Raw genomic sequence first — 121,851 nt, forward strand, 5'->3', positions numbered from 1 at the left:
TAAATAGTGTTTTCTTGCTCTAAAAGCTTTACCGACTCTATTTTCAGCCCACAACATGAAATGTAAATGGGCCCCAACCTACTTTTCAGCATTATCTCTCAACCCCAAATCACCACTGCACACACAGAACCCCTGCAACACTGAGCTTCTCACAGATCCCCAGACTGTCTGAGATGTTTATATCTCTAGGTCTTTGGACATGGTTCTACCTGGAAACTTGCAATGCTACTGTGTCTCTATCCTCCCTCACACCCTTAACCCAGCACACAGGAGAGCAAATGTGTATGTAGACACGCATACACACAAACATAAATTTATCTGGAAAATTCTACTCATGTGCAAGCAAGATTAGACTATGTAAAAAAAAAAACTGGCCGGGCGCGGTGGCTCACACCTGTAATCCCAGCACTTTGGGAGGCCGAGGCGGGCGGATCACGAGGTCAGGAGATCGAGACCATCCTGGCTAACACAGTGAAACCCCGTCTCTACTAAAAATACCAAAAAAATTAGCCGGGCGTGGTGGCAGGCGCCTGTAGTCCCAGCTACTCGGGAGGCTGAGGCAGGAGAATGGCGTGAACCCAGGAGGCGGAGCTTGCAGTGAGCCGAGATCGTGCCACTGCACTCCAGCCTGGGTGACAGAGCAAGACTCAGTCTCAAAAAAAAAAAAAAAAAAAAACCTTAAAAAAAAGGTTTGTTATTCTGTAGATGCTGACAATTGATGATTAATGAAATTTTAGTTGGAGACAAATAGGTGGGTTAGGGAGAAGGCAGGAAACAGGAAATAACATGTCAGCAAATAGTCCCCTTCTCTTCATCAATTCTCTGTTGACTTGGTAGGAAATTTTCTTAAGCCACCATAAAATATCATGTTCAATTCCACTTCTTCTCAGACACCTAGCGGCCCAGGCATTTGGCTAATTGGATAACTGTATATGGATGACTCTATATCCCAATTCACCTTCATGTTACTTTCCCCTGGGTTTGGTCACCTGGTAACCCTGATCCCAGGCTTGTCTTCCTAGTAATTATGTTGTTTGTATTCTCTTATAATTATCTCCTGTTGCGTTTTCCTGAAGTTTACATTTATTTCTAAACCTACAATATGTGGACATAGAGAAATATTTTATTTTCATAGGCTCATGTATAGTGTATATTTATATGAGAACATTTACAAGATATTTATTAATAGGAAGAAAATTTCTGGGTTTTTGTTCCATTTCTTGCCAGAAGAAAGTGACCCTTCCCCCACCAGTGTCTGTCCCTGTGGCTATGGCTTTATGTGATTTCCATACATAAAGTGAGCTAATTCTTTACATTTCTGTGGGTGGTCAAGAGTAAGATTCAATGTCATTTCACAGATCAGGGTTAAAAGAAGATTTTAGGCTGGGACAGTGGCTCATGCCTATAATCTCAACACTTTAGGAAGCCAAGGCAGGCGGATCACCTGAGGGCAAGAGTTCAAGACCAGCCTGGCCAATATGGTGAAACCCCGTCTGTACTAAAAATACACAAAAATTAGCCGGGCATGGTGGTGCATGCCTGTAATCCCAGTTACTCAGGAGGCTGAGGCAGGAGAGCTGTTTGAATCCAGAAGGCGGACGTTGCAGTGAGCTGAGATCGTGCCACTGCACTCCAGCCTGGGCGACAGAGGAAGACTCTGTCTCAAAAACCAAAAAATAAAAATAAAAATAAAAAATATAAGAAGATTTTAAATGTTCGCTATCAGCCAAATAAACCTTAGCAGCAGGGAAAAAAAGGTTGAAAATAATAGATTTTATAATACAGTGTCTTTTCTTGTCTCCAGTTTGTGCTATAAGTTATCTTCAAGTTATAAGCAAATGAAGAGTACCAATGTATGTAATTTTTGGATATACAGTAAACCCATGTAAACAATGTAAAACCATATTGTATATGTGTTAACATTCAGGGCTTTAAAAAAAATATGCTATGTACAAACCTGAAAATATTTGTCTGATTCATGGACAAATCACTCAAACAAACAATTTGCAGTCTTCATTTATTTATGCATTCAGCTCTGTTGTGGGTGGGTACAGAATGGCCATATAATCCAATATTGTAATACAAAGTGAAAAGTGATGTAATAGATGTTATCAGTTTACAGAATATCAGTCAGTTCTAAAGCCCCCATGGAGGTGTGGAATAATGGGAAAGGCTTCTATTCTTAACATGGTTAAGTTTGTATTTTAGATAAATAAGACATACACGTATACGTATATACACTCAAAGATAAAACAAGTAATTCATAATTTTTGTTGCAAATCTATTCCTCCCCTTACCAGAAAAGCATATTTACACATAAGAATTTGTCAGATCTCAAAAGCAAGATTGGAAATCATAGTGATCATTGTATATTTTAATATAGAATGAAAATAAATTTGACTTTGAGGTATAGTTGAAATGGAAATAAATCAGATGTGAAATTAGATTGAATAAGTTCAAAGTGGTAATGAAAATAAGCCTTGTATATATACATTCAATGAAAGTATTTGTCTCCCTACAGGCATAGCAAACATAGGTGGAAAGATTTTACAAAGGTATTATGGGGACAAGAGTTACTTTATTTTAAAAGCGAATCTGCCATGCAATTTCTAATTAACCAGGAGGTGGGGAATGCCTCCAAAATGGCTAGCTGATGTATTACTCTTTATGTAGAAGCATCTACTTATTGTAGGTTTCCTCCAAAACAACGCTTGTTATCACAGAAATTACAGGCTGTGATGCCCAAAACTGGCTACACATTCCTTCCAGAGCATGTATGCTTTCTTCTCAAGATATAAGCCCTGGGTCTGGGGGCTTGAGGTACGGAGATCTACCTATCTTGCGTATGCCCAAAACCACACTTGTGCCTGTAAATTCCCCATAATAAATTACCCAAAACCAACAAAGTGGATTTGTTCACCTCCTTCTTTGGTTTTTCATCTCCTTTGGCATTTAGGAGTTGCTTTGCCCTTTCACGGAACAGGTAGAATCTTTAAATTATTTGGCGATGTTCATATTGCTTGTTATTAAAGCAAAGCACTAGAAATACCTGACCAGACTCTCAGAATTCCCAAAATACAAAAGCTGGAGCCCAGATTAATAGTTCTTGATAGAGTTATACTTACAAGGGTCACGGCCACATGGCAGTTCAATATAACTTGTTCAAACCACACTCCATGAGATGCAGCTGTGGTAAATATTAAGGAATAAATGAACTAGAGTGGGTAACGCGGTTACCTTGGTTATTCAATTCACCCAAGCTAATATAATTCTAGGTATAAAAGCCATTTTAATTGGGTGTAGTGGTGCATGCTAGTAGTCTCAGTTACTTGGGAGACTGAGGGGAGGATTGCTTGAGTCCAGGAGTTCTAGTCTGTAGTGCCTGAAGCCCACTGGATGTCTGCACTAAGTCTGGCATCAATATGGTGACCCCCTGTGAGCAGGGGACAATCAGGTTGCCTGAGGAGGAGTGAACTGGCCCAGGTTGGAAACCTCTGTCAAAACTCCCATGCTGATCAGTCGTGGGACGGTGCCTGTGAATAGCCACTGCACCCCAGCCTGGGCAACATAATGAGACGCTGTCTCAAAAATAAATTAATTAATTAAATTAAGTTTCTTAAAGTCAGTTAAGCCAAAATATAACTGGGTTGAGAAAATGTCAGCAAAACTAGAATAATAGTTAATGTTTACATGTTAAGTACTTCTGATATGCCAGGCACAGTCCTAAGTGCTTTAAAAATATTGTCACATTTAATCCTGCCAATAACCTGATGTGGTAGTTACTGTTAAATCTCCAACTTACATATAAGAAAACAGAAGCTTAGGGAAGTTAAACAAGTCACTCAATCTTACAAATGTGATCAATGGAGGAGCATAAGTGTCCAGAATCCTTACTCTTTCCCATTTTGCTGTTCTGCCTCTAACATATTGAACACAGCAACTGAAATTTGAACTAGGTATTGAAAGTTGAGTATGATTTTCCTGGTAGAGGAAAGGGAAAGGGTGCTTTTCTCTGGCTGGAGGAGAGCAGGGAGCTGGTAGAGTCACAGAAGTGGGAGGGATTTTCTTCCAAGAGGAACAAATACACGGTGCCTTGTGCATACAATGTGATGGTGCTGGAAGATGAGACTGGAAGGGACACTTGGGTCTAGTTTGTTAGGGCTCCTCTGCATTTAGGAATTTTGACTTGATCCTGAAGGCACTGGCTAGTCAATGAAGGCTTGCATTTGGAGAATGAGAACTCAGATGTCAGTGTGGAGGGTGGATTGGATGTATATTAAGAATAGTTCCTAATAATCCAGACGAGAGGTGATGGTGAACTAAACTAAGGCAGGGACTATCAAAGTAATAAAGATACAGACCTTGGAGGGGTAAAAGAAGAAATATTCTCCCCACCTTCCCCAGGCACACAGGTACAAGCACTTCAGTGGGCTGCTGGGTACGTGCAAAAGTGGTAAGCGGTCAGCAAAAGAATGCTGTCCTGAGTTTTTCCACATCAGTGATTTTTCTTGCTGTGAGTTCTTTACCAATCCAGATGGGGCATCATCACTTGTGACTTCGGAGGAAAGAGTAATTGTAAAATTCATTAAGTTTCTGAATGAAGATGTGTAATATCTTCCAAGAAAATAATTAAACCACCATGGGGCAAAGACTCTCATCTGTATAATTTAAAGTTATAAAGTGGGTCATTGCTTAGTGTCTCAAATCTCGTTTACATGTAGCTAATTCATAATCATACTCCATCTGGCTAAAATTAGTCACATTATTCTGTGAGCCAAGAAAAATATTTGTCTCATTTTAGAGGTTTTATTATACAATCAAATGTAGTCTAATGTACATCTGAATTCTTCGTTCTCCTTTTCTTGAAATATTTGAATCTCACTAAAATGAAAAGATAAAGTAGAATATATGGTATATTCAATAAAAGTTCTCAGCTGGGTGTGGTGACTCATGCCTGTCATCCCAGCGCTGTGGGAAACCGAGGTGGGCAGATAGCTTGAGCCCAGGAGTTGGAGACCAGCCTGGGCAACGTGGCAAAACCCCATCTCCACAAATATATATATATATATACGTGTGTGTGTGTGTGTGTGTGTGTGTGTATATACACATATATATGTATATATGTGTGTGTGTATATATATACACATATATGTATATATGTGTGTGTGTATATATATACACATATATATGTATATATGTGTGTGTATATATATACACATATACGTATATACGTATATGTGTATATATATACACATATATGTATATATGTATATGTGTATATGTGTGTGTATATATATGTGTATATATGTGTGTGTGTATATATACGTATATATACATATATACATATATACACACACACATATATACACATATATATACATATATACACATATATACACATATATATACACATATATATACACATATATATACACATATATATATACACATATATATATATATATGAGAAAATTAGCTGGGCATGGTGGCACGCACCTGTAGCCCTAGCTACTCCAGAGTCTGGTGGGAGGATCACCTGAGCCTGGGGAAGTCAAGGCTGCAGTGAGCTGTGATTGCGCCACTGCACTCCAGCTTGTGTGACAAAGTAACACGCTGTCTCAAAGTAATAATAATAATAATAGTTAAAGTTCTCATTTCAAAGAGCACAGAGCCCAGAATAGAAGAAGATTAAAATCCCGGGAGGCGGAGCTTGCAGTGAGCCAAGATCGCGCCACTGCACTCCAGCCTGGGCAGCAGAGCGAGACTCCGTCTCAAAAAAAAAAAGAAGAGGGTTAAAATGGAATATTCTTATTCCTACTTAAAAGACAGGGAAACCAAACAGATGTGTGCCAAGCTACCATGTGTTGAGGTGACCAATTAAGACAACAAGCCAAACTGAAAATAACAATCAATTCATTTGTTGTGACAGTGCAGGCAAGAGTCAAAAGAGAAAGGCATTGGCTCCCTAGGGTTTTTTCCCAATAGAACAGTGCCAGGCAATAGTCAAATGGAAGCACAGGTAAGGGAAATCATTTCATTACCAAGGAGCCCCAAACAAAAGATTCCTGCTTTTTATGGACTTATAGGGCCATGGAAAGAAAGTGGGAGAAGGACTAGGAGTGAAAAGGTCTGGAGTCAAAGTGGATAAAACTGTCTCAGCCAAGGCCCACAATAACAAGGTCTCAGCAAAGGTGCCTGGGAAGTGTCTCAAGAGAGGCCCCAGTCAAGAGGCTTCTGAATGGAGGTGCCTGAGCTGGGAATGCAGTTATGCATACTAGCATTGCAGCTCAAAGGGGCCTAGGTCCTCAACTGCAACTCCCTCCAGAAAACTACAAGGCACTGGTGGTACAACAAGTCAGATGTGGGGAGAGCAGCTTCTCCTATGAGGCCTGCCATGCATCACCTTGTAATTGCCTGTGGAGGGCCTGAAAGATCACACATGGGACTGAGTCCTGGACCCACACTCCAAGAGTATCCATATCTGATAATAAATGGAGGTGGATTCAGGTGTCCTGCATGCCAATCTGCCAAAAGCCATGCATTGTGAATAAAAAGCATAAGGGAATGCTTTGGCTTAATGTCAGGCAATTTCTAGGGGCACTGGCTATTTTGATTTTATATATCTGGGAAGCAAAGACCAAACATCAGACCCAGGGCTTGGGTACAGAAAAGAGAAACTGAAATTTTCTTTTTCATTTCCTAACTCTGCTGATTCCCTACCCGTCAGACTTTGAAAAGAAAAATAAAGGAAAAAAGAATGGGGTCTGAAAATATTTGACCTTCCTCAGTCCTGTCAGCATTCACTGTGTCAGTCTTCGCCACAGGAAAAGTAGGCAGCAGCACATACTGTGTAATTTCAGAGCGCTGGCAAGAGTCTCCACCGTCTGCCTTGGAGGCAACTCATAGCTCAGATATCTCTTAAACCTGTCCCCAATTTTCTTTTCTTTTCTTTTTTCTTTTTTTGAGATGGAGTCTCGCTCTGTCTCCCAGGCTAGAGTGCAATGGCCCGATCTCGGCTCACTGCAAGCTCCACCTCCCGGGTTCACGCCATTCTCCTGCCTCAGCCTCCCGAGTAGCGGGACTACAAGCACCCACCACCACACTCGGCTAATTTTTTGTATTTTTAGTAGAGCGGGGTTTCACTGTGTTAGCCAGGATGATCTTGATCTCCTGACCTCGTGATCCGCCCGCCTCAGCCTCCCAAAGTGCTGGGATTACAGGCGTGAGCCACCACGCCTGGCCGTGTCCCCAATTTTCATTCTTACTACCTCTCACTTAGGTTATTGTAATAGACTCCTGATTACTATCCCTGCTTCTGGTTTATTTCTCCCACCAGAATATCTGTCAAGCAATAAGAGATATAGAACTGGAACTTCTTTAGAAGTTAGTTGTGTAGAGGTGGTAATTGAAACCCATTAGGAAGGAACAAGCTCTCCTAGACAGGGGTGTAGCCTTAGAAACAAACAAACAACTTTTCCTTTTTTTTTTTTTTCTGAGATAGTGTCTCACTTTGTCACCTAGGTTACAGTACAGTGGCACAATCATGACTCGCAGCAGCCACAACCTCCCAGGCTCAAGCAATCCTCCCACTTCAGCCTCCTGAGTAGCTGGGACTACAGGCATGCACCACCATTCCAGGCTAACTTAAAAAAAAAAAACTGTAGAGATGGATTCTCACTATGTTGCCAGGCTGGTCTCAAACTCCTGGACTCAAGGAATTCTCCCACCTTGGCCTTCCAAAGTGCTGGGATTACAGGCTTGAGCCACTGCTCCTGCCAAAAATTTCCCTACCAGTGAATGAGGGGCATACCCATTTGTTTATTTGTTCGAAAATTAATCATTGTGAATATTTATTATTATACAATTACTATACTCTAGGCATTAAAATATTCTACCTAGAAAATAATGAGGGCAACGAGGTGGGGTTTTCAGCAATGGTTTCATATACAAGATGACATTTGAGAGAGAACAAGAAAGGAGAAAGGAAGAGGAAAAGAAATATGTGAGCATAAAGCATCCCGACATATTCAAAGTTTTGCAAGCATTTCCCTATGTTTGGATACTGGGGGTATCTTAATCCATTTTGTGCTGCTTCAACAGAATATCAATAATAGTGGAGGACTTCAACATCCTACTGACAGCACTAGACAGATCACTGAGGCAGAAAATCAATGAAGAAACTCTGGATTTCAACTGGACTCTAGACCAAATGGACCTAATAGACATCTAAAGAACATCCTATCCAACAACCATAGAATTTGTGTTCTTCTCATCTCTACACGGAACATTTTCCCAAATTGACTATATGTTTGGCTACAAAGCAAGTATCAATAAATTAAAAAAAAAAACTAAATCATATCAAGTATCTTCTTAGATCATAGTGGAATAAAATTAGAAATCAATAGCAAGAGGAACTTTCAAAACTACACAAACTTGGAAGCTAAACCACTTGCTCCTGAACGACTTTTGGGTAAACAATTAAACTGAGGCAGAAATTTTAAAAAATCTTCAAAAGAAATAAAAATAAAGATACAATATACCAAAACCTCTGGGATAGAGGAAAAGCAGTGTTAAGTGGAAAGTTTATAGCATTTAATGCTTACATCAAAAGATAGAAAGATCTCAAATTAATAACCTAATGTCACACCTCAAGGAAGTAGAAAAACAAGAACAATTCAAAGCTAGTGGAAGAAAACAAAGATGAGAAAGGAACTAAATGAGATCAAGACCAAAAATATGACACAAAAGATAAACAAAACAAAAAGCTAGTGTTTTGAAAGGATAAGCAAAATTGACAGACTTCTAGTTAAACAAGAAAAAGCAAGAGAAGATTCAAATAAATGCAACCAAAAATGTGAAAAGTGGTATTACAACTGATATCACAGAGATTAAAAGATCCTCGTAGAGTACTATGAACACCTTTATGTACACAAACTAGAAAACCTAGAGGAAATTGATACATTCCTGGAAACATACAACCCTCCAAGATTGAACCAGGAAGAAATAGAAACCCTGAACAGACCAATAATGAGTAATGACATTGAATCAGTAATTTTAAAATTCTAACAAAAAATCCCCGTCCAGGACCAGATGGATTCACAGCCGAATTCAACAAGATACAGAATTAACCTAAATGTCCAATAACAAATGAATGGATAAAGAAAATGTGAAGGCCGGGCGCAGTGGCTCACACCTGTAATCCCAGCACTTTGGGAGGCTGAGGCGGGTGGATCACAAGGTCAGGAGTTCAAGACCAGCCTGGCCAACATGGTGAAACCCCGTCTCTACTAAAAATACAAAAAAAAAAAAAAAAAAAAATTAGCCGGGCGTGGTGGTGGGTGCTTGTAATCCCAGCTGCTTGGGAGGCTGTGGCAGAGAATGGCTTGAACCCATGAGGCGGAGGTTGCAGTGAGCCAAGATGGTGCCACTGCACTCCAGCCTGGGTGACAGAGCGAGAATCCATCTCAAAAACAAAAAGAAAAAGAAAAAGAAAAAGACAATGTGGTATATAGACACAATGGAATATTATTCAGCCATAAAAAAGCATGAAATCTTGTCATCTGTGATGACATAGATGAACCTGGAGGACATCATGTTAAGTGAAATAAGCCAGACACAGAAAGAGAAATATTGCCTGGTTCATATGTGAAATCTAAAAAAAAAAAAAAAATTGGTATCATAGAAACAGCAGAACAGTGGTTACCACATACTGGGGAGAGAAATGAGGAAGGGAGGATAAGAGAGGTTGGTCAATAGGTATAAAGTTACGATTAGATAGGAGGAATAAATTCTAGTCATCTGTTGCACAGTAGGGTGAATATGGTTAAAAGTAAAATATTGTATATTATAAAATAGCTAGAAGAGAGGCTTCTGAATGATCTCACCACAAAGAAATGATAAATACATAAGGAGATGGATACATTAACTACTCTAATTGGATCATTCTACAACATAAATAGGTATTGAAACATCAAAATAAACCTCATAAAAGTGTACAATAACAATATATCAATTAAAACAATAAATTTAAATTTTTTAATAAAATAAAGGGGTGTGTGTGTGTGTGTGTGTGTGTGTGTGTGTGTGTGTGTGTGTGAATAAAAGCTCAAAGGCCAGGATTTTTGTCTGATATTGGGACTATGGTGCAACACATACTGTGACACATTCAGTAAATAGTTCTTGGTGATTCAATGCAAAATAGTGGGTCAAATGTCATTTCTAAGTTTTCTCATGAGAATCTCAGTGACTTTGTAGGTTCTTGAATCTGTATAAAATGAAAACTTTTGACATCTCAAGCTGTTGTTATAACCCAAGACTCATGCATCATGCACTTGGCTCACTCCCTCTTGTCTATAGGTTACATGCACCGGAGCGTGTGATGGGATGATAATTCCCAATGATGAACTTGCAGGGAATGCAGGTCAAGAGAGAACTTCAGAATCTTTCCATTTCTGATTACATATTAACATTACTAAGTGTGGCTTATTTAACCTTAAAAGCCCTGCACTATAAAAGGATATTTTTGTGTTATTATTTATTAATTCATTCAAAAAATAGTTACGATGTAACCTCAAAAAATATTTATAATGTGCCAATCACTGTGCTGGGTGATGGAGAAATAGCAGTGACTAAGATAGACATAGTCTCAACATTTCAGTCTAGCGAGGGATACAGACAAAAACACTGATAAACCGTATTGTAATCAGAGCTATGAGGGAGGAAGCAGAGTAGTCTGAGAGCATGAGGAGAGGGTACTAAACACATACGGGAGAAAGGGGAAGGCTTCCTAGAGGAAGGGATGTTTAAGCAGAAACAATGAAAGACTAGTAGAAGTTAGCCAAATGAAAAGGAGAGGTAAGAAAATGCAAGCAGAGGGAAGAGCATGAACCAAAGCCAAGAGGCAAGAGAGAAGAAGAAAATGGAAAATGTTCGGAATAGCTGGAACATCGAATATATGAGAAGACTGGATGAGAGTAGATTGTCGCAGAAATCAGAAGTAAGATCATTGTAAACTATGCCAAGGAATTGAGAGCAGTGGGACACTAAAGAAAGATTTTAAGGAGGCAAGTGACAAGGAGGCAAGATTTCAATTTAGAAATGTGTTATCATAATCTAAGCCTGAAAAGACGATGACCTATGCTAAGTAAGTAACAGTAACAGTAAAAAGAAATGAACTAAAATGATAGATATTTAGGAGGTAGAATGGATAGGAATTGGTGAAAAACATGGGGTGAGGAGGAAAAGAATTCAAAATATCTAGCTTGGCAATTGGGTGATTTACTGAGATACAAAACAGTTGAAAGAGCAATTTGGAAAAGAGGGTAGAATAGTTGGGTTTAGTTTTAGGTGTGTTGTGTTTGAAGTGCCAGTGGATCCTCCAAGTGAAGATGTCAACTGGACAAATATAATTAAGAAAAATCCATGAATCCCATATATAAACTTAGGAGTCCTAGCAGCCACTGAGGAGATAGTGGAACACTGTGGTGGTTGAGTCAATAATATGAAAGGAAATCGGCTGTATAGATATTTTTTATTGTCTTGCTGTGGGGTTGAGTTAAAATACTTTTCTGATATCCTAGCCTTTCTTGCTAAATGAAGACCTCCCAAAACCTGGTGTTTATTAAGAAGCAAGTCCTATCTGCCAAGCTCTTCTAGATGCTTTTCATTCCAGGCAGCTCACTATATCACTGAGTCCTCACTGTAATCGCTACACTGGGCTATATTTGAAAAAAGTGACTTAGAGAGAGTGGTAATGAAGGTTACCTTGTTTTTAAGAAACAACAGCAGCTGGCTTTTTAAGTGTTTGAACTAGGGTAATGCCCAAACCTCTCCTTTCTTTGCAGCTGCCACAGACACGTAAATAGTCCCATGAACTCCCTTCTCTAATGCTAATTCATCACTGCAAAAAAATTAGGCATTCTTCCAGGGAAGAAGAGCCCAGCCCAGACTAGCATGGTGGCAAGCCCTTGCCTAAACATAAGTTAGGTTGACCACAAAACTTCAGGGGGATTCCTTCAACACCACCTCCTCTACATCCCCCTGCCCCTACTTCCATTTTTAGGGAACACTACAGTGTTTTTCTAGTTTGGCAGTAAATCTCTCTATGTCTCAGTTTTGACTAAATAGTAACCACTGATGTTAGGCTGATATTAAACTAAATAGAGACAATATTCTCTCATGTAAGCCTTACAACAATGCTTTGAGAGGATACTGGAGCTTAGAGAGGTTAAATAGTGTTCCCAAGGTCACAGAGCCGATACTCTAACAACAATGTTATCCTGGCTCCTTTTTTTTATCTTTTACTTGTGTCAGTGACAATACTTACCTCAACAATAACTAACTTGTGTGAAGTATTTACTATGCCCTAGAAATTCAGTGAAAACACTTGACAAGGATTTTAGCATTTAATCCTCCCAACAGTTTTGTTTTGTTTTATTTTATTTTATTTTATTTTTTTGAAACAGGGTCTCACTTTGTCACCCAGGCTGGAGTGCAATGGCACAAACATGGATTACTGCAGCCTCAACCTCCCAGGCTCAACTCATCCTCCCGCATCAGCCCTCAAAAATAGCTGGGACTACAGGCACAAGCCACCATGCCTGGCTAATTTTTCTGTATTTTTTGTAGAGATGGGGATTCATCATTTTGCCCAGCCTGGCCTCAAACTCCTGAGCTCAAGCAATCTGCCAACCTTGGCCTCCCAAAGTGCTAGGATTACGGGCATGAGCCACTGCACCCGGCCAATTGTCCCCATTTTTAAGACAAGGAACCTGAAGCCTAGAGAAGTTGTCACCTGCTCAATGCACACAAGTGACAAGTGGTAGAACCAGGATTTGAATATGAAAAGTCTAACTTGAGAGACTTCACTGTACTCACCACACTTTGGCCTAGGTGACCTCTAAGGACCCTCTTCTCTTACTCACCCCCGGCCATCTATACAAAGATTCCGTAATTTGTTCCTGTACCAAGGTGGCTTATCACACTTCATTTCACATAAGATATACTGCTAAAATTATGGCTTTGAATTATATATTGACTTTATAATATTAGGATATTTAAGTTCAGAAACTTTATATTCAACTTGGTTTAACAAGTTCTTTGGCCTAAGCATTGGAAGTAGCTGAGGAGGAAGGGGCAGGTGAAACATTACAGGTTGGCTCAGGACCAAAATGAGGCAGAAAGGTTTATTTTTCAACCCTAAAGGTACAGGAAAAGGGCTGAGTCACCCCACTCTCCCTAGCTAGATTCTGGAAGAATCTAGCACCTTTCCATACAGCAGAAGCCTCCTTTGCCAACGGCAGCCTCTGCTTCACCAAGCAGTATTCTATTGGCTCTTCTTTTGGCTCACAGAAGCATAAGCCTGGCTAGATTTCCTTGTTAGTGCTCAGGAAGAATTCCAAACCCCAGATATATTGGGACAAAAAAAAAAAAGAAAAATATTTCACCTTTCTCTGGCTTTTTTTTTTTTTTAACTGAAAGAGGATTGGTAAAGGAAGTAACCATAATTTTTAAAAAAATATTTTAAATAAATCCTGAGCATGGTACTCCCCAAAGTCTCTAAGCTAATGGGTTAGACTAGAAAATGAACACTTGGCCTCTTTTTTTGTACTTTCCCTCTAACTGTCTGATAGGCCCCAATTCCCACAACAACTTTGAACTGCTCTTCAGCCCCACAATTCAGATCTAACGATTCTGATTCTGAATTCTTCTTTAGATCTTCCCTCTCTTTTTCCACATACTAAGTTGGCTCTGATAATGCTATAAAGTAGTAGCATTCCTACTTTGTAATAGGAATGGAAAGGAAATCTGGCCATATTCAGGAGCTCCATGATTATCAACCCATATTACAAAGTAGTAGCATTATCAGAGCCAACTTAGTATGTAGAAGAAGAGAGGGAATTCACTTTGAAACTTAAGTAACAGCCAACTTAAAACAATGCAGTCTCTTTACTTCTTAGCACAGAAAAGTACTTAATGAAGATAGAATGTATCTATCAACTACAACGCAACTTAGTTGCTGGCAAACACAAAGTAAAGAAAGACTTGGGCCGATCAGTGGCTCACGCCTGTAATCCCAGCACTTTGGGAGGCCTAGAGGGGCAGATCACGAGGTCAGGAATTCGAGACCAGCCTGACCAACATGGTGAAACCCCCGTCTCTACTAAAAATACAAAAATTAGCTGGGCGTGGTGGCACACACCTGTAATCCCAGCTACTCAGGAGGCTGAGGCAGGAGAATTGCTTGAACCTGGGAGGAAGAGGTTGCAGTGAGCTGAGATTGCACCACTGTACTCTAGCCTAGGCAACTCAAAAAAAAAAAAAAAAAGACTCGAAGAAGAAAAACAAGAAAGAGGTAAAGAAAGAAGGGAAACTGTTAATAAATTCTGTCTGTGGTATAATATGTACTTTTATGGTTCTCTTAATATTATCCTTAAACAGCCTCTTTAATCCCCACCCGTGAGCCTAAACTTTTATTTACTAGAGGAGTTTAGAGAGCCCTGAATTTCTGGTTTTGACAAGTCAGGTATTTTACATTCCTAGTGTAAAATTATCTGGTTCATATAAGAGAGTTAAGAGGAAATGAAGCTGTATGTTCATCCTAGTTTTTTCTCTCTGTCCTACCCACCTTGTGCCCAAATACCTTCCTCCTTGGCCCACACTCTAGTCCTGAGTTTACCAACAAAGTCTCAGCATCTCTACCTATGGGAGGTCTGGGGCAGAATGCAAGAACAGGGAATAAATAATGGATGATTAGCTTGGCTGGTGACAGACTGTTGTAGCACTAGCAGAATCTGCAGGAGTTCAGATGCAATTCTGCAGATCTGAAAAGATCTTGGGTAAAAGAGAAGGGAAAGGAAATCTGGCCACATGCAGGAGCTCCATGATTATGAACGCATATTCCATAGTTTTCACAGGGCAACCAGAGCTATCCCACACAATTCAAACATGTGTGGTAGTCAAGAGAGTGATCTGAGGAACATGGAAATAGCCATCTGTTCAGAAAGAGGTCTCTATTGCTGGGTCTGAAATGCCCCTTTCACACATCAAACCTTGATGACATCCTAGTTTCAACATTAGGACACCAAAGGAACCACATTATACCATTCAGGTACTCAAATCCAAAGGGAATTGATGGAAAGACTTTAGCGGGAGGGAGTGTTGTCAGCAAGATGGTGGAATAGGAAGATACAGGCCCTCCTTTCCCCACAGGGACACTGAGTTAACAATATACAGATCAGAATGAACTCCACAGACAGGTTGAAAAGCCACAGCACCCAGGTCATTGTAAAACCAAGAAGGGATTCTGGCAAAATGGATAGACAATTTTGCAACATCTGGCATGCCCATCTGTGTCCTTTCCTCTACGTGGCGTAAACCTGAGCAACTTTGGAGAAACCCCTTACTCCAAGGCTCCACCCTCAGGGATGGAAACAGAAGAATGAGCCATGCATTGAATGTTCTGGCTTATCTGGGGGCTGCCCAAGGGATTAGTTTCTGTCTCACCTAACAGAAATCAGTGCTGACAGGACCAGGTCAAGCATTTGGAAGCCACTAAAAACAAGAGGTGAGTAGCAGGTAAGAGTCGCAGTTCCACAGGCAGACACCAGAAGGAGTAAGAGATCAGAAAAGGTTTGAGAGGTCCTAGATCCTCCAGCAGGGTTGATTGGTGAAGGTCTTTCCCTGTATGAAGCCAAAGACTAGGAAAGGTCTTCAAATGGCCAAGTTCTAGCAAAACATTTTAAGACATCCAAAGAAACACAGAAATATGGCACAAAGGATCAAATAAAACTCCAGAAATCAATTCTGAAGAAATATGATCTACTAGTTGCCTGAAAAGGAATTTAAAATAACTATCATAAAGATGCTACCAAAAGAATAACAAACACTATCATAAAGATGCCATCTAAAAGATAACAAACACTGGACCGAGTGAACACTGATAGGCAACTAAATAAAATCAGGGAAATGATGCACGAACAAAATGAGAATATCAACAAGGAGATAGAAATTATAAAAAAAGAACCAAACAAATTCTGTAGCTGAAAAATATAATAACGGTACAAAAAATAGTAGAAGGATCCAACAGCAGACTTGATCAGGCAAAAGAAATAGTCAGCAAACTCAGAGACAGGTCATGTAAAGTCACTGAGTCAGAGGAGCAAGAAGAAAAAAAATGAAGAAAAGTGAAGACAGCCCAAGGGATTTACAAAACACTATCAAGTAGCCTAATATATGTATTATTAAAATCTCAGAAAAAGAATGAGAGAAAGGGACAGAGAGCTTATATGAAGAAATAATGGCTGAAAACTTCCTAAATCTGAGGAAAAAGAAGAACATACAGACTCAAGAGCTCAATTCAGAACCCTAACCAGAATAAATCCAAAAAGAATCACACCAAAACACATTGCAATCAAACTCTAAAGTCAAAGACAAAGAGAGTAACTTGAAAGCATGAGAAAAGCAATTTGTCACATAAAAGGAAACTTCCATAAGATTATCAGTAGATTTCTCAGCAGAAACTACAGGTTAGAAGGGAGTGGCATGATATATTCAAAGTGATGAAAGGAAAAAAATAGTCAACCAAGAATACTGTATCTGGCAAACTGTTCTTCCAAAATTACAAAGAAATTAAGACTTCGAAATAAACAAAAGCTGAGGGAATTTATTACTACTAGACCTTCTCTATAAGAAATACTAAAGGGAGTCCTTCAAGTTGAAATGAAAGGACAGTAGAGAGCAACACAGAGCCATATGAAAATAGAAGGTTCTCTGGTAAGGGTAGTACATAGCCAAATATAGAAACCTATACTGTTATAATTTTTGTGCATAAAATATTAATGACAGAAATATTTTAAAAATAGATCTGTGTTAATGAGTATACAATGTATAAAGAAGTAGTGTATGACATCAGTAATATCTGGGGAGAATAGAGCTGCAAAGGAGCAGAATTTTGTCTGCAATGAAGTTAAGCTGTTATCAATTTAAAGTAGAAGGCTATCATTTTGAGATGTCTTACATAACTGCAATGGTAACCACAAAAAGCTATAGAATATACAAAAAAGAAAATGAGAAGTAAATCCAATCATATTGCTACCAAAAAAAATGAAATATAAAGGAAGACAATAACAGAGGAAATGAGGAAGAAAAAAGCTATAGGACATACATAAAACAATGAACAAAATGGCAGTAGTAAGTCCTTCCCTATAGGTAATTACTTTAACTGTAAATGGATTAAATTCCCCAATCAAGAAACAGAAATTGATTACATCAGTTTTTAAAAATAGGATCCAACTGTTTGCTTTCTACAGGAGACTCACTTTAGATCTAAGGACATGTAGAGATTGAGGGTGAAAGGATGAAAAAAGGTATTCTATGCAAATGATAATCAAAATAGAGCAACAGTGGCTATACTAATATCAGACCAAATAGACTTTAAATCAAAGACTGTTACAAGAGGCAAAGAAGGTCATTATGTAATGATAAAATGGTCAATTCGCTAAGAAGATATAACTTACAAATATTTATGTACCAAACATCAGAGCTCCTAAACATATGAAACAAAACTTGGCAGAATTAAAAGGAGAAAGGTCACTTTCATAATGAATAGAACAACCAAATAACATCAATAATGAGTAGAACAACCAAATAACATCAATAACATCAGTAAGAGGACTCGAACAACACTATAGACCAATTGAACATAACAGATATAAGCAGAACACTCCATCCAACAACAGCAGAATATAAATTCTTCTTGCATGCACATGGAACATTCTCCAGGAGAGACTACAAATTAGGCCACAGAACAAGTTTTAGCAAATTCAATAACATTGATATCACACAAAGAATGTTTTCAGCCAGGCATGGTGGCTCATACCTGTAATCCCAGTACTTTGGGAGGCCAAGGCAGGAGGATTGCTTGAGCCCAGGAGTTTAAAACCAGCCTGGGCAACATGGTGAAACCCTGTCTCTACCAAAAATACAAAACTTAGCTGGGTGTGGTGGTGCATGCCTATAGTCCCTATAGTATATGCCTATACTCAAGAGGCTAAGGCAGGAGGATCACTTGATCCTGGGAGGCAGAGGTTGCAGTGAGCTGAGATCTTGCCACTGCACTCCAGCCTGGGCGACAGAGCAAGACCCTGTCTCAAAAAAAAAAAAAAAAAAAAAAAAGACGTTCATATGGATAACTGTAAAAAAACCCACAAATGTACAAAATGTACAAATGTGTGGAAATTAAACAACACACTCTTAAACAACCAATGTGCCAAAAAATAAATCATAAGAGGAATTAGAAAATACCTTGAGAAAACTGCAAATGAAAACACAACATACACAAACTTACAGGATGCAGTGAAAACAGTGCTAAGAGGCAAGTTGTATGGCAGACACATGTGACAGCAATAACTCAAGCATAGCCTGAGAATGACCCTATGGTCTAGGAAGAATGTGTGTTCAGAATTTCAAGCTAAGGAATTCAGGAGTGGCCAACCTGGAAATTCACTCCTTAACTATGAAGAACATCCAAACCCCTGGTCCATCCCTTCGAATGTAGGCTGTACAGGGGATCAAGGCCCTTTGTTTTGAGTTAAATGGATGTTACCAAGTGGAGGTTGTTAAGTAGAGGTTGCTAAATGAAAATGTGGTATAACATACATTATTTACATGGGAGTGTAATGAAAATGTGGTATAACATGCATGATACAAATGGGTGTGGTTTGCCTGTCCAGCTCACTGGTCCTGGACCACTGTGTGCATAAGTCCCCAATAAACCCTATGTCTTGTGTGCTGGCTCTGGTCTCTTCTTCAGCCTCTGTGAATCAATATGAATCAATGGAATCAATATGGGTCCAGCACAACAGAAGTTTATAGCTGTAAACGCATACATTAAAAAAGAATAAAGATCTCAAATCAACAATCTAACTGTACACTCAGAAACTAGAAAAAGAAGAACTAAACCCAAAGCTATAAGAAGGAACAATAATATGATTAGAGCAGAGGTAAACAAAGTAAAGAATAGAAAAACAATAGGAAAAATCAATACAACTAAGAATTTGTATTTGAAAAGATCAACAAAATGGACAGGCCATTAGCTAGATTTACTAAAAAAAAAACAAAAAAGAGAAGACTCACATAACAAAATTTTTTAAAGGGGGTACATTACAATCAATATGACAGAAATGAAAGGAATTATAAAACTATGAACAATTTTCACCAACAAATTGGATAATCTAGGGAAACAGATAAATTCCTAGAAAGATACAACCTACCAAGACTGAATCAAATACTAAAGAAATAGATAATATGAAAGATCAATAACAAGATGTTGAATTCGTGATCAAAAACCTCTAAACAAAGAAATGTATAGGACCAGAGGGCTTCACTAGAGAATTCTATCAGACATTTAAAGAATTAACACCAATTCTTCTGAAATTCTTCTAAGAAATGGCAGATAGGGAATACTTCCAAGCTCATTCTATAAGGCTATGAGGCTAGCATTACCCCTGAGACTAAAGCCAAAAAAACAAACAAACAAAAAAAAGCCACCAGAAAAGAAAACTATAGACCAATATCCTGGAGGAATATTAATGCAAAAATCCTCGAGAGAATACTAGCAAACTGAATTCAGTCAGATGTTAAAAAAAATTACACACCATAGCCCAGCGGGATTTATTTCTGAAATGTAAGAATACTTTAACATATAAAAATCAACCCATGTAATACACCACTTAACAGAAGGAAAGGGGAAAAACACATGATCATCTCAATGCAGAAAAAGCATTTGACAAAATTCAACATACTTTCATGATTAAAAAAAAAACTCAACAAACTAAGAATAGAAGGAAACTGCCTCAACAAAACAAAGGTCATTTATGAAAAGCTCACCGCTAAATCGTACTCAGTGGTGAAATACTGAAAGCTTTTCCTCTAAGATGAGGAACAAGACAAGGATTTCTACTCTCTCTATTTCTATTCAACATAGATTGGCAATCCTAGCCAAAGCAATTAGGTAAGAAAAAGAAATAAAAGTTATCAAAATTAGAAAGGGAGAAGTAAAATTACCTGTGTTCACAGATGACATAATTTTATACATAGAAAGCCCTAAGGACTACACACACACACACACACAGAGAGAGAGAGAGAGAGAGAGAGAGAGAGAGAGAGAGAGACAGAGAAAATCTATTAGAACTAATCAATAAATTTAGCAACATTGCAGGATACAAAATTAACACACAAAAGTCAGTCGCATTTCTATACACTAACAACGAACAATTCGAAAAGGAAATTAAGAAAACAATTCCATTTATAATAACATCAAAAACAAAAAAATTTAGGAATAAAATGAACTAAGAAAGTGAAAGACTTGTACACTAAAAACTATAAAACATTCCTGAAAAGAGTAAAGAAGATAGAAATAAATAGAAAGGCATTTCTTGTTCATGGTTGGAAGGCTTAATATTATTTAGATGTTCCTACTATCCAAAGCAATGTACAGCTTCAATGCAAAGACTATCAAATCCTAATGGCATTTTTTGTAGAAATGGAAAAATCCATCCTAAAATTCATATGGAATTTCAAGAGACCTCAAATAACAACAACAAAAAAAATTGAAAAAGAACAAATTTGGAGAACTCAAACTTTCTGATTTCCAAACATATTATAAAGCAACAGTAATCAAAACAGTGTGCTATTGGCATAAAAACAGACAAAGCAATGAAATAGAATATGGAGCCTAGAAATAAACTGTCATGTATACGGTCAAATGATCTTTGACAAGAATGACAAAACCACTCAATGGGGGAATGACAGTCTTCAACAAATGGTGATGGGAAAACTGGATATCCACATGCAAAAGAATGAAGTTGCAAACCTGTCTCACACTATATACAAAAATTAACTCAAAATAGATTAAAGATTTGAACATGAGATTTAAAACTATAAGACTCTTAGAAGAAAACATAGGGAAAAATCTCTTAACATTAGTCTTGGCAATGATTTCTGAAATATGACCCCCAAAGCACAGATAACTAAAGCAAAAATAGACAGTTGGGATTACATCAAACTTAACTTTTGTGCATCAAAAGTCGGAATCAACATAGTGAAAAGGACATCTATAAAATGAGATAAAATATTTGCAAATCATTATCTAATTAGGGCTTAATAGCCAGAATACATAAAGAGCTCCTACAGCTCAACAACAAAAAATCAAATAACTCAACTAGAAATGGGCAAAGGACTTGGATAGATGTTTCTCTAAAGACGATATAAAAATGACCAGCAAGCATATGATAAGATGTTCAACATCACTGTTTATCTGAGAAATGCAAATCAAAACCACAGTGAGATATTACTGAGCACCCAGTAATATTTGGCTACTAGCCAAAAAACAAACAGAAAAAACCTCAGAAAATAACGAATGCTGATAAGGATGTGGCGAAATTGGAACACTTGTGCACTGTTGGTGGATTGTAAAATGGTGCAACTACTATGGTAAACAGTATGGATTTTCCTTACCAAATTAAAAATAAAATTATCATATGATCCAACACTCCAGCTTCTGGGTATAAATCCAAAACAACTGAAAGCAAGGTCTTGAAGAGCTATTTGTAACCCCATGTTCACAACAGTACTATTTACAATAGCCAAAACGTGAAAGCAATCCAAATATCCATCAACAGATGAACAGATAAGCAAAAGTATTACATACAATAAAATATTATTCAGGGCTGGGCGCAGTGGTTCATACCTGTAATCCCAGCACTTTGGGAGGCCAAGGTGGGTGGATCACAAGGTCAGGAGTTTGAGACCAACCTGGCCAACATGGTGAAACCCCATCTCTACTAAAAATACAAAAATTAGCTGGGCATGGAGGCACACGCCTGTAATCCCAGCTACTTGGGAGTCTGAGGCAGGAGAACACAAGAGGCAGAGGTTGCAGTGAGCCGAGATCGCGCCACTGCACTCCATCTCGAAAGACAGAGTGAAACTCCATTTCGAAAAAAACAAAAACAAACAAAAAACTGCCTCACCTTACACATTGAGGTAGTATTGTAAGGATCTAAATGAGGCTAAAATGTTTGATAAGCCACAAAGTACTAGATGAACTTATGCCATTATGAATATGGCACTCATACTGGCCAGGCACAGTGGCTCAAACCTGTAATCCCAGCACTTTGCGAGGCCGAGGCAGGCAGATCACAAGGTCAGGAGATGGAGACCATCCTGGCTAACAAAGTGAAACCCCATCTCTACTAAAAATACAAAAAAAAATTAGCCGGGCGTGGTGGCAGGTGCCTGTAGTCCCAGCTACTTGGAAGGCTGAGGCAGGAGAATGGTGGGAACCCAGGAGGCTGAGCTTGCAGTGAGCCGAGATCATGCCACTGCACTCCAGCCTGGGTGACAGACTGATACTCTGTCTCAAAAAAAAAAAAAAAAAAAAATCCCAGAAAGAAAGAAAATCATTGAGGAGGAAGGATATCTGCCTGAACAGGTTTTTAATGCAGATAAAAGTGCCCTATTTAAAAATTAAATGCCACAAAGGACATTTATTAGTAAGGAAGGGAAGTGAGCACAATAATTTAAGGCAGGAAGGGATAGGCTAACTGTTTTATGGAGATGCAGATGGGTTTATAATCATGACTGCCCTTACCTATAAACCTGCTAACCCCTGAGCCTTGAAAGGAAAAGATAACACCAGCTGCCAATCTTTTGGCTGATAAGAAGGCCTGGATAATGAGAACCCTTTTTCTGGATTGGGTCCACTGATGCTTTGTCCCTGAAGTCAGAAAGCACCTTGCCAGTAATGGACTGCCTTTTAAGGTTCTTTTGATATTGGACATTGCCCCTGGCCACTCAGAACCCTATGAGTTCAACACTACAGGTGTTAAAGTGGCCTACTTGCCCACACACACAATGTTGCTAATTTCACCTCTAGATAAGGGGGTCATAAGGACCTTTAAAGCTTATTAAATATGGTACTCTATGGAAAGGATTGTTAGTGCTGAGGAAGAAACCCCCAACAGAGAGAACATCATGAAAGTCTAGAAGAATTACACCATTGCAGATGTCATCAGTGTTACAGAAAAAGCTGTGAAAGTTACCAAGCCTGGAACAATAAATTTCTGCTGGAGAAAATTGTGTCCAGATGCTGTGCATGACTTCACGAGAATTACAGCAGAGCCAGTCGAGGAAATCATGAAAAGAGACTGTGGATATGGCAAAAAAAAAAAGTAGGGGATAAAAGTTTCAAGATATGGATCTCAGAGAAATTCAACAGTGATTAAATACCAAACCAGAGGAATTAATAAAGATGACTTGATGGAGCTGAGTGCTTCCAAATCAGTGCTAGATGATGAGGAAGAAGACATAATAGAAGAAGCAGTGCCAGAAAGTTAATTGACATTAGAAAATCTGGGAGAAGGTTTCCAATTATTCAAGACTGTCTTTGACTTCTTTCACCACAGGGACCCTTCCATGATATAGGCACTGAAGCTAAAGCAAATGATTGAAGAAGCATTGGTGCCACAGGGAAACATTTTTAGAGAAACAGAAAAGCAAAAATGTCAGATAAAAATTATGATGTATTCCATAGAGTGACACCAAGTGTGTCTGCCTTTCTTACCTCCCTTCCATCTCCTCCACCACTTCTTCCTCTGCCACGCCTGAGACAGCAAGACCAACACCTCTTCTTCCTCCTCAGCTTACTCAGTATAAAGATTGTAAGGATGAAGGCCTTTATGATAATCCACTTCTAATTAATGAATAGTAAATAGATTTTCTCTTCCTTGCAATTTTCTTAATAACATTAGCTTTTCTGTAGCTTACTTTATTGTAAGAATACAGTATATAAAACATATAACACAAAATATGTGTTAATCAACTGTTTATGTGTTATCATAAAGTTTCTGGTCAACAGTAGGCTCTCAGTTAAGTTTTGGGGGAGTCAAAAATTGTTCAAGGATTTTTGACTGCACAGAGGTTGGCACGCCTAACCACCCCCCCACCCAATCTTCAAGGGTCAACTTTACATCAGAAGTGATGATATATCACTTCCAAGACTCAGTTTTAAAAGATTATGGATCTCTTAGATCTCTTGTTCTGGGGGAAGCTGGGTACCATATTGTGAGGACACTCAGGGCCTATGATGCAGTGGATCATCAAGATGCCAAGATGTTCAGCCAATAGCCAGCAAGGAACAGAGGCTTGCCAACAATTACGTGACTGAGGCTGGAGCTGGAATCTCTTCTAGTGGAGCCTTCAGATAACGTCAGTCCTGGCCAACAGCTGGACTGCAACATCTTAAAATAACTTAGCCAAAACTACACAACTAAGAGACTCCTACAGAGACCATGAGATTGTTTGAAAATGATAAATGATATTTTAAGCTGCTAAGTTTGGGGGTAATGTGTTACACAGCTACAGATAACTAAGATATCTCTCTAGCAATTCTGTAGGAAAAAAAGTAGTGTGATTGGCGGGATTGGGGGATTTAAAAGAGACTGCTAAAATGTTAAATGTCTGCTAATGGAAACCCAAGGTTACAGGATCAGAGTTTCATATAAATTTATGAGGAACAAGACAATGACCAAAAAAATCTACATATAACCAACAGCAGAGCCAGTCTTAGCACTTGGCCAAATAGGCTGCTGCCAAGTAGATAGAATTTGAGAGTTAAAAGTTCCAATTACCCTTAATTAGCCTGAAATTTTACCATTAGAGATTAATGTCATTGAACCTTATAGCATCAGGTCTTTAAAGTTCTCCTGGAAGGGATTATATCTTAAAATAGTATTTATAATAGGATTATGACAGAAGACAAAAATCTAACTAATGAATGGTTCATCTGAAGAGACTTTTGATACAAAGACTATTTATATAAGTGTGGGCATGGTTAAAGAAACCAAGAAAGAATGTTGAAGTATCCAGAGATTAGCAAGAGAGGGAAGATATTTAGGCAAAAAAAGAAGGAAGGAAGGAAGGAGGGAGGGAGGGAGGGAAGGAAGGAAGGAGAGAGAAAGAGAAAAGAAAGAAAGAAAAAGAGAGAGAGAGGAAGGAAGGAAATGAAAGGAAGAAAGAAAAAAAGAAAGAAAAGAAGGGAAGGGAAGAAGGGAAGGGAAGGGAAAGAGAGAGAGAAATAAATTGTATTACCAGAACCCATAAAGAGGTAGACTCAAGGAGGAAGGGCCCCCCAGTTATAATAGTGATAAAAAAAATCGACCGCTGCCAAAACCTTGGTGCCAAAGCAGGGAGGAAGTGGGAAAAAAATGTTAATCTGTCTTCTCTTATCCTCCGGTCTCATGTTGGTGCCTCCCTTTTGCCAAAGCTGACGCTCAATAAGAGGGCAAAGAGCCCAGTTGGTGCAGAGGTCAACCTCCCAGGACATAAAGCCAACAGAAAAAACAGGGAATGGACAGCAGAGGGTGGCACAGTGTTGGAGCATCTTTGGATTGGAGAGAATCAAAGATCATCCAGGATGATCATCCAGGCATTCTGCAGAGATCCTCTTTATTGCAGGAATACCAAAAACTCTAAGGGAGGCAAAAAGCATGACCTTTGGGGTAAGACACACCTGCTTCCAAGCTGTGTGACCTTGGTCAAATTACCAAACCTCTGAAAACCTCAGGTTTCTTCTAAGTTGAGTCTCAGAATAACAGCCTCATGGGTATGGGTGAAATTAAGTGATATACACAGAGGTGTGGAGACTGGCCTTCTCCCTGACAGGTAAGCTACTGACTTAGTTAAATATGAAAGATTTGATGCATCAGAGTCACACTGCAACCTAACTTTTCAACTAGTTAAGTGGTTCATCAAAACATCTTTGTTACTACTTAAATACCCATTGACTGAGGCCTGATGAAATACATTCTGATGCACTCATAAAAACACATACTATATAGCTATATTTCAAAATGTAGCAGTTCTGTATACTGAAATATAGTGATTTCCAAGATAATAGTTATGATTGAAGATATATTACATTGAAAGCTAGAGAGACAGATAATCTCTATCTCTGGAGTGATACATAAAAAACAAGTAATAGTGGATGCCATTGGGAAAGATTTTGGAGGGCTGGGGCCGGGGAAGAAGGAACACATAGAATTTTTAATATATATTCCATTATATAGAGTACTGTTTGAATTTTTTCCCATGTACCTATACTATCCTTAAAAAAAAAATTAAAAAGGCCAGGTGCAGTGGCTCACGCCTATAATCCCAGCACTTTGGGAGGCAGAGGCAGGCGGGTCACTTGAGGTCAGGAGTTTGAGACCAGCCTGGCCAACATGGTGATACCCCATCTCTACTAAAAATACAAAAATTAGCCAGGCATACTGGCACATGCCTGTAATCCCAACTACTTGTGAGGCTGAGGTGGGAGGACCACTTGAACCCGGGAGTTGGAGGTTACAGTGATGACACCCCTGCACTGCAGCCTGGGGTAACAGGGTGAAACTCCACTTCAAAAAAAAAAAAACCTTCCTTGACACCAAGAGTCTTTAGAGTTGGTGTCTTGTATTCTTCTATTTTTTCCATTTATTCCACAACCATTACAGAATGCTTGCTAATATATATACTAGGTGCTTGGCTATAAAAAGAATAAGACACAATCTCTGCTTTCAAATAGCTACAGTCTAGTTGTAAAGACAAAAAAGCAAGCAGACAACCATTATGCAGTGTAATGAGTATGGCTTATCTTATTTTCCTTATTTAAAATGTGAAGACATACACACACATCCAATTCCACTTAAGCTCTTTTCCCACTGCAATTATCACATTCTAACAGCCTATGTAATTTATTTATTTATGATGTTTATTTTCAGTCTTCCCTCATTCTACAAAGGTGACAATTTTTGCCTTTTTAATTCATTGATCTCCAACACCTAAAACAGTGAAATATTTCAATAGAAGTTTGTTGAATGAATGTTGAATAAATAAGTGCTATGCAGTATAAAAGCATGAAAAGGGAGCTACCAGAACATAACAGAATGAATGCCAACCTTGTATATGGAAGTCAGTGGGACTTCATAGTGGAAGTGACATTTGTGCCAGGTCTTTTGGCAAATCTGGGTGACTTTGACTGGAAGACCTAATATTCTAAGAGCAAGCAAATGAGAAATACAGAAACACGAAACATGTAGGAAACGGTAAGTACAAAGGCATAGAGATATAAGAATAGTACATCTGGAAAACTAAACATATGGCAATAAATATTGGTTGTTGATAACTGTGTAAGCTGGGTGATAGGTTCTTAAAGATTCATTATGCTACTCTTTTTTGTGTGTATGTTTAAATTTGTCCATAATACAAAGTTAAGAATAAATTAATAAACTATGTTTTAATGAGTATAAAAGAATAGAAAAAAGAATTTCTCTCTTCCAATGTCTATATATATAAATCTCAGAGAAAGCTCTGATTGTCTCTACTTGGTCCATGTGCTTCTCCCTGAAACCAATCACTATGGTGTAGGAAGACAGAATAACATAATGGGCTCAAGCCTGGAATAGGTACTAGCAAGTGGGGGGGAGGTGACAGGGGCCGTGTAGGGAGCTAGAGGACACCATGATTGACAGTTCCACCCGACCACATGGAATAGGGGAAAGAAGAGTGTCCTAAGGAAGGTTGGTAGCTGATCCAAATAAATGATATCATGGCCCCAAGGAGGGCTTCAACTGATACTGGAGATGAGGCAGTCAGAGAATGGATTGGGTGGTAGGAGACAATGGAGATAGGTAGAGAGGCCTTATTTTTCTAAATAAGGTCAGGCTGAATCAGGCTCTGGAATCATAGAGAAATTTGTTGTTGGGTTGGGGTTGTGAGCAGAAGGTAGAATGAATGAAAATATGAATCTCACATTAGCTACATCTGGACACAAAATACTCAAAAATCTCCTGCTTTCCCATAGAGCGATATTTGAAGATTGAATATGGATAACAACTTTTAATGAAAATGCTATAATTTTTCAGGTAAATTGTAATGTTTGATGCAATTAGAAAAACATCCCCAAAATAGCTTTGATTTGGTTGTCATGTGACCAAACCCTGAATAGCTTAGCTTAGTACAAAAGATATTCAAATATATGTCTCACATATGCTCAAGAGATTGAGCTGAAGGAAGAGACAAAGCAGCACAAGCCATCTGTTTAGAAGGTACGCAAGCTCCAGAGTGAGTGTGGAGAGAAAGGGGCCTCCAGTCTTCCAAGACCAGTGGGTAGCAGAAGAGTCAAAGACTCCAAGAGGCAGAAACAAGATCCAGAACTGGGGCAGACACAATGCTTGAAGCCTGTAAAGGAATATTGTGCCTTCTACTGTTGACCATGCAAAAGTCTTTCCCTCAAAACAGTTCCACACACTTCTCTAGGAAATCTTCCAGCCTATCTCAGCAGTAATGAGCTGTTCGCTAGTGGTGTGAGCATCCACAGGATTCACTGGTGTGTGTTCAAGGCTAGCTTGTCAGGAAACAAGAGACAGGTTTTGATGACATTGGGCCAAAGTACCATGAGTACTAGAAACTTGCCGTGTGGCCCAGTCATCTTTCTGCTTCATGAGGTTCATGAAGAATCCATATATGCATGTGCCACTGACAGATGAGAAATTAAAATACCACTTTACAGTTACCTGAATAAATGCCCAATTTCTTAGTGTAGAACTCTTTGAAAAACAAAGTTAGAGGCCGGGCACAGTGGCTCATGCCTGTAGTCCCAACACTTTGGGAGTCTGAGGTGGGCGGATCACTAGAGGTCAGGAGTTCGAGACCAGCCTGGCCAACATAGTGAAAGTCCCTCTCTACTAAAATACAAAAATTAGCCAGGCATGGTGGCATGTGCCTGCAATCCCAGCTACTCAGGAGGCTGAGGCACAAGAATTGCTTGAACCAGGGAGGCGGAGGTTGCAGTTAGCCGAGATCATGCCACTGCACTCCAGCCTGGGCGACAGAGTAAGACTCAGTCCCTGAGAAAACAAAATAAAAAAACAAAGTTAGAGCAAGCAGCCTATACTAAAGGCCTACAAGGGCCTTCGTCTCCCTGTGACATACCAAAATCTCACTTTCTTTCCTGCCACATTAGACAAGATGCAAGCAAAAAATGTACACTTAGCTATGCATTTGAGGAAGAGAAACATGGCCAGATCCCAAGGGAAGGCCCTGATTCAGCTTACCTATTCCTGCTGCATTAAGAGAAAGCTGAATGGAGGTTCATAACTCTGTTCATGTTAAACGTGGATCAATGGATTCCCTAGAATCTGGCCAATCTGTAAACAACCCCTCTCTGGGAAAAAGTGAAGATTAGGAAAGAAGGGAAGATACTGAGCCTCTTGTTGGAAGTAAATGCTCAATGCCGCCAAGTGAAAACAGCACTTAGGCAAAAGTTTTCTCAGCAAAGCAATTTACTTCTATAGAAGGCTGCATCTCACAGATGGAGCAATGGCAAGAGCACACCGGACAAGGGAGGGTAAGGGGGTCTTATTCCTAACGCAGCTAGTCCCTACGTCTGTCTTTCCCCTATTGGCTAGGGTTGGACCACAAAGTCTAAGCTAATTCCAATTGCCTATTTTAAAGAGAGTGAGGGTCCAAGCTGGAGTGGCAAGGTGAGTAGTTTCCATAGGAAGGATGGTTACAGAGCAGATGACTAAGAATGACTAAGGACAGAACAGGTGACTAAGGATGACTACAGACAAAAGAGGTGACAGAGGCTAGGAGGGGGTTGTTTACTGAAACTAGGGGCAAAGAGGCATAAAGAACAAGGAAGTTAAACTTTAAAATGGGAAACAAAGAACAGGGAAGCTAAACATACTGACATATTGGTTCTTTGAAGAGGAACTCAGAACTCATTGTACTTAACAATTTTTCTCCCTCTTGAATTTTAAAGGGAGTTAACAGGCTAAACTTTGAAGAGGAATTTACTGTATCCTACACTCCCTTCCCTCTAAACACTTGCTTCTCAAAATTTGGTCCATGGACCAGCAATATCAGCAGCACCTGACAGCTTGTTAGAAACATAATCTTGGGGCCGGACGCAGTGGCTCACGCCTGTAATCCCAGCACTTTGGGAGGCCGAGGTAGGTGGATCACGAGGTCAGAAGATCAAGACGCAGTGAAACCCCGTCTCTACTAAAAATATAAAAAAATTAGCCAGGCATGGTGGCATGTGCCTGTAGTGCCAGCTACTCGGGAGGCTGAGGCAGGAGAATCGCTTGAACCCAGGAGGCAGAGGTTGCAGTGAGCCAAGATCATGCCATTGCACTCCAACCTGGGTGACAGAGCGAGACTCTGTCTCAAAATAAGAAAAAAAAAAAAAAGAAACATAATCTTGGGCCCCAGCTTAAATTAACAGAGTCAGAAAACTGCATTTTAATAAGATCTCCAAGCAATTCATATACACATTAAAGTTTGAGAAGCACTGAGATTCTTTTTTATATTTTTTGTATTTTTTTATTTCAATAGCTTTTGGGGTACAAGTGGTTTTTTGTTACATGAATTGTACAGTGGTGAATTCTGAGATTTTCGTGCACCCATCACCCAAGTAGTATACATTGTGCCTAATGTATAGTTTTGTTTTTGTTTTTTTTTATCCCTAGGCCCTCCCCACTCTCCCCATTCTGAGTCTCTAAAGTACCACTCTGTATGCCTTTGTGTACTCATAGCTTAGCTCCCACTTATATATGAGAACATACGGTTTTTGGTTTTCCACTTTTATGTTACTTCACTTAAAATAATGGCCTCTGGCTCCATCCAAGTTGCTGCAAAAGACGTTATTTCGTTCCTTTTGATGGCTTAGCAGTATTCCATGGTATATACATACCACATTTTATTTATCTACTCATTAGTCAGTGGGAACATAGGTTGCTTCCACATCTTTGCAATTGTGAACTGTGCTGCTATAAACATGCATGGAGAAGCACTGAGTTTCTCACTCTGAAGTTCATGCTCAGATTTTCTGTCATTTGGGTCTTTTCTCACTTCCTAAAATAGTGCTCTGCATATGGCCAATGGTTAATGAAAGAACGTTTAAGAAATTCTTGTTGGCATTTATTTAATTCCATTTGAAGGAAGAAGACCATTTTTGGGAAGCCAAAACACGTTTACCAATGAGTGGCTTAAACAGAGACAGAAGCATACTAACAACAAGCAAACAGAACGGTTCTAGACCTACACAGACAACTCTGTGGAGCGGGACAGATGGGCATAGTAATTCTACTCTCATTCCATGCTACCGCTCTTAATATTCCCTCCCTTCCTCGTTCATGCTCGCCTTTATCGGAGCTACTACTAAGCTCTTGTGCTGAGTTCTGCTTCATACACAGGTTAGTAACGCATGGGTTCCATGTTTCTCAGAGCCGTGTCCTCAAACCCAAAATCTAAGAGTGAGATACTGCACCATTAAGCCAGCACACAGTGGGAAAATAAAAAGCAATTTGGCATGTCAATATTTCTTACCTTTAAATGGTTGTGACCACTGTGACCCAATTCATGTCTTATTTCTGACAGGAGCCAAATCCCAGGCCTGGGTCTTTATCCAATATTTGCCTCCTGTAGCCTGTCCTATCTAAGTTATTTTAAGGACTGGTAACAACAAAAATTCGGAGTGCCCGACCTCTAATTTCTTCTCTTTGCTCTACCTGATGCAATACCTTAAAGTAAAAAGAGCCGGCAGTTGGCAAATATTTATGAATTAACTGGAGTTCTGTCACAACATTCTTATGGGATCCAACAATGACAGGATTTAAGAGCAATAATTAAAGTTACCATCTGTCGAGCACTTATGATATGCTTCACAACAACCCTATGAAGTAAGTAGTAGTCCCATTTAATGAATGAGGAAATTAAGTTTTCAGAAGTTGAATAACTTGCCCAGGAAATAGTCAAGATAGAATTCCAGCTAACACTTGTCTGAGTCTAGAATCTTTTAACCACTGAACTTATATGATGTCTCACTTGTAAGATACCACTGCAAACGCACTGTGTGAGCAGAGAATCATCTCCCCTCTCCAGGGATAACGTGAGGATCAAATGAGATGAAAAACGTCAAAGCATTTAGGAAAGTAAAGAAATACAAGATATAATTTAGCACGCTAAAATTGTGTCCAACTAAAAGCCCTAGGTTCTCTATAAATGACAATGGTATATGTGAAAAATGTTCCCCTTTATAATTAGAGCTATCTCATTTAATTCTATATACATTTTTAATTTATCAAATTAGAAAATATTTCTTAAGAGCTCACCCTTGATGTTGGCAAGGAGGTGGTGAAACTAGCACATTGCTGGTGGCAGCACAAGTTAGTACAATCTTTCTGAGAAGCAAGTTGACAATGTGTTTCGAGACTTTATTAAAACTTGAAATAATGTTTTGTAAGAAAAAATAAATTAGGAAAAAAAATTTCAGTATAAAGATAGTTAAGAGCATAGATTCTGGAGCCAAATTTCTTGGGTTTAAGTCCCAGCTCCACTACCCATTAGCAGTGTAATCTCAGGCAAGTCTCTGTGACTTGGTGTCTAAAATGAGGATAACGATAGCACTGATTTCACTAAGTTATTATGAAGATTCAGTGGATTATTATATGTTAAGTGCTTAACCCAATGCCTGGCACAATGTAAATACTATATGTAAGTGATATCTATTATTTTTATCTCAGTGTTATTTATAATAGCAAAATCTGTCTGACTATAGAAGAATGCTTAAGTACACTATGGTACACTTACAGTGGAATTTTTTTTTTTTTTTTTTTTGAGATAGAGTCTCCCTCTGCGGCCCATGCTAGAGTGCAATGGCACGCTCTTGGCTCACTGCAACCTCTGCCTCCCGGGTTCCAGCGTTTCTCCTGCTCAGCCTCCCAAGTAGCTGGGATTACAGGCACCCACCACCATGCCCAGCTGGTTTTTGTATTTTTAGTAGAGATGGGGTTTCACCATGTTAGCCAGGCTGGTCTTGAACTTCTAGTCTCAGGTAATCCACCCACCTCCGCCTCCCAAAGTGCTGAGATTACAGGCGTGAGCCACTGCACCCGGCCACTTACAATGGAATATTGTACAGAATATTAAAAATTAGGCTTTAAAAGAATATTTAATTACATATAATGTAAAGTAAAAAGCACAGGAAGCAAGCCTGGGGAACATTGCAAGACCCTGTCTCTACAAAAAAAATAATTAACCAGGGGTGGTGGTGTACACCTATAGTTGCAACTTCTCAGGAGGCTAAAGTAAGAGGTGAGAGGATCCCTTGAGCCCAGGAGTTTGAGGCTGCAGTGAGCAATTATCATGCCACTGCACTGCAGCCTGGGTGACAGAGAAAGACCCTGACTCAAAAATAAAAAAGAAAAGAAAGCAACAACAACAACAACCAACAGTAAATGAATTGTGTATATTGTTCCATACCACTTATGTTGGCTAAAAGAGCACTTTTTACAAATATAGATGCCTAGAAAACAACTGGTAGGAATTACATCAAAATATTAACAAAGAATACAACTGGGTGTAGACCGGGGGGTTCTTTATACTTTACTGTATTTTCCAAAGTCTCTACAGCAGTGTTTCTCACACTTTAATAGGTAAACAAATCACCCAGTATGCTCCTTAAAATGCAGCTTCTGGGTTAGTAGGTGTGGGATTTTCAGATTCTGCATTTCTGATAGGTTCTCCTGTGATGCTGATGATATTGGCCCAAGGTCTACACTTTGAGTAGGAAGGTTTTAAAGCAGCATATCTGAACCAATATACTGGTTAACTGAGACCCACCCTCAGAGTTTCTGATTTCTTAAGTCTGGAGTAGGATCCTAGGATTTGCATTTCTAACTGTTTCCCAGGTGATGCTGACACTGCAGGTCTGGGGACAGCACTCTGACAACCGGTGCTTTAGAATCTTTCTTTTTCTTAACATTAAGGAAGGGAGGGCACTAAAAAATATGTCAGGCTTCTCCATTGCCTCCAAAATCAAATCCAAACTCTTCATCCAAAAGCCCCCATAATCCAACCCAATCATTTCCCACTACTTCTCATTAGGCTATAAAATCAAACCACTATGCCCTAAACACACCTGAGATTTCAGACATCAGGACTTCCGCTGGATTTCCTCACTCCGGCTATGCCACTTCCTTCTATTTCCTCATGCCAAATCCTACCCAGCCTTCAAGGTCCTCAAATGCTATTTCCTCCATAAAGCCTCCTGATCTACCACTACTCAAAAAGCTACCTCTCCCTCCCCCCATCAGGGCTGCACAGCACTGTTCGTTCCTCCCCAGTGACAGGCACCATCTGTACCTGGTCCAGCGACTCTACCGGTGGGTGGTGTATCTTCGCCTGTAGACTGGGAGTTTCTTGAGGTCAGGGGAGTGACTTGCCTATCTTTGCCTCTTAGCCTTAGCAGATCCCCAGTAGACAGCTGACACTCAGAACCGACCAAAAGAAGGAAGGAATGGGACCTCCTGAGGAAGGGCACAGAACTGTCCTGTAAATGGAAACTAGACCGGACGCACGCCAAGCCGATGACCCACAGTAACAGGTGTTCTCCATCTCTGATGTCTGTGATTCATCCTGCACAGCTGCGCGCACACAGCACACGCATACACAGGCCCCCAGAATACGGCGCCCCACACGCTGTACAGCACGTCGCGTTCTGGACGCCCCGGCGGCCACACACACCAAGACACACCTCAGCGACAACCTGGATCCACAAAAAGGAGGCCCTGCCCCCTTAAAAAATACTAACACCTTACTGCAAAGAACTAGCAGCTACGGCTTGGGCCTGCGCCCCTTGTTCCCCGCCGCACCTCTTCTTGTAGTTAAGAAATCTATTTCTGCACGCATTTCGTCGCCGCCGCCCCCCATCCCTACACGCACGCACACACACACACACACACACACACACACACACTCCCCTTCCCCTACACCTACCCCCCTCCCCCCACCTCCTTTCAGACTAGCCGCGCCTCGCAGAGCGGGATTGAATGGGAAAGAGCGGGGCCGTCTTTGTCATTAATCCTCCCCTCCTTCGGGCAAGCCAAGCTTCTTCCGGGTCAGCGACCATCCCCGCCACCCCACTCGGGGCCACGGTCCCCCCGCAGCGCTAGTCTCTGGCCCGCGAGCACCGGCCCCCGCCACCCGCAGGTTGCGGAGGGAGGAGGGCGGGAGCGGGCGGCGCGGAGCCGGGAGGCGGGGGAGGGGCCGGCGTCCAAGGCGGCGGCGGCGGCGGCGGCGGCTGGAGCAGCCTCTGGCAGCAGCAGGGAGAATGGGAGTGCGGGGCGCCAGACCGCCGCGGGGTGTCACGGCCGCCACGAAGCCTGCGAGGCGCGGGGCCGGCGCCCGCGGCTTTTAAACCCGGGAAGGCGCGGCGGCGGCGGCGGCGGCGGCGGCGGGCAGATCGCGGCGCGCACCAGGCGCCGGGGCGGCGGCCGAATGGAGAGAAAGGGCTCGGCGGCCGGGGCCAAGGGGAACCCGAGCCCGCCCGCGGCCGGAGAGGGGCAGCGGCCACCGCCGCCGCTGTGCGTCCCGGGCGGCGGCGGAGGAGCCCCAGCGAGGGGCCAGGTCGGGGCGGCGGCCGAGCCGGCCGAGCTCATCCGACGAGCGCACGAGTTCAAAAGCCAAGGGGCTCAGTGCTACAAGGACAAGAAATTCCGTGAAGCCATCGGCAAATACCACCGGGCGTTGCTGGAGCTGAAGGGGCTGCTGCCGCTCCCCGGGGAACGGGAGCGGGACTCGCGCGCGGCCTCCCCGGCTGGGGCCCTGAAGCCCGGCCGCCTCTCGGAGGAGCAGAGCAAGACGGTGGAAGCCATCGAGATCGACTGTTACAACAGCCTGGCAGGTGAGCCGCGCCGCGCCCCCCGCCCCGCGGTCCCCGTTCTTCGGCCCGGTGCCTCCGCGGACCACTGCGGCGCTCCCGCGGTGCAGATTCTCCTGCTGTGACTGTATTGCTCTGGGGAGAACCGGGGAGGGAGGCGCTTTGGAAAAAGTGTGACTTTCAGGATTATGCCTTTCAAAGGCCATAGTCATCTCTTGTCCCTTCGCTAGCATACATCGTAAATCTCACCTAGAAATGACTGGATAGATAAAAGAGGACCCAGCTGGCCTGGCTATGGCTGCTGCTGCTACTGCTCACCAGTGGACCTGGGTCCAAAATGCGGAAGCAGCGCCCGGGGTGGGCCCCCGCAGCCACCGCTAGCCCAGCTTTTTCCTGCGGGTGGGTCCCAAGGGAGGCCACGCACCTGTCTGCTCTCCTTAGGTAGCATGAGCACCAGGATTGGTCCTCGCCTTTTCCCCAACTAACCGCATCCCTGTAGGTAAGATCTTCCCCAAGTTTTTTGGCCCCAGTAGCAAAGGGGAGTTTGACACCATGCCTTCAGCATCTTGAGCAAAATGGATTCCAGAATGCCACTTTCTTCTCTCTGAGCTCTGCTGGGGCTCCCGGTTGCCAGGTGAAGATCTCTATCTCAAAAGAAGCTTGGTTCATGGTTGGGCTTGAACTATGCTGCATTCTCCCTCTCCTCCCTGCCCGTTTCTCACTATGTGTAGCATCAGTCCTCACGCCAGCTGGCTGCTAGAGGTGAAGGAAAAGGGGGCCCTACTCTTGGGCAAAGAAGGTGTACATTCCAACATTCCCTTTGGGGATAAGAGCCAAAATCAGGCATTTAAAAATTGTTTAATTTAGGCGCAGGAATATTTAAAGTCTCTTAAAAAAAGAAGAGTCTGGCTCTTGCCAGGGCCTTCCTGGGAGAAGGTGGGAGAGGTTGGCAAAGGCAACTTGAAAAGCATTCTCTCCTCTTCTCTTGCCCCATTTGGTGAGATTCTGGCATGGTCAACCTTCTCCGACCAAACAAAGGACAGTTCCTCCTAGTTCCTGACATGTGAGGTTGCCTAAACTGTCTATGGACAGTTAGAGCAGGGTAGGGGTGGAAGAGTGACTGGGTGTGGCAGGGAATGGTGAATGTGTCTGAAGCCGAGGCAGTGGTGGGGGAGTGAAAATAAATACTGGCAATTCTGCTCTGTTCTTAAATGCAGATCTCTCTGTTCCCTCTGAGGTTTCTAGTACCAGCCTACCTCTGTCTTCCCAGAATGCCATGCCCAGTCTCATCTTTGATCGGGTAAAACCCAGGCTACGGAGGCACTTTGTAAATTGTAAAGTACTTTACAGACTTAAAGGATTAATAGTCAGAGTAGTAGTAGCAGCAGTTGGAGGAATGGTGGTGCTAATAGCAATACTAGCAGTAATAGTAGCAGATAAAATTGTAGCACAGCAAAAATGGACTCTTTCAATCCATTGTAAGATACAGCTTGAGTCCTTTAGTTCCTGTAAGTCTTTGGCATACTGGCTGCTGCCCCATGAATAGTTAAAGGGCAGAGCAGCCATGGGTGGAGGACGAGGCACTGTGGATTGCTAATGCGGTGACTTTGGAGTGGTAATGGAGTCTTATATTTAGTCAGTATTATCCATGGACATTCTAGGGCTGCCAGCCAGTGGCTAGCACTGCCTGCCCTCCACCCCAGACGTGGTTACTTTTCCATGGTGAAATCAAAGATGTGTCCTTGGTCAGGCCAGCCCAGTCAGGGCGGGACTGAAATCTGGATAGCTCCACCACTCCCATCCTCACCTCACACACTGGAAAACTTCAACGGTGAGAGAATGGAAAGTAGCAATAGCAGATATTCCCCCTCTGCTGCCTTCTCCAGTGCTCACCACTTATATTAATAATTAATTGTGTGTGCTGTTAGGCATCCTCCATACATTGTCTCTTTAAATCTTTATAATCTATGTAAAAGAAATATGATCATCAGTTTTGCAGAGAAAAAGCTCAAGGCTCCGGAGCCATTCTTCTCCAAAGGCAATGTTCTTGTCATCATACTTCGATGCACAAAGTCAGCATCCTCTGGGCCTCTGTCTCACTTGAGCCCAGTTTCAGGTGGGCTCCAAAGCCTTGCACTTTGGAAATTCCTTTGGGAGATCTCAGGCCTGGTAACCAGGAGAAAGAAATAGAATACTTTGATTCAAGGCTCTAACGGGCTATTTCCAAATGTCAAGTCTCACAAAAGAAAGAAAAGAGTGATTATAAGCAAAGCAATTTTGTCAAAGCCAAAATCTGTATCCTGTGTAGAAAATTTAGCTAGGAGGATGGTTCAACTTAAAAGTCACTCTGGGGCTGGGCATGGTGGCTCACTTCTGTAATCCCAGCACTTTGGGAGGCCGAGGCGGGCGGATCACAAGGTCAGGAGATCGAGACCATCCTGGCTAACACGGTGAAACCCCGCCTCTACTAAAAATACAAAAAATTAGCTGGGTGTGGTGGCGGGCACCTGTAGTCCCAGCTACTGGGGAGGCTGAGGCAGGAGAATGGCATGAACCCGGGAGGCGGAGCTTGCAGTGAGCCGAGATCGTGCCACTGCACTCCAGCCTGGGCGACAGAACCAGACTCCGTCTCAAAAAAAATAAAATAAAATAAAATAAAAGTCACTCTGGGGAGAAGTAGAAGCCTTATGTTTGTTTCCTTCAGGGCTATGTATAAAATCAGTGATGACTATTTCAGAAGTCCCAGCTAATAGGAAAGTATCCTTTCTTGTCAGATTACAAAATAATCAGTGCCTATAATATGTATTTTCTTTTGTAAAACACTAAAACGTTTAAAGAAGAAAATACACAATTACCTCTAATCCAGTTAGAAACCCATTGTGATGTATTTCCTTCCTGTATTTTTTTCTGTGAATAAATGTAAACAGTTTACAAAGGTGAGGTCCTCCTGTGTATACAATCAGGTATCCTGCTTTTAATCCCATTTATTTATGTCAGAAGCATTTTCACATTTCATGAAAATATTTTCATGAAGATTATTTTAAATAGCAACAGAAAAGTTTTACATGTGTATTTATACTTCTCATTGGCTAGAAAGGAAGGAAAGATGATCACTGGTATTGCTGTTAGAGCCAGAACAGTGCGGCATGGCCCATGAGATATCTTTTCCCCTGTGTGCCTACTAAAAGAAACGAGACCAGCAACTGGAGGTTTATTCTGGAAGAAAGGCCACTGACCCTTCGACCAGGTCTGCAGCACCAGCTGAGTAGCCCAACAAGCTCCAGGTTCTGGGGGAGTCTGAATATATTTAATCAAGGATCCATCCTCCTTCTACACAAAGCTGTGCATAGAGAGACAGGACTGGGTTTTAGGAGGAAGTTGGACTACAAGCCCAGAAGTACCTGGAAAATTAAGCTGTGTTGCTAAGGGCATCACTGCTCCAAACAAGAGGTGGTTATGAGGCTTCTGGAATACATCTAGGCTCAGTGAACCCTTGTACTCCACATGGAAGCCTCCAAAAGAATAGCAAGAGGACAGCTAGAATGTGCTAAGAGATGTCGGTCTAAAAACCTATTTGGATGACTTGAGGGGACGCATGAAGGGTGTGCAGGCAATTTGCAAAGGGCACCAGGTTGTGGTCTCTTCTGGCTGGGATTTCCTTTTGGTTGGAAGAGATCTGGCTAGTTGTGCTGGGCCCCTGGATGTGATTTTTGCGTATCTTGTTTTCCAAGAAATTCAAAGAAATAGGTAGGGATCGTTCTGTTTCTACGGAATTTTGAATAATCCTGATACAATGATTAGAAAAGATATCTTGACCTTCCTGGGGAGACATAGGAATCTGATCTTTACAGAGGCTACAAAGGAAGCATGTATTGGCCTGTTGATGGACTCTTCTTGACATTGAACAAGACACAGGACTCCCCTGGGGCCTTGGAATGTTCAGTGTAGAACCCTTTGAAGGGCAGAGTCTTTTGCCCTACATCTGTTCCTGTGGGGCTGTCGTGGCCCTAGCAGAAGTGTGATCAAAGGGATACAACACACAATAACTTTGTTGGTATTTTCAAATGATGTTCAAGGCTCGAATGCCAGCAGTAGAGATGGAAATCAACAAACCATGGCATTGGACCTGAAGGCTAGGAGCTTGTGCCTCTGTCCCTGGGATACCTTGTGACCTTGGATAAGCCCCTGCCATTTTACTTTACCTCCATTTTCCCATCTACTCAGAGCTATGTTTAGGAGATTTTTGTTGATCTTACCAAAGGGGCAGCTAATATCCATTGATCCCAATTGAAGCCTTGGGATAGGGATGTGGCAAGGCCTAGAAGGAAGTCACACTGGGAAATGCCTGGGATGGTGCTGGTTTGAAACAAGCTTTTCAGTGCTTGTGGACATGTCTTAAAGCCATGGGATCAGAGCCAGCCACATAATTTGCAGGGCCCAGCATGAAATGAAATGTAGGACTCTTTGTTGAAAAGGCAGGGAGGAAGTGTCGCTAAAGATCCTGAAAGATAAAGCTTTTTTCTTTCTTTTGTTCTCTCTTTCTCTCGACTTGACATGGTGTTTTGTATTTGCTATTTGATGTCATTGCAAATAAAAAATTTTAAAATTTAATTATTAGCATAGATTTTACTATTCTTTATGATGTGTGGTGCCAGTTTTAAATGAACTTATAAGAACACTTTACTTATATGAGGAATTATAAAAATTATACAATTTATACTTCTGTAGCTCATACATGCATATGTATTTATTCTTACTAGAACAGTGGAAATGCTGCACCAAATAAACTAAACTATTTTTATTTCACTTTTTTATATGTGTACTTTATATGCATACTTCATATGTGCACTTTCCACCAGGCTTTCAGATGAGCCAGGAAAGGAAAAGGGAATACACGTGACCCTACCCTTTCCTTCTGTGTCATCATTTTCAGCATGAGTGGTTGGCTAATATGGGGAAGCAACATAGGTAGGAAAGGATATGATAGGGTTCCTAGATTATTTGTGTTTCTGAGAACATTATTTTTTTTCCATGTTTGAAGCCATTTCTAGTTTGAATGGAAAGAATGGCCCTTTGGGACTGGCAGCATATTCATTTAGTTATGGGCATAATTAAGTCTTGATGAACTCTCACGCATCATGGGGCTCCTAGAATTCTTTGCTCCTGGGGCATTGTGAATGCTATATGCAAATGGGGCAGCAAAGAGTGGTACTGTGCCCATCTCCTCTGTCCCTGCTCATGCTGTGTTGTCCCATCAGACTTCACTTAAACAAAACGCAAGTTTAAAGATAAAGTGACTAAGAATTTCAAGAAGGCAATAGCAGAGTATTAAATGAAGTACAGGTTCCTTCTGAGTGTAGGGCTCTATGCAACAGCACAAGTTGCCCACCCTTGAAGCCAGCCCTCAATGGGACACCAGAAGATGGCTGGATGGATACATCTGAGGTGGACAAAATTGGATACAGACTCTAAGGCAGAGTCTAAGAACAAAGGGTATTCAACAGATGTTGGTGTAAAGATGGGTGAATTACAAATTTAAAAACTCAGTGGTGAAAAGGAGGTCAGGGGCTAGAGACAAGCAGTAACCTTGCAGTCAGAGGATGAATTCCTAGGGTAAGGATTGGTCAAAAGAAGGGAAAAGAATATAGGCCTCATGCCAAGATGCTCAGCCAAGATCTTGCCATCCCGATGGGAGAGCTTGACTGGCTAAGCTGTTGTTGACCTGGGGCTGTTCCTTAGGTAGCACCTTGACCAATAAATCTTAAGGGTCAAGTAAATGGGGCTTGTAATACCTTCTTCCAAGGAAGAAAGTGAGAATTGAAACTTGCAGAATGCTTTCAAGGAAGGTACTGGGAAGAACATTACAAATTTAGACACTGGGCTGAGTTCCTAAAGTGGATTTGGAAGCTCCTTAGTCCACCTCCAAGGGAAATAAGTCAGGTGGCTTTTAGCCAGGAACTCTTTAGGACATCTTGAAATCAGAGTCCCTACAGCCAAAATACATGGGAGCGCCCCCTCCAAGGCAAGGAAATTCATCTGCAAAGCAGACAGGAAGGCCAAGATGTGGAGCAGCCAAAAGCAGCTCCCAGAGCTTTCACTGGTTGTGGGTGACCTCCAGATTCACTATAAGGAAATCCTCTTCTCACAGCTGTTCTCTTTCACCACCAGACTGTGCCTACTCCAAACAGCTAGGATGAAAACTGAATGTTTCAATCAACCAACTAGAGATTTTCTAAGCCCCTTTGGGAAGGCAGATGTCCATATTTGGAACAAAATTTTCCATTTCACCCAGATGATTAGTGTGGCCCAGGCACGGAGCAGCAACTCTAAAGTCTAGCTCGGACAATGGTACCAGACTTAAAAAAGCCAAAGATAATGCTACAGGGATTAAAGGAGTTTAGCCTACTTGTGGTATTTATATGGCCTTGGAATTATTTATTACCACTGTAAAGCTCACTATCTTATACAGACATACAATGTCATATCCCCACCAAAAGTGTGAAGTGGTACTAACAAGCTCAAGATTTCTGTAAAATCAGAATTTTGATTTTGGATTTGGATATGACCCCAAACCCTATATAGGTGCGTGGATTCACCTGTCAGTACTACCAGCTTGTCATCCCACATGAGCTAGGCATTTCCAATCATAGGGATATTCACCACCATCTGAAGCAAACTTTTTGACAACCACCACCACCAAAACAACTATAATAATAATGGTATCAGTAATGATAGAAAGGATTACCATGATGAGCCCAGCACATAGTAGATGTTCCACAAATGTGTTTGAAATGAATGAAAATGCTTGTCCCAGCATCTGTCTCTTGTTAGGGATCCAATAAATTCAATCATTCCATTAATGTTTATTGAGCACTTATTATACACCAGACTCCAGGCTTGGGGGCTGGGTATACAGCAGTTAATATGAAGGACAAGATCACCGCCTTACATGAACTTATGTATATATAATTTCATTTGATCTGTACAACTCTGTGAGACAGAAAAGTCAACCTTGGAACAGTTAACATCACTTGCCCATGGTCACATAGTGGTATATGGCAAACTGGGATCTCTCAACTACTGGGTCTGTAATTCCAAAGCCTGCAGTTTTAGCCATTCACCCTACCACCTCCATCTTTAGGGGTTTCTTCCTTAGATAATAAAACTTGTCTCACTGAAATTTCTTTTAATCCATCAATATTCTACTCTTTGAAGCAACACAGAGTATATATCATCTCTGTAGCAAAGACAAGCTTTGACATTTTTAGGGTAACTCTCTTGCCCATCTTCCAGTCTTTCCTTCTGGCGGTTAGACATCCTTTTACTGTGAACGTGCCTTGTGTGATTAGGACTTCCATTCCATGGCCATCCTGGGTGGTTAAGGGGAAAGTGTCCTGTGTTCTGAAACCAGGTCATTGTTTCCCTAGGTCCTCCCATGTCAGTAGGAAGGTGACCTGAATTTGTATGGACAGTGGGGAGTGAGAAGCCCTGTGAGTCATAATTTCTAATGAACATAGAGACTGCAGAATCCCCGCCCATGTCTCTCCTCTTTTCTTCCTCCCTTGCTTTAGGGTGTGTGAATTCCAGTTAAGAGGTCTTGAGAAATCGAAGTAGAAATGTGAAGAGTAGGAGTCCATTTCAGCCATTAAAGAATATACTTGGCTGGGCACAGTGGCTCACGCCGGTGGTCCCAGCACTTTTGGAGTCCAAGGTGGGTAGATCACCTGAAGTCAGGAGTTTGAGACCAGCCTGGCCAACATGGTGAGACCCTGTGTCTACTAAAAATACAAAAATTAGCTGGGCATGGTGGCGCGTGCCTATAATCCCAGCTACTGGGGAGGCTGAGGCAGGAGAATCGCTTAAACCTGGGAGACGGAGGTTGCGCTGAGCCGAGACTGCACCACTGCACTCCAGCCTGGGCGACAGAGCAGGACACCATCTCAAAAAAAAAAAAGAATATACTTGATGAGGAAAATAAAAAGGGTGTTCTTTGAAGGCTAAAATTTCCCCAATTCTCTTCAGACATCTTCTTCTTTAAGAACGTAGCAGAAGTGGGGCTTAGTGAAAAGGGACCTGGACTGCAAGTTCTGTCTCTAACTTTCTGTGTGCCTTGGATCAAAGAATTTTATCTCTTGGACCATGGTTTTCTGATTTTCAGAAAATTAAGGGTTGAATTCCAAGATCTCTAATCTCCTTTCCAGGTCTTAAAGAAAAATTCTCCACATCATTCTTTCTGAACTGTGTGGCCATTACATGGAATACAGAAGTTCTATGTGTGCTTAGAGATACTAGTCTCCAAAACCTATATTACTTGAAAAGGCAGAGTGTAGAACAGTCTTTAATATGATTTTCTTTGTGTAGAATTTTAATAAGAGAATAAACATATATGCTAGTACAGTGTTCGCATTCAAGAAAATTGTCTCAAGTCATACCAGAGAAGCAGTTAACTGTTACCTTTGAAAAAAGAGGCTAGGCAAGGAATAGGGCAGAGAGATTTTAACTTTTTTTTTTTCTTTTTTTGAGACATAGTCTCATTCTGTCACCCAGGCTGGAGTGTAAGTAGCACGTTATCAGCTTACTGCAACCTCTGCCTCCTGGATTCAAGCGATTCTCCTGCCTCAGCCTGCCGAGTACCTGGGATTACCAGCGTGCGCCACCATGTCCAGCTAACTTTTTGTATTTTTAGTAGAGATGGGGTTTCGCTATGTTGGCCAGGATGGTCTCTAACTCCCAGCCTCAAGTGATCCCCCTGCCTTGGCCTCCCAGCATGCTGGGATTACAGGCGTGAGCCACTGCACCCAGCCTAACTTTTTACTTTAAATCTTTCTGTAATGTTTGACTTCTCTACCTACATACATTATTACTTTTTTTTAAGAAAAATGATGACATGGGTTATCTATGTAGAGAAATTATGAGTAATTTGCATTTTAAAAATATTCCTGAAGAAAACATAACCTACAAACATAATTTTAATGCCATTCTGGGTATTATCAAGCCCTGTCTATACTTGTCAAGCAACATTATCCCACAAAAAAAAAAGTTTGAATGCCTCAAACTTTCTCTTAATATCTCATAAAAAGACTTGTCTCCCTTTCTGCAGTGGCCACCATCCCAGTCCACACAAAGGGCTAGATCCTGGCAGCATGGAACCCCGCAGAGTAGGAGCATGCCCCCTAGACTCTGTTGCACATTAGTGACAGTTTGAATCTTCTGGTGAGGCAAAGAAGAGAGTTGAGTCAGCACTTGTGATGTAAACTGGTTCTGAATGTTAGTCATATGTCTCTGGTGTCGAGGAAGGCATGGTGTAGGTGCTCAGCAACCAAGGTTCTTGTTAGCTCCTGAGTCTAGAAATTCCGCATGTTGGAGGCTCAGCCAGAGCAGCCGGAGCAGCCGGAAGGAAGCTCACTCATTCCATTCATTGGATTTTACTGGAGACTCGCTATGTCTCTCCACAGCCCAAATCTAAATCCTTTCTGGTTTAAAAAAAAAAAAAAACATGGAGTGGGGGCAGTTGGGACCAGGGTTTTAGTCCAGGCTCTGCTGCTAACTTGTTCTGTGACTTTGAGCAAGTCACATCCTGCTAAGCCTCAGTTTACCCATCTGCAAACACTGGGGGTTAGATCAGCTCCCTGCCAAGCTTTCTTTCAGAAGCATTGAACTATCCAGGATTTCAAAAGGCTCCTAGCAACCCCCTCCCTGCCTTGATCTTTCTGGGAGCAGTCGGATTTGGGGAAGGAAACAGGAGACAAGCTCTCTTTTATTCCAGCTTACTGGTATGTGCTGACAATAAGTATTAAATGATCCCAACTGAGATTTCCAAGGCAACCCTTGCAAATTTGGGGGTAAACCAAATGGACGTCAAAGCCTCCTTGGATGATACAGTCAAGCACTGGATTTCTGAGAGAAAATGAGTAGGAATTGAAGCCTATGTAAAATATTATCTGGGCCCTGGAATCTAAGTTGATGGCACCAAATAGTACTCATTGCTGCTGTATCTCCCTAGATTATCCCCAAATTCAACTAATCAAGCAGCCATTCAGCATCAGAAACCTGGCAATGCCAGCTATATTAGGCCAGGAAGTACTGGTAGCAGTGAAAACAAAAAACAAAACAAAACAAAAGCTTTTGATAAACAGACTGGCAAGAGTTTGAGAGAACAGTTGCTGGCTAAGTTCTAGCATCTCAGAGAGTTCCTACCCATGGCTCAAGGCTGGAAAGCCCTGGGGATTCTGGGCTGCATCTGAGCATTTGGGGATGTGATTCTGGGCCTGTTGCTTATGTCCAATCAGAACTGCACTCCTTTCTCTAATGGATCTGCACCTCCAGGTTGTGGAGACCACAGGACCATTGGAAACTTGAATGGACTCTGATGCTTATACAGAGAGGGGGGTATCCCATGAGTGCCCATGAGGATGGAAGGAAGATAGAACACAGAGGAAAAGACAGGAAGCAACCTAGACCTCAGAAAACCTGAGGGGTAATGTGGCGTAATGGAAACAGGTCTTTACATAGTGAAATCTGAATCTGAATCCTAGCTTCCCTACTTCTTCCTCCATTAACCTTGGACAGGACCCAACCACTGTGGCTTCTGTTTCCATGACAGCATGTGAGTAAGAATAATGTACCACACAGGATTGTTATGGTGATTAAATTAATGATACATGCACACATGCCTAGCACAGTGCCTGGCTCGTAACAGATGCTAGTTAATATTTGAATCTAACTCCTACTCCAGTATGCATGAAGACAGAGGAAAATATAGGGAAAGAGAGGGGGAAAGAATGCAGCAAAGAAGGCTATGGGGAAACACGGGAAGCAAGTGAGCAAAAAGGTGAGGACAAAACAGGGGCCAGGGGAAAGAGTGCCATCTCCCTAAGTGTCTGCAAGACAGGGGAGGTGAGAAGGTATAAGCCAATAGCCTTTGGTGTGGACATTGTCTACCACCATGCCTTGTGTATTCCTGGTCAAGGGAGGCTGAGTGAACATATAACTCATCAGTTAGTTGAAAGACCACAGAGTTCCACCATGACCAAGAGCCCATGGGTCAGGGGTCTATGCCCCTTCCAGCTTCTCAGGATTTGGGTCAGTCTAAGAAACACTTAGAAACTGTGGGTTCTAGGCACACATCATCTCCAGCCTGAGATTCTCCAAGTGAATAAGGCTCAGTTAGACAGTGCCTGTTCTCTGCCACTTTTCACACTTTGCCCCAGGATTCCCCCTGACCCTGTCTTTGAAATGAAACAGCAGGGAAAGAACTTCAGGCACTCTCACAAGTCAGACCAGTTGAGAATCTGACAGCGGAAAATAAGGATTTGCCTGCTGGGAAGAGAAGATACATGCTGTGATCATTTGAGTCCCCAGGGGAGCTTAACAAGAAAGAAGGCTTTCTGGTGGGAAGAGAAACAGAGGATGGCAGAGGCTCGTAGAAGGAGACATCCGACAGAGAAGCCATGGGGCTGGCAGCCTCGGGCCTGCCCCACCCACCCTCTTGTGCATCAGGCAGATGCCAGCTTACTGAGCTTCCTTATTGGGGTAGGATGAAGAAAGTCCTTGGCTTAATCAGGCATCTTGGGAGTGAGAGCACTAGCAGGTGTGTCCCTTGGATCCGCTCACAGCTGCTCCTGCACCAAAACACCCAGGGTCCCTCATGACCCTAAGCATCCCCAGGACAGTGCCCATGAAGAGGCAGTGCTTTCTGCCTAGGAAACCCTTCTGAATCCCTTTTCACACCTCTCCTCCCAAGTTCCTCTTCCCCTCATCCCCCGGCTCTCTCTGAAGGGATGATAATGGTTAGTGGTGACTTTTTAAAAATAGTTTCTGCCCGGGAGTGGTGGCTCATGCCTGTAATCCCAGCAGTTTGGGAGGCCAAAGTGGGTGAACCACCTGAGGTCAGGAGTTTGAGACCAGCCTGGCCAACATGGTGAAACCCTGTCTCTACTAAAAATACAAAAATTAGCCGGGCGTGGCGGTGTATGCTTGTAGTCCCAGCTACTCAGGAGGCTGAGGCAGAAGAGTTGCTTGAACCTGGGAGGTGGAAGTTGCAGTGAGCCGAGATTGCACTACTGCACTCCAGCCTGGGCAACAGTGAGGCTCCGTCTCAAAAAAAAAAAATTTTTTTTTTCTAATTACAAAAGTAAAGCATCATAGTTGCAGAAGTTATTGATACTAAAAGAAAAACCTTAGACAAATTAAATTTAGCAGAGTTTAATTGAGCAAAGAATGACTCGTGAATCGGGCAGCCTCCCAAGCCCGAACAGGCTCAGAGAGACTTCAGTGCAGCCACATGGTGGAAGAAGATTTACGAAACAGAAAAAGGAAAGCCACCGTACAAAAAAATGGAAGCGAGGTACAGAAACAGCTGATACTTAACAGCTCTGCATTTGCCTTATTTGAACTCAGTTTGAACACTTGGTTGCCTTTGATTGGCTAAAACTCAGTTGATTGGTATAAGAGTAGGTTGCAGACTGTTTACACATCCAGCTAGTTTTCAGTTTACTATGGTTCCTTATGTACAAAGAAACCTTTAGGCCAAACTTAGAATATGTGAGGAGGCAGCTTTAGGCTAAATTTAATTTAGCATTGAAAATATAAGAAATTACAAAGAAGAAGCCCAGGCTCAGTGGCTCCCGCCTGTAATCCCAGCACTTTGGGAGGCCGAGGTGGGTGGATCACCTGAGGTTGGGTGTTTGAGAACAGCCTGGCCAACACGGTGAAACCCTGTCTCTACTAAAAATACAAAAATTAGCCGGGCGCAGTGGCGTGCACCTGTAGTCCTAGCTACTCGGGAGGCTGAGGCAGGAGACTCGCCTGAACCTGGGAGGCGGAGGTTGCAGTGAGCCGAGATCGCGCCACTGCTCTCCAAGCGTCGCTTGGGCGACAGAGCGAGACTCCATCTCAAAAAACAACAAAAAAAAAACAAAGAAGAAGGTAAAACTCTTGTCATTTACCACCCCAAGATGACAACAGTTAACTGTTTTGGTTTATTTCCTTGCCGTTTTTCTTCCGTGTGGGTGTATGATCATTTATATGTAAAACAAACATCAGCCAACCCCCTTCAGGTCTACCTTTCCCAGTGTATTTAGGAAACAAGGGGTTGTTCTCACGTGGGCTGGGGCCACTGCAGGGACCTCCCGTCTTTTCTCCCCTCCCCTCCTACAGGATGCTGCTCACTCTGTTTGCATGACAACCAAGGGGCCACTCGACTTCCTGTTGCTGCTACTTCCTTTTCACATTCCACGGCACCACTACACACAGATGTATAATTTCACTAGACTTTACTGAAGGTTATGAGATGCAGAAGGAGTTTACATCTCAAAAATTGAATAGTAGAAATTCTTCCTCCTAAAACTCATTTGGCCATCAGACCACCAGGAATTTCGAATGGACCACTCACATTTTTTGGCAGGTTCCAGCTTCCCGCCATGCTGCTTGCACTCTTTCTCCCCTCCAGCTCCTCTCAGCTTCTTAGGTTTCCCCACTCTCAGATTCCCTTCATTTCATATACAAAGCAGTCTGGGCATCTTTTCATCTACGTGTGTGCCTGCTACTGACCTCTAAGCTTCACCTTCCCCACCTGAAGCAGTTGATGAAGCCAGTCTCCTCCAAAAAGATAATTTATTCCTTTAAACTCTGCTATAGATATTACAAATTCTTCACCCATACAGAAGGAGCAGAACTTTTAAAAGAAAAAATAATTCTTCACCCTGATACACACACACACACACACACACACACACACACACACACATTTATTTTTCACAACATTCAGGCTTATACTGTGCAAACTTTAGCAACCTTCATGTTTTTCCACCAGTGTTTTCATTGAAAATATTTTTCAACGTTCCACAGCATGATTGTAATGGCTGTGTAATGTTCCATTGCACCAATGTCCCATTATTTATTTAACTAATCTACTGATGGATACTTAGGTTATTTCCAGCATTCTGTGATTACAGCACAATGCTGCCACAGACGTGCTCTTTCCACTATACATGTGCCTGTTAATTATCCTATCCCCAAACCCATCTGAGGACATGAGGGAAGGATGGTGGGAGAGGCAATAGGAACAGGGAACATGTCTCTGGGGCAGGAGAGGGGATTGAAACGGGGGAGACATTCTTTAATGTCCAAAAAGAGAACAGGATAGAACTTTGGCTTCTAAGGTCTTCCCATTCTGGCTTAGAGTTTCTGCCAATGAACGTGACGTGTGTACTTGGCCAGAGCTGAGAAGGAAAAGATAATATGGGGCAATGGGTTTCTTCTGAATATTTCTGGGAATACACTCATCTTCACATTCCAAATGGCCAATCTGGCCACTCCAAAGTCCCGCTTCCAGACTGAGGAAGGGGTGTTAATGAAGATTCCAGCAAACAACAGCTCTGTCCTACCAGCTTTTCACTACTGCCTTCTCCCTCTCTGTCTACTACACCAAAGTCAAGAGTGAGAGTAAGGGGCCATAGGTGGGATAACTTCTAAGTGTTCTGCCATAGCACCCAGATTGGTGCCAAAGGGCTGAGCTGACCTTAAGCTTTGGCATTACAACTCCCTTGGGCAGATTCCTATATGCTTTAAAGGACTGTCAATGTAAGCTTTCAGCTTACAGGATTTTATACTGACTTTCCATGCAGTTCTTTTACCTGCCACTTTGACAGCTATTTTTGCCAACAGAGGGTAATTAAAAAGAATATAAACTCCTTGAAGATATCAATATCTCTTGAATGCTTTCCATATTCCTTATGAAGCCCTGGGCACAGGCCATGATGAGTGAATCCTTATTGACTAAGTTTACTGAGAGTGCCTACCCGAAATTGTGTAGTGATGATGCGTGGGAAGCAGCAGCTCTGGTAGTGATCCCAAAGGTGGGGCATCCATGTGAAGAATCAGAGGGATTCAAGGGAGCAGCTTGGTTATGATGAAAAGGAGAGATCTCCAAAGACAGTGTTGCTAAAACAAAGAAAACAAAAGACACACTTGACAGTGTTTGTTTGAATCTAGTGCAAGCACATACTAGAATGGAAAAGTGGAAGGTCAGAAATTAATGTGAATGGAATCAAAGGAGATTTAGCCCCCTAGATAAAGCCAAACAGCTCCTGGCAGTAGAAATAGCAGCAGCAGTAGTGGGAGACTCTCTGGGCAGCAGGCAGGAGAAATAGGCATTGGAGTGAACAAAGAAATGGCTACTTGTGGGCCGGACACGGTGGCTCACGCCTGTAATCCCAGTGCTTTGGGAGGCCAAGGCGGGCAGATCACCTGAAGTCAGGAGTTCGAGACCAGCCTGGCTAACATGGTGAAACCCCATCTCTACTAAAAATACAAAAATTAGCCAGACCTGGTGGCAGGCACCTGTAATCCCAGCTACTTGGGAGGCTGAGGCAGGAGAATCGCTTGAACCCAGGAGGCAGAGGTTGCAGTGAGCTGAGATAGTGCCACTGCACTCCAGCTTGGGCGACAGAGCGAGACTCCATCTCAAACAAACAAACAAACAAAGAAACGGCCACTTGGAGGGTGCTAACTCTCTGAGCCAGAGTTCTCAGTCCTCAGACTTGATAAAGACCTTCAGACATCAGCCAGTCCGGGTTTCCACCATTACCACCAGCTCTGTTGGATTGGAACCAATATGGGATTTGGGGTTAAGTAACACTAGCTCTTTCCCCATAAGAGCTAAGTGGGCTCAGCGGGTCACTTAACTTCCTCAAGCCTCAGCTCCTGGAAGCAGAGCTAATAATAGCTATTTCCCAGAGTCTCCATGAAAGTTAAATGAGTTGTAAAACACCGTATATACGTTAGGTCTTGCTGCCAGTTGGGCATAACCACTGTGGTAGGTGCTGTGTGAGAATTTAAAGATGTTCTAGAGATGTTTGTCTGAAAGAGCAAGGGAGACGCATTTCATAAAGAACTGTAATGATCATGATTTGAGAATGTAGCTATGAAAAATAATTTTATTCTTTGCAAAACTAAAGGGCACATTTGATGATTGTACCTGTAGATCTGACTCATTAGAGAGACCCCCTAACAGGTTCTGCAAAGCATTACCATTAGGCAAGGATGTGCTATAATTCACAGATATTTAAAAAATAATAATTTCTTAGCAAGTTAGAAATAGAGCAAAATTGCCTGATCTCAGTTAAAAGCATCTACAAAAAAAACTGAAGCCAACATCATAGTTGATGACAAGAAATGGAATTCTTTCTCTTATGATCCAGGAATTGCACTCTTGAGCTCTTATCTTAGAGAAATAAAAGCTATACCTGACTATTCCTATCAACTTTATTCGTAATAATCAAATACTGGAAACAGCGCAGATATCTTTCAACAGATGAATGGGTAAACAAACTGTAGTACATCCATACCATGCAATACTACAGAGCAATTAAAAAAGGATGAACTATTGGTGCATGCAACAACTTGGATGCATTGCAAGGAAATTATGCTGAGTGTAAAAAGCGCCTTCCAAAGGATTTCATGCTATGTGATTCCATTTATATAATATTTTCAAAATGACAAAATTTTAAAAATAGAGAACAGGTTAGCAGTTGTCAGGGGTTAAAGAGGAAGTGGTGGGACAGGAAGGAGATGATAGAGGAACCTACACACGATAAAACTGTATATTAACTAAACACACACACACACACACACACACACACACACTGGGTACAAGTAAAGCTAGGGAAACCTGAATAAGATCTGTGGATTCTATCAGTGTCAATATCATAGCCAATATGTTGTACTATCATTTTACAAGATATTAGCACTAAGGGAAAATGGGTAAAGGGTATGGGAGGTCTCTTTGTAGTATTTCTTACAACGGTAGGTGAATCTACAATTATCACAATAAAAGTTTCAAGTAAAAAATAATAATTGGGGGGTTAGTTTTGCAAGCACTAGCTAAGCAAAGATAGGTGTTTCAGGAAGAAACCAGAAACGTGTCATGTCAGCCCTGTTAGGATAACAGTAGACTCTGAATGGAATTGGAGATGCTGGTGGTTTTAGAACTTAGGAAAAAAGCAGCCGCAGCAGGAGGAGGGGAAACTTTGCAGTTGGTTTTGTTTGCTTGTTTTTTGTTTTTCTCTCTGAATGTAAAGGAACTAGTGGGAGAGAAGGTTCTGGAGGGTTATATAGGAAGTTTCCAGATGAGAAGTATTTACGTATAAAGTGAGAACAGTTTGGCACAATTAGGGTCTCACACTTAAGCCCTACAGGAAGCAGTACCCATGCCTCAAATATGTCTAATGAAGGAATTGAGTTAGAATCATTACAGGCAGGTAAGCATCCTAGGAGGGCAGTGTGTGTGATGGTTAAAAGCAGAGTCTTAGGTGCCAGATGACCTAAATTCAAATCCTGGCTCTGACACTTACTAGCATTGTGACTTTGGGCAAGTGACTTGACTTCCTAGGGCCTCCATTTTCCTATCTGAAAAAAATGGGCAAAATACTAGAAGCTAGAATAGATTGCTGTCAAGATTAAATGAGTTAATGCTCAGAGCAGTGCCTGGCCCATTCATGCTAAATAAAGATGACCTGCTCTTCCTCTTATTCCCTTTCTGGGAGGATGGATGGATACTGTCCACTGGTGCAGGGCCATATTCTCTTGAGTGCATCATGCAGCACCTCCTTCTTCTGCTCCTTTTCCCCATCTCCTTGGCCGGGGTTCTTATTCTCCAGGGGAATATTTCAAATCGCTAACAAGAGAAGTATCCAAATGTCACAAGTTGACAGCGTAACAGAGAACAATTATTTGCACACATTTGCAGATTTCCAGCTCTAGGACTTGGCCATCTGATACCTGTCTGCCCTTGTGGGTAGTGGGTGAAAATCTACTTTAGATAGAAAATCTACTTTAAATTACACTGTAGCTTTGTTTATGTACCACATATTGTATATAGGACTCAAGATGGAAATTTTCTCCAATTCATGTACACATTGCTGGGCAAACCATATTTGATAAGTGGCTTTCTAAAGAACTAGTATTTATGAGAATCCATTTTTGTCCCAGCACTGTGAGAAGCATGTAATGTGCATTAATTATCTCATTTCATCATCATAAGCATTCCCCCAAAGTTCCTATTTAACATGGGAAGAATAAGACCCAGGGTGATCATATAACTCGCCCTCGGGCCTGTGCTAGTGAGTGGCAGAGCTCAGATTCCAACTCAAGACTGTATCTCTAGACCCAGCATTAGTCTTCAGCCAGGGCACCCAGAGCTGGTACAATACTGTTTGCCTATTTGGTTTGGTTATGATCTATACCAGTCATTCAATATTCTTAATATCAGCTCTGTCCAGATCCCAAACTTCTTCCACTTTACTACTATGTCATTGCTTCTTGAAATAAATTTGAAAGCAAATCAAATAATTTGGCAAACTTTTGGGAAAATTTTCCCCTAGGAACCCAATGGCCATTTCCTGGGCCCATCTCACAAAGCAGTGACTAGCAAGGTATATTAGTTTCCTAAGACTGCTGTAATATCACACACTGGGTGACTTAAAATAACAGAAATTCATTGTCTTGTCATTCTAGAGGCTAGAAGTGAAACATCAAGGTGTCGGCAGGGTTGGTTCCCTCTGAGGGCTGTGAGGAAGAATCTGTTCCAAGCCTCTCTCCTAACTTCTGGTAGCCCCAGGCACTCACTGGCTTTGTAGATGGCCATCTTCCTAGATCTTATTGCATCATCTTTCCACTCTGTATCTGTCTCTGTGTCCAAATTTCTCCTTTTTATAAGGACACTAGTCAAATTGGATTAGGGCCCATTCTAACGATTTCATTTTAACTTGATCATCTCTGCAAAGACCCTGTCTCCAAATAAAGTGACATTCTTAGGTACTGAGGGTGAGGACTGTAACGTATCCTGTACAAATGGATACGGTGCAACCCCAAACAGTGAGGCAGCCTTGTAGAGTAGGTTCTTCCTTCTCGCTGCTGGCCCCAGATGGGTCTGGTCTTCCTTCCATTTAGCCCATGTTTCCCTTCTGTTCAGCAGGTAAAAGCAAACTATAGTGAGTTAGCTATAAGAAGAAAACCAGTGATTGCATGAACTTGTTCTTCCTTTCATCTGGTTTCCCTTTATCTCATGCCCGTGGGTGGCGTTTTGCCCTGTATGCACCAGGAAACACAAAAACAAAACAGGTGCCAGAGTGAGGAGAACTCAACATGCTTTAGCCTGAGGTCTCAGCGTGGTTGCTGGGGGGAACATCACACTTAGGATTTTCCGTCTGTGTGCATGAGTGTCCCGGGGGCTCTTTGAGTAGCTGATTCTCTATTTGCTAAACACGACCCCTCTGTGGGCCTCAGAAGGCCTGCCAATTCTTTTCATAAGATCACACCCTAACCGCCTAAGGCTGGCAGTGGAGGAATCTGTACTTGGGAGGGGTGGTTGGAGATTTGCAGCTTCAATTCTTGTCCCCCAGATTTGCCTTTCTCTTGTAAGTTCACTGGCCACCTCTGCTATCACCCTGTTTGGCTCAAGGAAGGCTGTTTCTCCTCTAGCACTTCTTCCCACGCCTTGATAGAGGCTTGTCTTCATTCTCCACAATTTGGCTGATTCCAGGCCACTGCATTTATTCAGCCTTTTCAGAAGACCCAAAGGCCAGAAAGTTAATAATACTTCTTTCAATGGAGCCTCTAGATATGGTTGTCTGAGAGCTCAGGCCCTTTGCCATGCATCTTCCACCCTGTACCTCTTCTGCTGCCAAGTGACTACATCTTTGAATCCAAGTATATCCACAGAGTCCAGGCCAGGCTCCCTTGCCAGTCAGTCCAAAACCTACCTTTCCAACTCAACAGCCTCCTCTGCTCACGACGACTAATGGTGGAGATGTTTACTCCCTTCAGGGAAGGTCTCACCCCAGTGCCATGACTTGGGAAGACCCACATCAGAACATAATCCAATCTCTATGCCAAAAAAAAAAAAAAAATCCACACAGCAGGAATCTAATTGTTGTCTTACAGAAGCCCTCTTGATCACTGCTTTACCAGTCTGATTGTCCTCCCCAACAAAAGATACCTGACCTTGATTAATAGGGAGAAAGGAAATCCTTTTGAAGAGGAGCCAGTGAAACAATTTTGTCCTTCTATTAAGTGGCAAACATTTGTATTTAGAGGCTGTTAGATCTGAAAGGACGGTAGAGATCATTTAGTGAAATTTAGATCTCTCATTTTGCAGATGCCCAGAAAGGGAAAGTAATTTTCATAATGTTGGCTAGTGGCAAAGATGGGACTAGAATCCAGCTCTTATGATTCCTAGTTCAGTGCTCTTTAAAATATCGATGCATGCCAAATGGCAGAGTATAGAGACTGTGACATGATAATCCTTAATTCAAACAGAGACCAGGTCACCACAACATGGAGAAACACTTCTCGACAATCAGGAAATCCAAAATGACAATAAAGATCTCCCAGATGAACGGCTCTACCTTGCAAATGTGGACAGCAGAGAGAAAATATTGCAGAAATTCCCTGCTGCTGGTCACCTCTGCCTCCTGGATGCCACTTACATTGATCCGCTTTTCCTGCTTATCCGCCTCCACTCTGGTCACCTGAGTCACCATCATTTCATCATCCAAATCCACTCTTGCCTCACAATGAAGTCCCAGATCCTCTACGTGGACCAGAAGGGTCTCTGTGTCATGGTTTCTTTCTTTTCCAGCTTCACCTTTTTTACCATTCCCTCTGGTTCTCTGCTCCAACCTGGCATGCATGGCTTCCCAAACTTTCTGAAATAGGCCATTCCCCTCTCGCTCCCTCTCTTTCTTGGCTCTGCCTTGAAAAGTCACAATTTCACCCAGATCAGTGATTCCCAAACATGGGTGATTTTACCACCACCCCACCACCCAGGGAATACTTGGCCATTTCCAGAGACATTTTTTGGTTGTCACAAGTGGCATGTAGTGAGAAGAGGCTAGGGGAGCTGCTAAGCATCCTGCAAGGCTCAAGACATCCTCATGTAACAAAAAATCATCTAGTCCAAAATGTCAATAGTGCTGAGGCTGAGAAATACCCAATCTTTAGATCCCAGCTATAATGCTACTTCTTCCAAGAAGGCCTCCCATTATACTTTAGATCAAGGTAAGGCCCCTCCTGCCTGGGTATGCTCCTTCTCTACCTTTGTCCTTCATAGCAGTTAGCCCACATGTGAATATTTGAGATAACATGACCTCTGCCCTCCCTGCCCATCTGTTAGCCCCAGGTGGGTGGGGGGGCGGGTGTCAGCTCATCAGCTGATCCCACTGCCCCGCCCAGTGCCCAGCAGTTAGGCATCAATTTTTGCTTGTTAGCTTTGGAACACAGCAGAAGGGAGTTTCCACAGATGACCTCTCTTTCTCCCCAGGGGCTGTGTGGGTTTCCGATGGCTTCAAATGCAGCCCCACAGACACCCCAGAGGTCAAGTGCACAGTCTTGGAAGCCTGACAGAAGTGGGCTGATACCCTAATTCTACCCCCTTCCAGCTGGGTGACCTTCAGCAAGTTACTTCATTTCTCTGGAACTCAGTTTCATCATCTATAAAAGAAGGATAAAAATAGAACCTGTTTCATGGAGTTGATGTGAGGATTAAAAGACATAGTGTATGTGAAGTATTTAGCACCTCTGACACCAGAGAAGGGATTAATAGCCATGAGGAGGACACACTGTGGGGCGATGCCACTTATCCTGAGGTCCACTGCAACCCCAGGTCCTGGCTAATGGCTACAGGGATGGGGAAGGAGCAATCAGGAGGCAGCCAGTCCACGTCGTCTTAACTTCCTCAGCCCTCACACGTGCCTGCTGTCATCCCATCTTACCTATCCCATGGGCTTATTAGATGTACCAGTAGCCACCCACCCAAAGCAGAGAGGTGCCTAAAAATCACCTGCAGGTAGCGCTGGGGCCAGCCTCCAGCCTGGCTGTCACCCCCTCCACCCCTGGATTCCCTTAAGAGTCCTGGCCTGGGCCGGGTGTAGTGGCTCACTCCTGTAATCCCAGCACTTTGGGAGGCTGAGGCGGGCAGATCACCAGAGGTCAGGACGAGACCAGCCTGACCAATATGGTGAAACCCCGTCTCTATTAAAACTACAAAAATTAGCGAGGCATGGTGGAGGGCACCTGTAGTAGTCCCAGCTACTTGGGAGGCTGAGACGGGAGAATTGCTTGAACCCAGGAGGCAGAGGTTGCAGTGAGCCGAGATCGCACCACTGCACTCCAGCCTAGGCAATAGAGCGTGACTCCATTTAAAAAAAAAAAAAAAAAAAAAAAAGAGTCCTGGCCTAGCACCCCAACTTCTTATCCAGATTCTACCTCTTGGCCCAGCTATTTCTCCATCTTTCTGGGCCCTGTCTGTGGTGTCAGCTGAGGCTCCACACCCTATAACCAGCCTAGCCCTGCCTCCCTTGCCTCCCCCAAAGTCTGAACCCTGGTCCACAGCCAGGTATGCCAGTTCCCACCGGATCTGCAGGGGAACTAGAAATATTTTTACCAAATAAGTGCCAGAAATTGATTGCTGTGTTTCCTTTAACCCTTTGTGGGAAGGGGGAGGCTTCCCCATTTCCAGGCCTCTTTGCTTCCCCTGCCCCTGTCACCACCATTTTATGCATTCAAAAACTGTTATTTTATTTTATTTTTATTTTTATTTGTTAAATGGTCCTTTTCCTAGACTGCCAGGGTCAGCAAACAGAAGTGTCTGTTCAAAGAGGGAGGGCTGGACGGGAAGAGGGCTGCTAGGCCCGGTCAGAGAGGACTTCAGGCAGGGAGCGTGGAAGCTGTGGACAGGACAGCTTTTAGCTCTGGGAGCAGGTGCTGGAGCCAAGTCGCACACAGGTAGCAGTCAGTGAGGTTCACATCCAGGAACCCTTTTACAGAAACCCCTCTCTCTCTCTGTACAGCTGTATAAGCACCAGCACAGGCTCCGACAACATGCAGGTGAGGAAGGGGACAGAAGGGCCTAAGACCCCACCATGGAGGGAGAGGGAGGAGGGTGGGGGGGGCTTGTAACATCAACTTATCAGAAGGACCCCCTGTTGCACCAGAAGATTGTAGTCCTGGGCGAACAAGAGCTGCCCTCGGGGGTTAGCAGCCTGTTGCTTCTGTTGACTTGGCTTTCTGCCCTGCAGCCAGTGAAACCTGACAGGTCAGTTTCTAGATCTGGGCTGATTCTCTTTCACTTCCTGGTTCTCATACCTTCATCTTGACAGTCTGTGTATTTCTCCTCATTCTGTGAAAGAATGGAGTTTTTTGGTCCTAAATGCTCAAAAAAAATCTGGTCTCTTAAAAAATCTCAGCAATTCTGATACCTGGGAAGTTATTTAAGGGGTCAGAATGACTGACGTTAGACCCCTGAAGATTGAAATCAGTGACTTGTCTCTATCCTGAGGTGTCTTCTGTCAGTGTGGAAAAGTCTGGGCACAAACAAGGAACAGAGCATCAGCATTCTCCCCCAGCCACCCAGCCGGGTTGTGAACAGAAGCACCAGTTTTGCCTCCTAAGTCTCTGTTTTTATTTGCTTTGAAGAAGCAGACAGGTGCCTTTTTCCTGTCTCTTTTTTTGTACTCCCTCCAAAGTATACAACATACTTTGCCGTTGGTCAATGCCTACTAGATATTTGAGTGGTTAAATGGAGGTGAGGTGGCTCAGCAGGGTTGGGATTAGAGGGAGGTGCCTAGGGCACAAAATTTCAATCATTCTTCAAGGCCATTTAGTCATCCTCCAGGCGTGTCATCACTCTAGTCCCAGCCCTGTGGCTCCCTGTGGCTCAGGGCTGGTAAGGGAAAGCTCAAAGGGACATGGTTTACTCAAAGATGGCTGTTTGTGGGATGGGGAAGCTCTCCACCATGAGACCTGCCTGCCATAGCTTCCTCTTGCCTGGGACACCTAGGTCTCTCATGTCCAGACATGTGGCTTGTATGAGCTGGTCACCAGCCTACCAGAAAGCCCCCTCTCTCAGGAACTGCAGAGACAAATATACATGAAAGGGAACCTGAGGGAAGTCAGAGGCAGATGTTACTGGTACAAGACTAAAAAGAATTCTAAGAATGTTAACTAACATTTTTTTCATGCTTGCTATGTGCCAAGCCCACATTAAGTACTTTATGGCCATTATTTTATATAATCCCTCCAACAACTAGATTAGGAAGGACTTGGATTCTGGAGCCAGACAGCTTCAGTTTAAATCCCATCTTTGTCTCTTTCACGTTGTGTGGACTTGGGAAATTTCTTGAGCTCTCTGGGCCTCAGCTTCCTCACCTATAAAATTGAAACAGTAATAGTACCCACACTGGAGTATTCTGAGGATTATATCAGTAATACATGTAAAACAATGAGACCAGCATCTGTACAAGGTAAGCACTCAACAAATATTGGCCATGATGGTGATGATGATGATGAAGATGATGATGAAGAAGATGATGATGATTGCCTCTGGTAGCTTATTCCTAAGGCTGCCTACAACAAAGTCCCACAAACTGGGTGACTTGACATAATAGAAATGTATGATCTCACAGTTCCAGGGGCTAGGAGTCCAAGATCCAGGTGCTGGTGGGTTGTTATTCTGAAAGATATGAGGAAGAATCTGTTCCATGCCTCTCTGTGAGGTTCTGGTAGCCTCAGGCATTCCTTGGCTTATGGATGGCTCTCTTCTCCCCATGTTTTATCATGTCGTCTTTCCTCTGTGTGTGTCTGTCTTTGTGTACATATTTCCCCTTTTTATAAGGATACCCGTCACACTGGATTAGGCCCTACTCTAATGACTTCAACTTGATCACCTCTGTAAAGATCCTGTCTCCAAATAAGGTCACATTCTTGTGTACTGCAGGTTAGGACTTCAACATATCTTTTGGTGGTGGAGGGGTGGGCGTAATTCAAGCCATAATACAAGGTTAAGTGACTTGCTCAAGCCTTGTTAACATGGCTTTTTAGTGATGAAACTGGTCAGGGAGGCTAGGATTATTGGAAGACAAATCCCAAGATGTAAACCCCAGTGGAAAACCCCTGCTAAACCTCTGGAGAGAAGCAACTCAAGGGAAACATGCAGAGCTGGCCACTGTTGTGCTGATGGCATTTTCCCTCCCTTCCTCCATAGCCTGCCTGCTCCAGGCTGAGCTGGTAAACTATGAACGAGTCAAGGAATATTGCCTCAAAGTCTTGAAGAAGGAAGGGGAGAACTTCAAGGCCCTTTACCGGTCTGGTGTGGCCTTCTACCACCTTGGGGACTATGACAAAGCACTCTATTACCTGAAAGAAGCAAGGACCCAACAACCAACAGGTAAGGCGGAAATAGCTGTTTTCTTCCTTCCTCCCTGCTCTGGTGGCTCCTGGGACCTTCTCATTTCAGCAGTTTTCTTGGCTAGGAGGGCCAGGCAGGGACAGAGATGGCAAAATTAGGGATCAGATATATATGATAAGACCTAAGTAAGAGGAGCACACAGCCCATGCATTTGCCTAGGGTTTGAGTTCCAGGGAGCACAGGCCCCTCTTCTCTTCAAATAGAGTATAGAATTCCTCATTTTTTTCAACTCAGAATCCAGCTCTCTTCACTTATTCAACAAATATATATATATTGAATTCATACTATGTGCCAAGATTTGTGCTAAGCACCAAGGGAATCAATGAAAAGACACTGTCGCTACCCATGAGGAGCTCACATCTGGTTGATGACACAGAATACAAACAGGCAAATTTGATGCTAAGCCCAGCACCTTTCAGGAAGCATGCTCTGACTTCTCCAGTCAGATGCTATTCCTTAGGACATGTGTTATCTATAGCATTCACTTAGATCATATCCACCATTCATTCATTCATTCATTCCACAGATATTTTTTGAGGGGGTACAATATTGCTAGGTATATAGTAGTGAACAAAAGAAAGTTGTTGCCTTCAAAGAGCTTATATTATAATGGCTCACTGTCTATTGTAAGTGGGAAAAAAAAGTGTGGAGAGGGGACAGAACCCAGGGAGGGGCTCTCTACCAAGGGATGGCTAGAAGTCAACCAGTAAACAAACAAACAAATAGTAAACAAATGAAATACTTAGTAGTAATAAACGCTGTGAAGAAAATAAAGCAGAATAAAGAGATCAAGAGTAAATGGGGGCGCTGGGTGTGGTGGCTCATGCCTGTAATTCCAGCACTTTGGGAACCCAAGGCAGGTGGATTGCTTGAGCTCAGAAGTTCAAGACCAGTCTGAGCAACATGGTGAAACCCCATCTCTACTAAAAATACAAAAACTAGCTGGGTGTGGTGGTGGACACCTGTAATCCCAACTACTTGGGAGGCTGAGGCAGAAGGATCACCTGAACCTGGAAGGCGGAGGCTACAGTGAGCCAAGATGGCACCACTGCACTCCAGCCTGGGCGACAGAACAAGACCTTGTCTAAAAAAAAAAAAAAAAGAGTAAGGCTGGGCGCGGTGGCTCATGCCTGTAATCCCAGCACTTTGGGAGGCCGAGGTGGGTGGATCAGGAGGTCAAGAGATGAAGACCATCCTGGTTAACATGGTGAAACCCCGTCTCTACTAAAGATACAAAAAATTATCTGGGCATGGTGGCACGCACTTGTAGTCCCAGCTACTCAGGAGGCTGAGGCAGAAGAATCACTTGAACCCAGGAGGCGGAGGTTGCAGTGAGCCAAGATTGCGCCACTGCACTCCAGCCTGGGTGACAGAGCGAGACTGTCTCAAAAAAAATAAAAAAGAGTAAAGAGGGGGGAGCTATTTTAGACCAAGTGATCAGAAAGAGCCTCTCTGAGGAAGTAACATTTAAACAACTTTGACTTGATGTTGCTATTTTTGTTGTTTATATGGTTAATAATTTTTCTTTTTTCAGACAGAGTCTCGCTCTGTCGCCCAGGCTGGAGTGCAGTGCTGTGATCTCAGCTCACTATGACCTCCGCCTCTTGGGCTCAAATGATCCTCCCACCTCAGCGCCCCCAGTAGCTTGGACTACAGGCATGCACTACCATGCCTGGCTAATGTTTTTTATTTTTTGTATAGATGAAGTCTTGCTATGTTGCCAGGGCTGGTCTTGAACTCCTGGGCTCAAGCAATCCTTCTGCCTCGGCCTCCTAAAGTGCTGGGATTACAGGCATGAGCCACCACACCCAGCCTTTTTTTTTTTTTTAAACGCAATCTTCCTTTCAAAAGTCTTTAAAGAACTTTAGAATCAAGTCACAAATGTCCAAATGTATACTTTTTTTTATCTTTTTAAAGAACACCTTGTTGTTGATTTATTTTCTGTACATAAATTGTGTTCCACCAACTGTAAGCAGCTTGAAGACTAAGCATTGGACTCATTCAATAGAATTTTCTGGAGCACTGCTATCTGCCAGCACGGTTCTGGAGGATACGCCTGGCATTTTTTAGCATGATATAGTATTCATTTCTACTTCCAGAAGTAACTATTCCAGGCAGCCCTGTCACTCTTATATTATGGTGTGTGTGGAACTTAGCAGTTGTTCCCTGCCATGCCATCCTCACTAATAACAGGAACTGGGAAGAAATGCCCCAGTTTTGGTGAGGTGGTCATCTGACCCTGCTTATAACGACAAAAATAAGACAATAAAGCAAAGTCATTTTAAACTCTTCAAGCTTAAAAAAATTACATTAGACTAATATTTGTTGATCATTGTTTTAAGCACTTTTAGACTTACCTATTTTGGGCTTCAGAGCAATTTCATGAGGCAGGTATTACAGTCCTCAGGAGAGACAGGCTTTGCAGCCAGACACACCATTTACTATGTGTCTCCTTGGCATCTGACTCAATCTCGCTAGGTCCCTATTCCATTTTGTCACAGTGAGGAGAAGGATACATACCTTGCGGGATTGTAGTGAGGATTAAATGAGATCATGAAGGTTAGAAACCTGGCACAAGGTTGGCATTCAAAAATGGAGCTTGTTGGCTGGGCGCGGTGGCTCACTCACGCCTGTGATCCCAGCACTTTGGGAGGCCAAGGTGGGCAGATCACCTAAAGTCAGAAGTTCGAAACGAGCCTGGCCAATATGATGAAACCCCGTCTCTACTAAAAATACAAGAATTAGCTGGGCGCAGTGGGATGCGTCTGTAATCCCAGCTACTGAGGCAGGAGAATTGCTTGAACTTGAGAGGTGGAGTTTGCAGCAAACCAAGATTGCACCACTACACTCCAGCCTGGGCGAACAGGACAAGGCTCCATCTCAAAAAACCGACAAACAAAAAAAAATAGAGGTTGTTTCTTGCAGATGGTACAGGAGGCTCAGAGAAGTTGGCAACTTGCCTGATGTTAAACTCCAACTGGGGTCTCACTAAACTAACTGCGCCGGCTGGGAAACCACTGGGATATGCTGCTGCATAGAAAGAGGGAGAGAAATTCTCTCTCCTCTCCCACCCATTCTCTCTCACGTCCCCTGGGTCATGCCAACCTGTCCACATTTGCTAAGGGGAGACAGTGAAGGAGAGGGTCGACATCTAGTTGCCCTCTCAGCCATCATGGATAGGCAGAAGGGACCTTGGTTGAGTGAGCCTGGCCTGTTGGATGTCTGCAGACACAGCCTTTGCTAATTCCTTGTAAATGTGATAGTTGCCCTCACCTGGTGTTCCCTAAGGTTTATTTCTCTCCTCACAGACACCAACGTGATTCGGTATATCCAGCTGACGGAGATGAAACTCAGCCGATGCTCCCAGAGAGAGAAAGAAGCCATGTAACCAGGAAGCAGCTCCAGAGCTGCGCCCACGCCTGACCGGGAACCTCCAGGCATCCCCTGGCAGAGAGCCCAGTCCTGGGTTCTGTCCCTTTCTCCCCACTTCTTCTGGCTCCTCGTTTTTCCTCCTGTTGCACCCCAACTCTTTGTCTCCTCCCAGTACGGAAAGGAGAGATGCAAATGTGGAATCTGGTAGGTTGCCCAGACAATGGAGACATCCTCTCCTCTAGCAGGTCAGCGACTGAGAGGGGCCCGACTTCTGCTGGGACAGCTGGAGAGGAGTCTCATGGGCTGGGATGCTGTTGTGGCTTTGACTTTGGCCAGTGCTTCTGACAGAGGCGGAGCCTGGCAAGTGTACCATCCCACAGGCAGCAGGCACACAGCCCATGGGCTGGATCCTTCCACACCTTCCTGACAGACCAGAACCAGAGCATCTCGAGGCAACTGTTAGAAATCCAGGAACGAGACAAACAGCAGAAGCGCTGGTGAAGCCGACATAGAGACTGTCAATGTGTACACTGGAGTTCCCACCCCCCACCCCCCACCCATCACTTAGCCCCTGCCTCCTTCCCCCACTCCTCTTGGCTTGTGCTTTCTCCTCTCCCCATCGGGGATCCGAGACTCTGCCAGGATTCACATGCCACTGAAGCCCACTCAGTGCCCTCTGGTGACCACACATACCATTCCCCCGGACTCCCACCCAGCAGGCAGCTGTGACCGCAGAAGGGCAGGATGAAGTGGGCCAAGGTTTGGGACAGGTTGACTGTGTAGGTGACAGGGAGGGAAAGATGATGACCAGGGGAAAGAGCATCGTATAGGCTAGGGGATTGAACTGTGGACTGATTCAGTGTAAATAAAAATAAATTAACAGGTAGTAGTTCCTGTCAGTTCTGTTGGAAGCAGCCCACTCCCTCACTTTTACTACTTCCTCCAACCCTCAATCAGAGCTACTTACAGCCAGGCAGGATGGGGCTTCCCCCAAAGCAATTGGCCGTTTGTCCAGTGGCAGACAATGGTGGCTACAGCCTTTGTGCTTTTAAGAGTGGGCTGGGATTGTGGAGACTGCCCAGGGGCTTGGCTTTGTCAGAACTTGTACAATCTTCTTTTGATGAAATTATCTGAACTCAACATCTAGCACATAGAATGTGTTCAACAAATACTTGTTGAATGAATAAATTATGACTGCAGACTGGCTCTCCTGCCTTAAACTAATTTCATCCCAGCCTAGTCTCCTGATGTCTGTGCTCATTATGCTATGCCATGTTGCTTCAGTCAAACAAGAAACTCTTACTGAGGGCATATTGTTTGCCCATCATTGTGCAATATGCTGTGGGACGTGGGATGTCGTCTCAGTCTTCAAGGAAATGGAAGGGTTAAGAAATGCATATGAGATTATGACCAATGACACCTTTAATTTATATGATGCTTTAAAATTATCAGAGCACTTTCATGTATTTTTCGTGTGACTAGTGAAAAAGACAATGTTGTACAAAATTAAAATATATACAGATGCAATAATGTGAATAGTTAGGATTTATTAAATGCATTATCTTCAGATCTTTACATGTATAATCTCATTTCTTTCATGCAGTTACTCTGGGATACTGTTCCCATTTGATGGGTAAGAATATTGAAAACCAGAAAAATTAATTATCCCAAGGTTGCATGGCCTTTAGTGGCATAGCTAGGATTTGAACCAGGCCTGCCTGACTCCAGAGCTCTGGCTAGTATCTATGCTATACTTCTTAGTTGCCTCTCTATAAGTATAATATTGGGCAATTATAACCATTTGAGAACAGGACAATATGTATTAACCTGAAAAGTGTTCATGATGTCAGTGATAGTACATGGCCTCCTTATGTATTTACTCAAGGGCCCAAAAAGACCAGAGGCCAGAATCCCTAGTAGTCAGAGCAGTGACAGGTCAGAAAAAGGCAGCTGAGGTCCAACAGTTATGTCTGTGTATTGCTCATTCTACTTACTGATGGAGCCAGCATGTATCTCAACAACTCACCTAGCATTCATCACCCATCCCCAGCATTGGGAAAGGGTCACAATTAAGACCGAAAGGAAACACAAAGTTAAATATGGGTTAATTATGTAAGCAGATGCCCCACCACGGCAGGATCCAATCACAGCCGAGGGGCCCAGAAGAGGGCAGCATAAGTTATATTCACATAGTTCCCCAAAGGCTTTCAACGGGGGCTACAGGAAGGTGCTAGAAATATTGAGGGGCCTGCCATTACTCACCTAGAGCTCACTCTCTGGAGAAGAGGAAAAGGAAGAAGCCGTTTCAGCTGCCACATTCTCCCCAATCCCTACTATATTATGCTGTCTTTCCTCTTCCTCCTAGCTGGCTTTACATGACCCTAACCCAAAACTACCCTATGGCCCCACACGGGAATGTGTTCAAACCCCCCGACCCCCACCCCCACCCCCATTCCCAAGCCTCCAACTTAGAACGTTTGTGATTTGGCAGATGGTTTGTTAGGATCTGAAGGATGAAGAGAAGGGCAGAGGTCACCTGGAGAATGAGTTCAAACTGCCAGGGTCTTCCCTTGGTCTTTGTGCATCAGGAAGGACTCCGAGTAATTATTCCCTATGCAGAGACAGGAGAGAGGTCTTGTTTACCTGAGTGTGCTGGGGCAGGGCTGGACAATCCAGGATATGATTGTAGCCATCCCATGTAGAAAGATCGAAAACCAGAACGAAATGAAGACAGCCTCTGAGAACCTCATAGAACAAGCGTCCAGGTCATCTGCTTGTTTGGTGACTTAGATATACAGGCTTATTGGAACTCCATTCACTGTGACCTGAAGTTAAATAATCCCAAAGAAGAAAAGCTACCTGGGGTATTGGTTGATGTTTGGGGTGATAGGGCTGAATTTTCTGTGCATTTGTCCAACAAAGGCTTTAGAGCACAAAACCAGGTTCATTCTCCCTACCAAATCTTCAGCTTCCTTCTCCTCATCCCTCCCCAAAACAAGAACTGTAATTTAATTCCATACATCGCGGATGTCACTGCTGACCTATGTAGCTGGAGTACTAATCAGGCATCTGACCTGCACTGTCATCCCCTGCCTGGACTTTTGCGATGGACTCTTCGGGGGAAAAACTAACGCTTTTTAATTATTGTGAAAGCATCATGTGTGTATTGTAGAAGTTTTAGGAAAAAAAGGACAAAATCCAATCCATAAGCTTACCACCCAAGACAAACATGTATTCTTTTGAATATACCTTTTAGTTCTTTTTGGTGTAAATGTACACATGCACACACAGTTGTGGGTTTTTTTAAACAAAAACTGGATACACTGAATATACTCTTTAATAACTTTTCAAATGTGTATTTATATTTTAGAATATGTAATACTACACAGATACAAAATTCAAAAAGTACAAACTGCTCTGTAGTCAGAAGTAAATCTTCTCCCTACCCCGTCTGCCAGCATCTAGTTTCCCTCTAATTTATTTTGCATCCTAGTGGAGATGCTTACACATTGTCAAACATATGTATATATTCTTTTATCACACACAAATGGCAGCATATTGGACACTTTTTGTTTTTTGCTCCTTCTGTTCCTTCACTTAATAATATCACGAACATTTTCTGCATATCAAACTTTCTCAACAGCATCTTCATTATATGGATGGGCCCTTTTTTTATCATCAATCCCCAAATAGTGATTATTTCATTTGTTCCCAATCTTTATTGTAAATAGTGTTGCAACTGACATTCTTGTAGCTAAATTTTGCACATGTCTATAACAATTTCCTTAGGATAAACTCCAAGAAGAGACTTGCTTGGCTATTTTTAAGAATTTTGATACATGTTGCCAACCACCCTCCAGAAAGTTTGTACCAAAACACTCTCCTATTTGGAGCCTAGAGAGTACCCTGTGCACCCTAACACTAGGTATCATCACTTATCAAATCTTTGCCAATTTGATAGCTGGGATAATAGTATGTCAATGTTATTTTAACTTTCTTTGATTCTTCGCGAATAACATTTTCATATGCTTATTGACCATTTGTACTTCTTTCTTTGTGAATTTTCTATTTATTTGATATTGGTATGTTTATTATCAATTTGTAATTTTATTAAGAATATTATTTTTGTCAAGAAATGCTGCAAATATGCTTTCCAAGTGCTTTGCTTTCAAATTTTGTTTATGGTGCTTTTTGACATACATAAAGTCTTAATTCTGCAATTAATTCGTTCCTCTGTTGCCAGCTTCTCCTGCCTACAGTTCATTCTCTTATTTCTATCAGAGTGACCCTTCCAAAACACAGTTTGACCATGTCACTCCACAACTTCAGCACTTTGGGAGGCCAAGGTGGGTGGATCACAAGGTCAGGAGTTCAAGACCAGCCTGGCCAAGACGGTGAAACCCCCATCTCTTCTAAAAATACAAAAAAAAAAAAAAAGCTGGGTGCAGTGGCAGGCACCTGTAATCCCAGCTACTCAGGAGGCTGAGGCAGGAGAATCACTTGAACCTGGGCATCAGAGGTTGCAGTGAGCCGAGATCACGCCACTCCACTCCAGCCTGGGCAACAGAGTGAGACTCTGTCTCAGGAAAAATAAAATCTTTAGTAGCGCCTCGTCACTTTTAGGATAAAGTCCAAACTCCTTAACAACACACACGGTCTTTCATATTTTGTCTCCACTGATCTTTCCAGCCTCACTTCCTGGTCCTCTTCCCAAAGTATCCTACGTTCCACTGCTGTGCAGCTTCTTGTGCTGCCCTGAGCCATTGTGCTGGGTCTCTGGGCCTTTCCACGCTATTCCTTCCCTCTGCCTCATTGGCTATTCCTTAGCCCTTCAGTCCTCTCTACCTTGCTAACTCCTATAGGCCTTAATTCAGGATCACTGCTAGAAAGCCTTCCTTGGTCCTTTAGTCTGAATTATTAAAGCAACACAAGCCTACCTCAGCCTAGCTTTTGCTACAACAAATTAGAGTTTCTAGTTTACATTCATCTCCCGCACACCCTGGGTGTTCCTCAAGGCAGGCACTGTGGTATATTCATCTTTGCAGCCAGAATGTCGAGCACCATGCCTGGCACTTTGTAGGTACTCAGAAAACATTGAGCATTCAGCCTGGAATGAATGAATAATGGGTTCAGTGGCAAATGTTACTGGAGGTAAATGCAGGGCTGAACTACATCTGTGCTTCTGAGAAATGAAGATCTCCTAAGAGACTTGGGTCAGAAGAGAAGCCACGTGCTGCAGCCCTGTGCTTTCCAAGATATCAGAATCACTTGGAAGAGCTTTTTAAAAATACATAATCTCAGGCTCTACCTTAGACCCACTGAATCAGATTCACAGGAATAGTGTTCAGGATAGTTTTTTGAATGCCGTGAGGTAACCAGCCAGGTTAAGGGGCCACTGCTGAGGCCCAGCAAACTTCAGAGCACGCCGCTCCACCATTTCAAACCATGTGACATTTTACAGTGGATAGACGGAGTTTTGTTTGAATACCAGCTTTAACATCTGCTAGCTGTGTGACCCCGGTGCAGTTGTTTAACTTTTCTGACCCTCATTTTCCTCGCCCATACATGGGGAGAATGTTTTGTTTTGTTTTCCAAGACAGAGTCTTGCTCTGTCGCCCAGGGTGGAGTGTGGTGGCACGGTCTCCGCTCACCGCAACCTCCGCCTCCCAGGTTCAAGCAATTCTGCCTCAGCCTCCCGAGTAGCTGGGATTACAGGCACACACCACCATGCCCAGCTAATTTTTGTATTTTTAGTAGAGAGAGGCTTTCACCAATTTGGCCAGGCTGGGGGAAAATGTTTTATCCCTTAAAAGGGTGTTGGGAGGACTAAGAAATAAGTATCTCCCAGCTCAGTGGCTGGCACAGAATAAGCACAGAAAAAACATTTATTTCCTTCCCCCACCCTCCCTGGCCTCAGTTTCCTTGTTTATAGTGTGGCTGCTAATACCTGCACTTTCACCTTCCACATTCCCCCTCTCTGCACTGTAGAAGGAAGGGAACCTTCCAAGAGGCCCTTGGGTTACTCTCTGCTCAAGCAGGACAAGTACTTGGAGGTGGGGAGTAGAAAGACAGAGGAAGCTTCATACTCCAACCCATGCCTCTCCGGGCTTCAAAGAGACTCCGCAGCAATCAGTTGGAATAATTCTGATGGTTCTCGGAATCAGCTGTCTTCCAGTCACATCCAACGATAAACGCTGTTTTCTTCCTGACAGTCCACCCAGAAGCCAGCAGCCTCTGAGCTGCAAGGAGACGGCAATTGCCAGGAAATAGAACAGCCGTTGCCCACTCCCCTTCTAGTGCCCTTGGTATCCTCATCACATGCCTCAGGGCAGGAAAGACAAGACTGGCTATGAGGTCAAATACCTGGTCTGCAGCTGCTTTAAGATACCCCACTCCCTGGTCTCAATGCCAGCACTCTCTCCACAGCAGCCCAGGGCGGGCAGCGGAGGCAGGGAAAATGTATTCAGTCCATCAGGCATGGCATAGTTCAAATTACCAAGTCAGCATGAAAAGTCCCACTCTAAATGGACTGAAACTGGATTCTATTAAAAACCACATTCAGCGAGGCCCTTGACTATTAATATTTGCTAAGACATGGAGGAGGGGGAGGCGGTGGAAGCCCCTGAGAAAGGCTGGGCATCACAGCTGCTCCGTTGAGTTGCCTGTCTGAAAGGGAGCCTACGTTTGACCCCTAGACTTGCCTTGTTTTCCAGGTCTCACAGAATATTAGGGCTGGACAGAAGCTTGAAGCTCAGTAGTTCAACCCTCTTTTCTTTCAGATGAGAGATCAAGTCCAGAGATGATTAAGAGATTTATTCAAGGTCACACAGATAGTAAGCAGCAAATCCGAACTGGAACTCAGGTCAGTTTCCTGACAACAAACAATACTCTTTCCACTGAACCAAAGTACACTTCCAAAATATATATACACACATATATGTATATGTGTGTACGTGTATATATATATATATGTGTGTGTGTGTGTATATATATATATACATGCTGTAAAATTGTTCTCTTCTAAAGAAAGAAGGAGCACAGTACTCATTTATTCACTCCCGCACTCAGTACTTATTTCAATCACTTCATTAGGTGGTTCATTGTTAACAAGGTGTTGTCTCTGCTTGAGGGGCTTACAGTGTGTAGGGAAGAAAAAAATGTAAATGCGCAGTGTCAGTTCTGTGTAGGAAATGTTCTAGAAAACATCATGGAGGCTCAGTACGGTGGCTCACGCCTATAATCGCAGCACTTTAGGAGAACGAGGCAGGCGGATCACTTGGCCCAGGAGTTCGAGACCAGCCTGGGCAACATGGCAAAACCCTGTCATTATAAAAAATTAGCCAGGCATGATGGTGCATGCCTGTAGTCCCAGCTACCTGGGAGGCTGAGGTAGGAGGATCATGTAAGCCCAGGAGGTAGAGGTTGCAGTGAGCCAAGATCACACCACTGCACTCCAGCCTGAGCGACAGAGCAAGATCCTGTCTCAAAAAAAAAAAATCATGGGAACACACAGAAAAGGGAATCTATACCAACTCCAGAGGATCCAGGAAGAATTTCTTGAGGGGAGCCAGCTGGATGGGGCAGGAGCGATGAGATAAGTAAGCTTCAGACTGGTGCCTATGACAATACACTAGTACTCCTTTTCCTGGATATAATGTGAAAAGACTTGAGAGAAACATCACGTGAGCTGTCTTCTTACTTTTTTTCTGTTTTTTCATGTTGGGCTCAAGCAATGTCACTTTTACTACCTTTGGAAGCCCAAACGGCAGAGAAATCACAGAAGACCCTGCAGGTTACATCTGATTAAAGCCTCTCCATGAAGAATAGGAACAAGCGGCTAGGTGTGTTTTCTCTGAGTGCAGTCAGAACCCTTCAACATTTGTGATTTCTGTAATAGGGAAAATTCTAGACCAAGTTTAGCTCACACATGTAGCTCCAGGGGCATAATGTCATGAGTACCTTGAATATATCCCATTATTTTATGTTCCTTTGTTTTCTCTAATCTCAGCCTTTTTATTCTAGTGCAGTGCTGCCCGTTAGAAATGTGGTGTGAACCACTTATATAATTTTAAATTTTCTAATAGTCACATTTTAAAAAGTAAAAAGAAATACAGAAAATTTCTTTCAATAATACATTCTATGTGAAAATAAAACTATGGAAACAAACCAAAAGAATAAAATATTCAAGAATAAGCCAGGCATGGTGGTGCATTCCTGTAGCCCTAGCTACTTGGGAGGCTGAGGCAGGAACATCCCTTAAGCCTAGGAGTTCAAGGCTATGGTGAGCTATGATCACATCACTGTACTCTGGCCTGGGCGACAGAGCGAGACCCTGTCTCTTTAAAATAAAATTTTAAAAAGAATAAAATACTCAGGAATAGGCCAGGCGCGGTGGCTCATGCCTGTAATACCAGCACTTTGGGAGGCTGAGGTGGGTGGATCACCTGAGGTCAGGAGTTCAAGACCATCCTGACCAACATATAATGAAACCCAAACCCTGTCTCTACTAAAAAATACAAAAATTATCTGGGCATGGTGGCACATTCCTGTAGTCCCAGCTACTTGGGAAGCTGAGGCAGGATAATCACCTGAACCCAGGAGGTGGAGGTTGCTGTGAGCCGAGATAGCGCCACTGCACTCCAGCCTGGGCAACACGGCAAGACTCTGTCTCTCAAAAACCAACCAAACAAAAAAACCTCAGAAATAAATAGCAAAATAAGTGCAAAACTATTACTCTGAAGACTGCAAAAGATTGTTGGATGAAATTAAAAGAACCTAAATTAAATGGAAAGATATCCTATGTTTATGAATTGGAAGATTTAATTGTTAAGATAGCAATACTCCTCAAACTGACCTACAGATTCAACATAGTCTCTATAAAATTCCAACTGATGTCATTGCAGAAAATGATAAACTGATCCTAAACTTCATATGGAAATTCAAGAGACTCAAAATAGCCAAAATAATATGGAAAAAGAACAAAGTAGGAGGACCCACTCTCCCTGATTTCAAAACTTATGACAAAGCTACAGTAATCAAGATAGTGTGGTACTGGCACAAAGACAGACAATAAGTAGATCAACGGACTAGAAATGAGAACCCAGATATTTTCAACAAATGGTGCTGGGACAACTGGATAGCCGCATGCCAAAGAATGAAGTTAGACCCCACCTCTATATATAAAAATTTACTCAAAATGGATCAAAGACCTAAATGTAAGAGCTAAAATTATAGAATTTTTAGATGAAAGCATAGGTATAAATCTTCATGACCTTGGATTAGTTGATGGTTTCTTAGATATGACACTAAAAGCACAAGCTACAAAAGAAAAAGTAGAAAAACTAGACCTTTTATCTATTAAAACTAAAAATATTTGTGCTTCAAAGGACACCATCATGAAATGGCCATCCACAGAATGAGAGAAAATGTGTGTAATCCCACATCTGATAAGGAAGTTGTGTCCAGAATATATAAAGGACTATTACAACTCAATAATTAAAAAGACAATCCAATTTTTAAATGGGAAAAGGATCTGAGGGACATTTCTCCAAAGAAGATATGCAAATGGCCAATAAACACAATAACAGATCATCAACATCATTAGCCATTAGAGAAATACAAATCAAAACCACAATGCAGGACCACTTCACAACCCCTAGGATAGCTGTTATGAATAAGACAGGTAACAAGTACTGGTGAGGGTGTAGAGAAACTGAAACTCTCATACACTGCTGGTGGTAACACAACGTGATGCAGCTACTGTGGAAGAGTCTGGCAGTTCCTCACATGGTTAATCATAGAGTGACCCTATGACCCAGCAATTCCACTCCTGAGTCTATACCCAAAAGAACTGAATACATGTGTCCACCCAAAAACCTATATATATATATGTTCATAGCAGCATTATTCATCAAAGTCGAAGAGAAAAAAAACAAAATGCCCATCAACATCGACAATGAATGAATAAATAAAACTTGGTGTATATCCACACAACAGAATATTATACACAATAAAAAGGAATGAAGTACTGATACATGCTACAACATGGATGAACTTTTAAAACATTATTCTAAGTGAAAGAAACCAGGCACAAAGTATCACATATTTTATAATTCCATTCACATGAAATCTCCACAGTAGACAAATCCATAGAGACAGAAAGCAGATTAGTGGTTGCCTAGCAGAAGGGGTCAGGGAGATGAGAGGACTGGGAAGTGGTAGCTAAGGGTGCGGAGTTCCTTCTTGAGGTCAGGAAAATGTTCTAAACTTGATTGTGGTGATGGATGCATAACTCTGTAAATATGCTAAAAGCATAAGGGAGTGTACATCTTAAATGGTGCATTATGTCTTAATAAAACTATTTAATATATTTTATTCAACCCAATATACCTAGAATATTACCATTTCAGCATATCCTTAATATAAAAACTACAAATGATAAATTTTACTTTTTTTTTTCATAACCCAACGTGTAATTTCTACTTCCAGCACATCTCCATTTGGACTAGCCACATTGCAATTGCTCAACAGTCACATGTGGCTAGTGGCTATCATATGGGACACCAAAGTTGTACAGCCTTCAGGAAGATCCTATGAAGACCAAACAGTTACCAGATTGGTGGGGCCAACTGGTTCTTTTAATCCAGCTCCTTCATGCAATGTCCAGTGCGCCCACTCCCAGACCTTTCTGTAGCCGCTGCCGCTGAATCAAGACAGAGTCAAGATTGCAGTCTGCATGAGAGAGAGTCCTAGCGGGGAAGAAGGCTCCACGGTCTGTTCGGTGAGCCTCCACTTCTGTCCCTGTGCTGGTGCACACACCCTTTGTCAGGTTCAACTTCAGACTTCAACATGTATGAGTGGTGTGTGTCATTTATGAAAATAGGAATGTAATAGTACCATTCCCTCATAACTATTTTGAGAATGGAATGTCATAATGTATGTAAACTGCTTTGGATGGTGTCTGGTACGAAGTAAGCGTTATTTGATATTAGGTAATTATTGGGGAATAATAATCATATCATTAATTTTTGTCTCTGGCTTTTGTTTTATTTATTTGTTCATTTATTTTGCCATGTCTTATGGTGTTGATCGTCTCTGGCTTTTAGCAGAGTGCCTGGCACATAGCAGATTCTCAGGAAACCATAGGTCTTCACATTAGAATCTTATAATGTCCTCAACAGTTGGCTCTCTAGCCACAGCCTGAGCACTTCCAGGGAGTCTTATGTCAAAGACAGCACATTCCATATTTAGTTCGTTTTGCCTTATAGAATGGACCTTCTTATGTCAGGCTGAATCTGTCTTTCAGTAGCTTTTATCCACAATTGCCTTGGCCCTGCCCGGGGAAAGACAGTCTTCTCCTCTATATAACATTTTTCCAAATATTTAAGGACAGTCAGTCATCTGAGCTGTCTTCATAATCTCCTAGTTTCCAGTCTATATGTTCTCAGTTCCTTCAACTCCTCTCCTAACAGGTTTTTCAGCTCTGAGCTTTGTTTTTCAGTCTATTAGTGTCCTTTGTTTTTTTGTGACGAGGTTGCCCAGGCTGGAGTGCAGTGGCATAATTATGGCTCATTGCAGCCTCAAACTTCTGGGCTCAAAGGATTCCCACACCTCAGCTTCCTGAGTAGCTGGGACCACAGGCACATGCCTCCACACCCAGCTAATTATCATTATTATTATTATTTTTGTAGAGATGGGAGTCTCACTGTATTGCCTAGGCTGATCTCAAACTCCTAGGCTTAAACAGGCCTCCTGCTTGGGCCTCCCAAAATTCTGGGATTACAGGCATGAGCCACTGCACCTGGCCAAGTGTCCCTCTTTAGCTACAGCACACAGAACTATACTGGCCAGCACGGAAAACAGGGAACCATCATCATTTCCCTACCTCTGGATTGCAAAATGCCTTGCCTTTTTATCCAATCATTCCACAGTTGGAATGTAGCATGCTTGTGGCCCCATCTCTTACTTATACCATGACTTTTTAAAGAATAATGCAATATAGAATAATAATAAAACAATATTTACTCCAAAGAAATTTCATGTATTGTATTACTGAGTTATAATTATGTGCCATAAAATGCACAGATCTCAAGCATTAGTTAATAAGTGAATACACTCCTGCAACAATACACCAATCACAATATAGGACATCATCATCACCCTAGAAACTTCTCTCATGCCCCTTTCTAGTCAATCTCCTCTTCAAACTCCTAGAGGAAACCACTATTCTGATTTCTAGCCCTATAGATTCATTTTACAAAAACAAAAATTGTTTCTGACATTCATGTAAGTGGGAAAATACAGTATTGTAACTTTTTTATCTTAATGCAATACAATTTCATTCCTATTAAATATAATCATATTGCTTTCCATATTTCCTCATAGCTTCTTGTGAACATTTTGATCTTGGTTCTGCCAACCATATCTGCTAATTTCCCTAACTTTATGTCACCTACAGACTTAATAATTCCTTCTGTCCTTTATCCAACATAAGACAAAACCAGTGATGGAGTCCAGGGTACTTAACTAGAAACCTCCCTTCAATTTTCAAGCTTAGGAAATGAGAAGCATTGTGAAAGTGCCAGCCAAATGGGGGCACCTGGAGATAACACATGTGGATGGAGAGGGCTGTGTTCTGTTAGGATGCAGTGAAGAGGGAGGTGATGACAGGACATCCTGGTGGGATGTGTGCTAGGGAAGGGGAACGGCTCAGAAGAAGGTCTGAGAGTCACTTGCATAGAAATTACCAATGTGGAGGGAGGAAAAGAGCTCCCAAAGGGAAGAACCGAGAGCTGGGTCAGTCACCTACAAGAGAGGGCCTCGAAGGTTTCCAAGGTCATCTGAGGAGTCTTGAGTGAAAGCTGTTGTTTGGTCTGGTTTTATGTTTTGCTTTGCTTTGTTTGTTTTGATAAGTCCTAAGTGGAGTCTGGCAGCCTATAAGGCAGATGATATTTCTAGATTTAGAAGTAACTGAAATTGTGCAATCATGGAGAGACATAGTCCATTCCCTCACTCCCCCAACCTCAGAGCAGTGAGGCTTCGGGGACAGGCAGAGTACAGGCTGGGGGCAGGGTCAGGGAGGGATGTTTGAAACACATCGATCTTCCCTTCTTTCAGGGGAGAACTCTGGTAAAGTCAAGGCCACCTTATCAAAATGTTCCTTACATTTTTACTTTTTGATTATTTTTGATTCAGCATTATAGGGCTTCTGCTTCTTTGACACACACATGGGCTTAGAAATGCAGGTAGGCACCTGACCCACACCTGAGGAAGTGTGAACCTGGATCTACCATCCCTGGCTGTGGGATTTGAGCTTGTGGCAGGCCTTATACTCACCTATAAATGGGCAAAGGTGAGTCAGAAATCTGTCAGTCAGAATCAGCCAGCCAGCATTTTAAAAAATATATGTGATGGGGTCTAGGAAACTATTTTATTTAGAAGCTAGAACTCCAGTACTGGTTCATAAACTGATATTTGGGAGTTACTGAACTGTAAAGTCTTTTACAGTCCTAATATTCCATAAATACATGGTAGGATATCCTAGGTAACTCCATATAGAATTGATCCTTCCCGGTCCATGTAAAGGGGCTTGAGAAAACACAAAGGGATGGAGGTGAGAACAATGGGGACAGGGTATCTGACTATCAGGCATGGTTACAGGTTCTTGGTAGACTTCATTTTATGGAAACATCTATGATAAGGAAATGAAGAAATTAAAAAGGCATTCCAGTGGCCCATTTGGCATGTAATTCAGTGTAAGCAAGATACTTATACCTCATCCACAGTGGACTGAACTGTAAACCTTTGAGCATGAGATAATTTAGGACTCTCAAGTATCATCCAAGCTGGCATTGAGCTTGCAGAAGGACTAAATCCTTTAGCTTCTTCTATTCCCCTTTCACTCCCTGTAACCAAACTACTTTTTGAGCCTCTAAGCCTCACTGTCTTAGCCTGAGTCTAAATCTACACCTTCTCAGGTTGACACCAGCATCTAGTTAAAAGAACCTGGGGTCTCTTTAGGACCCAGAAAAAGGAAGAGTAAAACAAAAGAAGAAAGGGAGAGTCTGTTCAATAAGCTAAAACCCTCTTTGTCAATCATGTGGCTCATTTGGAGAAGAGAAACTGAGGCACAGAGCAATGGTGTATTCAAGGAACCATGCTGGACACAGCAAGAGACTCTTTAACCTGGCTCTCAGTCCTTCTGGGATTGGATTCTCTGCACAGAGACCTTGAAGTTTCCCTTCAGGACTGCTGAAGGTTTGAATTGATTTCCTGCCTCCCCTGGTAAGTGGCAATAGGGGAATTTTTAATAAGACTATTAATAGAAATTATGCATTAGAGAATGTCTAGTGAATCACTAATACAGGAATTATGTCTGGTAATCAAAATTCATGCTGAATAGTGCTGATGTTATAGTGTGTGTGTGTGAGTGCATGTGTGTACATGCATGCATGTGCGCGTACCCACGTGAGTCAGGGTCAAGAAGGTTAAATATGTCAAAGGCACATTGGTAATATGGTTTCCTCCTGCTATTGGTCCATATACAAAGATTTTATTCAAGAATGAGCCCACTAAAGTATAAAGTTAGTTTACAATTAGAATGTAATCAGGTTCTTAGCATCACCTGATGGCATTCTGTCCTGGTGAAAAGAGTTTTTAAATCTCAGCAGCTCACACATCTCCCCCCAAGCTTAAATATATGCATGAATCACCCAGGAATCTTGTTATAATGCAGATTCTGATTCAGCAGGACTGGAGCAGAGCCCAAGGCTCTGCCTAACAAGATCCCAGGTGGTGCTATGCAGCTGGTCTGTGGACCACACTAAGCAGGAGGGGATAGAGTGGCCTGACTCCTGAGCACAGGCCGACAGCCTGCAGAGTCAGCTAATCCCCGCCCTGTATCCAGATACTCCTTCTGACCATTCCTTTATCTAGCCACATATTGTTTATAAATAAACCACAGTATTCTTAAGTGTCGCTAAGGCTTTTGGCATGTCACCATTCCAAAAATCTTGAGGACCAAGGTAAGGACTCCACACACCACCTTTGTCTCCAACCACCTGCCCCCGAGTAAACTCTAAGTCCTTCTTTGCACAACCCTAATCCATCCCTTATAATCCGTCCCCCCAACCCTACCATTTCATTCCCCACTTTCCTCCCTACAGAATAATCCAATCCTATAATAGAAAACATCTGTTGACTCCTGTGTGCCAGAACTGTTTTTTGCTATCCTTATTGGGTTTGTAAATGTCACTTTATGAGGTACTTATTATTCTAACCTCTATATTACTGATGAGAGATTTGAGACTCAGAGGGATCAAATAAATTGCCCAGAGTCTTACAACTAATAAGTGGAAATACCAAGGTGTGAACCCAGGCTGTCCAACTCTGAAGCCCACATTCTTGGCCCACTGTGATGTTGGAAACTGTTTCCCAAGATGGTGAGCACTCCATTCTCCCCAGGATGTCAAGGGCTTGCACATCCTCTTCTCAGCCTAAATTGTATCTGGTACTAACCCACTCTGACTACTTTAATCTCTCCTTCACCTGGAATAAAACCACATCAGGTTCTGAATGTCCAGGATAAAAATCTGATTTAAATTTCAAGCATCCTCAGAACTTGAGAAGTTGGCCAAATTAATCTGTGAGATCCCCAGCCTCCCGTTCCTAAACCTCCCTGCTACCCTCTGTGGGACCACCTTACAGCCCCCGCCTCCCACTCACTTCAAGCCCCTGTTCTCTACCCTTCCTCCCTTCCACATCAAAAGTGCCTTCAGCAAAAAATCTACAAATGATTAATAATACCTCCACATACTTGAGGTTTTGGGGGCAGTTTGCATTTTAAGCCTTATCACTATTCAAGGGAGAAAAGTCTCAGGGAGCTGAGGTCTGAAGAATAAATGGTTGTTGATTAGGCCCAAGCTGTAAAGGAAAGGAGGAGAAGAAGGAAGGATATTTCAGGCAGAAGGACCTATTCTTGCATATTGTAATATGCATATCATAATAAATGTTTGCTGATGAAGCAAAGAAAAGAAAAGAGGCATATTTAAGGGATTTCCCTGCAAAACCTCTGGCCTCCCTTCCTGCCTTTTATCCAACTCTAAGAAAAGACAGTTGGATTTTAAAAACCATAATGTGTGTCTTCTCTCCTCCCCTGACCATATGAGTTGATTTTTCCTTTAAATAGTTAATCTAAAAGTAAATATAAAAATTCTACCAGTTACCACTTAAACAAAAGAAAAGCTATGATTTCCAACCAAAAGGTGCTTGTTTTAAGAGAATAAGGTGGAGGTGCTTCCTTTACCCTCCCACTGGCACATTTGGCTATTCAGTCCCCCAAACAGTTTCTCCGTCTGGAATTGCTGCATAATGATTGGGGTCTGGCCTCTGACCTCTGGAGCTCTATCAGGAATGGGAACCAGAATCTTGAGCTTTGCTGGGAAGGTCACATGTTGGCCTAGTTCATAACCTGGCAGCTCTACCCATTGTCTCTGTGCAGCTCAATTTTCTTGCCTCACTTTTCAACCCCTTGACTTGTCTGAGTTATGGGAAGTTATGGATGCTCTTCTAAGAGCAAACAAGCAAGAAGACGGTAACAAAATCAGCTTCTCATTAAATTTCAAGCAGCTCAAGGGGTCTAGAATTGGCTGATGGCTTTGCACCTCTGAATAGAAGAGTATTCAATGGCCGGGTGCAGTGGCTCATGCCTGTAATCCCAGCACTTTGGGAGGCTGAAGCGGGCGGATCACCTGAGGTCAGGAGTTCAAGACCAGCCTGACCAACACGGAGAAACCCTGTCACTACTTAAAATACAAAATTAGCTGGGCATGGTAGCACATGCCTATAATCCCAACACTTTGGGAGGCTGAGGCAGGAGAATCGCTTGAACCCGGGAGGCGGAGGTTGCAGTGAGCCGAGATTGCGCCATTGCACTCCAGCCTGGGCAATAAGAGTAAAACTCCATCTCAAAAAAAAAGAGCATTCAAGGTGCACTTCTTTTCCTTGCCCTGGCCTGTATTGTAAACTCTTTCCCCTGGCTACTAACTGGTGAGAGATCAGTGGGTTATGAACACTATCATATGCCTATCATCAAGGATGCAAAAGTGGGGAAGACACATGTTCTCACTGGTGTGACAGCCATGTGCCTGTAACCCTAGTTACTTGGAAGGATAAGGCAAGTAGATTGCTTGAACTCGGGTGTTTAAGACCAGTCTGGGCAACATAGTGAGACCCTCATCTAAAAAAAAAAATAGGAATAGTGCCAGCCAGGCACAGTGGCTCATGCCTGTAATCCCAACACTTTGGGAGGCTGAGTTAGGAGTATTTTTTTTTTTTTTTTGGGATGGAGTTTCGCTCTTGTTGCCCAGGCTGGAGTGCAATGGCACAATCTTGGCTCACTGCAACCTCTGCCTCCCGGGTTCAAGCAATTGTCCTGCCTCAGCCTTCCTGAGTAGCTGGGATTACAGACATGCACCACCATGCCCGGCTAATTTTGTATTTTTAGTAGAGACAGAGTTTCTCCATGTTGGTCAGGCTGGTCTCAAACTCCCGACCTCAGATGATCCACCTGCCTCAGCCTACCAAAGTGCTGGGATTACAGGCGTGAGCCACCGCGCCCAGCCAGAAAACATTTTTTTTTTTTTAATTAGCTGGGTGTGGTGCATGCCTGTAGTTCCAGCTATTCGGATGGCTGAGAGAAGGATTGCTTAAGCCCAGGAGGTCGAGGCTACAGTGAGCTGCGCTTGGCCTGGGCGACAAAGTGAGACCCTGTCTCAAAAAAAGAATAGTGTAGACCAGACCAGAACAGAATGGAATGTAGAAGACTAAGGAAGAGGAACCTGGGATGCACTGGGAAGCTGTGATCATAGGTATAGGCCAATAATATGAGCTGGAGCAAATAGTTCTTTATCATCTACTGAGACATACCATGATCTTGAGGTGGGAACCAAAACCGTTTGACTGGTAAGGGCCTACTCAAAAGAACAAAGAGCAAGATGGGGGTGTTAGTATGGGTGTTCAGAGGGGAAATTTTGAGCTTTTACATAGGCAAGTGTGGGATAAGAGTATGGTAAGTGTTTAAACGAAGTCTTTTAACCAGTATAGCATCTTGCTAAGAATATAAAAGAAAGGTTCATCCACAAAATATTTGGGCAGTGACCTGAATAAGAATTAGCTTATTCTAAGAACAACCAGCTTGAATTTTTAAAAGGTAATCTCTGGCTATTCAGCCAAGGGTTGAGCATCTAATTATTAGTTTACATGTTTGTCTGTCACATTAGACAAAAGTTCAAGGGCAGGGACCATGTGTCTTCTTTTTTTTTTGAGATGGGGTCTCACTATGTTGCACAGGCTGGTCTTGAACTCCTGAGCTCGAGCAATCCTCCTGCCTCAGCCTCCCAAGCAGCTGAGATTACAGGCACATGCTATTAGGCCCAGTAAGACCATGTGTCTTACTCATTTTTGCATCCTTGGTGATAGGCATATAATAGTGTTCATAACCCACTGAGGTCTCAACAGTGAATAGCCAGGGGAAAGAGTTTACAATAGGCCCAGAGCAGTATCTCATGTCTGTAATCCTAGCATTTTTGGAGGGCAAGGTGGAAGGATCACTCGAGCCCAGGGATTCAAGATCAGGCTGGGAAACATGGTGAAACCCCATCTCTACTAAAAATTAAAAAAAATAGCTGGCCATGGTGGTACATGCTGGTAGTCCCAGCTACTCAGGAGGCTCAGGTGGGAGGATTGCTTGAGCCTGGGATGTTGAGGCTACAGTGAGCTGTGATTGCACCACTGCACTCCAGCCTTGGCAACAGAGTGAGCCCCTGTGTCACAAAAAAGAAAAGAGTTTCAGTAAAAATTAAGGGCAAAGAAAATAAGTTGAATAGCTAGAGCCATTTCGGCTTCACCTACTCCTGCACAAAGCTTAAGACGAGGGCAGACCTATGCCCTAAAGTTGCCCTAATGAAAACCTCTCCTTTCCTCAGCCTCCACTGCTCTCATTTTGCATTTCACCCATCTCATTATTGTCTAAGCATCCCAGCTTTTGCATCATAAAGCAAAATCCCTAAGTGAGCTGTAATTCTGACATAGTTTGTTCACCGAGTCTCAATTGGGAAAAAAAACAACTATATGGTATATGAATCTTCCTCCAAGACACCCAAACAGCATCACCAGCAAGCCCGCATCACTCATTCGGGGGCCATTCAGGAAATATGGTCTTGTCAGGTTTAAAATCACGAGATCTCTAAGTTTGGAGAAGAGGCTTTATTTCTGGTACAGGTTTACAGCCTGCAGGGTGGCCAACCTGACAAGCTGGAAAGTAGCCTTCGGCAGAGACTGTTAGCAGGCACTTCAAGGGAGGAGAAGTTGGAACAGAAATTTATGCTGAAGGGTAAATTTGGCTGAGTGTATATATTCAACAAGTAATGGGAGGAACTATAAATATTCATGAAGCGGGTCCTGACGCATGCATACTGAACATGCATTTTACATGTGTCCCATGTTCATTTTGGGGTGGAGACTTACCATTTAAATGCACTGCAATTAAGCCCTATATGTCCAAAAGTTGAAGCAGGGACACGATGTCACACAAGTGCGCAGGCTCTGTAAATGCCAGAACCAGTCCATGGTGAGTGGGCACTTATCAGGAGAAAGTTACTGAGATCAGCCTCTTGTTCAATCAAAGCTGTAGTTTTGGCTTGTGGAACAGGTTGGACCATTAGCATCTGGCAGTGGACAAGCTACAGTTTTTTCAATATTGCTTATCCAGAGGCCAGTGCTTGATTACTAGAGAAGAAAACCCTTGTGACAGTTGGGATATAGTTTATTCTTTAAATGTAGGGGTGAATGATTTAATTTTGCCTGGCATGGCCTTAGGTCCTGTTTATAACGTGGTATCTATTTTTTTTTTTTTTTTTTTTTGCGATTGAGTCTCACTCTGTCACCCAGGCTAGAGTGCAATGGCACAATCTTGACTCACTGCAACCTCTGCCTCCCAGGTTCAAGCAATTCCCCTGCCTCAGTCTCCCGAGTAGCTGGAATTACAGGTGTGTGCCACCACGCCTGGCTAATTTTGTATTTTTAGTAGAGACGGGGTTTCACCATGTTGGCCAGGCTGGTCTCAAACTCCTGACCTTAGGTGATCCACCCACCTCAGCCTCCCAAAGTGCTGGGCTTATAGACGTAAGCCACTGTACCTGGCCTGTAACTTGATATCTTATTACCACAATGGGTCTGTTCTATCAGTCTTACGGTCTCTTGTTTTTTTTTTTTTTTTTTTTTGAGATGGAGTCTCACTCTGTTGCCCAGGCTATAGGGCAGTGGTGTGATCTCAGCTCACTGCAGGCTCTGCCTCCCGGGTTCACACCATTCTCCTGCCTCAGCCTCCCAAGTAGCTGGGACTACAGGCGCCCACCACCATGCCCGGCTAATTCTTTTGTATTTTTTAGTAGAGACGGGGTTTCATCGTGTTAGCCAGGATGGTCTCGATCTCCTGACCTCGTGATCCGCCCGCCTCGGCCTCCCAAAGTGCTGGGATTCCAGGCGTGAGCCACCGCGCCCGGCCATGGTCTCTATTTTAACATTAGTGTTGGTCGGTGTCTAAACTGCAAAAGGGAGGGGCGTACAAGGAGGCGTGTCTGACCTCCCATCCCATCCTGCCCGGGAACTCAGTTTTTAAGGTTTCTCTAGGGTTCCCTTGGCCAAGAGGGGATCTGTTCATATGGCTGAGGGGCTTAGGACTTTTTTTTTAGTTTTCGGTCTTAAGGGCCATGATGACCAGTTCGGGAGTATCAAAGGGAGAATTGGGGCATTCACATCATTAGCTTGAAGGAGCAACTCCCAAGCTGGTTTCAAGATGGCTGGCAGGCCCTGTGTTGTCACAAAAGAGGGATTCCCTTTGTCCAAAGCTAGGAGAGCTCAAATTCTCTACAGCTCCCCCCATCAGACAGATGTCCCAAAAGAGCTAGTGAAAGGAGAATGACCTGGTGGCACCAAAAATACAGACAGGCTCCCTTCCCAAGAACTCTCCCAGTGCCTCTGTCGTGCATACAGCCCTGGGGCTAATCACGAAGTTTTGTTTGTTTTCTGAAAAGGCAACTCACAAGAAACATGAGAGTAAAGGCAACTAGGAACAAGGAAACGAAACTGCTGGTGTCGCCTTCCTGCGCTCCTCATTCTGTTGACTCACTCCTTGCCTCCAAGATGAGCATCTCCAGCTCTGGCTCAGAAGTGAGGCCTGTTGACGGAAGCATGATGAGCTTTCCTAGCCCAGGCCTGCTAGTCTAGCTGGAAGGCATCTTCTCTGTCATCATGCCATTTTGGAAAAATGCAATTCACCTATCTCTGTTGATGTATAGGAGGCTCAATTTGAAAAAATGAGGACTCTGATGGAGCCAAAGTCCACAGATGTAAATATCTCCAATAACAAAACTTTTTTTTTTTTTTTTTGAGATGGAATCTCCCTCTATTGCCCAGGCTGGAGTGCAATGGCACGATCTTGGCTCCCTGCAACCTACTCTTCCCAGGTTCAAGTGATTCTCCTGTCTCAGCCTCCCAAGTAGCTGGGATTACAGGCATGTACCATCACGCCTGGCTAATTTTTGTATTTTTAGTAAAGATGAGGTTTTGCCATGTTGGCCAGGCTGGTCTTGAACTCCTGACTTCAGGTGATCTGCCTGCCTCAGCCTCCCAAAGTGCTGGGATTACAGGCATGAGCCACTGCGCCCGGCCATAGTTTTTGTATTTTTAGTAGAGACGGGGTTTCACCATGTTGGCCAGGCTGGTCTCGAACTCCTGACCTCAGGTGATCTGCCCACCTCGGCCTCCCAAAGTGCTGGGATTTCAGGCGTGAGCCACCACACCTGGCCAACAAGACATTTTTCTTGCCCAAATTTCACAGACCTTTAGAGCTTGAAAGAAGCTCATCTAATTGGACCCCCTTTAAAGAGACTAAGGCCCGTGGTGACAGGGCTGGGACACAAACCGATTTTTTGGGGACTCCAAGTTCAGTACTTCTTAATGGTTCTTGGTTCTTCCATGCCCTTTTAGGTTGGCAACTTGTTCCTGGGTTGGCAACTCAATCCTGGGACCCCTAAATAGGCACCCCAAAACTAAAAAGGGAAAGAAGATGTGACTTTTGGAGATGACCATCAGGTCACTAAATTGAAAGAGAGCTGCAGCCACCATCAAAATCCCTCATGCTTCTTGAGAGCTTCAGAGCTTCCTGACTCCAGTAGCCATGGCTGTGACCCCAGGGAGTCCTCTAAACCTCAGGTCTCCATGGAAATGGGGGTGACCTCTGAGAGTGTTTGACAGACATGTTTCGGAAGGACCGGGTGGCAGGAAGGATTGTGTACCAACTTACACCTTGGGGGCCTGGAATTGGAATTGATGTCACTGCTAGCAGGCCAAAGCAGTAGTTGAGCAAATTCTGTCAGTTCTAACTTCAAAATATATCTGGAATCTGATTACTTCTACCACTCCTACTACCACCCCACTCCAAGACATAACTCTAGCTCCCCTAGCATTACCCTCTAACTGGATTCACTACTTCTGTTCTTGACCCCTGCACTCTATTCCAGAGCGATCCTGTTAAACCTGATTCAGATCATGTCACTCCTCTGCTTAAAATCCTCCAGTGGCTTCCCCCTCACTCACGGTAAAAGCTAAAGTACTTTACTATGAACTACAGGGTCCAACATCATTAGGTCCTATAATACTCTGACCTGCTTTCTCCATCTGCTTCAGCGATAACTGGCCTCTCTGTGATTCCTTAATGGTGCCAAGCAGGCTCCCACCTCAGGGCCTTTGCACTGGCTGTTCCCATTACCTGAAATTATCTTTCCGCACCCTAACCCCCACCCCCCAGACAACATGACTAGCTCCATCACTTCTTTCAAAGTCTTTAACCAAAAGATACCTTCTTAGTAAGGCTCTCCCTGGCTACCCCATTTAAAATGTTAACATTCACTTACCTGGCTGACATGTCACATACCTCTTCCCACTTTATGCCTTCTCCTTAGCACTTGCCAGTAACATATATTTTACTTGTTTATCTTTATTTATTGTCTTTCTCTCCTACTAGAATGCAAATATGCTATATCTCCAGCAACTAGTAGGTTGGCACATAGTAGGTATTCAATTAATATCTGTTAAATGAAAGAATAAATGAACGGATGGTTTGGGTGCTTAAACCCATGACATGGTAGCACTGGCCTGTTCTCCAGCTGGGAATTAGGAGTCAGGCCTCCTGAAGGAACAACATTTGCGTGTCCACACCCCCGATGGTTTACAACCCTGTTTCCCCCAGTGGACAAATGAATGGAGATGCATTCCCCACACTCTCATCACTCCAGCCTGTGCCTTCTGTGCTACCCTTCCCCTCCCAAGCCCACACTACCTCAGGGATCTTCCTACCAACTCCAGTGAGGTTTATCTTGAATAAACAGCAATTGTTCAACTGGCAGCCCTTACTATGTATCAGCCACTATGCTAAGCATTTTACATAGAATATTTTATTCAATTCTTATGAGACATGTAATATTATCCCCATTTTTCACAAGAGAAAATTGAGGCTCAGAGACTGCATTGAACACCTAATTGGGTGATTTTCTCTTCTCTGAGAACTTTCACCTACCCACAAAGATGGGCCCTTGCTGGCCTGTTGGTACCCAGCAACACCACCCTCCACTCCTCAGGCCAGTCCTGACTGATTGGGCCAATGTAGAAACCTGATTCTAGTGAGGCCAGTCAGTATCTTTTTCCCAGAAATATGGATTTGGATACAGAGATATTTGTCCTCCCTGTTAGCCTCTTCATGAAGGTGGGACTGGAACATCAGTGTCTGGTCATAGGCACCCTGAGGCCAATCAAGAAAGAAGAAGGCCGGGTGAGGTGGCTTACACCTGTAATCCCAGCGCTTTGGGAGGCCGAGATGGGCGGATCACAAGGTCAGGAGATCAAGACCATCCTGCCCAACATGGTGAAACCCCGTCTCTACAAAAAATACAAAAAATTAGCCAGATGTGGCGGTGCACACCTGTAGTTCCAGCTACTCGGGAGGCTGAGGCAGGAGAATTGCTTGAACCCAGGAGGCAGAGGCTGCAGTGAGCCAAGATTGCGCCATTGCACTCCAGCCTGGGTGACAGAACGAGACTCCGTCTCAAAAAAAAAGATAAACCAAGTGTCTTTCAATTGTTTGTAACCAAAAGAGCTTGACTCAGAGAAGCTAAAAAACTTACCTAACACCATGTAACTTAAGAAAGATGAAGCTGGGACTCTAACGCCCGCACATTCCTATAACTGCCAAACCACTCAGACTTTGTCTTCTTCTTAGAGGTTGGCAGGGCAGAGGTGGAGTTTCCCCAGCAGATCGCACTGTCTCATTTCCCCTCCTTTCACGCCAGTACATTTTCCCAAGAAAAGCCAAGGTCAGAATCACCTCCAGGGCAGCCTCAAATGGGAAAAGAAGTGGACGACAGGAATGTATAGGAAGTAGAGAAGGGCAGCACCATTTTGGTGGGTAGGGATCAGGCAACGTGGGGTCAGTTTATGGTTTTACTGAGTCTTGATTCTTTCGGGGAGCAGGTGGAGCCAGCCCCTTCTCTCCATGGAGACACAGCCAGGCAGATGGGTTAGGTGAGCAAGGCACAGGCCAGGAAGAAGTGTGGGGACAGCTTCGCTTTTGAAGTGGGGACTTCGCCCATCAGGCTTCCAGGCCCAAATAAGTCCCCTCATCAAGGAAACTGTGTAACCCTCAGGCAGGCTTGCTCCAAAGATGCAGTCAAGCCAGGCAAAGACCAAGGAAAAGAGGGTCAAAGATCTCTCTGGGCAAATCCATTAGTGACAGCTGATCCCTTGGAGCCACTTGAAGTCTGCAGCTCCTGAAGCTCTGTTTATTAACTCTGTTTATTTCTCCAATTTGTCAAGTACTGTCTGCAAGCTCCAGCTTCCCTCATAAGTGCTCAGCTTCTATTCTGCCTCGCAGGCTTCACCAATTTGATTAGCATACTCTGCACTCCGTCTTTCAAGTCGTTAATGAAAATGCTGATGAATACTGGGAGTTATTCAGGTCCCTGGGAAGCCTCTCCTCCATCCCTTCATCTTTTTGCCTGGCAAGTAAACTGGAAGGGATGAATCCTCTTTTCAGATAGTCTTTGCCCACTGTTCAAGAGCTTTTGTCTAATCTTTTCATTCATTCATTTATTCAATCACTCATTTATTCATTTGCTAGGGCTAGAGGCTTAGCACAGTCCCTGGCACATGGAAAATGCTAAACAAATGCAAGCTCTTAGTGTTATGAGGTGCTGTGGAGAAACAGAGATGCACAGGATAGACCCCAGCCCTGAGCAGTAAGAATGGGAATAAGAATTACAGCTGCCAATTTTGAAATACTTGCCAGATACTGGGCTACGTACTGTCCAGACAATATCCAGCCCAGGCCAGGTATCATCCACCCTACAGAGGCATTTGTTGGTAATGATTAAAAGGGAGGATTCTGGCCAGGCGCGGTGGCTCACGCCTGTAATTCCAGCACTTTGGGAAGCCGAGGTGGGCAGATCACTTGAGGTCAGGAGTTAGAGACCAGCCCGGCCAAATGGTGAAACCCCATCTCTACAAAAATTAGCCAGGCATGGTGGTGGGTGCCTGTAGTCCCAGCTACTCGGGAGGCTGAGACAGGAGAATTGCTTGAAGCCGGGAGGCAGAGGTTGCAGTGAGCTGAGGTAGTGCCACTGCACTCCAGCCTGGGCAATAGAGTGAGACTCAGTTTAAAAAAAACAAAAGTGAGGATTCTAAAGTCAAAATTCTTATTCTAGCTTTCCACTGACAGGCTTCTTTGCCTTAGATTCTCCCTCTGTACAGTAAGGGTACTATTAGTTATTTCATAGGGTTACTGTGAGGATTTAAATTATTAAATAATACAGAATTGGTACTTGGAGCACTGCCCAGCATATAATATGCACTGAACAAATGCTGGCAATTATTATTATTATTTGATGTAATACAATTACCCCTTATGAGGTAAGTATCATTATGAGTGTTTTACCAACAAGAAAGCTGAAGCTTAGGAAGCCTGAATAATTTGCCTAAAGTCCTACAACCAAATAATGGACCTCGGGTCCAAACCCAAATCTGATTCCAAATTCCATTTGCTTTATTACTGTATGCTAGAAAGGAAGAAAACAAGCATACATACATACATAATTATTTTTACAAGACAGAAAAGCAAATGAGACTGTAGAGCACAGAATATTTTCATGGCACGTAGTAGATTCTCAATGAATCCAGCCAAATAATGATGATGTTGATGATGTCAGTAATGATGATGACAAAATTCTGAAGTGCCATACTGAAGTTTTAAAAAATTGTTTTAAGATGTCACAGGACAGAGAGAGATCATTTATGAAGAGAGGAATAGTTGGAGACTTTCATGGAAAAGGTGGCATTTGCAAAGGCCTTAAAGGATGACCATGAGTTGGACACAAGGAGAGAAGAGAAAAACGCACCTGGGTAGAGGAAACTGCAGGAGCAAAGGCTTACAGACATGAACGCTTAGGGTGTGTGTGAAAAGAAAGAGAAAGAAGTTCCACTGGACAGTACGTGTTATATGAAAGAAAATAGTTGGGACTGAGCTGGAAAGGAAGGAGACACACCCTTATTGACACATGAGGCCTTGCCCAAAAGACTGGTCAAAGCAGAGAGATTTCTCACACTTCGGAGTCTTCTGAAACTCACATTGGAGAAACAGCCATATGAGGGATTTGGAGATGAGGAATGGGGTTTCTTCAATATTCAGGCAAGAGTAAGTACCACAATGCTTATGTAATAAAACTTCAGTTTGAGGTGAGGGCTAGGCAGGGCTGACATTCAGCCAACACGTGTGTATCAATATAGGTTGTTGAAAATATTAAACTGCTTTTCCTCCAGGCTGGTAAATGGCACTACCCTGAACCACCCAAGGCCCCTTCCCCTGGACTCCAGGACCTCCTCGACATCCTTGCATAAAAGGATTAATTTCTGGCATTATTTTGATAATCACCCCTGGAGCTAGGGGACTTGGCTTGAGGATACTTTTGCATAGCATTTTACTTAACATTGAAAAACACAACAGTTTTATCAATAAATGGATTGCAGGATGTAAAAGCAAGCGGACCAACCACTACACTCTGGCCTCAGATATTCCTCAAGCTAGATCCTTCTGGGGAACTAACTCTTTTCCTGCTGAGTCACTGTGGCTGCAGCCCTGCCCTTCCATGTGACTGTGTCATTTGGCATTATGGTTCCTCCTGAGCCCAAGGGAACTACAAAGGTCTGTATCAGGACATTGGGCATTGCCACTGTGCTAGGTGCACACACCTGACTGATCGTCTTGTGAGCTCCCGCTTTTCCTGTTGCTCCAGGCATCAGATGTATCCTTGGGATGCCTCCATTAGCTTAGCAATGCTATGGAAGTTGCCAGAAAAAGAATCCTAAGGAATTGGTTCTTGGCAAATCCTAAGGAATTTGGCTCAGGCATTTGTCTTCCTAATGAACTGGTGGAGAGGTAGCTGTGTTGGTACATCATCTCCAAGGCAGGATCCTGCCCTCTGAAGCTTGAGGTGAGACCAGGGACATGGGGGGTGGTGGGGAAGCTTGGGACCTGCTCTTCCCTCTGCTATGAATTTTCTCTTTCTGCCCAAAGCAATGGCCTCTCTTAGCCCTGCATTTCAATTCGATTGCTCTCAGTCCCCACGGTCACCTTCACCCACCCACAGCTCTTCACAAAAGAGAGCCAAGAACAGGGAGGAAGGGATCCTGAGGCAGAGTCCCTTTGACCCCACTTGAGGCTGGGGTCCCCGGGCAAATCTGCACCCTGTGCAACTCCTGGGACTGCAGATGTGAGTGATGCCCCAGGATGAACGGTGCACCCAAAGCGTTGAGCGGGGGAGCCCTGTGTGCCATCTGCCACTCCTCCCTTGGGAAGATAGCCCCACCACTGAGCCAGGGAGCACCAGGATGAGGTCCTGGATCTCTAACATCTGTCATCCTGCTGGGTAATGATACTGTGTATTTCATAAAAGTCAGAACTAGCCTGGGCAACATGGAGAAACCCCATCTCTACCAAAAAAAAAAAAAAAAAAAAAAAAAAAAAAAAAAAAAGCTGGGCATGGGGGTCATGTGCCTATTAGTGCCAACTACTTAGGAGGCTGAGGTGTGAGGATCGTTTGAGCCAGGAGGCAGAGACTGCAGTGAGCTATGGTCACACCACTGCACTCCAGTCTAGGAGACAGAGTGAGTCCCTGTCAAAAAAATAAAAATAAAAATAAAAGCTTTCCATCCCTCCCTTTTAGAGAAAGCAAAGAAGACACATAAAAGACTGTAATTCACACACCTTCAGGTGTGGCTGTGGTCACAGGCTTTGCCCAGGGACCTTTCCTGGGAGGGGAAAGAAAAGCCTATGAATTGCATTGAGGACCTGAACAAGGGCACAGGATATGGAGGGAGGTGACAACGAAATGGTTTTTATTGGCAATCAGTGCTCCACACACTGCGGTCCCTCCTACCAGTCTGCTAGCAGGTTCCTAGGGAAGCAACACGTCTTCTATTTGGCCATGCACACACCCCCACACCCCTCTACAGCAGTGTGCACTTTCTGTTCTCCTGCATGGCTGGCTTGATGCTCACCCTGCAGCCCAGTGACAGGAGGAATGACATCGCGCCTGCCTGTGCGGAACCTACCTTCCATTCCCTATCTCAACTGTGCTCTTCTTCTCCACAGTGGCTCCCAAAGTCTCAAGCCCACTGTGCTGATTTGAGCATTTGGCTCAGCCTTTTCTGGTCATCACCAACGTTCACCTGGCCATGCTGATGGCAGCAGGCACGGATCTGGCCATTCCCATAGCCTGGTCACCCCATGGTGGCCCTTGATTGAGCTTGCCATGGCACGGAAGGGGGCCTCTCCTACTCACCGATCTCCTTATTGAGGTAAAGCACATTCATTTATATTCATATGGTAGTAATACCTAATTTTTATAAAACTCCTCAAGTGCCAGGCACTGTCCAAAGTATTTACATACATTACTCATTTAATCCTCACAATCACATGATATATACTGTTAGCTCTAATTTACAGATTGAGGAAACTTGACCATGGAGACTTTTGTTAACATATTCAAAGTTGCATGGAAGGAACAGGGCCCAGATTTCAACCCAAGCTACTAAGTTCCCAAGTGCATGTGTGTTCCAAAACATCATGCCATGAGGCTGCTGAAGATACACATGACTGGTATCCAAATCCTTCCTAGGAATAGGCAGTGATGCTATGGGTGGAGAAGCATGGAGGAGGCAGATCCTGGAAAAAGGGTGAGCAAAGGGCACAGAAAGGGGACACTGGGAGCCAGAAGCCAAAGGGGAACTTGGACTTCCCTCTGTTCTCCAAGGCCTGGCTCTCTTTGAAGATAGTGTGGGATGAGAGAGAGAACAGAATACTAAAGAACAGAATGAGAGCAGGTGAGCAGTGGGCCCAGAGGAGAGGAATGCACACAGGCTGAAGGGAGAGAAGAGACGAAATGGACATAGCACGTCTCACAGGCCAATGGGAGGAGCTGGGAACCCAGCATTAGCTGGAAGGTGCTCACCTTCCCTCTTGATGGTTGACTCAGTGCCGACACAGTCTTTAGCTGTCAGCCCTGAAAGCAATCAGGCTGTCACAGACTTTAGCTGTCAGCCTGAAAGCAATCAGCTCATCATTGCAGCCTCTTTATTGTCTAAATTTTTCTGAAGGCATGAGATGCCACTGGCCTTTCAACAGGGCTACCGAGGACCTGGGGAAGAGAAGGGCAGGGAAGCAGAGATAGAGGCCAAACACAAGTGCTTCTGCCAGCAGGGCTCAGAGCATATCTGGCAACCCCAGCTCCCAGCCCTGAAGCAGGCACCAGGCTACAAGGACAGACATAGACCAGGGACAAGGAAAAGGAAGGGCCAGCCCCAAAGCCCTTGGGATGCCTTGTCAACAGGCCAGTGTCCTTTGGAAAACACTCCAAAGGAAACAACAAAAGTGAGACAAAGGATTTCCTTCCTCTTCCCTCATGTCGGAAATTCCCTGAGGTTCTTTCCTGGACCACTTGTCTGTCTCTATAACAATCCTACACACTGGTCAAAGTTTTTAAGGCCAAAAATTTTAAAGGAAATGGAAAGAGAAGTAAGATTGAAAAGATGTGTCAGAGTCTGTTGCTGTCACTGTGGGAGCTCATTCTTTCTTGTCACAGCGAACAAAGCTGAGGAAACCAAGATTTTTCCATGTTGCATTTGCTGGGGGTGGGACCCATGGCCTAGAACTAGGGGTCAGCGGAAAACAGAGTATGCCCATTAGAGAAAGGGGTTAGCTAGAAGGAAGATAGAAGCAGATGCCAATGGGGCAGGGGGCTGTAGGGAAAAGAGGGGGAAGAGGGAGGGATGGGGGGAAAAGGAGGAAGAAATGGAGGAGGAGGGGATGAAGAGGAAGAGAAGGAGGAACAAGAGGAAGAGGAGAAATGAGGAACAAGAGGAAGAGGAGAAATGAGGAAGAGGAGGAGGGGTGAGAAGAAAGAGGAAGAAGAGGAGGAGGAGGAAGAGGAGGAGGAAGGGGAGGAGGAAGGGGAGGAGGAGGAAGGGGAGGAAGAGGGGATGCACATGGAGAAGAGAAATCACCACTGCCTTGTCTGCCTTCACTTCTCCCTGCCTCTCGCATCCTCTACCTGCTGTCAGTCAAGTTCTTGCCACTGGCACTTAATTTGTCTTCCCTTTATGGACCTCAGCCATCCACCCCTCCAGGTCCTTCCTGCCTCTCACCTGGACCAGTCTGTGGCTTCCAATAATAGTCTTCTTAGCTTCAGTTTCTCCCATCTCCAGCTCATTCTTCTCACCACTCCAGGTTTAGCTTCCTAAAATATTATTTTCATGACATTATTCTCTATTATTTTTCATAACTCCCTCTTTAACTTCCACTTCCCAATTTGGTGTAATGGAAGGAGCCCGAGTTTTTCATAGACGGGTCCTCCAGGGTTCTCAGCCTTGGCACAGTTGATATTTGGGGCCAGATAACTCCTCACTGTGAGACCTGTCCTGTGCATATTTAGATGTTCAGCAGCATTCCTGCTACCCTTGAGTGCATCCCTCCCCACTCCTACTTGTGACAACCAAAAATTTCTCAACAGAGCCACATGTCTCCCGGGTGACAAAATTGCCTCTGGTTAAGAACCACTGACCTAGATTCAACCCCTGACTCTGTCACCTACTGACAGAGCTCCTTTGGGTAAATGACATAACTTCTCTGAAGCCTAGTTTCCTCAACATTAACACAGGGCTAAGAAGGCCTACCTTACAGAGCCATTGGGAGAATTAGATAAAATAATTCTAATATGTAACACAGACCTAACACAATACCTAGCACATGATAATAGCACAATGGGATGGGGCCCATTGTGTAGTACAAACCGGAGATTCTACCATGGTTTAGCCCCATCCTAGATATATTAGAATAGCCATTTACTTGTTATTATAAGGAACAAAATAATAGTGAATTAAACAAGTAATAGTCCACATAAAATCAGTCCTGGCTGATAGAGTGCCCACGTGGTGTCTGGTGTACAGGCTCTTTCCAGCTTCATGTTCTGCCATCCTCAACACAAGGTTTCCATCCTATGGTCTAAGATGGCTGTTCCAGCTCCCACCACCACATGTCTGCCCTTCCAGGCAGCAAGAAGGAAAGAAGGGCGAAAGGGGAGAATATGCCTCTTTCCTTATGTGGGTACCATTGCGGTGCTGTACACATCACTTCCACTCACATTCTATTGGCCAGAGCCTAGTCACATGATCACACCCAACTACAAAGGAGACTGCGAAATATATACATATATTTATATATATATCCATAGCTATATTATATATATATATCCATAGCTTCCACCCAGACCTCTTCTAAACAGCTTGTCCAAAGCACTAACAGAGCCAGCCATGGTGGTGTGCACCTATAATCCTAGCTTCTCAGGAGGCTGAGCAGGGAGGATTGTTTGAGGTTAGGAGGTCAAGGTTGCAGTGCACTATGATCATGCCTGTGAATAGTCACTGGTCTCCAGACTGGGCAACATAGTGAGACCCCATCTCAAAAAAAAAGCACTAACAGGTCTATTTGGTTATCCTCCTAGTATCATCACTTCAATATGCTCTAAACTGGATAATTTATCAATCCCCTACATCTTCTCCACCATGATTCGCTCTCCTCCTCAATACACACACACACACACACACACACACACACACACAGACATTGTTCCTTCTCTTAAGCTCGTCATCTCAGTGAACCATATCACCATCTCCCCAGAACTAAAGTCTTCCTAAATTCCTATATTCAATCCCCAAATCCCATCCAGTTTGACTTCTTAATACCTTTTTCCATCCCCTCTTCTACCAGTTTACTTTAGGCTGCTGTCATCTCTCATTTAGATTACAAAAACAATATTCTTTCTAATCCACCTGCCTTTAACCCACTCTTTTCCCCTCAATCAAAGTGATTTTCTAAAACATAAACACAATGCTACCACTCCTCTGATGAAAACCTTTTAAAAACTTGCCATTGGCCTTAGACACATTTTCAAAGTCCTTAGTCGGGCAAAATAATTCTTCATCCCTGGGTCCTTCTTCTCTACTCCACTTCATCTCCCGCCCACCCCCACACACCTTACGCTCTTTATTCTTCATTTACAGTTTCCCAAGGAGCTCTATACTCTCTTTCAACCTCCAGCTTTTACACATGTTTTTCACCATGTTTGGACGCCTCCTGGCTAATTTCTGTTGATATTGCAAATCTCAGTTTAGACATTACCTCCTTGAAGAAGCCTAATCAGCCTTTGAGAACCAATTCCTCTGGATCTTCTTCCCTGGAACCAACTGTCTCCCTCACCTTCAGGCACATTAACCCCTTCCTGACAGCTCATTTCCTAACACCTGTGCTCCTCTTATACTTTGTTCATATATTTATTAAAGCATTCATTCAGCTTTGCACTGCTGCTCCCCCACTGTATGCAGGCTCCTTAGGGACAGAAACTGTCTGGTTTCTGTGCTACAAGTCATCTGTTTTTTCTTCCATATCCCCTCCCTGCCCTTCTCTGCCCTCCTGTGAGCCCCAGGAGGCTGACCTGCAGTAAATACATAAATGGAATTCAGCCACTGCAGAGAAGAGGGTGAAGTCAAGGTCAAGGTCATCATTTCACCGGCTAGATGAGCCCTTCAACCAAAGCACAGCTTCTGCCCAGTGGCCCTCTCCATCTGACTCATTACTTCTGGATTCTGGGAATTGTCTCTCCCTTTATCCCTTCAGCCTAGGCTTGATAATATCTTCCTGATGTTACTGGCTCCAGGAGACAGCACTACCCCTTGTTTTCCTGCACTCTGCCCTCCCCTTTGAAAATAGTCTCTTTATTAAATTCTCCTCAAATTACCAATTACCCAATTTAAGTTTGCCAGGACCCAATTAATTTCCTCTTTTAGTTTCTGGCAAAGATTCTAGCACATAAATGTTGAATGAATGGATGAATGAATAAATGAATTGAGGAAAACAACTCAAGCCATTGCCTAGCTTGGCTTATTCATCCTCCATTTCACAAGGAGAAAAAAATGATTTCTCAGTTTAGAACCTGAAACTCGGTCTGGCATGATGGCTCATACCTGTAGTCCCACCACTTTGGGAGGCCGAGGTGTGCACCTTATTTGAGCCCAGAAGTTTGAGACCAGCCTGGGCAACATGTTGAAACCCCTTCTCTACAAAAAAATACCAAAATTAGCCGGGGGTGGTGGCGTGTGCCTGTAGTCCCAACTACTCAGGAGGCTGAAGTGGGGAGATCAATTGAGCCTGGGAGGTCGAGGCTTCAGTGAGCTGTGATTATGCCACTCCAGCCCGGGTGATAGAGTGAGACCCTGTCTCAAACAAACAACAACAACAAAAGAACTTGAAATTCAAATGAGACAGTTTTAGGGTCAGTGAAGAAGGGGATCCTTGGGACGCTTTTGGCAGAAGGCAGGTCTGGGGAATGGGAAAGAGGCTGTTGGGCAGATGTCCTTTGCTATAGCAGTCCCTGAGGTTTGCAGGGTGCTGGGCTCCCCAGAGAGAACTGTATTTCCTGCAATGACTCTGTGCCATGTTGGGTGGGAATGATTCTCATGCCTTCCTTTTCTTTCTCTTGGGCTTTCCCCTAGAGAAGGGATTAGAAAATCACTAGATGGTTACTTCCTCCAACCTCCCACTCAAATCCAGCAACCTGAAATTCAAGCTCAAGAGGTGTGGGAGGGAAAGCCCAGCAATCATCAAAGCAGGAGACTCTACATTCATGAGCAGATCTGGGCCAAGGCCACAGCCGGGGGGCAGGATCCTGAGATGAGTCACACACCACACACCCCTGTGGAGTCCTCCAATAGTCCCAGCACTGTTCAAGCTGGGAGGGACCTCAATGCTCATTATACCATCAGAACCCGGCCCACGGAGGGGAAGCAATTGCCCAAGATCACACAGTAATTTGGGGGCAAAGGAGGTGTTAGAACCTAGGTCACCCAGTTAATAAACTTGCCATCTCATTGCCACACCACACTGCCTCCTGAGACCAGGGGATGCTTCCAAGATGTCAGGTTTCAGTAGAAGGAACAGGCTCCCAAAAGAAGAGGCCAGACAGACAGTGCAGGTCTGCTGCGCTATGTGCTTTGGAGAAGAGAATTAGCACTAGTCAAGCTATGGTTACACACAAGGCCATGGCCATACATTGTTGGGGTCAATAGTACTGGTTCTGCAACACACACTGGGGCCTGTTGGGGGCAGTGGGGGAAGGAGACCATCAGGATGAATAGCTAATGCATGCGGGGCTTAGTACCTAGGTGATGGGTTGATAGATGCAGCAAACCACCATGGCACACGTTTACCTATGTAACAAACCTGCACATCTTGCACATGTACCCCAAAACTTAAAATAATAAAGAAAAAAAATAGTACTGGTTCTGAGCTCATACAAATATGGGTCTGAATTTTGCATGACCTTGAATAGGTGACCCAACTTTTCCAAGCCTCAGTTTCCTCACCTGTAAAATGAAGGTTAAAAGAATACTCGCCTCATAGGATTTTTGTGGGGACTAAATAAGGTGATTTATGTAAAGCACTTAGCACATTTAAAAGCTGGCACTGAATAAGCACTCAATATATGTTGGCCATTATTTTTCCCTATAGCAATGATGTTGTATTTAATTCTCATGCCATCCTTTTAAGAGAGACAGGACATGAGCTTGGTAAGTTACTTGCTCAAATTTATGTATTCGTTTATATTTGTTAAGCTCCTACCAAGGGGCTGGATTCCATTCTGGACTCTGGGGATATGGCAATGAATAAAGGCAACAAAAATCCCTGCCCTCATGGAGCTTTCATTGTAGTTGGGGTAGACAGACAATCAACAAAAAGTACAAGTGAATTATATTCACCTCCCACTTACCAGAGGGAGGTAAGTGTTATTGAGAGACATAAAACAAGGGAGATGATGGAGAGAGGGAGGGGAGGGTTGCAGTTTTAGAGAGAGTGGTCATGGAAAGCCTCCACATGATGGTGATAAAGAAGCTAAAAAGAAATTATTTAGGCAGTTGATGAGGGTAAGAGAGTCCTCAGTCAGGCTTCCCTTTTAACAAAAAGCAGGCCCCAAATCATTTCTTTTCTAACAAAGAGCCACCTGTAAAATCAATCTGCAGACATAAATAAGCAAGCTGGAAGCTTGCATAGGTAAATGCCGGCAGCTGTGCCTATAGGAAAAGGCTACCCGGGGGCCAGGTGCGTTCAACATGGAGGTTCCCTCTTCCCTTTTCTTTGTAACCACATGTGAAGTAGAAAGGCAGGCAACCCATGCCAGCCAGGTAGAGACTCCATCTGTATAATAAAAGATTAGGGTGGGATGGCCAGCTTCTTTGTGCGCTATGCGAATAGTGCACCTGGTCCTACCAATCTCGCAGGCCCTATGTAAATCAGACACCACCTCCTCAAGCTCGCCTATAAAACTCCGTGCATTTCACCACAGAACCAGAAAACCCACTCAGGAGTCCTTCTTTCTCTCTCTGTAGGAGAGAGAACTATTCTCTTTTCTTTCTTTCGCCTATTAAATGTCTGCTCTTAAACTCACTTCTTGTGCATCTGCGTCCTTGATTTCCCTGGTGTGAGACAACAAAGCTCGCATATTACCCCAGACAAATGACGCCGCTACAATGGCATTGAGCAAGGGTCTGAAGAAGGGAAGGGGGTAGGCTCGTGGCTCTCACAGGGAAGAGCATTCCAGAGAAAAGGAAGCTTGCGTGCAAAGGCTCCGAGGCAAGCAAAGGAGAGCCTGGAGGCGAGTGCTCTGAAACAGGAGTGCAGGGAGGAGCCATGGGCGCTGAAGTTAGAAAACACCCTTAATTATGGTGCTGGGAGCTGAGATTCAAACTCAGAACTGGTTCCCAAGTCCTTGCTCAGCCCCATTGCAGGCACCCTAGATGACAGGCTGGTGTGATTGAGTTGATTCTGTTCTTTCTAGAGAGGGTTTTGTGTGGTCCAACACTGGATACCAGGTAGTGGGGGTGAAGAATTCCATTTCCAAGTAAGTGTAATGTCTCTATCTTCGGAACCAAAAATCAGAATATAAATTTCAATAAGTACATGAACTTACAAGCAGGTAGAACAGAACATTTGAAAGTAGGGCATCCAAGATATCCAGGACCTCGAATGAGCACAAAAGCTTTTCCATCCCAAAGATCCTCAGGCACTTTACCTTTATCCACCTCTAATAAGAAGCACCTCCTTCACTGGCCTGGGGAGGAGCAAGCTGGGATTCTTTAAAGTCCTCTACCTGCCAGGGCAGCAGTGAAGTCCAAGAGGGCAGAATGCAGGGGTGAAGTCCAAGAGGGCAGAATGCAGGGGTGGGGGTTAGGTGGCCAGGGGTCCCAGAGACCCAGTCCTGACTCTGGGACACTCTCGGAACCCTCTGTGTGCCTTACTTTCCCTCCTCCAGCAAGAGGCCCTCTGTCTGCCCACCCACCTCCCAGGATATTCCTAGGAAGGATCAAAGAGGACCTCTTGAAAGGGCTGGCTCCCACTCCAGATAATTGCTAGGTAAACGCACCGTGTGTTTAGGATATAATGGGCCAGTGCAGACAGAGCTGAACAGAGGAAATTGCTCACTTCAGGGAGGGGCAGGAACTCTTCCAGGCCATTACGGTCCACTAAGTAAGCTGCCTTTGTGCCAGGTGAAATGGCTCCCTGATGACTTGAAGAGTGAACTGTCTCCTACCATTTCACACTGCATTGTGGTTACCGAGCTGTGATGCTCCCTTTCTCTCTCTGTGAAACCTCTGCAGCAGGGTCGCCATCACACTTCCGGCAGAAAGACTGGGAAAACAAGCCACTGATTTCAAACAGGGTGCAAATTTATGTGGAAGGAGGTAGGGGAGGGAGGGTGAGAGAGAGACTGCTCTGGAGCTCAGTGAGGGACCTCGGGGTTACACAAGAAGGGACTCTGCGCTGGGTTCCAGGCCTGATTCTTTTTCTTTCTTTCTTTCTTTCTTTCTTTCTTTCTTTCTTTCTTTCTTTCTTTCTTTCTTTCTTTCTTTCCTTTCCTTTCTTTTTCTTTCTTCTTTCTTTCTTTCTTTCCTTCCTTCCTTCCTTCCTCCCTCCTTTCTTTCTTTTTCTTTCTCTCTCTCTCTCTCTCTTTCTTTCTTTCAACAGAGTTTTGCTCTTGTCACCCAGGCTGGAGTGCAGTGGTACAATGGCGTGATCTTGGCTCACTGCAACCTCCGCCTCATGGGTTCAAGCAATTCTCCTGCCTCAGCCTCCCGAGTAGCTGGGATTACAGGCGCCCGCCACCATGCCTGGCTAATTTTGTATTTTCAGTAGAGATGGGGGTTTCACCATGTTGGCCAGGCTGGTCTCGAACTCCTGACCTCAGGTGATCCACCCACCTTGGCTTCCCAACGTGCTGGGATTACAGGTGTGAGCCACTGTACCTGGCCCCTGTTTATTTCTTGATGCCATGCATCAGCTGAGTGGCTTTGAGAAAGTCAGTTCATGACTCCGGCCCTCAGATTTCTCATATAGAAAATGAGAAGATAATTGCTCAGTTCACACCCAGCTCTAAAATCCTGTGATTTTAGGCAGAAGAAGAGATTGCATGGAGCATTTTAGTGACTGGGATGGCTCATGACTGGACTGAGATGATCGACCTTTGTTTCAGATCCAGAAACCTCTTCACCTGAACCTCATTGCCACAAGCCAGACTGAGACGTAGACAAGGATTTTCACACCAACAATGAAAAACACACTTAAGGAGCCTGATTATTTTTACCTGGAGCTTGGAGGCCCAGAGGAAAAACATACAAATAGGGCTTGAGACATACACACACTCAGCTTCTGAATTTTAATATCAGAAGATTATTATCATAAGCTGCATCAACAACTTGGGATCCCAACTGGTGCCAACTAAGCCTTCTCGCTTAATTACATGCTTAGAGCACTACAATTTAAAATCCTGGCAACCATGTTCTATGCAATTAAAAACAAACTCACAGACAGGCCTTACTTGTGCCTCTAATATGTTGTTAAGAATTTGTCCCTGCTGCTCACCCGCTTTCCTGGGAACACTGCTTTTCACCAAAGAGCCTCAGTCCCCACATCCCAAATGCCTGTCAGTCACCCTCCAGCTTCTGTCAAGAGGCCCATGGCCAAGTGTCATGCAAGCCAACAGCTTTGCTTATTCCCACTCTGAGCTTCCAGATAACTATGCCTCCATTAATCCCTACTGAGGAACACAAGATTCCTCAACTACATTGGGGATGCTGAGTGGATTTTGCCTCATCAGTGGCTTTGAAAGTTGGAAGTGAAGTATCGGGATCTAGCTGTGATTGGCCTTCATTCATTAATCAGTGCTGCTTTCTCTACCTTTCCAGGTTTATGAGCAGAAACCATTGCTTAAGAGATACTCACCATCAAGCAGAATCATGGGGGACAGAGCACCATGAACTCAGGGAGCAAAGAGAACACTGTGGGGGTATTCTTAGGGATGGAATCTCCATATCAAATCCATCGGCAAGACCTGGATGTTCTTGGAAATGTGAAACATTGAAAATGTTGAACATTAATCTTCTCCTCATCTGCAGTATCAACACCCAACTGAGGCTACCATCATTTCTTGGGTTTGGGTGGACAATTGCAACAGCCACCTATGACTGCTGTGACTTTCTCTATGACTCCAGTTAATCCATCCTCCTCTCCACAGCCTGAATGATCTCTTCAAAATTCACAGTAGGTAATGACACCCCAGTGGAAAATGTTGATTGCCTCCTACTTAGAATAAACCCCAAATTCTTTACTGTGGCCTATAAAACCCTCAGTGCAATCCTCTCTGGATGAGCTCATCATTTTTAAGTCTCAGGTTAAATTAGCGGGTCTCAAAAGGGAGCAGTGTTGCCCTTTAAGAGACATTTGGCAATGTTGGGAGATATTTTTGATTGTCATAAGTGGAAGTCAGGGGGTGCTACTGGCATCCAGTGGTCAGAGGCCAGGGATGCTGTTGAACATTCTGCAATGCACAGAATAGTCCCCTGTAGCAAAGAATTGTCTGACCCAAAATATCAGAAGTGCCAAAGTTAAGAAATCCTGACTTAAAATCACTTTCCTGCAGTGACTTTATCTGACCATCATTATCTCAAATTGGTTCCCATCCCCTATGCTCTTCATACCTCTAACCACAATTTGCAATTCCCTTCTTATTGTCATTTACATACATGTAAACTCCACATACCGGGCTACAGACAAAGTATGTCTTGTCCAACTTTGTTGTCTCAACACGTACCACTTAGCAGATGCTCAATAAATATTTGTAGGAAGAAGAAGGGCAGGAAGGGGGAAGGGCAAGAAGAAAGGGCAGTCAAGGTGAAGCAGCACCCCTGCCCTTCTGAGCCCCTTTCAGTATCATGCTGACTCTCATCTTCGTGTGGAAAACCTGCCATTCGACTTGGCCAGTTGCACTGATTATGTTTTACCGGAGAATGAGCCGAGTGGACTAGGAAAACACTTTAAAACTCAGTTGTGGGGCAGGGTAGGGGGTGGGGGCATTGGCATGAAAATGTTTAGATTTCTTCAGTGTTGACTTTGTTTTGTCAAACAAGTCCTCTTGAGGGTAGGGACCATGTCTATTTCAGTCTCCGCTGTAGCTCCAGCACCTTGCATAGTGCGTAGTGCAGACATAGTGGGTTTCCCAAAAGTGTTTGTGAATATGTGAGTACCCCCCAAGCCTGCAGGGGAGGGAGGGTTGATACCCCACTGCACCCACTTCTTCAGCAGCTCATAAACCCACTTATGAAGCCAGCCTTCAGGTCAGACTCTTGCTTTTCTTCTTATTAGTGGCCCTTAAAAGAGCATTGCCAATAAAAACTTCAGCTCTGGAAAAGAATTCTGGCCTTTGTCAGCTATTTCCGACAGCCCTTGAAAGAAAAATAAATTTGGCTCCAAGTTTTCCCATGCCTGTTTATAGTTCCTCACACAAAGCTCTGCCGTTTATACAATTTTGTCACCCAGAGACCCAGCTAACTCTATCCCAGAGGCAGCCTCTCCCGTCCCCACCTCAGCAGCCTCCACTCCAACTTCCTCCTCCCCACTTACGGCTTCCAAGGACCCATGAGGATAAGCTGCAGGCTGCAAGGTTTCTATAGTACACTCCTTCCTGGAATGACTCTGCCTAAATTTCACCTTTAAGCCTCAGAGATTCATGTTATCTTATTAGCAACACAAAATGGAAAAGACTGAACCCTTTCAATTTAATCTGCTGAGTTTCTGAGGCTGCAGGGAACTCCTCCAAGTAATGTGCTTAGCTTTTGTTAGAGGAAGTTAAAAAAAAAAAAAAAGGCCCAACATATTATTTGGCATAAATCTACTCATCTAATTTAGATTGTAGAAACCTATTGATTAGGTTCCCAAGCCTGTCACTTTTTCCCTATAGCGACTACAAATATCACTGCCATTAGGAAATTTCGCATCATAAAACTCACTACTATGATCCCACTTTCATATTTTCCCTCTCTCTCTCTTTTTTGGTTTCTCACGCACACACAGAAGAAATCTGTTCTTTGGTCTCATCAGCGCCATCTGGTGGTGTTTCAAATGTTTCAGTACCCTTTAAAAAAAAAAAAAAGATTGAAGACCCCAAAGAGCACCTGAGTATGTGTCATATCTATCACAGTTATCCTATTCAAAAATGAAACTGGCCAGGCACGGTGGCTGACGCCTGTAATCCCAGCATTTTTGGGAGGCCAAGGTGGGCGGATCACTTGAGGTCAGGAGTTCCAGACCAACCTGGCCAACATGGTGAAAACCTGTCTCTCCTAAAAATACAAAAATTAGTGGGGCACGTTGGCAGGCACCTGTAATCCCAGCTACTCGGAAGGCTGAGGCAGGAGAATCAATGGATGTCATATAATGAAATGATGTCAAATAATGAAATGTGTCAACATTGAAGATCTGTATAACTCAAGGAAGCAATATTTCCCAAATGGCAGTGAATGAGATTACAAAATCATGCATTCAAAATGCATTCAATCCAGGAGAATCGCCGGAACCCAGGAGGCAGAAGTTGCAGTGAGCTGATATTGTGCCACTATACTCCAGCCTGGGCGACAGAGCAAGACTCCATCTCTAAAAAGAAAAAAAGAAAAATGAAACTGAAAAATTTTGGAAAACATTTATTGATCCATTTAAAAATAACAATAATAAATGTTTAACATAAATAACAAATTTTAATTAAAAAATATGTATTTTCCAAAACAAAAACAAATTTAGGAAGAGTGGCATTATTTTACATTTTTGCACATCTCTTTAATGTCTGACTTAAAAGACACCTAAATTTTCATATCTGCTTCTGTGTTCAATCTGTTCCAATATCTTGTTTTAGTTGAAACATATGAAGAAAATCTGGCCTCACACAGATATGTAGTTGGAAAAGAAGTGAGTATTTTAATAGCCTTTTAAGATCATTGTGGGTATTCTTCTTTGATATTATTCCAAAACTCCACAAGTTATGGTTTCTTAAAAGTTAGCTGGAATGGAGAATCTGAAACCACATCCATGAACTTCTGGTACTGTGATGTTAAAACCTGCTGTTCTATCTTCGACTTTGAATGCATTTTTGCATGCGTGATTTTGTAATCTCATTCACTGCCATTTGGGAAATATTGCTTCCTCGAGTTATACAGATCTTCAGTGTTGACACATTTCATTATATGACATCAAAAAATCACATTGACTCATACTGTTACCAATTTCCTAAAAAAACTTTAGGTACCAAGAAACTGCCAAAGCCAGGTATGGTGAGGGCTCATGCCTGTAATCCCAGCAGGGGAGGCTGAGGCAAGTGGATTTCTTGACTCCAGGAGTTCCAGACCAGCTTAGCAAGATCCCGTCTCTACCAAAAAAAAAAAAAAAAAGAAGTAGAAAAGAAAAAGAAAAATTAGTCGGGTGTGGTGGCGTGTGCCTGCAGTCCCTGTAGTCCCAGCTACTTCGGAGGCTCAGACAGGAGGATTGCTTCAGCTCAGGAGGTCAAGGCTGCAGCGAGTCCTGATCATGCCACTATACTCCAGCCTGGGTGACAGGGTAAGATCCTATCAGGGAGGAAGAAAGGAGGGGAGGAAAAAGGGAAGAAAAAGAGAGGAAAAAGGGAGAAAGGGAAGGGAAGGGTCAAGTTCATGATAGACAAAAATTTTCCAAAATTCTAATTTTCAATTGAAAGCTTGAATTTCATCGTTGGCAACAAATATAGTTGTTTTCAGTGAAGTGACAGGCTAACTTTGTTCACTTGCAAGAAAATATCTGTGAAATACTCAATCCTGAATAACCATAGTTTGCTTGACAATTATTCTTTCAAGTAAAAACAGTGTTTCATTTAAAAAAGAAAAAAAAAAGGCCGGGCACGGTAGCTCACGCCTGTAATCCCAGCATTTTGGGAGGCCAAGGTGAGCTGATCACGAGGTCAGGAGATCGAGACCATTCTGGCCAACATGGTGAAACCCCATCTCTACTAAAAATACAAAAATTAGCTAGGTGTGATGGCACGTGCCTCTAATCCCAGCTACTTGGGAGGCTGAAGCACGAGAATCACTTGAACCCAGGAGGCAGAGCTTGCAGTGAGCCAAGATCACACCACTGCACTCCAGCCGGGTGACAGAGGGAGACACTCCGTCTCAAAAAAAAAAAAGAAAAGAAAAAAGGAAAAGAAAAAAAAAAGGCAGCTAGTTCAGCTCACAACTCAATCACATATGTGCTTTTCCTCCAGGCAAGCTTGTAGTTCAATACACAGCAGAAATACTTGATGTGACGACGTGACTTCACATTTCATCTCAGAGAATGTTAAAAAGATATACTTAAGCAAGAGTCAGGATTTAATTAACATAGTAATGTTACTAAGTAGCTATTGCTTTATCAAGGGCATTCTTAAGTGAAACTGGCATTCCCATTACTTCAAGCGCCTGGTGATGGAGAATACAACGAGTGCTGTCCCATTTGCCGTCTCTGCCCGTCCCAAGATGCCAGGAGTTTGACCTGCCGTGCTTTTCGGTGCAAATGTCAACACAGTGAAAAAGATAAACAACAGTTTAGTGTTATTGTGAAAATAGTTTTGACCTCACCTATCTCCAGGGATCGACGGGCCAAACATTGAAAACTGTTACATTACTGGGACAAAACTCCCAAGATGGGTTGTAGGAGGAAGGAGGGAGGGGCTGTTATATTCTGACTTTAATATCATTTGCTCAGAGATAGGAGCATAGAAAAGATCCCCTATGCCTGAAATTTATCTCCTAAACCTCTCACCCCACATGTTATTTTCCATTTCCTTTTCTGATTCTGCATAGAATGTGTCCTGAGAGACACATTTTTTTCCTCACTCCAGGGCAAACTAAATAGCACAGGCAAAACCCAGCTGGAAGCACCCTCTTCATCTCGACCTATGTAAAAATTAATCTTTTTTTCCCTACCAGTTATCGCCTAACACTAGTGCTTATCACAAAGAAAAGGCTGCAAGAACAAAGTGCTCTGTGAGATAAGGAATTTAAGATAAGTGAGCTGGCAGAGGATAAAATCCAATCCCCTTCACACAGCTGCTCCCAACACCTGGCTTCCCCATTAACACCACTCCCAGGACTATTTAAGTCTTAGTCATCTTCCAGGTCTCAACTGGGACATCACTTCTCACCTCTTGTCTGCCTATTTGTGCCTATCTCGCTCCCTCTCTCCATATAGGAAATACAGATATAGAGACAGAGATAGACATTAACAGATAGATATTGAAATATAGATTATCACAGTGCCTTAATTGTTGGGTAAGCTGATTTTCCCACTAGATGGCAAATTCCAAAAAAGTGGCAGTCATTTTCTGTCCCATTCACCCTCAGGGGTTTTAAAACACAGAGATGATGTGTTTGAGCATTAGTTAAGGACATGCTTTTAGATGGGGAATGCCTTTCCTTACAGCACCATTCCCCACTGCATCTTCCTGTCATAAGAGCGCCTCACTCATTGACCTGTCTGGTCCCACATGGAACTGGAATTTGCGAGTCACACTGCAACTGGGACCAGAGTCATCCCTCGATAACCATTTGTCAGAGGATTGGAGGGATGAGTCTTTTCTTTTCAGGTGGGGTAAAGTATAGAACTAGGTGGGAATAGGTGCTACGTTATCGGGCCACTCCACACTAGCCATGGCCCTCAGGATGTCCCTCCATCTACAGGTGTCCCGTGGTGCTTGGTACACTTCTCCACTGCATCCTAGCGTGTTCAGTCTCACCAGGGAGACTATCATCTTCTAGGGGATGAAATCTGATCTCTATTTCTTTCTTCTCTTTCCCATCTTGCCTTGTCTCTCTCCCTCACATTTGACCACTTATTTATTTTTTTTTTTAGATGGAATCTCACTGTATCACCCAGGCTGCAGTGCAGTGGTGCCATCTCGGCTCACTGCAACCTCTGCCTCCCGCGTTTGAGCAATTCTTCTGCCTCAGCCTCCAGAGTAGCTGGGACTACAGGCACATGCCACCACACCCAGCTAATTTTTTTTTTTTTTTTGGTATTTTTAATAGAGACAGGGTTTCACCACGTTTGCGAGGCTGTTCTTGAACTCCTGACCTCAGGTGATCCACCCGCCTCTGCCTCCCAAAGTGCTGGGATTACAGGCATGAGCCACGGCACCCACGGTGACCACTTACAGGTTGCAGTCTTCTTAGACACCTAGGTAGATAGCCAGAAAGTCAGTTCGTAAAGAAGATAATACTCTTTCAAGCAGGAGGCCTCCATTCCTGGAAAATCAAGTGTTTCAGGAAGCAGAGAAGTGTTGAGTCTTAGGGATGGGGAAGGACTGGAGGCAGGGAAATTGTGATGGGCATTTGGGAAGGTAGACTCAGGTCAGATTGGGTGGGGTCCTTAAGGCCGTGCTCAAGAATGTGGATCCTTTCCTGCAGACATTGGGTGTGGCGTGATCCAACCTGTGTTCCATGAGCACATTTCCTAGGCTGATCTTTCTCAAGCCTCCCCATTGTCCTTACGTCACAAAGAAGTGTCCAGTGCCTCCCACTGAGACCCCACAACAGGCTCTCCTGGTTGGATAGCAGCAGTGTGACCAATGACTGAGAGGAGGAGGGGACACAGTGGCAGACCCCCACCCTCATCTCCACCCCACCCCCTTATGCCAAAACATGTTCTCCAGCTTGAGCTAGTTGGACTAGATCGGGTGGGGACCAAGGGCTCAGAGGATTAGGACACCAGCCCCAGCCTTGAATGAACTACATTCCATAGGCACATAAACAGGGTGTGGTGGACGCAGGCCTGGCGCAGCTCCTTTCACAGAGGGGTGTGTACTTGTGTTGTAGGAACGTGCTATTTGCCTGTGCAGGACCTGACATCCCTAACCAGCTGTGCCCCTAGGAAACCCCCACAGCACCTCCTTCTTAGAATGTTCTCTGTACATGTGCCCTCACTGGATTCTGCTAGCAGTCTGCAGGTGCTTACCATTCCAGCACCATCTCTCCACTGGAGGGAAGGGATGAAGAAAGGGGTGAGGGGGACCAGGAAGTTGGCCCCAGTTCTACCTTCCATAAGCAGGGCTTCTGGAATCACCTCGTTATACTGCTTAGGGCAGGGAACAACCCTGAAGCCAGTGGCCTCTGGAACACCTGCAAAGGAACCTGGTTAGCATGGGAAAGCATCCTCAAACTATTTTATTTGCCATTGTTTTGCTGAATAGAAAAGTAACATATATTCTTTTTAAAGTTTAATAAATTCCAAAAGAACATTTTTAAACCATCTATGATACCTCCCCACAAAGATAGCTGACTTTCTCCCAGTCTTTTTCCTGAGCCTATCAGGTGTGTATTTTTTTAAATGTAAATATATTTTCTGTATATAATAGGGATCCAATTGCTTTTGAAATTTTTTATATCCTACCATTTAGCTTATCATGAGCATTTTCACATTTTCTTAATTATTCATGAAAAATTTAGCTTCATGAATAACCTATTCATGAATAATCTAATGGCCACAAAATATCTCACATGGTCCATGATAAAATCAGCGCTAGGAACCCAGGGTGAGGCATTACAAGTTTCACTTTTTTAAAAAGGTGGACACAGAATTGTGCTGCCTGAGAGGAGAGGGAGCATCTCACCATCTCCCACCTTGGCATCTTTTATTCTTTACGACTCAGCTCAGGTTCTGTCTCCTCCATGAGGTGAAGCCCCAGCTCAGGCTAAACCCAGCCCACAGTGCTCCTTTAGCACCCCATCATGGCGCTGACTACATTATATTAAACAGATTTCTTCATATTTTGGTCTTTCCCACCAGACAATATAGTCTTTGAGAACCTGGCTAAAGAAGCTGCAAATCTCTAGTGTCCAGATGGTACCTAGCACAGGAAGGTACTCAATAAATGCCTTGAAAAGAAGCAGACTTTAAGCAACCTCCTGTTGTCAGGCATTTAGACAGTTTTCTAGTTTGTAAAGAGAGCCTTCTTGCTCTCACTATATCAGATTCCATGTTGTTGGGTGAGGAAGAGGCTGGCAGAAGACCTGCATTCTTATTTGGGTCTTTTGTAGTCTCTTGAATGATCCTGTAAATAACATTGGGATGACTTGTAAATCTTTGTCTGCATCCAACTCAATCTTTTTTTGTTTGTTTTTTTTTGTTTGTTTTCTTTTGAGACAGGAGTTTCGCTCTTGTTGCCCAGGCTGGAGTGCAATGGCGCGATCTCGGCTCACCGCAACCTCTGCCTCCCAGGTTCAAGCGATTCTCCTGCCTCAGCCTCCCAAGTAGCTGGGATTATAGGCATGTGCCATTACACCCGGCTAATTTTGTAATTTTAGTAGAAACAGGGTTTCACCATGTTGGTCAGACTGGTCTCAAACTCCAGACCTCACGTGATTCACCCGCCTTGGCCTCCCAAAGTGCTGGGATTACAGGTGTGAGCCACCGCGCCAGGCCCCAACTCAATCTTATGATACAAACGCAGATGCCAGAATCAGACAAGTCCCAGCTCCACTATTTGCCAGTTGTGTGGTCTTGGGCATGTTACTCAACCCTCTGGCCCTCACTTTCCTCAATGTAAAATGGAGATAATAATGGATGTACTCTTAAAGATGTTGAAATATTGTAAATGAGATAACATAGGTCAGGTCTTAGTGCAACAGTTGACACATTAAACTAGTTTTTATTACTATAGAGTAGTAACAGAATTACTAGGCCTGTGTTGTAGTTTTTAATACCATATGGCCAAGCTGCTTTCCAGAAACATGCAGCAATTTGTATACATGTTAACAGTATATGGTGCCTGGCCGGGTGACCTGGCTCATGTCTGAAATCCCAGCACTTTGGGAGGCCGAGGTGGGGGGATCACCTGAGATCAGAAGTTTGAGACCAGCCTAACCAACATGGCGAAACCCCATCTCTACTAAAAATACTAAATTAGCTGGGCATGGTGACGTGTGCCTGTAATCCCAGCTACTGGGGAGGCTGAGGCATGAGAATCACTTGAACCCAGGAGGCGGAGGCTGCAGTGAGCTGAGATGGCACCACTGCACTCCAGCCTGGGTGACAGAGCGAGACTCTGTCTCAACAAAACAAAAATAGTATGGCACCGTTCCATATGGCACCAGCAAGGAGATTGGTTAATTTTTCATTTTTGCCCAGTTGGCTTTACAAAGGTTATCCGGATCCTGGTCAAACTAACCTCAAGGCTCAGCAAAATGTCAGCTTTGCCCTCACAATCCAAGCATCCAGCACAGAACCCCACCTCGGAGTCACCCCTCCCCAGGTGTCAGAGAAAAGAGCAGAGGTCAGAGAGAAATGAAAGGTTACAGCATTCACACGAGGGTGTCTGAATATTTAAGTTCAGAAGTCGTTTTCTTCCACATGTAGCTGAGTGATGAAATAGAGGATTCAAGCAGTGAAGAATGGCCTCAAACAAGATTCATCCTGTCTGCTTTTATCCTCATCCCCACCTAACATAAAATCATGGAAAGTGAGAGCACAAAGGCTGCTTTGTGATCAGCTTGCTCCAGAAGAGGCCCAGAGAGGTTAAGTGACTTGCCAGGGTCACACAGCTCACGAGTGAAATTAAGAGCATCAGAGCTACAAGGAATCTCTGACTCACAGCCGGCAAATCCTATTCACATGTCTATAACTCCATCTGTTTGTCCTCTTAGCTCCATTCACAACTTCACCAGGAATGTCAGCATGGTTAGTTGTAGGGAGTAGGAGACAGCACATATTCACAAATGGCTCTGAAAGCCAAAATCCACGAGCTGTGTGAAAATCAACTGTGAGCAGAGACTGCACCGTTCAGCACCATCATTCACAAAGGCTCCCATGGTCCTGTTGGAGGCTCCTAGACCCTCAGAGAAGCTTCTCACCCACCTCCTCTTTTCTACGGCATTTCCGTCTTTCTCCAGTTCTTTCTTTCCTACATATGAAAACTCCCTGGAAACAGCTCAGTTACTTGAGCACCTGCAGGCTGGAAACAGAGGAGAGAGACTCATGGCCTTCAGTTTAATTAAAAAGTAAAAAGAGGCCGGGTGTGGTGGTTCACGTCTGTAATCCCAGCACTTTGGGAGGCCAAGGTGGGTGGATCACCTGAGGTCAGGAGATCAAGACCAGCCTGACCAACATGATGAAACCCCGTCTCTACTGAAAATACAAAAAATTAGGTGGGCATGGTGGTGGGCGCCTGTAATCCCAGCTACTTGAGAGGCTGAGGCAGGAGAACTGCTGGAACCCGGGAGGTGGAGGTTGCGGTGAGCTGAGATCACACCACTGCACTCCAGCCTGGGAAACAAGAGCAAAACTCCATCTCAAAAAAAAAGAAAAAAAAGGGGGAAAGGATGAGTTTACAAAGAACCACAACAAACCAGAGGTAATCGTTATAACAGTTTTATTCAAGTCTCTGTGTGCTCTGGCATTGAGACCAGGCTGAGATCAGCATTACACTGTAATACAATAAGAGGTTTAGCCATTGAACCAAGCCTGCTTGGCATCCCTAGTTAACAATTTACAGTACCTCGAAAGAAAAAAAAAAAAAGCCAAAGGAAAGAACCTGATAAGTTTCCTTCAGGACTTTTTCATCTTTAAATATTGTTGACAACATACAATAACTTAAATCCCAAAGCAAAGTGGGAATTCAAGGACACGGGGTCAGGACACATGAACAAGACATTGGAGCAGAGAAGGTCTAGGGATAAAAACTAGTAGCTAATTACAGAGGAACCAAACAAACACATATGTGAACTTTCACTTCACCTAGACTTAAAAGCCCTAAGGGGGAGGAAAAATCCCAAAGAAAGCTTTTCTGTGAACTAAGTAAAACCCATCTCCAATTCCTTTCCTTAATCCTCTACAAGCCTTAGACTATAAGATATCTGGGTTTCGGTGGGGAGTGGTTGTGGATGAGTAGGGAGGGAAATCAGAAAAGAAAGTGAGCAAGTTCATCACCTCCCTTCTTTGCTACAACTGTGTATCAAAGGCATGTGGCTCAATGTGACAAAAAGGCAAAAGCCTGACCTCAAGCGCCCAGGGAGGAGACACAAGCTACAGTAAGGCTTCCAAGCTCAAGAGACTGAGAGAAAAGTGAGGAGAAGCTGGAATGAAGAGCAGCAAAAGGGCACCTGCAGGCTGGAAACAGGAGAGAGGCTCACGGCCTTCAGTGGTATTGGGAGAAGAGCTACAGAATTGACATGTCCAGCTCCTGTGTGCTTCAAACTCCTGGAGTCATGGAGAGGAAACAGGGAGAGGAAGGCAGCCAGCAGCATCAAGGATGTCAGCTGAGACGTGCGAGGGTTCAAGTCCAGTCACAGGCAGATGACAGGTGAGCCAAGGACACAACTCCTCCTTGGGCAAAGGGCAATCTCAAAACCTCGGTGGACCTGAGCTAGGCCAACTTTATCTCAAGAGCTTCTAAGTAGTGGCTTAGAAATGTGCTCAGAGGAAAAAGAGAGGTGACTTTGGAACCAAGCAGATCAGCAACTTGCTTCCTAGCTGTGTGACCCTGGGCAAATTACACAGCCATCAGAGCCTTGGTTTCCACATTCTTAAATGGGGGTAATACCCACATCCCAGAATTATTGTAAGGAGTCAAAAATTATATATATATGAATCATTAGGACAGCACCGCCCCCCACGTGGAAAAAAATTAATGATTTCTTATCATGTATTATTCGTCTTTATAACTAGGCCAGGATACATCTTTGCCTCACTCTGATGGTGATGAAGAAAAGAGCGACAGCCAGCATGGCATCTGAACTGGAGGTAGAGATAAACGATGAGAATGAAATAAAGATGACAGAGGATGAGGAGGGTGGTGGAAACGATACTAGCAGAGGGTGTGATGGGCCAAATTCTGAAGACTCACTGTGCAGGCACAGAGCTAGGGAATGTGGCTCTTGGCATGCCAGGGAGTGAAAAAGCCTCCATTCACTTTAGTCCCTTCTGAAATCTGGACGAGAGAATGAATGAAGTTCATTCACTTCTGGAATTCAAACACGTTCCAAAGAGGTTTAAGAGGAGAATCTAAAGGAGCCTCTCTGCCATAATCACTTCCCTTCTCCAGGGAACACACACACACACAAGTGCCCTCAGGGTTGCAGAGCCGGAAAGGCAGCCAGAGAACACCAAGGAAATGTCACACCCAGGTGTAGATCCAAAGTTAAAAGCTCCTAGATGTTTCATTGCTGTAAGCCTACACACTCCTATTTAAATGCGAGCACCCCCAGAGAGCCGCTGCCTCACTCAGGAGCTGAGGGGAAGGGCAAGTAAAAATTTAAAACGTATTTCACAGTGGTACCTAAGCCCCTCTCACAGGTCCAGGTGAGGGGCAGGCAGGGCTGGGTCTAGAGTGGAGTGAGGCCCTCACCTTGGGTTAAAATTTAAGGGGGTGCCAAAAAAAAAGAACCTCAGTAATCAAGGTAAATCATATTGCAATGCAGTATTTTTTAAAAATCAGAGTTATTGAAAAATTCCATGATAAATACAGTATCAAAATTTTAAGTCAGGCTTTGTCTGGGTTGGTGTCCAGGTGTGAAGGATCTCAGGAACGGGCAGCATACTACTTCTGAAACCTGGCCTTGGACTTCAGTGAGCGCAGGGCAAGGAACACCATGTCCCTGGGGCCCTCGCTCCCCAGGGCTCCGCTTGTGACTGCTCTGACCTCTGGGTTCAGAATGCCCAGACGTCTATCCCTCATGTTCCGGTAGGAGAGGCCTGTCTGTGCACCCCTGGAATGGTATTCTGCTGTCCAATCCTGAGACACCTAACTAGTTAGACACCTATCTTGATAGACACCTATCATGTCCACATCTGCCAATCAGCCTAGTAAAACTAGGTGATGAGTGCTTTCAAAGAGGGCAGGTCAGACCAGACAGGTAGGAAGATGGGTCAGGTGAAAGGCAGGTCTGTTTCCAAGGGTTAACAAAGAGAGGTGTGGAAAAGCTCAGCTCCTATAACCAGCTGGGCCCCAAAGCTCTTCTCTCTATCCAGCTCAAGGCCCAAAGCAGGCTCCCTGTAGGGGATGGGGAACCACAGACAGTAAGAATCAGGAAGGACCAGCCCTACTGGCTCCTGATCATGGAGTGAGCCCAACATGAAGAGCAAAGCCAGGGCTCCCTAGGCAGCCTACAGAGGCCCCCGTACTTCCAGGGCCCAAGACGGGAAATGGATGAGGAAGCGGGTGGACATGACTGTCAATATCTCATCAGGACAAAATGAGAAAGAGCAGTCTGAGAGGAAGTCCATAAGAGACTCACCTGGCCTGCACGGCTAACCATAAGTCCCGGGCTGAGTCATGATAATTAGGCACCTAAGCCCTGTTAGTTAGCCTTAATCGGCAGGATTTCAGCTTCCTCCTCCTGCCTTCCAACATCAGCACCTGAGTGGTAAGCGCCCACCCAGGTAGCAATGCCAGGGAAAAGCCCAGGACTGAGGTCCTCTCCAGAAATAGCAATGGATTTTCCTTTCACATGTGAATTTTCATTAATTTGAATTCCTAATCTAGGAATATGCTGATCCGACAGAGGAGATGCATTTGGTAATGCGTTTCTAACAATAGTATACCTTGACAAAGACAAGTCATTCTCAGACCTAAAGCCAAAGAGAGAGGCAGGTACATTAGGGTGAACCATATGAAATAGCTGATATTCGACTGTTTTTGACGTAAAACCGTACATATGTTTCATACACACGCACACTTTTCTGCACCAAGGGAAGCAATCTGGCAAGGCTGCAGTTTCTGCGCAGGACTCACGGCTCCAGGACCATACATGTGAAAGTTAGAAGGGCTTCAGGAGGGAAAGTAGATAGCATCGTCCCCAGTTCACAGTAGGCTTCTGAAGTCCAGTGAGGGGAAAAGATATGTGCAAATTCACACACCCAGGAAGTAGGCAGCTTTTATCACCAGGTTCCTGCCAACACGGTTTCAACCCCAAGGTGTGCCATTCACAGCCATCCAGTCTTCAGTGCCCTCTGCTCTTTGCTTTGTTAAAAGCGAGCTGGATGAGTTAGGATTGCTCGGGAGGTGTCTCCTTCACACAAGGTAAGGAGGAGGGAGGGAGGTCTCCAATGTGGGGACCACAGAGGCAAGAGAGTTCATGAAAAGTCAGGTCTAGATGTCCTTGGGGTATCTCATTGTGTCCTGAGCAACAGTAGCCTGAGGGAAAGGGGGCTTAGTGACCATGACACATGTCCCAAGAGAAAGGGGACCCTTTTCCAAAGATTCTTCCAGGAACTGGGATGATTCCAGGCTCTAAACAAATCAGACTGATGACCCCAAGAAATGAGAGACAGCCAACTGTCACTCTGATGTTGCTACCAACCTCCCTCTCTCATTTCCTTCTCTGTAAGACACAACCTCCCTCTCCTATTTCCTTCTCTGTAAGACACAAATGGTGAGGATGACATTGGCAGACAGCGTCAGACAAGTCAAGTGGGGGAATTAGGAAAGAACGCTTGTCAACACCAGGTGCTATATAAATGCAGCAGAAGGGCATGGGCCTGACCACGGCCCCCATTAGTCATGCTCAACCACCTCCAAATCACTCCTCTTCCAGAAGCCAAAGGACGAAAGAAAAGGCAAGTTCCCTCAAGGCAAAGGTGATGAGAGCCACACTCTCAACTTCAGCGATTCATCCTGTATAGATGAAAGTAGCTTCCTCTAGGAGCTGGCGAGGAGCTATGGTGTTTCACTGACCTTCTCTGATACATACACCCAACTCCCTTGAGAGGAAAGCATGTGATGATTGCTTTTAAAGGAAGGAAATCTCAGAGGGGCTAGAGAGACAAGCCTATGGCCACACAGCAAAAGCAGAATGGGGAATGCAGCCAACCTGTTCAGTTCTGAACCCAGTGGCCTCACTCAGCAATTAGTCCAAGCCACTTTTTCATTTCTCTTCACTTGAATTTTCATCTTTGAGCATTTCCCCTTCTCTACTAGCAAGGGTATCAAATGTACAAGGAAAATGATGTCATTTTGCAAAGGTCAGGAGGAAAAGTTAGCACTATTCTGAGTTGTCCAAATGTAAGATATCATTGTTGCTATTACTGTTACCACCAGACCCTAGGGATGCCACAGGATGCCAAGTGAAGAGGATCCGCCAAAGCCTCTCAGAAATAACATACAGATAACTGAGGTATCTACTCAGCCTCCTGGCAGCAGTCTGGATCCCCAAGTGGGTCAAAAGGGGATAATCCGAATCAGCGGTAGGAGCTGAAGAATCCAAGAAGCAGGGGCAGAGAGCAGTATCTGTTCCTATTACCATCTTCCATGAAGTTAGCACCTGCCAAGAGCAGAAGGAATGTGTCTTTGTGCAAAGGGAAGGCAGAGGAAAGGGGGGCCGGCTACTGCCACTCAAGTGGCTTCATCCACAGCTCCAGGGCCTGTTCCCGACCAGGACCACAGAACAAGGGAACCTGAGCCAATAGAAAGCCACTGAGACCTGCTACTACTATACAGATCCTTAGCCCATCTCCAACCTTGCCCCACTGAGAGAGTGCAGCAGTCAGGGGCCCATCAGAGACCAGGTGTGTAGGAGTTGAGAGATGGTAACTGTTCCTTCTTCATGGATGCTCACAGTAGCACCTTTGGATAGCCCTGCTTTTGCTTCTTTGAGGTACAATTATTTCCTTAGCAAAGACCCAGGCTTGCTTTATCTTTCCCCACAGTGGACAAGTAAGGATGGCACTCAACCTCTCAATGGCAGGTGACCATCATTCAGTTACACTACATCAGTTACACTACATCTAGAAAGATGGCTGCAACCTACCACAATGGCAAAAGTTAAAAATGAGCAAAGGAAAAATCTCTGCTTCATACCACAGAGCACTGTGTATAGGCAGCATGGTTTGGAGGGCCACAAGAGGGCCATTTAGTGGAGCCAAGGATATACAGATGTGTTCATGGTTTAGCCTGAGGTTATGGAGGGCCCGGGGGAAGGAGGCCACAGAACAGATTTTTTTTTTTTTTTTTTTTTTTTGGAGACAGAGTTTCGCTCTTGTTGCCCAGGCTGGAGTGCAATGGCGCAATCTTGGCTCACTGCAACCTCCGCCTCCCAGGTTCAAGCGATTCTCCTGCCTCAGCCTTGCGAGTAGCTGGGATTACAGGCACGTGCCACCATGCCTGGCTAATTTTTTTGTATTTTTAGTAGAGACAGGATATCTCCATGTTGGTCAGGCTGGTCTCGAACTCCCGACCTCAGGTGATCCACCTGCCTCTGCCTCCCAAAGCGCTGGGATTACAGGTGTGAGCCACCGCACCCTGTCGGAACAAACTTTGTATGTACTTCTCCCCATCAAGAATGAAGAAGAATCACTTGGTTGGCTGGAACTGCTGGTAAGATTCACATTTTTTCCTCCTAGCTCAGGAGTAGGGGAATGGGGACAAAAACAGTATCTTACATGTTGGCTTCACTGAACAAAGAGAAGGACACAGAAGATAAGCAATAACAAAACCTTGGGCAATAAAACCAGTAGCGCCTTCCCGTCCAAGACTTGGTGGGCCCCTTGAACCAAAGTGCTAATGGGCTCATAAAGCAAGGAACAAGGTCACCCCTTTAGTGACCCCAAGGCAGGACATCTATCCCAGTTATAGAGAAAGAGCAGTGACCAATTCATCACTGTTGCCAGCTGCACATCCAGGCAGCAAATGCAAGGAACCTGCTGAGTGACCTCCAAGACAAAAGACAGTGGAGCAGCATTCAGAGAGTCTTGAGGGAAGAGGGGAATGACCTTGAGACTCTACTCCCAATCAAGTCGTCATTCCCACATAAAGACAACTGTTCACACATAACACAGGAGGCCTCAGAGTAGTGGCATGGAGAAGACATACATGAGAAAGCTTTAGAGGAAGCTCAACATTCAAGTTAAGGAAACAACTTCCAGGAAGGTCAGCGTTGGCCTCTGCCATCCTTCCTACTCAGCTCATGGTCCAGAGCCCAGCATGAGGGGCTACCTGTGCACAGGCCTTGGTCAGTTTTCGGTATGGGGGACCTCAAGGTTATTGTACATCAGCGGCTCCCTGGGCACCCTATAAATAGCACTTTGCCACATGCATTTACAGAAGGTACTCCTGCTGGCTCCATTTTACTTCAAGGGCATCACAACATGGATGGCCCAGTTGAGAGTGAATTCCCAAGCCCCAATGTCCAGGTGGCCATATGGTATTCTGCTTCATAGCTGTTCTAGGGCATTGCGGTGATATCTACTAACCAAACATAACCAAAAGCCCACAAACTCCACGGATTAGAGTGAAGACCAAAGGAAGGGAGTAACACATAAAGTTCAGACAACAAAAGGAACAGACAGTGGAATTTTGTCTCTGACTTAGAACTGGCACCAGTGAGTGAGTCCCCCAAGAAACTATTCCTGGGATGAGCAGATGATTGTATCCGAACCTGGTCTGACGAGGTCCTGACCCCAAGTAGCTAGATGGGTACCCTCAGTAGTTGCTGGTTTGCCCTTTGCCGAGAGTTTCCAAAAAGAACAAGGACATACTTCATGAACCTCTTCACTGCAACTTTACTGTATTTTTCCTAACATCCCCGTCCCCCTGTTCTCACTGAGGCAGTTCCCCTTTCCACCTGTGGGCTCAGATAAATAGGTGGGGCACCTGGAAGTGCAGATAGGCAGTGCCAGGTCTATCAAGCCCTATGACCCCACACTGGGCCACCCTGCTTTCAGTCTTCCCGCTAGCATGAAAGGGCTTAGGACACAGAAAAGCTCCTATCTCAAACCAAGCCAGATTCCCATTCCTGGGTGTTGGGGGACAGCGGAAGAGGACCAAAATCAGTCACAGAATATCCAACACTGGTGTTTGGGAAGCTGAACTCGGGGCTGACAAAGGGACTCCATGACAGCTCTGCGCACACCCAACTGGCTGAGGAGAGGGAGCAGCAGACAGATTTGGCTGAGTGACTCTGCAGGGTCACTCTAAAGGCAAGGAAGACTGTGGAGGGTGGGGGACATGCATGCACCCCTCCCTCCCCTACACAGCCAGAACTGATGGCCACAGCCCCTCCAGTGGACACGGGTAGAAAGGCCCTGCAGGGCAGGAGACTCTCTGAAGTGGCCCTGTTTCCATCCCTTCCATCTTCAAAGTGCATTATCAGTGCAAGAAGTAGGGCTGGATCTCAGGGGGTCCAACCCTGAGAAAGGGCTGTGCCCGCCAGCTCCCCTCATCTCCGCCGGCTGTCCCCCTTGCCCACCCCAATCCTTTTCGTGCTAAGACCAGAACTCCTGCTGGATCTCATAAGGGGCAGGCCTGTGCGTGTTCAGTTCTGCTCTGCACAGCGGCACGGTGCTGTCCTGACTCTGCCCCTCTGCATCCAGGTCCAGGAGCGTCCGCTCAGTCGGGGGCAGCGGCCCTGCCTGGAACGGGAGCAGGGCTGGAAGTCCAGG

At 43.8% G+C, this 121,851-nt stretch overlaps 2 protein-coding genes and 1 long non-coding RNA gene across 5 annotated transcripts in view; 1 reads left to right on the top strand and 2 right to left on the bottom strand.

The window, feature by feature from the left end:
- Positions 1-2,006: 2,006 nt before the first annotated feature.
- LOC109023297 (uncharacterized) lies at positions 2,007-34,545 on the bottom strand. The gene is made up of 3 exons (XR_002002697.3): positions 34,249-34,545; positions 26,997-27,093; positions 2,007-4,555 (listed from the first exon to the last, which is right to left on the bottom strand). It is a non-coding gene; the product is annotated as an uncharacterized lncRNA (long non-coding RNA).
- A 360-nt stretch (positions 34,546-34,905) lies between these two features.
- TTC9 (tetratricopeptide repeat domain 9) lies at positions 34,906-65,951 on the top strand. The gene is made up of 3 exons (XM_004055384.5): positions 34,906-35,788; positions 60,807-60,989; positions 64,319-65,951. Exons 1-3 carry the CDS (start codon positions 35,383-35,385, stop codon positions 64,396-64,398), a joined length of 669 nt encoding a protein of 222 aa, XP_004055432.1. The 5' UTR covers positions 34,906-35,382; the 3' UTR covers positions 64,399-65,951.
- Positions 65,952-113,831: 47,880 nt separating this feature from the next.
- Positions 113,832-121,851, bottom strand: part of MAP3K9 (mitogen-activated protein kinase kinase kinase 9) — an 86,531-nt gene continuing 78,511 nt past the window's right edge. For all 3 annotated transcript variants that reach the window (XM_031001861.3, XM_031001860.3, XM_055362215.2), the window contains one exon: positions 113,832-121,851. This exon is cut by the window's right edge and continues 308 nt beyond it. In XM_031001861.3, the coding sequence (XP_030857721.1) occupies positions 121,675-121,851 (177 nt within the window). In that variant the 3' untranslated portion in view covers positions 113,832-121,674.

This window comes from Gorilla gorilla, chromosome 15, assembly GCF_029281585.2.
Source record: "Gorilla gorilla gorilla isolate KB3781 chromosome 15, NHGRI_mGorGor1-v2.1_pri, whole genome shotgun sequence".
Taxonomy (NCBI): Eukaryota; Metazoa; Chordata; class Mammalia; order Primates; family Hominidae; genus Gorilla; species Gorilla gorilla.

What these genes read in the sequence shown, in the direction of transcription:
- TTC9 (XM_004055384.5), top strand. Translation starts at nt 35,383, where the DNA reads ATGGAGAGAAAGGGCTCGGCGGCCGGGGCCAAGGGGAACCCGAGCCCG. An exon ending in CTGTTACAACAGCCTGGCAG is followed by an intron (nt 35,789 to 60,806) that starts GTGAGCCGCGCC and finishes CTTCCTCCATAG; the next exon opens with CCTGCCTGCTCCAGGCTGAG. An exon ending in AAGGACCCAACAACCAACAG is followed by an intron (nt 60,990 to 64,318) that starts GTAAGGCGGAAA and finishes CTCTCCTCACAG; the next exon opens with ACACCAACGTGATTCGGTAT.